Raw genomic sequence first — 144179 nt, 5'->3', positions numbered from 1 at the left:
AATAAATAAATTTGGACCGATTTCGTCCGCCTCAGAGGGACATTTTCAACTGAAAGTTTTTGAACTTTTTTAAAGTGGAATAAGTATTACAAAAAATGCGTTTTATTAAATCAAACAACAAAAGATATTTACATTTTATACCTATATCTGGTTTAATGGAAGGACATAGGTACCTACTGTTTTAAAATAAATAAAATCATTATGCACATACATACGTATATTTTTATTATATAATTAAGAAATCAATGTTGTTTGTACAAATAATATAAATTGTATAAGTACATAGTCTATGTGTAGGCACACTTATTTTCTAAATCTAATGGTTACATTTTATTCATCTTCATATTTTGTTTGCATTTCACTAGTTCCAGGAGTATTGATCAAATTCTCAATACTAAAATTGTAAGGCTTTCGTTTCTCACTTGTAGATCTATCACAAAATTGAGTAACGCCACGGATTTTGTATTCCATAGCTGTAAAATCTGGTGACAAACCAATCCCAAAAAACGACTGAGCTGGAAACGATCCTAATCCTGGGAGATTGTGATATTGAATTGGTTCGTGCAGCAAGGGGATGATTCTTTTGTCATCAGTAATATTAGGATTATTCTGTTTGTGTTTATTTTGATGATAGTTAGGTTCCAAGCATTGCCGACAGCGGGCTTCAATATCTTGAAGTGTTCTCTTCTCGTGTGGCTCGTGGCATAATCTGAATTTTGAGTCTTGCTGAAGAATAATATTGTCATGCTGTCCATTGACTATTATCATATTGGATGGTGCGAAGTCTTTGGTGGTTGTCACAATTTTCTAAAATAATATAAACAAATCTATAATTAGAACCTATTTTATGTTATGCTTATGAACATTTCGTTAGACATCAAAATTAATACAGACTCTCTGAAATTAAATTTAATTCAGGGCTGTGTAAACATTTGCATTTCATGGGCTGCTTTTAATTTTTCATGTGTGCTGCAGTACACCATATATTTAATACAGAATACCTACTAATGATACCTACATATGTTGTTAAAATAATGTATCTATTTCAAAACAAAATGATAAATCAATATCAAATAAAGAGTAATTTATTTTAAAATGGAATAAGGCCCGTTTCAGACGGGACACCGGTGTCGCGCTCGTATATAATAAGGAGGCCTTTGTATTATGTTTATGAACGCCCCAGAGATAATGAGTCAACGCGTGTCCGGTACACTTTTCCGTCGGCCACTACATTCACAAGCCGCCGATACGTTTGTTTTTATGACCGCAGCCAGTTTTATGTTCTACTTTATAACGCGAAACTATGTATTGACTCATTAGCTCTAGGGCGATCCTAAAAATAATACAAAGGCCTCCTATATTATATCGAGCGTGACACCGGTGTCCCGTCTGAAACGGGCCTAAGAGTTCGTAAGTAGTGGATAAAGACTCGCATTGTACATTAATTCTGTGTAAATGTATAAGATAAATAATAGCTGTATCCTATACATCATAAATAATTATATATATTATAAAATAGTAATTAGGCACTAACTGCTAACACATTTTTCTAAGTAGTACCTACACTGAAATAAACGAAGACAGTGTTGCCAACAAATAAAAACTTAACGATAACATTTTTCAAAATTATAGTACACTTAATATCATGGCTCCCACAAAGGGGGGGCTGACAGAGCTCTAGCCTGGGAGCCCGGACTCTGAAGGGGCCCGGCGTGGCGAATCGACCAGATAAGTGAGATAAACACACATCACAATTTGCTCTAACAGTAAAAAAGCGTCGCCTGCGGCGCTATTTTCCTTCAATAATATTATTATTTTAAATTATGTGCTTGTACGATACAATTTTTAATTGTGTATGCGATACTCGACAATATTCTATAATTCAAATGGATGTATTATACAAAAACACTAGATACACACATTACTTTTACCAGGTAAACCATTTGAAAAACGCAACTGTAGATCGTCACAGTGCCTTTATCCTTAGCGATAGGTAGGGGGGGGGCTACAAAGATCCTAGCCTTGGGCCTCGCTTGAGGATGTGGTGCACATGCTTAATATACTTAGTATTAAATAATATGTATTTATTGGTATATTATTGTAAAAAAATATATAGTATTTCCGTAATAAGTGTACCTAATAGGTACTCGGGGGATTTTTAAGTTTACTTTCCGAAAAGGCTAACGATATATCACTTTGTGGGTAAGTAAGTAGGTAATATTTTAAAGAGTTAACAAAACACGGTTTGCAATTTAAAGAAACCGCAAAAAGTGACCAAAGAGTACCTATTTCTGAATTATTGGTGATTGGAGAGAAACCAGATAAAAAGTGACGTCAGAGGGTAACTAAATGGCAAAAAAATCATACGAACATTGAGTGAGGTTGAGTTTGGTCTTCCTTTGTGGTGCGTTGTCTTCCTCCGTCTGTAGTTCCCCTCCTCAAACATGTCTCCAGTGTCAGGATCCAGCGCCCAGTAACTTCCTTTACCACCGCTCCCTGCAGCGTCATCCTTATCTCTGGCCACCTTCAGGAAGCACTTGTTCAAGCTCAAATTGTGTCGAATTGAATTTTGCCAACCCTGTAAATAAACAACATGTAAATAATATGCTATACCAGATTTCTAAATTAAGGACGGACGTGCTCAGCGTAGGTCAAAATGGAGCTTTTATTGTATTTTGAAAGCATGATCCCGGACATTCCTTAAACGTTGTAGATAATCTATTTATATAATTTTGAAGCCTTATTATCCTTTATATTTATTTTAAACATTTGATGACTGCATAAAGTATTTTTATTACATAAAATAGTATTCTTTTAAACCTCTCCCGTTTAAAAAAAAGATTTTTTTTCGGTTAGGTACATGTTCAAACACGCGCGTTAACATGATCTTACTCCCTACTTCAATTTTAGTTTGTCAATTTATGGCTACGGCCATATATGTTGTAGCTTAACCACTGGGGGATGACAAAAGATATGGCGTATTTAAAAAAAAAACACTACCTTATTATTAGGTCAATAATTATTATAAATCAATCATTATTCGTAGAATGTTTATCACACTTGAATAGTCAAAGACATAGCTTATAATTAGTATCTTTAGAATTATCTTCAAATGTGTTAATCTTGCCGATTTTTTGAATAATAAAATGCCTAATTCTTGTCAAATTTGGGATCACAGAGATTATAAAATATAATTTTTTATCGTAAATATTTTACAAAAATTATCTCGACTTAAATTATACTAATGGTTTTATAAATGCGTTCAAAAATTAATAAATGTAAAAAATCTTAACACCACTGCACAGTTATGTACCGAAATATGACTATATTCTAAAACATTAGAGCAAGAGGTTTAAAAGAATACTATTTTATGTAATAAAAATACTTTATGCAGTCATCAAATGTTTAAAATAAATATAAAGGATAATAAGGCTTCAAAATTATATAAATAGATTATCTACAACGTTTAAGGTATGTCCAGGATCATGCTTTGAAAATAGAACAAGAGGTCCATTTTGACCTACGCTGAGCATGTCCCCCCTTAATTAATTAATAATTAGTCAGCTACCTATATTGTTTTAAATTATGTATTCAGTTTCAATTGGGTACCTTTAGTACCTACCCAATTACAATTAGTATTGTAGGTATGCTAAAAAATAATTGAAGGCTTTTGAATTTTTGAGACTTGAAACGATAGTGTAGGAAGTATGTACACGAAAATCATGCTGCACGACCGGGAAGTGGCGATGGCTCCAAATCCTCATCCATTCACCCCACTCTAACTTTGGGGATGAACATCCACGACTTGCAGACCGCCCACCATGATTTTCGTATACTTACTGTCGTTCCAGGTAGACGAATCACAAAATAAGAAATGCACCTATATAATATTATGCTTACGAAAACCAGATGCGCGCACGGTGCCCATCAAGTGCCAAGTTATCAGTGGCGAAGGGTGGAGGTAGGCTGCTAAGATCCGCCATAAATAGTGGACACTAAACTTTGTCAGTCATACGTATTTGTTTTCATTAAACTAAGATGGTACTGGTTAGTTTTTAAAATTCAATTAAGCCCTGCGAAAACGTCATAATAGTAAAAAAAATACTCATCCATCTATAAAATATCTAAAATTATGCAATTAAATCATACATAACTTTGTTTTATCTATTATAGTTTGGTTTAGGCAGGGCCTAATGAATTAAAAAAAAATGAACCAACAATATGTATAATGTATTCTTAATCGAATGAAAACAAATACGTATGAATGAAAAAGTGTGCACAATTTTGTCGTATCGCCCAAAATATACCTACCAAAGCTATTATGGTTTGGTTAGGCAGGGTTTAATTGAATTTTAAAAACTAACCAATACCATCTGTTAATTCTAGTATTAGTTCAATAAAAACAAATATGTATGACTAACAAAGTTTAATGTGCACTTTTTATGGCGGCTCTTAACAGCCTGCCTCCACTCTTCGCCACTGCATGTTACGGAGGTGAGGAATGGGAACACGACGAATTCCTAGCATGTTACTGTGACTTTTATAGTATATTATGGTCTTAGTTATACGAATCACAAAATTAAGTGCGTCTGTCATAATATTATGTAGACGAATCCGAGGCACGCGCCCGGTGACCACCAAGTACCAAGTTACGGAGGTGAGGATTGGGAGACCAATGACTTTTCATGTATACTTAATGTGACCGTTTATTTTCTTCCTCAAAACGGGCCATCTACCAATTTTTCGGTAACAGTATGTGTATTCAAGAAAACGCATATTTATCAATGAAAAGATCATGAATGAACACGTGAAAATAAATAATTTATATTTTTCTGAAGAACAAATTTGCTCAAGTATATTTGATTTTGATGTCAAATAAGAATACAACTCTTGTCAGGACTTCTGAAAATTTACTTTGGTAGAACTGTGGCTTGCAACTGTGTTTTTTCGCTCATCCCACAACTTATTCATAAGAGAAAAGACCCATTCTACCGGTGCATTAGTGCCGGGCAGACAAAATATGATTCAAAATTATTTATGTGAAAGTTTTTGAACAATTCCACCCAACAACTTTCGGTTGAAACATTCCCAGTGTTCTATTCAGTCACTGTTTGCGGTGTAAAGTAGTTAGAAACAAGTAAATATTCATTAAATACGTCTGTATTTTGGTTAAAATATTGATAATTCCCTTTTCAATCAATGCATCCATTATATTTGAATTTCTTCCAACCTAGGTATTTTGGTTCAATTCGCCCATTCAAATATTTCCAATTGTTACCGTGGGTAGCTCTATTTATGAAAACGGGACATTTCTGCGTCCCGAAGCTGTGCTGGGGGACAACGGGATAGGCTACCTAAAAACGGGACGGTCCAGTTCAAAACGGGACGTATGGTCACGTTATGTATACTAGTATACTGTATAAATACTAGTGTATACTATTAATTGTCTATTCAATATTGTATACTATCGTATCAAAAAACAAATTGCGTCTCTATACGGATTCGGTCACAGCAGTCGATATAATATATACAGATGTTTCTGGACTAGACTTTGGAACTTTAAACATGAAACCCAACATGCATATTATTTTAATTTATTATCTTGGGAAAAATTTAAAACTCACTTTGAGAATTTTTTAGCGAGTGAACAATACAGCCATTTAAGTACAGGAGTACTACTAGGGTTGCCAACTATTTCTCAATTCAAAATCGCGATGTTTTTTAGGGTTTCTTGCCAAAAAAAAACCCAGAATTAAATTTGAGATTGGTTCCAGAAAGGTTTCAAAAAATTTCCCACTATAATGAGAATTTTTATCTACTCTGAAGTACCATTATTCATCCGATCTGTATATTTTTAGATTATTTTAGATTTATTAAAAACTTTAGATATATATATAATACGATATAAATAATTATATTACTACATATATTGGTTAGTAACATCTAAAATTACAGTATATTTTGCACCCTGATTGTGGTTTAGCCGGGATCCTGAATAGGGACTTTACCGAAAAAATCTAACGGTTGCCAACTTTCAGGGCTCGAAATAGGAATGTTTATGAAACGGAGCGCTCGACAATTTGCCGAACATATTAAAGTGTGCGAGTTTTTTTGTTACAGGTATACATTATATTAATTATCTACCTACCGTATACATACAAATGCAATAAGTCTTTAGGCATCTGACACGCACTACTACTAAAGATTTGGACAGATAATGTTTTCAGCTTCGCAGGCGAAAAAAACTATCTCTTTTAAATATGCTGTCAAATAGGGTGTTATTATATTTCCTTCCTTTATAACATGCCACATATCAGCAGTGCATGGTTTGTCTACCCCCGCAGGACGTCACTGCTATGTATTTATAAATCATATATTATTTATGAACATTTTATTAATTAAATGCGTATTATCCACAGAACAGATAATAAATAGAATACCGATAGGCTATATTCAATACGCCGCATCTTGATGCAGGGTTTTGAATATGTGAGTGACCTACGAAAATGAATCACGCATTATGGACGTGCAATAGTGTGTGTAATACATCAATATTAAGTGAGCGTAAATGCATAAACCGAGAGCAGTTTTCAGTATTCGATGTAAAACGTATTCTTGACACTTGTGTAAGTTTAACCCGGATTCTTCCTTACTCAAGTCAGTTACCTGCTATCGCCTTACCCGTTATGTATTTCAGTTCCCATTATTTCTGAGTTCCCTGGTATTATCATATAATATTCACATACATTGAAAATGGCGGAAGGCGAATCTTGCAATACTAAATTCAAATCCTATGGAATGGTACAAAGCTCCCATTAATCAAAATTTATGTCATTATTTAGTTAAGTATATAAACTGAATGTGCATTCATGTATATCGTCGCTGTTTAGGAAAATGTCACCAACTTTCAAAAAGTCAGTTTTAAGTTGAATATGTCACCCGAAACGTAAAATTAAGTTCTTTAAGATGCAAAAGTCACCATGGTACCTACATCCGTTAGTAAAATATTGCTTAAATTAGAATTATTATTTGTTTTTCACTGAATGACTGTCGATAAAATCAAGCATAAGTCATTATAAGCGAATAGACATTATTGACAATATAAAAAATAAATCTTTCATTGTAAATATAGAAGCATAAGTTACTAAACTATGTATGGTAACTTTTACTGATTTATCGTTTGAAATTGTCTAATGCTTGTCTGAAACAGGCAATAATAACTGGACAGGAATTGTTACTTTAGCTTGTCATAATAAGATCGATTTGATCCAGATTATTAACAAGCAATTGTCACCAAACCCCATTTTAGCCACATTGCTTCATTAAAAACCTTACAGTGGGTCTATTCTATACTTATCGATCGCTAAAGTGATAAAGTGATAAATATTGTCAATCATAGGGTAGGTTTGTATCAAAGTATTAGCACTTATTGTAACAATTACAATAAGTTGGTTGTATTATTGCAATAAGTGCTATATTTTAACATCACCTCTCTTGCTGCTGTTAAAATATAGCACTTATTGCAACAATTATAACCGACGTATTATAATTGTTACAATAAGTGCTAATACTTTGATACAAACCTACCCTAAGTTTGATAATATTTATCATCTTATCACTTTAGCGGTCGATGAGTATAGAATAGACCCACATATGTATTAATTAGCGTCAAAAAGTTAAAGTAACATAAAGAATTTATTAAGAAGACATAAGAAAATTATGTTATATAGATAAAACTTTAAAAACATTGAAACCTGATTTTTCCTTTATCTCCAAACTTTCAAATTGCGATATCGCGAAATGATGTATTTTGGGTTGGTGACTTTTGCCTGAACGGTGACGATATGTGTGTGAACCATTAAGTTTTGTTACTGTTACAGCACGCATTGATATACAATTCCGTTTTATAAGGAACACCTAATGGAAAAACAGAGTCTATTCTCTGTAGAATGAAATTTAATGGATGGATTGCCTAAAAATATTTGAAGAAAACAACACAAAATCTTATTATTGTTTGCATAAATATTTACGGCATGCTAAGTTTATTATTAAACTCTATTAAAAGTGTTTATTGATGTACTAAATGTTCTAATAGTTCCCGAATCGGAGCCCCATTTTCTTCCACAAGACAGAGCTGTAGCCACGAGGATTTCATGAACCGGATCTGCCCTCTAATGCGTTTTGTTCCATTTCGAGCGCTGCCAACCCTATATACGACGTCGGCTTGTCAGCCACGGTGACATTCCATTGGCCATTGGCAATGTGTATATTTATTATTTTATTAGCTTTACAATTGAATATATAATATTATATTATAATATTTTAATAGGTAATTCATTTATTAACAACTTAGGCTCGAATTCGACACTAGGGAATTTTGATAAGATGATAAAGGATAAGAATGATAAGATTGATATTAATGATAATTGATAAGTAAACAAAAGTCATCAAATCAAAGACATGACAAGTCAAGTAAATAATATGTAATGCATTTTAATACAATACGTTAGAAAAGAAGCCTTTTAACTTCAAGTAATCCATCCCAGTTGTACTCTTTCATAAAAAATACTTCTGATGTGTATGGTTAGTTTGGTCAATGCAATCATAGAATGACTATGAAATCATATGTCATAAAGATGATCGTCTGTAGCAGGCGCGCACATAGGGAGAGAAAGTTTCGGGTTCGGGTCCGGATCCCCCTCACCAGAAACGAAAGAAATAGAAATTATTTAGATAGATGAAATATTACAACTTCTTATTCTTCGACATAGGCTTATGACTGAGGATCGTGACCTGGATGATTTGACTGTCGAACAGTCTTCTGAACGACATGACTCAACTCGTTTTGGCATTGTACGATATGCAAGGCTTGGAACCTCATAAATTGGTGCAACTATCTGGGCTATACGTCAAGACAGCGCGATGGTACAAACGGACAATATTGATCCTAATAATTATGACCGTTAGGCCGTGTGCATTCGTTAAGGCTATACCTCAGTTGAGGCATGGTCTAAAAAGATCGTGGCTAGGCGATGCGCGGATTGCGCATGACGCATGTCAAACGAAATATAATTTGTCATATAAATCCAACATGTGTCCATTTAATGTTCTATCAGTAACAATAATAATATATTCATTGACATGTTTTCTTTTTAAAGTAAATTGGTAACGTTTTTAGTCATATTTACACGATTTAACAATTAATACGCCCGTCGCCATCACGAATCAAATTGACGTGTTTCCAGCTCGACGTTCTCTCTCCGAATGGAGTCCAAAATTTCGTCGCGCCTATAGTTGAAAATTATTTGCCGTTTCACTGACGCAGTGTTGCCAAGTCAAAATTTTTAATTTCAGTAGAATGTGTAAAAAAAAAATCAGTAGATTCTACAAAATGTCAGTAGATTTCTGTTTTAGACGACTCGTTTTTTCCCGGATGGTGGGAATTTTGTGGAATGAAGAAATATCAGTAGATTTCATAAAATATCAGTAGATTCAGTATATTGCCGAAAATATCAAAAAATATCAGTAGATCTACTGAAATTTCAGTAGACATGGCAACACTGCGACTGATGTATCACCTTAACCATTGGTGGGTGCGACAGGTCACAATGATTCAATACACAATATCACAATTAGGTGAGCTGCAGTACTGTTATTACTGCAGACCAGTTTTTATAGTATGGTATACATTATCCGGGAAAAGTGGTGGTTGAGGGTACGCGGGGTAAGGTCAGTGAAACATGCTCAATTTTGTTAACCGCCTTAATAAATCAATAATGAAGTAAGATTTTTTTTATAAAACACATTTTATCAAAATTAACCCCACCATAATGTTTTTCTGTATCTATATATCGTATCTGTTCTGGCAGAATACACTAACTGGAGAATACTAGTTTTGAGTAATTTGACTTTGAAGTTGTTAAAATGTTTGAAATGGTCTATCATGTGAGTTTATTAAGTAATCGTAAAAAGGATGACTTTAAAATAAAGACTGTTTATTTATTAAGAAGGTTTCCTGACGGTAAAGTTTGAAATAAGGAACATTTCGGTATAACTAACTCAATACCTATGTCATTTTTTCGAATTAGTGTCTTCTGCCAGAACAGTGACGATATTATAGTATCAAGGTTCCGAACAGGCAAAAGTAGAAAATGGATATTTCACATAATGTGTATGTTTAATAATTAATTATATTGTATACGTCAGTTCGTCAAGGCGCTTTTAGATTATTTTTTATCATTGAAACCAGAGACTTTAAAACACTTACATACCTACATGAGCGCGGACAACAACAAAACAAAGCAATAAATTTGTGTATCTCTACTTTAGTAAGCGATTTGCATTTCACGACAATTAATAATATCTGATAATATGGATTACACCCACGATAGCCGCCGGTCTATAATAGTATCGAGGGTCCCAGGTTCGAATCCTGGGTCTGGCAAGTACGCATATTGTTTTTCAATTTGTGTATGAGTCAGAGTATGGACCTAATAGGTTGAGCAAGTGGCTGACATCCATTTCTCGTACAAATAAAATTTGTTAATACAAACCTCCACCCTGTGGGGGCCCATATGATCCTATTAGAATCGGACATGGTCGAAAGAAAAAAGAAGAAGATAATACGGAATGGAGTGTCGCATATAGAATTAAATAATTTAATTTAATTTAACTATATAGGTATTTAAGTGGGCTACCTACGAAGTAGCTAACACAATTAAAATTTCTTTCCTATTCTACCAAGTGATCTAAGAAAAGATTTTTAACCTCGCAAATGATTTAAGTAAAATATAGTTAGGTAGGTATTTAAGTTTGTTTTTCGTGTGCGGTAAATTTTCCGGAAACTAGATTAATGACAGGTTTTTGGTTTATGGTCTAATTTAGTATAGTTCATAAAAAATATTTGCTTGATTGCTAATAACAATATTATACCTGTGATACTCAAATTACAAAGGAACATAAAATTGCTAAGAAACTAGTCAAATTCAGCATATATGCTTCTGCAGACCATGTTTTTAAAGAAATCAGTATTTTTTGTATAAATAATATACTACTTATACAATTACATAAGTACTTAGCTTCATTTGAGAATAAATTTTAAGGTCCTCAGACGAAAAATCATTAAAATGTCAATAAATGAATACTACACAAATTTTGATGTAGGTATATTGTATAATAGAAGTATCACCCGGCGCTGCCCGGGAGTGGAATGATATAATATTTGAAAATAAAAATTCTAAATTTAATACTTAGACTGCAAAGGATTGAATTTAAAAATGTAAAAAAATATAATATTACTAGCTGACCCGGCAAACGTTGTTCTGCCATATAAATTATTTCTAGTGAATATTTTGGTTGTTAAATAAAAAATAACGAATGTATCGTAAGTGTGTGGGGATGGGATATATGACAGAAAGAGGAATAGAGCGCTGTAGACGATGACCGCCGATAAAAACAAAAAAACATCAACCATTCATTTTCTCAATTCAAAATGAGTAATGATGTTCATAATGAATGAATTACCTATGACAGGATCTCGTTGTTTAATGTTTATGCAATATCCGTCTTGTCCCTTCCAGAAAATTAGCGGATATTGGAGAGCGTCGTATGAACGGTGTGTGTCAGCGATGAACTCCAGATTATTGTTTCTTCTTCGAATCACGATTTCTCGCGTCGATGTGCGGTCGCCAACCATGATTCCAGCAATGTCGTCAACAACAGGCGCATTGAATCGACGCACGTGCTCTCCAGCTGGTGTTTTATCAGGATTGATGACAATAGCGTGCAATTCGTGCATGTGTGCTTTGAAGAATTTCAATAATTCATTGTGCTCATTCAACAGGGCGTCCAGTTCGCCGACGATGCGCCTGGCATTAGGCGAATTGAGGCTATTGTAGCCACAACGTGCATCCACATGATTGATGTCCTCACCGCCCATGAAGTAGATTTGTAAAAATTTATGTGGTTCGTTTGACATTGGCAGCAATGAGCCTACTTTGTGGTAAACTTGGCCTTTGATTTTGAACGTAGAATGGAATTGTTGACCATTTGCCCCAGTATTGTGAACTATTTCTGTTGCTCCGAACGAAGTCATTTGGAAGCATGAATTGAATGTGCGAATGGACTTCAGGAACAGGTTTGAATCTGGAACCGTACCGATGAGCAAGACCATTCAGTGGTTCTGGTGGTATCTCAATTTCTGCTAGTTGCACTTTTCCTGATGCGCAACACATCCCGGCTGACTCATGTTTGAATTTGAGCGCATGACAATGGGGACATTCTTTGTCCATAACACCAATCAGCACTTTCGGATGAGCGGAATATTCAATATCTGGCTCGTACTCGAATGCGAGACGACGGAACGAAGCGGATGTAAATGTTCGATGTACTTGTTGGCGTTGTCGGCCATTTGCTCTGCATGTGTTTACTACGAACCGGCGCGCTTGGCTCCATTCCAATTGTCGTTGTTGATTTCGTTCAGCTCGTGCCTCTTGTGATTGGGATGCACGCAATTGCGACATGCTTACACGCACGTTTTTGTTATCTTGTTGGATTTGTTCGTCTGTTCTTTCTGCTCTACTATTTCGCATGTTTGTTGCTTTATTCGTTCGACGGCCCAAATGGCCTCCCTTGCGTCTTGCTGGCATTGTGCACTGTAATACACGCACATAAAAATAGATAAATATAAATAAATCGTACAAAATTTTGCACGCACTGCGTTGTGATATGCCGAATGAAATGTCAAAATGACGCGACGCTTTTCTTGAATTCTTCTCGGACGTAGCGCCATCTGTCATTCAACAACATAAATAATTTCGTTCTGTTTGAAATACGAACGACGGTTAAATTTGTTCATACAAAAATAATAAAATCGCGATTAAAAAATGGGAGGGTGGGGGTAGGAGGGTGAAAATTTGGGGTTATAGGTATTTTTTATGCCAAATAATAAAAAAAATACAAAAAAAAAATTGTCAAAAAAATAAAAGAAAATTTTTCTGGATAGAGATACCCTAATCATCTAGCGGTATGAAATATACTTGTTGACCTATTCTCATACCTAGCAAATATACATAAAAAAATTCATAAAAATCGGTCAAGCCATTTCGGAGGAGTTCGACCACAAACATCGTGACACGAGATTTTTATATATATAAAGATAAACTATAGGTGCGACGAAATTTTGGACTCGCTGGCAATCGGAGAGCCAAAGTCGTGCTGTGGACACATCGATTTATTTCGTGTTGGCGACGGGGGTATTAATTCTTAAATCGTGTAAAGACGACTAAAAAACGTTACCCATTTACTTGAAAAAGAAAACATGTCAATGAATTTATTATTATTGTCTACTAATAGAACAATAAACAGAACATTAAATGGACGCATGTTGGATTTTTATGACAAATTATATTTCGTTCGGCTCGCGTCATTTGCACAATCCGCGCATCGCCTAGTCACGATCTTTTTAGACCATGCCTCAACTGAGATTGTAACTTCCTTCGTTATGTACGCTTTTATGATAAAAATGCCAACTATTACAGAATAAGGAACTATCACGGTGAAAGCCCAGTTTGCCCTAGAAGTTGTCATCTGAGATTTATTTTCCAGGTTCGCAGTAAGATTTTAAAAATCCTTGCGTTAGTGTAATAAATCTTAAAGAAATGTTGTCTTATATAGTTGTTAACCAATCATATTTAGATGACGCAAAAATGTTGTTCGTAATAGCTAATGAAAACACACATCGTATTGCTTACCTGTTGATTGATCCTGTAATATGGAAATCGTGCAATTATGAACTTGTATATTCCGTTCAGAGTAAGCATTCCTTTGGGCGAAGACTTAATGGCCATGGCAATGAGGGCGATGTATGAGTAGGGCGGCTTCTCCGGAGCTGGAGGGAAGGCACTCCCGTCAATCGGGTACCACAGGGGCGCCAGATAAGGGTGGCACAGGCACATGGCACTAGCGGGGCGCACGCATCTTAAGGGTTGCTTCGGCATGACGTGCTGGATGCAGCAAAGCGATTCCGGTTTAGTTATGTCAACGAATTTTCCATAAAGAAAGTTGTCAGACATTTCGACCCTGAAAACGAATAAAACATAAACATATATGAAAATGTGTAGGTGTGTATATAACAGTGGCGAAAGTTGGGGGTAGGCTGCAGATGGTGCTGGTTAGTTTTTTAAATTCAATTAAATCCGGGAGATCCGACAAAAATAGTGCACACTTTTCCAGTCATACTTATTGGTTTTCGTTGATTTATGAATATATTATATTACAGTATAATTATTAAAATATATTATATTAAATACCAAACAGTAATCGATAAAAAATATCTTCTATCTATAAAATTTCTAAAATTATTATGGATGGTTTAATTGAATTTTAATAACTAAAAAACAATATCTACATATTGTAGCCTTAGTTCGTTGATATTGATAACTAGGCTAAGGATTTTAGGTGCTAAAAATGAATTATAGGTAGGTACCTAAAATATGTAGATATAATTGAAAAATATATGTTATTAAAATTTCATAAATATGCGCTAAAAAACAAAAATAGGTGCTAAAAATTTAAATAAGCATTACAATAAATCATATATATTTCAACAGTTTAATTTATTATTTATTCACAAACAGAAAACGCTTTATTACAATAAATAATAAAATAATGCTTCAAATTTTTGATAGTGAATTTTTGACGATTTGAGCTTAGCAAATTTTTATAAGTACACGGAAAAACTTCTTTCTACTTCTACAGATGTTATTATTGCCTATGTAAGATGAAACTATTTCTGAAGTAGAAAAAAAATAAATCTGATGGATTTTCCAAAACAGCTTTAATATTCTGCAGCATTTGAAGTCCAGTTTTTAAAAATTTAAAACACTATTTAATTGGTCCAGGAACATTGAACAATATGTACTTAAACCTAGAATATATAAAAATATGTAATTATCCAAAAATATTTAAAAATAAGTGCTAACAAATAGGGCTTAGGTACATGTTTCATAATTGTCTGAATCTGATAGATATTTTTGATATTTGGTTGTGGGGCTGCTCAAAAAAAAAAATTAAATACCTAAGAATCCTAAGCCTACTGATAACAAATACGTTTGAGTGACAAAGTTTATTCTGCACTATTTATGTAAAATTCAAATTTATTTATTTTACATATAATGAACATAACAAATTATAAATTTTAAGCGTTCACGACATGACATAAAATAAGTGTTAACAATTTTTAAAATAAAAATACAGAGAAATGTGAGTTAATAACACAATAAGTAATAAAATAAGAAAGAAATAAAATAAAAGTAGATGGAAGCACACATAGTGAACTTTGATAGTCAACAACGTCCACCTAAATTCACTCTCACGTAAGTGGAATATATCAATATCCGAAGCGATTTCATTAAACATGGTTATTGCCCTCTCAATTGGCATTACTAATGGCAGGTTAGTTCTGCACCTTGGGAGAACAAACAACGGATGCCCTCGATTCCTAAGGTAATTATCAGAGACACACAAGCCAACACCACCAAGAATGGCAGAGTTCACATTTGAGTCACACATGACAGTCTGAAAAAATATGTAACTAAATAAAGATCCCTTCTAAATTTTAAGCTACAGTGTGTAAGCATACCTAAGAGAAAGTCTAGTCGGATAGAGCCACGGATAACATCCATACAGCCGAAAGTAAATAGTCTCATAAATTTCTTTTGGCCTCTCCACCATAAGGCCGTACTTCAACTGATGCGGGGCCCAATCGATAGACCCACTCTCAAGTCTACTCTATGTCGGATCTTAACAGCCTACCTCCACTCTTTGTCACTGGTAAGTATATAATATAAATGATGAAATAATGAGACAAATGGCTTTCGACTAGATACGATTTACTATTAATCGAACTGGCGTTTAGGTACATAGTAGATAGAACTCCACTATAATGATTTCGAAATCAAGCTATTTTTCTGTTATTATTATTATTCTGTTAATGAAAATAACATTGTTTCAAGAGCAAAACATAAGATTTAATCGTCAGATTATTTAAAATATAAATTTACCTATCTAATTGGAATTTAAACACTTTCGAATAAATCTATTATGGATAGTCTAGCTAGACCATGACCGGTTCATGAACAAACTACATATTCAAATATGTTTAAACATTTTACACTTGTCTAAACACAAATAATATTCGTCCACAAAGTTTGTTTGAAACTATCGCACGCCCACACCTGCAAACATTGACATGAAATACATAAATGAAATTATGACAGTAGAAAGATACCTACGCGCTTTAATTAAAACAGTATTTCACAAGACCACGCCTTCGGCAATTCCGATAAAATACATTTTTTTTTGTTTTAAACATAGCAAACTTTTACATAAATTCAGTATTTTTGTGAACAGTTTTTATAAAGTGTTATTATTATGCATCTTGGTGTGGGCTAGGCTTTGCAGTAGCGGTGACTACCTAAATTGGAAGAAGGTCAACAGCGGTTAAAAATATTAGCCTTGCTTTTCCCTCCACCACCCGCCACGTCTCCACATCCATTATGCAGGCGTATACCGTGGCGTAACGAACGATAGGCGCTGTTCAAATTTGCGCCGAAAGTGTCCCAGAAGCAACTTTCCAAGACCTTGGTTGGCGTGCACTAGAGTATGCGTGATCCCTACTTCCATATAATGTATTACGGTCAATTCTCGATGAGAAAAGACCTTCTCGCTCGCCGTATAATGCCGCAAACTTTTTAAAAGCTGAGAAATTTATCCTCGTAGATACCAAGTCGCAATGGCCGACCGGTCCAATTGAGGGTTGGACCGACTTGAGAAGGTCTTCCCTTTCAACCGACATATGGGGGCACTCACAGAGGATGTGATCGGCATCCGGCAATTCGCCACATAAGCAAGTCGGAGATTCTATTAGGCCAAGCTGACAAGAGCGTAGAGAGAAAAATATTAACCATTGTGACGTTGCAGACGTCACCAACGGGCTAATTAACAATCATAATTAGTGGAGAGGTTTTTCTCTCGCGGGCAACACAAAAATCCTGCGGTTGGCACTTCAAGCTTCCGGGTTGGATAAGTGGTGGGGGGAATCGATGTCAGGCGATCGAATTTTGTTTGGATCTCCTTTTTTTCTGGTTGACCCTTGGGAACGAGAGGACGTGGTAGGAGCGATTCCCGCTTGGCGCCAAGCGGCTGTAAATACATATCAATTTCATTTTTTTAGTATTAATTAATTTTAAGTATTTGTTTTAATTATAACCTCACTCACATGTGGATATTTTGGTTTAAGTTAGGTTAAGTTGCTGAGGACTTATTGTGTTAATATTTTAGTTTGCAGACGCTAATATGTCTTTTGTATAACGTAAATATTTATTTATGTAAGTATTATAACATCGTCGTTTATGAACGGTGGTGATTTGACTATGGCGTCATGTCGCCATTTTTGTACCATTGACTTTTAATTACATTTTCGTTAAATACAGTGAGGTTAAATTATCACGGTGTTCCATTTAATTTAATTGTATCCCATAATATTATGTTCTTTTATGTTCTTTTCTTTCATAGAAAAGGCTTTGGCGTCCAATTCGAGTTAAGTTTTCAGTGCTCGCAATTAACCCCTGCAGCGGTATGGTAAACATTATCCATCGAATACCAATTGATTTCGATGGTCCTTTCCGTAACAGGATTGGAATTCATCAGAGAGATAGTGCGAAAACCCAGTACCCTGAGCTAGCGGTGCCTGTTATCCACATAGCTTGGATAACAGTGTTAAATGGTGGTCGGATGTTATTTGCCTTTAACACCATTTACATCATGGGTGGCCAACCCGCGGCCCGCGGGCCGCATGTGGCCCACTGGGTGTCAACTTGTGGCCCGTGGAGCAGTGAGAAAATAAAAATAATAATAAATCAAATGCTACCGCTAGATGTGCTAATTTCGCAAATTGGGATCAAATATTGGCTCAAGACTTTAAAAAGCACCGTGTGCTTTTTGCTGCATTTGCAACGCCATTCTCCGTAGACGTGAATTTATTACCGGGAAATTTACAAATGGAACATTGTGAAATATGTTGCGATGAACAGTTAAAGGAGAAATTCCATCAGGTTGGTTTGGAAGAGTTTTACAAGACATATTTGGACAAGGAGAAATATTCTGCATTTTACAAACATGCTCTAATAATGACTTCGCTATTTGGAAACACTTACACGTGTGAATAGCTTTTTAGTCGGATGAAGCATATCAAATCCCGAGTGAGAACACGAATCACTGATGTGCATTTGGAAAACTGTTTGCATATAGGAACAACCTCACTCGATATCGATATTGATGCACTTAGTTCTGCCACACAAAATCAAACTTCTCACTAAAATTTCTTATTTTTATATTATTTTGTTTATTTTTTATTATTTAAAAAAAGTCTAATCTAATAAATATGTTTGATTCTCATTTATGTTTTATTTTATTAATAATTATATATTTCTTTTTTGTTTTTTATAATAAAAAAATCGGTTGGTAGTATAACAATAATATGTACTTAGGTATTTGATATCGCTATTTAAAAAAATAACCATTCCCTACCCGCTGAGTACAATAATATGTACCTTTATAATATTGATTAAAACTCACAGTCTACATAAAATTATATATGTTTGACATATTATAATGTATGTAAGTACATAAGATTAAGATAATTTAATGACATACAACAGGTAAAATTTGTTATAGGTACATCATATTTGTTTGGATGCTATAAGATAAACAACAAGTCATAATGTGCAGTTCACTGTCCGCTTTGCAGTTTTCGATAGTTTAAAATTTTTCATTGCGCTAATAATTTTCATAGACGTTTTAGTTAACAATATTAGCGAATTATTTCATACGTACTATATATTTATAGATATTCATATTTTTTCGCAATATATATACGAGGGTTGTCCAATAATTAAAGACTTTTATTATTTAAAAAATCAGGAAAAATTATTTTTTATAAAAAAAGCCTACAAAATTTTAGGTACATATTCTCACTATTTTTCGACGTAGTCCCCGTTACGATCGAAGCACTTGGTGAGCCGTGGCACTAGGTCCTTGATTCCTATGTCGTAGAACTCCGCCGCCGCCGTCCTCAAAAATGTTTTCATCTCTTCCTCCACGTCCTCGTCGGTCTCGAAGCATTTTCCGGCCAAATGTGGCTTCAGGTGAAGAAAAAGATGGAAATAACTCGGCGCCAGGTCGGGGGGCTATGAGCACGCTGACGTAGGACATCCCATTTGAATGAGTCCAAAAGGTTCAAAAACACCTAAGCGCTTTTCACACGATTTTGTTTGTGAGCTTCCGTCAGCATTTTGAACACATCTTTGCATACCCCAATTATACCCTCAAAATCGTTTGTATGGTAGACTTACTGACGTCTGGGATCAAAATTTCGAGCTCACGGACTGTCAGACGGCGATCTTCACGAATTTTATCATTGATTTTCTTTAACAAACGTCACTAATTGAGGACCTCCTTTCTCTCCCCTCCTCATTATGAACACTCGTTCTGCCACTCAAAAACTCAGTACACCATTTTCTGACATTCCGCTGGTTCATCACATTACCATAATTGAATGTGAGACGACGATGGATTTCCACAGGGTGGACTCCTTCCTGGTTAAGAAACCGAATGATTGAACGCACCTCACAGGCGACGGGATTCGACAGCGGAGCGTCCATCTCAAACGAAGCAGCTACCGAGCCGGCTCACCACTCGTTCTGGAGAGGGAAATCTACGCTACACGCCAGTGCTACTATCTTTTAGAAATAACATCGCGTCGCTAAAAATGAATAAAAGTCTTTGATTTTGGGTAACCTTGGTATATATTATATAATTATAATAAGTAACAACTCACTAATTAAAAGTGTAGCAATTATGTTAGACAAATTATTCTCATAATTAACAATACACATTAGGCACACATTAAATAATCATACATTTACAGTTTTCACCAGTGCAATTATATATCTATATACCATTATCATCTATTATACCCAATTATTTTCTGAAAAATAATAATATATAAGTACCTACATACCTAGTGACACTTTTTAAAGCAGAATCGACCAAATTTTTACAGAACATCTCTATGATAAACGCCCTTTACGTACTATGATTTGGTTAGGGTTAGGTTAGGCGATTTGGCCAATTTGCTTACATCAAGTTAGTGTAATACCAGGTCTTGTGTAGGTGCAGTGCAGTAATGCAGTGATTGTCAACCGGTGGTAACCAGAATTTTTCTGGTGGTTCGCGAATATTTGGCGTCCAAATACGTATTCTAAAAATTCCAATAAAATCTTTAAAACCTGTGCATCTGGAAGTGTTTGTGCATTGTGTTTTTGTTCTTAAAAAAGATTAATGGTTTTACGTGACGAAATCAACCGCGATCAAACGTTATGTATGTTACTATACAAATAATATTTTTTATTTCTGCGCTAGTGGTCCGCTAAACGTTTCTCCTATTTTTAGTGGTCCGCAGGTTTAAAAAGGTTGAGAAATACTAAGACACCAAGACACACATTATACTCTAATGTATAAGGTACTTCTTTCAGTTTTAATGCCCAATTTGCTTTTCTCAATTAAATAGCGAATGCTGTTGGCGCGATCCGAAAAGATTGGCGTTTCGGTCAAACAAGAAACATTCAATTTAATTTATTGTATTAGGAAAAATATACAGTTACATACCTACATTGATAATAAAATAATACAAGGAAAAATATTGCAACCAGTAAAGTTTCCAAAGATAAAAGATAATATAATAAAGATTAGCGATTAGGTATATAAAATATAAAGAAATCACTACACCGATCTGTTCCCAAATGGCCAACATCCCTACCGGACTGTAGATTGTCACAATTATTGTTGAATATCAATAGACCAAAGAAATAATACGTAAAACCATACTAAACTTATACATTTTTGTCAGTGACGTCCCTAGACAAAATGCCGCCCATTTGTTTATACTTACAGTATTTTTTATCATCCTTTCAAGACTAAAATATCAAAGAAATGTGTTGTATGGATACATTACTAACAAAATATACACCACTAAATATAATTTAAATGCCATATTTGCTTCAATAGACAATACAGCGAGTCCACGGTTTCAAATACATTTACAATACATTTAAAATACAAATACATAACTTCCAAAACTCACGAGTGACTGGCAAAAATATTTGGATAAATTTTAAATTAGGTAAGTATGTACTACCTATAAATATTCTCAAATCTGCACGTGTAATTGCTGGTCATCGAGGACGTGACGTCCAAGTACAACGGAAGTAAGCTAGACATCGCGAACCCGACAAAAAATACAGTCCTGTTAAACCTTGTTTGTTAATTAATACGTTTTGTTTCGAACCAGTGAGCTGATTTTTTTAATGGAACGATATTTCCGTTATTACTAAGTATGGGTGGCTATTTCTAAATATACCTAATTATTCTCCTCGATTTGCCGCTCTTCGAGTAACTGCCGCCCCCAAGCGACGCTCAAACTGCCTACCCCTACGGGACGTCACTGATTTTTGTGGATATAAAGTGGTTGGACCATGTCACCGAAAATGCTAAGGCCGTCGGTATCAGCCAGTTGGAATAGAGTTGCGCGTCATAGGGGAAAATGTGGAAGATTCTTGGATGAGGCTACAAACGCATTGAATTTTCAAACTAATTATAATGATTATGAAAGGTTTATTTGGCAATTTAGATAGGTAACTACCAGCGACATAGCATTAAATAAAATAGTTCCGGATCGCTGAGTATTTAAAATCCTAGCCCTCTCATCAGAAAGTAGATTCTTCAATATTGCAATGTTTAAGTACCTACCTACCGAAATTTTAATTTTTCACAATTTTCGTATTGATGACCCAGTATTAAACGGTAACAAGTCAAAAATTCGACATTTTGCGATATTGGTATCAAAATATTCATAAAAATATGCTCTTGCCATTTTTGTACAGCACAAATTCGAAAAAAAAAATTAGATACCTTGAGAACCAAAAAACCGATATAAAATTTTACAAACTTTCAAACGAAACCAGTTTTGTACAGATCCATTTCGAATTGTTTTCATTTGAAACTGGCGATTGACCATACGTTTCAATTTCGAATAGATACATTCTGTGTTATAAAATATTCAAATATTAAAACATGATTATCTCAAAACTACGTTTTTTGAGTTGTTACTGTTTAATACTGGGCCATAGATATAATCACCTAGGAATTGAACTGACTAATCGCTTCTCACACTTTTTACGCTCAGTTCACTAGATATGGATATTTTCCCAAGTTAAATATGACCATGATATATTTTTTTATATTCACATGATCAAAATGTGTTATGTGAAATATAATATTGACGAAAACTGGTTAAAAAGTGCCGGAGCGCGCTCCAGTCTGGAAAAAAGTAACTGGTCGTCGACCGAGTGCACTTCAATCCCAGTACACCACCGACGGCCACAGATTATTTTCTTTAAATAAACATTACGGTGTTAATAACTTTGTATGTAATATTATGTAGATATGCATCGATCAGTGAAGATCGATCCACTGTTCAGTGAAAGCTTCCTAAAATGATTTCACTCGCGGGATTCGAATCCAAACCAACTCATCTGCATGTCCACAAAACATACATTGAATTGACGTTAACATTGACGTAATAACTTAAATAACTGATAACTAAGTTTTTAGCAATATTCAACGATTTGAGTTTATTAACTTTTGTTTATTATTTAATTTTGTAGATATTCACTTAACGCACGTCCATGCCATGATGCAGTTAAATAGTTTTACTAAATTATTATCAAAATGTTTGTATCATTGTCACCACACGTAAAAGAATATTTTACGAATCGTAATACGCTCAATCTCTTGAAAAGATTATGTAGTACATACGTATACTGAAATACTAAGTTAAGTCTTCACAATTATGAGAGAACTATCAAGGCTATCAAATAACGTACAGTGTTTAGGTAGGTAACAAATTTTACACAACACTACATAATATTACATTTTAAAAATCACATAACGTTATTTAATTATTTATATAAATAAGTAAAGTAACTATAAATAAATATGTAAAGGAACTTTGGCTGTACAATTTGATTATAATATTCACTTATTTACTTACGAGTGTATTTCTATAAAAGGAACATTGGTCACAAAACTACGTCAATTTCCGCCTTTCCACTGTACGATCTGAAACACGACTGACATAGACTAATATACTTTTACGACTGAACTGATAATAAATCCACGGATGTTATGTAGTTGATGTTTGGTGGTTATCCTTCTGAAATCACTCCCAGTAGGCGTTAAGTAAAACAAATAGGCTGAAAACACATTATCGAGTACGCCTCTAAGTCCAGAGTCAAATCTGATAGAGAAATCAGGAAAGTTATATTTCATAGGACATAAAATATTCATATATTATAATATAATATTTTAAGTCAATACGATGAGAATTTTTATCTATCGTTAACGTGACAATGCTAGGCGATACTTCAGTGAAACGGCAAATAATTATCAACTATAGGCGCGACGAAATTTTGGACTCGCTGCCAGTCTGACAGCGAACGCCGAGGTGTCAATACGTTATTTTGTTTCGTGATGGCGACGGGGGTATTAATTCTTGAATCGTGTAAAGATGAATAAAAACGTTACCCATTTACTTTACAAAGATAACATGTCAATGAATATATTATTATTGTTACTAATAGAACAATTAACAGAACATTAAATGGACGCATGTTGGATTTATATGACAAATTATATTTCGGTCGGCATGCGTCATTTGCACCCGCGACCCGCAATCCGGGCATCGCTTAGCCACGATCTTTTTAGACCGTGCCTCAGCTGATGTACAGCCTTAATTAAATTACTATACGTGTGTAAAGATTATACGGTATAGTCAGCGGCGATTTTCTTTGACGCAGATGACGCAATGGATTCGTAAGAAATTTTAAAGGGGACCAATCTGTCATATATATAAAATAATAAAACATCTTAAAAACATCTATTTTTCTCATAAATCGAGAATAAAATTAATATTACTCAAAGCATATCAAAATTCCTGCAACTAACATCAAAAGGTCGCGTAACATAACCACCGAGCTTACTTATAGGTAGACAAAGAATAAAGCTCTATTTTTATGACGTGTACTGTTATCCTAAGTTCTTAAACCTACCACTTAGTATAGTTGCTCGCGGATCGTCGTGTTTATATTAAGAGCATACTTCAGTGAAACGGCAAATAATTTTCAGCAATATGTGGGATGTAATTTCGGCCGTGTTGTCAGTCGGAGAGCGATAGTCGACCTGTTAGCACGTCAATTTGTTTTGTGATGGCGTCGGAGGAATTAATTCTTAAATCGTGTAAAGATGACTAAAAATTGTTACGTATTTACTCGAAAAACAAAACATGTCGATGAATATATTATTATTATTATTACTTAAATAACAATAAACATAACATTAAATAGACGCGTGTTAAACAAACTAGCTGAATTACCCGGCTTCGCACAGGGTCCCTTCGTGGTTATATTTATCTTAAATATTTAAAAAATAATAAGAGGTAATTATTTTTTTAATAATAAAATATCTGTGTAATACAATATGGCAATATGAAAATAATTCTAATATGAGTAAAAGTCAAACAAAAGAACACTAAATTAAAATCGAATCCAAAATATGAAAACGTTATTAATGTTATTAATATGTAGTAAAAAAAAAATCAAAATTGAATGGAACAAACAAACAACAAACTTTGTATTTTATATAATACTAATTTAGAAACCTTCGCAGGTGTGCTCACAACAACTGACAAAAGTTCATTGCAATCGAATTAATGGTATAGGAACGCATACGAATAAAATAAAATAGAATGAAGAAGAAGAAGATGATGATTTTTTTTGATTCAAAAACCTTCGCGGGTGTGCATACAACCACTTACCAAAATTTCATCGCAATCGGATGAATGGTATAGGAACGCATACGGGACAGACAGACAGACAGTCAGACAGACAGACAAACAGACAGTCAGACAATGACATTAATAGTCAGACATTCATTTTTACATATAAGCTATAGCCTATACTCTTCGCGCAAGTGCAAGCAATAAGTTCACAAAGATTTATCGCAATCGCATGAACGGTATGGCAGCGCATAAAATACGAACAAACAACCAAACAAACCAACAAACAAACAAACAAATATTGATTTTTATATATTAGATTATGTTTTGTTCGTCACGCGTCATTTGTCGCGTAGTCACGATTGTTTTAGACCGTGCTTCAGCTGATAGATAAAACATCTGAAAAATAGAAAACAGACCAGCTCAAATAAATTTCATTCTTTCGTAGACATAATACAATAATATAGAGTAGTTATTCCCGTCCAGGGATCCGTGGAATTCTCAAAATAGAGCTATAAAACTGCAACTTGAAACATTTTTTTTGTAAGTGTACACAATGTTTTGTAAGAGCACATTATTTAGTATTGAGCATATACACATACATATAATAATTATATGATGAATATAAGATCTAAAATAAATGAACAATTAACTGTGTCAATAATAGACGGATGCAGTAAGCATAATTAAATCGAACAGTAAATAGATTAAAACCAAACTCTCGGACAGTGGAGATATATATATAGGTATATTTATATATATATATAATCAACTATGCCCTTTTCGTACAAAGTGGTAAGGAGATAGCTATTAAAAATTATTACTTACAAGAAAAAAAAATAACAGATAGTACCTACCTACGCAATGACAGTAAAAAATCAAAGAATAGAAAAGAACATTAAAAACTTATAATATAAAGAGAGGACAGGCAGTATAAGAAAAAAATACAGTTAACAAAATAATATATAGTCAGTGATGTCCCGTGTAGGTAGGCAAGCCATGCGTTGCATAAGGGTGGCACATTATAAAGGGTGAAGAATGAAAGAACGAACACAAATATCACAACTTTATTCTATATGGTGGACAAGGTTTAATTTAAAATCTAACAAACACTATCTACATATTGTAGTCATAGTTCAATGAAAACAAATATTTTTTGCAATACATTTTGTAATTGTAATTTATCGCATAGGAAAAATTTTCACAAGCGTGCCTCCAAACCTGTAAATGTCACTGACCCACACGTACTTAAAACCACTACTAGTTGAGAGTAGGTTTCGTGCGAATACTCTAATTCTCAAGATTTGGTGTGTAAGTCAATTTAAAGATGTTTTATGTAGTTGTCCGTTTAAGATAAAGCAAATAATGTAATAGGTAAGTAGGTACCTAATAAATTGACAGACAAATTGGAAGAAAATGAAAGGGGATGGCATTCTAAGTTTGCTTAAGGGTGGCACTTTGCCTAGCGACGTCATTGTATATCGTTCAGTTAGGCCCGTTTCACACGGGACATCGGTGTCTAGACACCGAAGTATCCAGCCACTCAACACTGCAATGGCTATGAATTGCAGCGACCGAATAGCAAATTTGTCTCTGAAGCGAATGAGTCAACGCATATTTTCGCGTCAAAAATTAGAAATACAAACAATAAAGACATAAAAACTGGCTGCAGTAATAAAAATGTATCTCGGTGGCTCGAGGAGTAAGCCGCCGACGGGACAATGTCTCCGTGGCGCGACATACGAGAGTGTCTCCATCTGAACACGCCCATTCTCATTAATGTGACGCAACCTTTCGACACACAGGTATCAGGACACCAGTGTCTCGTGTGAAACGGTTCTTACAATGAATGGTAAGTTGTTCAGCAACTTAATTGGAAAGAGATAAGAGAACATAAAAGTATCAGGGCTCGATATGGGCCAGAACGCACCGGAGCGCAGTTCTGGTTCTTTAAATCCCTGAGATTATCGCTCCGTCTAGTGGACAAGTTAATTTGATCGCCTGAACTAGCTTGACCACACATACTTGTTTGTATAAAATATGCATAAAATTAGATAAATATGTTAATATTTTCGGAAACTATCAAGCGCTCCGGTTCATAAAATTTTCCATTTCGAGCACTGAGTTACACTCAGTTATACAATAAAATCGAGCCATATCACTATATTTAGCGTATATAACAAGTAGATTTGCTTTGCCCTGATTTTCTCGATGACAAAAATAATAAAAACCTTCATTAAAATTTGTTTTTTTTTTACTTACAATTTCAGTAGGTACACTATTTATTATATTAGGAATAGATTTCTGATATTGTGGCTTTTTTGATTCAATTAATGTGGATGCATCCAATTTTGGTTTAATTTTTTGTTGAATTGTTGAACAATACTTGTAAAGCATTATTAATTTTATGTTACTCTGACGCAGTTAAATACATAACTAATACAATTTGATTATTTTGGAATTTATTGTACTGTCGACTGATTCGCTTCTGCCCATTACGAACACGCCCTATTTGAAAACACCGCCTATTCATTTTCAACTCACCTTCCCGTTATACCGCGGTATTAAAATGTGCATAACTAGTTAGTAAAATATAATTAACATGCCAACATACGGAGACATTCATCCAGACATTATTTTTTCAACAACTTACTGTCCACGATATTACGTAACATAGTAAAATAGTTATTCATCATGATCCTTGTAATCTGGCGTGGACCTCGGGCTTGGCTACCCCGAAGAGGTCACTTAACAGATTTTAATGTTATTAACCATTCGTTTAATCTAACCAGTTCATGTCCTGGATGCAAACACACATTGAACAAACAAAAAAAATTTGACGTGGGGTTTGAACAACTGATCGACGTCTTCCGAAACATATCTACATTCTACTACTCGATTCTGTCTTCGATAGTTATTATTAGGCTTAGGATTTTTAGGAGCTAAAAAATTAATAATAGTTACCTAAAATATGTAGATATACCTAATTGGAAAATATGTTATTAAATTTTCATAATTATGTGCTAAAAAACAAAAATAGGTGTTAAAACTTCAAGTAAGTATTACAATAAATCATATATATTTCAACAGTTTAATTTATTATTTATTCACAAACAGAAAACGCTTTATTACAATAATTAATAAAACAATGCTTAAAAATTTTAAAAGTGAATCTTTGACGATTTGATCCCAGCAAATTTTTATAAATGGAAAAACTTCTTTCCACTTACAGAGTGTTATTATTGTGTATGTAAATGAAACTATTTCTGAAGTAGAAAAAATTTAAACATCTGACGGATTTTCCAAAACAGTTTTAATATTCTCCAGCGTTTTGAAGTCCAAGAGTATCTTTTTTATTCCAATTGGTCCAGGAACATTTTCATATTTTAGCAGCAGTATTAATTGCTTAAAATATTAATTTGCTCCACTAGTGACATTGTAGATGATTCTAACATTTCAATTGTGCTTACTAGTTAATTAATTTTGTGTTAATATGTGAAAATATGTGCTTAAACCTAAAATATGTAATTATCCAAAAATATTTAAAAATAGGTGCTTACAAATAGAGCTTAAATGTTTCAACACTGTCTAAAACATAGATATTTTTTATATTTATTTTTGTTGTGGGGCCACTCAAAAAAAATATTTAAATACCTAAGAATCCTAAACCTATTTGTTATATTAATTAAAATTTACACTTTGTATATCTACCTATATTATTACTATTATTATGGTACCTAGTTATGAATTTTGTCACATCACAATTAAAAAAATAGGTTTAGATAGGGTACCTATATCAAACCATTCATAATCATCATCATCATCATAATCATCAGCCTGAGTCTATCCACTGCTGGGTGAAGGCCTCTTCAAGCTGCTTCCACTTCTCTCGGTCATGTGCGTTGCGTTGCCACGTACTTCCGCAGAACTTTATCATTAAATTGATCCAGCGGCCGTTAGGTCTACCTTGCGGACGTTTTGTACCTCTTGGATACCACTGGATGACTAAATTTGTCCAACGATTGTCCCTTCTTCGAGCTATGTTTCCAGCTCATCTTCATTTGAGGCTTTTGATGAACTTTATCACATCTCAAACCCTTGTCTGCTTTCTTATCCACTCATTACTGTTTTTGTCCTTTCGCGTTATGACCAGCATGCACCTCTCCATACCACGTTGTGCTACTCTAAGTTTCTGGATCTCTCTTTTACTTACTAAACCATTCAAACCATTATAAAATGTAATTCTACCAAACCAAGGAGATGGAATCTCAATAATTATAAAAACAATGTGGTACCTACGAAGGTAACCTACATATTACATAAACCGTCTATATACCACTATTTGGCATGGATATGAGTTCTAGGATATTGAAAAATAATTTTTGGACATCTACTATGCTCGATTCACTTTATTATGATTATTTCTGACTAAATGCAATGTGATGATTTAAAAAGGGACATTTTACAACGTTTTTATTAGGTCGTATTCTTATTTGTCCGGTACAAATCTTGCAATCGATTTTAACTAACTTTCCGACTAGCTAGACATTTGAAACATTTAGAATATACCAGAACACGATGTCAATGCATTTTTTTAGCCATTTTTAAGTAGAATTAAATTAATTTTCAGCTAATCCTGTTTTGTATGAAAAGTTATTTCGGAAGAAATCCGTAATCCAATCCACTATTGTTGGTTGCTAGGGTCCTAACAACTGAATTATTAATATATACGTGCGTTACTATGGAAATCAATATGAGTGTCAAAATGACATTTCAGTATTATTTTAGCCAAGTCAAGTTTATATGATTCAACAGAAAATTTAAAAACGTTGTAATTATATAAAAAGTTCTTTTTATCTAGTTATTATTTTGTCAGAGTTCCCTTCCATCGCCTAGCGTCGGCACCCTTTTGAATGGTAATGCCTTGCGCATTTCTGTTGCTATCCAACTTGGCTAATTGCTGGATACCAGTTGACTATATATAGGGCTTTTTTGTAATGTAACGCGGTGGAACGGCGTTCCGGCATCTTTTTTCACGGTATTTTTAATGTTCAGAAGCAATTAGACGAAAGAATGCTCGCGCTTACATAGTACAAGTTAATTTTCCTGAATCATCTCATATGAAAAAACATATCCGGAAAACTGTCTCGTTTGATATAATATGCATTGAATTTCATTACCATTTCTTCAAGTGAATGTGAACGCGAATTTTCGCAAATGAGTCTAATTATTACCACAATAAGAGCTTCGTTGAAGACCAAAACAGTTTCGGTACTTTTGTTCATCAAACTCGTCGGACCACCTTTAACACTTTTCAATCCTATCAAAATACGTTGATCGGTGGTTACTCAGTGGAAAACATTCGGCCATAGACTCTAACACTAAAGGAATCGAGACAATTTGCCAGACGAGAATTGGACTGAACTTTGGAAATCACTTTATTTGGAATATCGTGGGTTCCAATTATAAAATATAACACTGAAAAATCGAGAAACTCGACGTGACGAAACCAGATAGACCCGTAAATATTTATAAGTCTCATATTCGACTGGAACTAATACTAATAACTCCATATTATTAGGTACTATAAAACGAACTTGTCACCATTTCTGTTCTTCACTATACCAACTTTACAACTGGGGAGAAATGGAGAGCAATGACGCCAATGACAGTTGAGTACCTATGTCACGGCTCGACATACGTGTATTATGCTATCTCGCTCGCGCGCATTTAAAGTCTACCAACAGTACTAACTAGCATGATGATCTCATCTCATCATTCGAACAAGATTCTTGGAACAAGTAGGTATATTGGGCCACACGTACTGAGTATGTGTAGTAGCATGCCGAGACTTGAGTACACAAACTGGTGACAATATTTCTAACTCACCTCTAGTCTGAACCTAATCGCTTAAAAACATGACAAACACCGTTGACGCTATAGTATTTTCAAAAATAAATATCTACTATATAGATAGGTAGATACGTTTGTATTCAAATCTATAAACAGCATTCTACATGAAACATAAAACCAGCTAAAACCCGCACCACCAACACCACCTCCGTACCTAAATTGAAAGATTTTGATAAATCTACTGTCGCAAAATATCACCATGATGTATGTCACTCGGAAATCACTCAATTATTATAAAAACATGTGACTATGACAAAAACACTATACCAGTGACGTCCCTAGAGAAAATGCCGCCCCTGCGCAGGGCCATAATGCCGCCCTATTTTTATACAATATTTTTTATCATCCGTGCTCGTGTTGTTTCTGGTCACCAAGGACATCGAAGGGCAACAGAAGTAAACTAGACAATCTGCCTACCCCCACGGGACGTCACTGCACTATACCTAAAACGAGTTAATATCATCAGTCGGTGTAACCGCGTTGAGCAAAATAGCTACTTAGGTGTTTTGAAAATACTTTTGTTATGAATCAATAGTATCCCTTACAAAAAAATCAAAATAATTTATTTTATTTGTACCCCCCATGCTACAAAGTGGGTAATTTATTTATTTAACACCATTAAATGAAGCGTATCCGTATTTTCTTTGAGTAAAAAACTTGCTGAAAGAAAACAGAATAAAGTTTTTCACAATGTCACAATCGCCGTGCAGTTAACGGCCTGGTTAAATTAAGTATCTTTAATGCGTCAGAGAATATCAATCTATTCGAATAACCTTGCTTTATGTAAAATTTATAATCAAATTATTTTTTATAAATGGATGCGCACAGAAGGGTGGTATTTTCGGGGCTCCCCTCACCCCTGAGAAACGGAAAAAATACAAATTATTTAGGTAAATGCCATAACAGTTGTTTTTCTTTTTATATTTCGTCAAGACCTCATGACTGAGGATGGTGACCTAGATGATTTGACCATGGGGCCTGAGCTCAGAAGGGGCCCGGCGAGGCTAGTCGACCAGATAATTGAGATAGAAACTCATCAGTCATCACAAATATGCTTTAGGTACTAGTAAAAAAAGCGCTATTTTCCTTCAATAATATTATTGTTTATGTGGTTGTACGATAAAATTTTAATTGTGTATCAATACTCGACTACCCCATAATTCAAATGGATGTATTAAAAAATACAAAAACACACTATATATACTGCTTTTATCCTTAGTGATAGGTAGGGGGGCCCGCTTCAGGATGTGGGGACCATGGATTTGACTGCCGAACAGTCTTTTGAACGGGATGGCTCCCACTCAATTCGACATTCTACGACGAACGAGACCTTTGACCACTTGAAGACCGTGGCACTCATCAATTAGTGAAACTATCTGGGGCATCCAATGTTTGTTTTAATATTCCGATATAAATGACAAGACAGAGAGGATTACACAAATGGACACTAACGATCCCAATACTAATAACTAAGTCATGTACATTCCTGCGCACCTGCAGGCCGGGTGTTTGTCACTAGACTCAAATTTTTGAGTGTCTGGATTTGAAGAAAGTACCTGGAGAAGTGCGTTATTTGGGGTAGTAGGCGTGGTAAAAGTGGCACCTGGTAAATTTTATTAACCCTAACCTCTCCCGCCGCCTTAAAATATTAAATAATATGATGGATATTTTTTCAGAATGGAATCCCCAGGAAAATCAGAAATAATGGGAACTGAAATACACAACGGGTAAGGCGATAGCAGGTAACCGACTCGAGTAAGGAAGAATCCGGGTTAAACTTACACTCGTGTCTAGAATACGTTTTACGTCGAATACTGAAAACTGCTCTCGGTTTATGCATTTACGCTCATTTAATGTTGGTGTATTACACACACTATTACACGTGCATAATGCGTGCTTCATTTTCGTAGGACACTCACACATTCAAAAGCCTGCTTCACCATGCGGCGTATTGAATATAGCCTATTGGTATTCTATTTATTATCTGTTCCGTAACAATCCCCCAAACCTACTAAAAGTGGGCAACAGAGTGTATGAAAATAGGGAGGAAAACTTCTGCAGACACATAAATTAATTTTGATAGACTTTTGATACCATTTCTTAGATGGTTTATCTCGCGATCCACAGTTTTAAAATTGTTGCTGTCCGTGTCAATGTGTGGTCCGCCGCTAACCGTTGCGGCCGCTGACAAGTTAACTGCGTCTTTTTGAACTCACTTGACACTCAATTACATCTGTAATTAATTATTATGTGCTCACATATGTTTTATTTCAATACCTTTAATCCTGGACAAATAGTGAAAATGTTAACACAATAATATTTTGGCACGCGCGGCAAATACAAGTTGACATGTGCATAAATCATTTTTTAAATAGATATGTACCTAAGTGAGCAAAGAAATTGAACTATTACAGAGAAAATGAGAATTTTCATCACCACATAATATTGTTTAAAAGCGATCAAAAATATTTTTAATAGGTACTTACCTATTGTTGAATTGATAACGAAAGAAAATTTTACATGCACAAAGATGGCACCATTGGATAATCGATTCATTGTTAATAAATAAAATAAAATTTGTAAATAAAATAAAACTGCTGTTAAGGGCGGACATGCTCACCGTTAAAAAAAAGATTTTTTTTTTCGGTTAGGTACATGTTCAAACACGCGCGTTAACATGTTCTTACTCCCTACTTCAGTTTAAGTTTGTCAATTTATGGCTACGGCCGTATGTTGTAGCTTAACCACTGGGGAATGCCAAAAGAAATGGCGTATTTCAAAACAACACTACCTTATTCTTAGGTCAATAATTATTATAAAGCAATCATTATTCGTAGGATGTTTATGGTAAAATGGATATGGTAAAAGACATAGCTTATAATTATTATCTTTAGAATTATCTTCAAATGAGTTAATCTTGCCCAGTTTTTGAATAATAAAATGCCTAATTCTTGTCAAATTTGGGATCACAGAGATATTCAATATAATTTTTTATCGTAAATATTTTACTAAAATTATCTCGTCATAAATTATACTAATGGTTTTATAAATGCGATTAAAAATTAATAAATGTAAAAAATCTTAACATCACTGCACATTCATGTACCGAAATATGACTATATTCTAAAACATTAGAGCGAGAGGTTTAAAAGAATACCATTTTATGTAATAAAAATACTTCAGTCATCAAATGTTTAAAATAAATATAAAGGATAATAAGGCTTCAAAATTATATAAATAGATTATCTACAACGTTTAAAGAATGTCCAGGGTTATGCTCGGAAAATTCCATAAAAGCTCCATTTTGACCTACGCTGAGCATGTGGGCCGTTAAGGGGGATGTCATCAAAAATTTTGATTTCATAGAGACATCTATTACACGATTTGCAAAGCATATAATATGAAAATATGAAAATGCAATAAAAGCTCCATTTTGACATACGCTGAGCATGTCCCCCCTTAACGCATTTACATTGCAATTCAACATAATTTACTACACCCACAATTGAGCGCTTTCATCATCAACTTCGCTTTCAACTTTTAAAGCCACTTCTCGACATCTAGTAATCTAGGACATGCCATAGATTGAATACGTTGGATGCATGGATTATATTGTTGCCAAGCATATTGGCTGGAATCCGATGGATGAGAGTTCGAGTACCGCCCGGTACCATACTTTTTACCAAGATTTTTTGTAATAGGTCGTATATTTCCAGGGATTTTTTTTTAAACAAAGGTGCCGGAACTCACTTCATGCAAAACTTCTTACCTACTAAAAGAAAATTATATTCAAATATCATTTAAATCAAGTTTGCCACGAAGCGCAAAAAAAATTAAACAAACAAAGAAATACAAATAAATAACTAAAGTTGTAAAAAATAAAACTGTAAAAACATCATATATTTGTACAAAAGTAGGTATATAGTGATTTCCATGGTTCCCACATCACGAAGCTGGCCCCCAGTCCAGGATCTTTGGCGGTCCCCCTACCTATCACTAAGGTTAAGGTCAGTGTGACATTCTATAGTAGCGTTTTTCAAATGGTGTTCGTAAAGTAAAAGTATTCAGTGTATCAACAAACATTAACCAAAAAATGCAATTACACACCCACATATTATTTAATGTTAATACGCTTGAAGAAAATTAGCGCCGCAGGCGATTTTTTTACGATTAGAGCAAATTTGTGATGTGTATTTATCTCACTTATCTGGTCGATCCTACAGGCTAGAGCCTTGTCAACCCACCCTTTGTAGGGGCCATGGCGATTTCCAAAGTTCAGTCCTATTTTCGTCTGGGAAATCGTCTCAATTCCTTTCTCTTGAGTCTATGGCCGAATGTCTTCCACTGAATCCAATCAACATATTTTGAAGGATCGAAAAGTTTCAAAGGTGGTCCAACGAGTTTGATGAAAAAACGTGCCGAAACTGTCTTGGTTTTTTAACGAAACTCTTATTGGGGTAATAATTAGATTCATTTTCGAAAATTCGCGTTCACATTCACTTGAAGAAATGGTAATAGAATTCAATGCATAAAACGCGATAGTTTTTCAGGATATGTCTTTTCATGTGAGATGATTCAGGAAAATTAACTTGGTACTATGTAAGAGCGAACATTGTTACGTCTAATTTCTTTTGAAACATTAAAAATAACGTGAAAAAAGGTGCCGGAACGCCGTTCCACCGCGATACATGACAAAAAGCCCTGTATATTTCTATGTGTAAATATAAGATAAACTATGCCCAAGGATATGAAAGAACTAAAATGGGGCCAGATTTACCATAAGGCTAAAGGGGCTATATCCCCCACAGAATCGGTAATGCCCGGAGCTCGAAAACTAAATATAGAATACTGAAATGTCATTTTGACATTTCATATTGATTTCCATAGTAACGCACGCATATATTAATAATTTAGTTGCTAGGACCCTCTTAGCAACCAATAATAGTGTTTTACTTTTTACGAATTTTTTCCGAAATAACTTTCCATACAAAACAGAATTAACTGAAAATGAATTCAATTCTGCTTAAAGTTGGCCAAAAGTATTAAAAGAATGCATTGTCATCGTGTTCTGATAATATATTCTAAAAGTTTCAATTGTCTAGCTAGTCGGGAAGTTAGTTAAAAATCTTCAATCGTCCAATACAAATCTTGGACAAACAAGAAAAAATTTGTACTGGACAAACAAGAATACGAGCTAATAAAAACGTGGTAATAATAGATTTTCATAAAATTACATATGAAAGATATCACGAAAAAATAGGAGCGTAATATGGAAAAATAATATTTAACGATTTAACAAAATAAAAAGTGTAGATCCGACTCTGGTTATTAAGCCAAATTGTTAAATTTTGGGTATCAGAAGTATTTCTGCATACAAATCTAATTTAAGATAATAATAATTAAGCTGTATTTCTACCATTCCATACTAATTTATCGCGCTGGCAAAGTTTTTGTAAGGAGCCCTCCGAACCTGCACGAAAAAAAGCGCACCAGGCTACCACATACCTAATACCGCTATCGTGGAGCGATTCTTGCTTTTGCTCAACAGTTGGTGTTTATTAGATATGAATAAGGTTATATTCTTTAATCTAAGGATAAGGTAGTATCCATTCTGTAAATTATGTTTCCAAGTATAATAATAATCTTTTTAGCCGCGACAAACTCATCCCTATGGCCTATTATATCAGTGATGGCGAATCTACGAGATGATTTTGCATGGCACGCGAATGTTTCATTTTAAAGAGGAAAAATACGTACTTATAATAATTAAAAAAATAGGTAGATATAAATATACAAAAGTTTTACAAATTAATATATAAATACCTTACATAAGTATAATATGTATTAAAAAATAATGACGACATAGCGATGGCCCATGCGTATTTCTTCGGTTTTTAATATTATTTTCCAATCGATGCGCAAACGGAATTGACAAAATTCATGCATAAATAATAACGTATCGCATTGTATAAACAATAGCAGGCAAATCCTCTTCACGAATTATCATTACATTTAATGTATAATTGTATAGGTCGGTACTTGGGATCGGGCAAATAAAAGTAAAAATATTCAAAGTATAAAAGATATGCCTTCGGCTAGAAATACGGTGAAAGAGAAGAACTCAATTAATTGTAATTTTTAAACATTTTTAATACGAGTAGAATTCGTAAAAACTTCTTTTTCATTTTTTCGCCATGAAAAACTGCTTGGCACGTCGGACAGTCGAAAAATATTATTTAGGAAATTTTGTCGCGCGTACGTAAAAAGGTTCTCTATCCCTGGCCTATATCGATGACCAACCATGAATAACTTTACCTATTTTCCAATTGCAGCTAATTAAATCATTAACCTTAGTAGTTTTTTTAGCCAGCATTACTTAAACTGTAAAGCTAACTGCAATGCTAATTATCGTGCTGCTGGAGATATCTCATAATGGCAGTGGCGAAGTGTGGAGGCAGGCTGTAAAGATTCGACATAAATAGGGCACACTATAAATTTTTTCAAACATTTTTATTTGTCTATCTGAACTAAGAATACAAAGTGCAGATGGAATTAGTTAGTTTTTTTTAAATTTAATAAAACCCTGCCCAAAGCAGGGCTCGAAATGGACCGGAACGCACCGGAGTGCCGTTCCTGTTCGTGAAATCGGTAAAATTATCGCTCTGTCTCGTGGAATAAATAATTTGACAGTCTGAGCTGGATATTTCATATAATCATTGATATACTACTGGATGAATCATATGCTTCTTAAAATGACGCCCGATTTTCAGCGAGTCGGCCTTTGTTAAAACTTACTGTGTAAGCCCGGTCTAGCTTGCATCTTACTCTAACTAATAGTCAGCGCATGACGACTTGCTCTGTCTGTTTTGCGTTGCAGCTATCCTTAGGTTCACTATTCCAAGAACGAAAATTTAGTTTTACAGCCAGGGCAATACGGGTGAAATTCGGGAATCCATGTTAACGGTCTTAACGCATTATACCTACAAGGAAATATTATAAGACGATATTCGTTATATCTTTTTGTGGTACATTTTTAAAATGACAGTTGTATGGGAACTGCTCATCTAGTAGTATATCAATGCATATAATAGAAAATTTAACACATTTATTTTTATGAAAAAAAACACATACACTTTTATAACTTAACTATGTCAAAATCTTTAGAAAACTGTTGAGCGCTCCGGTTCGTAATTTTTTCCATTTCGAGCGCTGGCCCAAAGCAAACCATGTGTGTTTGGACCCAAGTGACTTACAACCATGGCCCTCACATCCTGACGCGGGCCCCCAACCTAACGCTAAGGTGAAGGGCAGTTTAATGGTCTACAATAGTATTTCCCAAATGATATTTCGCGAAACGTTCCGTGTAAAATTCGTATTGCGCTATCGTGGTATTCGGTATATTTTTAGCGATTTTTGGTATTTTTTAAATAAATCCGCTTGAATTGTCGGCACTCATATTATGCAACACTGATCGCGACCCCCTTTCGTGATAGCCAAGTAACATCTGACCCTTCGCCATGTTGGATAAATAGTCATTTTTATTTTACAGGAAACACACTAAAAGTAATAATTATAAAATAAAATTCTACTGGCGTAAAAGTCCCCCCCCCCCTGCAGGCGACTTTCTTACTATTACAGCAAATTTGTGGTGTGTATTTATCTAACTTAACTGGTTGACCTGCCATGTCGGGCTCCTCCTAAGCCCCCAGGATAGAGCCCCTATCAAGCCCCCCATGATTACATCCATTTCACGTGAAAACAAATATCTGTTAATACAACCCCCACTAGTCTGTGGAGGCATATAATATGATCTTATTATGATAGAACTTGGTAAGAAAATAATAATTTTAATTCGTTAAAAATTTTAACACATAATGTAACAACTATTTACTGCAGGTAAAAATCTAACATACAAGCAAAAGAATTTAACATTTAAAAACACAAAAAATGCGATTCGTCTCTCTTTGTATTTCTTACTAATCGTAAAAAATCTGTGGGGTGCTTTCATAAGAAAAAAAATCGGTGTGTGTACTTATGTACGCACATTAGAAGTTATACTTCTTTGGCGTAACAAAACATAAACAAAACTTGTGATAACCTAGATTCTTCGACTAGCTCTTAATAATCATCTTGTTAAATTACACACCCAAGAAAAAGGACCACTTACTGGAATGCCGTTGGTTTATTTCTATACACATTAACTTATCTAAATTATATAATTATTTATCGTTGTTTTTATTTTTAAAGTAACAACAGCCACTATGACGTTTAATAGTTTGTTTACGTAAGGAATTTCAAATGGCAGATAATAATAAATTCGCTGCCTAGGCAACGGAACAATTCTAAACTATAATATTATAATGTACAATAGTCACTGTTGTAGTATCATGCTGTGGCGTAATGGTAGTGCGCTCGGCTGATAACCGAACGATCGTGGCTCGAATCTAATCGAGTGCGTTTATTTGTGTGTGATAAAATAAATTATGTGTTCATGTCACACGCCAAAAATACACTTTGTTCTGATTTTCCAAACGCGCCTAAAGAAGTATAACTTCAAAAATCTAATAGAAAAACGCCCAAAAATAAAGAACGTATGGTCACTTGAAACATTTTAGAAATATTTTCGGTAAAAATTTTCAATTTCGAGCACTTGCTGTAAGTATTTCATGATAACAAATTCAAAATAATTACATGACCACTGAAAATCGAATGTCACACAGCGCGATCTGTTGGTAAATCGTAATGTATATTTAGTAACCAACAAAACCATGTCGACTGGCAACCTGTTGATATCATTTCAAAGCTCTTCTTAGCTTTCTAGTATGTAGGTAGATGTCGAATAATAATACATTCCTGCAGTACGTCATTTATAACAATAATGTTATTTGTTTAAATTATTTTAATACTTAAAATAATTGTGTCTGTGCTATTTTATCTAAATTTTAGAATATACTTACGGAAATGAATATAATATTAATGTTAGCTAAAATAGCTAAGAAGTAAGCAACCCCTTCCAATCGCGCCAAAGTAAATGCTGCCATGCAGCTAAAATCTTCCCCTCATAAAGAATTGTAGAATATATAGAAAAATAATAAATAAAAGTAAACAAATTATCTTTCTTTGATTAAATGTATATTAATCTAAATTGTAATTGTTGGTATTTTGTAGTTTAATGTTATTTGTTATTATATTAAATTACTCCGAATTATATTACTTCGAATCCTGGGTCTAGCAAATAGACATATTGTTTTTCAATTATTAGTGTATGAGTCAGAGTCATAGACTATAGATACATATAGACGCCACCCGTTGCATTTCTAAATAAAGCTACGTGCTGTGCGTTTGGTTTGTGGGCGAGCGAACGCATTCGCCTATAAATGTTCGAGACCATAGACCATTTCGCTAGTGCTCGCCCAAAGTACTCGCACTAGACGCTCAGAATTAAAATATAATTTTCTGTTTTTTTACGTTATATAGTATTTTTAAGCGGCATTTCTCGTAAAAAACAACTTTTTTAATACAAACCTCTACTTTGTGGAGGCCCATAATAATCCTATTAGGATAAGACATGGTCAAAAACAGTAAAAAAACAGCAGTAAAATTAATATACTTGGTGTATAATCGTTTTACTTAACCGTGAGAGAAAATCGCCCAGAATTCTATCATTAGTACCTACCTACTTACTGTAAATGGTACCTATGTAATAAATATGTATTATAATCTACCTGAATGGTAATAATTTTATTGAATATATACTGTAATGCGTAAATGTCATTTAATTATAGAAAATAACCATACTTTGAGCCTACATAGTTTCGTCAATAACTAACTACAAGGAATCATAAGAGCTTTTCATATTATAAGAATATAAGACAATGATTTATTTTATTTCGCGCATTGAATAATGGTTGATTGTCTGTTTATCTAAATATTTTCAGTACCTAATTATAAGTAAATATAATAATGAAAAATATATAATATGAATTATATATTTTCTCAGTTAAGCCCTGGCAAACAAATCTACCGCTAATGCTTTGATGTTTCGGATTGATCTTAGCAATACTGACTAATTGAGTAAATCTAAAATTGTGTTGAGAATCTTATATTTTTTAATATTATGCGAATGGTGAATTATTTATCTCATATAATATGTGTTAATACCTATATAATATGTATATACATATATATCTGCCTTTAAATAAATTATACAAGGGTTTTTGTCCTAACACAACTGCCATTAAATTGATAAAATATGTCTAATACCTAGTATTTTTTCGTCATTGTCTACAATTATTCTTATGATAACTTGATTGTTTTTTTAGAACATATGTATCATTTTCCATGAAATGCAAAAAATTCGGATATTTCTATATAAATACGTCCATTTTTTTTTTGCACAGTTGAGGAACGAGTAGATAAGAAAGCGGACAATGAACTTTCTTAAGAGTGAAGAATCCACTTTGTTATGAATGTCCCAAGATCCTTTTAAATAATAAACTTCGCTTTCCTACTCGTTCTTCAAGCCAACTGCTAAATGCCACTCACATGTTGTATACAGGACGGAGCTACGGATTCGGGATTTCTGGTCTGATTTGAGGTCTGTTGATCGACAGAGATTCTCGGTAACATGGCGTGGTGTCCATAATGCTCCAATAATTAAGAAACTGGTCTGGTCAATAAAGAAAGAAGTACGTATACTACGCTTTAGTCCCATTTTCAAGTTTCACTTTTTTATATTATTTATGTTCCTTTAATATAGATGGAACGGATGGGTTAGGAAGCAGACAAGAGTACGCGATGTAATAGACGTTGCCAAACAGCTGAAATGGAGATGGGCGGGGCACATTGCTCGCCGAAAGGACGGCCGCTGGACAAATGCCGTCATCCAGTGATACCCAAGGGGGTTCGAAACGGCCACAGGGTCGCCCTAAAAGCCGCTCGATTGACGAACTGGTAAAGTTCGGCGGAAATACGTGGCAGCGAACGACACAGGACCGAGAGAGTTGGAGGGAGCTTGGGGAGGCCTTCATCCAGCAGTGGATTGACCCCGGCTGATGATGATGATGAATATAGATGAGAGTTTATTATAGGAAGGTACTTATTTTCTTAATTTTAATATGCTTTTACAAGATCTATGACGTATGTAATGGTAATGTTTAAAATATTATTGCGTTTCATATTTTGTCAGACAATCTTTAGGGAAAACTTTAATATTGTACGTAGCAATACTGCCAGAGAGTATCGTCACTCGTCACGTCAGTTTGTTCGGAACAGTTCGGAATTCGAATCGGTTCGAAAGTTTGAGACGGTGCCTCTCTTTTACGACAAACCGCTCAGTGTTTTTTTTATATCACACAAATTAGAAACATCTCGAAAGTTTTCTGTGAAGTATCCCTTCGCACAACTCTTTTCTTCTTATTCTGATGTACTAAGTGTCAAAGGAGAATACTTTTGTCTCAATTATCAAGTGAAACTTCTAACTCTGTTTGATATCAACATGATTCTGAAATCAAAACTACTGTTATGCCGTGACAGCGCGAGCGCGTGAACATTTCCAATAAAAAAAAAAACACTGAAATGATAATATGATTTCGCAAACTAAATTCAAACTAATGATTACTCATTGGCTGTGCTCATTCGTGAATTTAAAACATTAAATTATTACACCTACACTTACAATGTGTATTAATCGCACATTCTCAGTATCTTATTACCTATATTCGTGAATTGCATTAAAACCAAATTGTGTTTAATAACTCAACAAAAAATAATTATTTTCTGAAGTGATAACATATTAATATAATACAAGTGTGTTCAGGAGAATCAACTAATAATCTCTTACAAGTTTTTTATTCGGATTACTTGCCAAACCAGGTTTGTCTTCTTTTTAGTTTTGTTTGCCAATGTACCTAGGTACTTACTTTTTTCACTTTGTTGACATGTTAGTAAAGTTTGTCACAATGTATATATTGCTATTTGTTTTTTTTTAAAGCGCTTGCGAATATATTTGTTTTGATTATTTTATAGTTTCCAACCAACCTCGAGTTTGTCTCTTCTGCTTACTTATCTTTTACATAGGTACTTACCCGCATTATTTATTCCTGTCAACTGAATCAACCTGTACCTATGTGTAATGCCAAGAGTATGCTTATAAAACATCGTAAATTAAGCATTAAATAATAATATTTTGGAAATATGCTTAGTTTCATGGTCACATGAATAATTGACCGTGAAAAATATGTAAGTAGCTAATCGTAGTTTTAATTATTAATGACTTTACGTACGAATTCTCTTTCTTATTTCACCTATATGACAAACTCGAGATCGCATTGGGTCCTACTGTTTTTGCCATGCCTTCCCTTCAGCGCGTAGACCGTTCTTGTATCATCGATGCATGGTGACGTCGGGTTGACACACGAACTGCATTGTTGCTTTCTATGGACTGCAACTCCATAAATAATTAAGTAGACTAGAGAGTCTACCTGTTAGGGCACTTCGTAAAGGCAATTGAACTAAAATTCTAATTTATACGAATCTTCTATTGTTGTATAGTAATCGGTTTAAGCGACCTAGGCATGGCCCCCACAAGGGGGGGCTGACAGGGCTCTAGCCTGGGGGCCCGGCGTCACGAGTCGACCAGATAAGTGAGATAAACACATCACAAATTTGCTCTAATAGTAAAAAAAGTCGCCTGCGGCGCTATTTTACGTCGATGTTATTGATAATTTTAAATATTTGGTTGTACGATGCAATTTTTAACTGTGGGCCGATACTAGACAACTCCATGATTCAAATGGATTCACATATTAAAAATACAAAAAATCTCTAAAAATACATCTTAATATTACTGCGTACACCATTTGGAAAACTCTACTACAGTGCGTCACACTGCCTTTACTCTTAGTGATAGGTAGGGGGGGGGGGGCGCCAAACATCCTAGCCTGGGGGCCCGCCTCGGGATGTGGGGGCCATGGACCCAGGATTTGCCTTTCGGCATCTTCTGGCTCTATTTATATTCAGAAGAATGTAAGTAAATACCCATTGAAGTTGACGAAAGGGGAAACCCTGTTCACCACATAATATCATCTAGCAGCCGGTCATCGCATTCATCCATTCTTCAGCTCAAACATGAATTGCGATAACATCCACTAGTTTATTTTTTTGGTCGCTAATCATGAACCAAAATGTATACTTATATATTTTCTATTCTCAATATTTACATCTATATTATGTACGTACACATCGCCCCCACAAAGGGGGGCTGACAGGACTCTAGCCTGGGGGCCCGGCGTGGTGGGTTGACCTGATAATTGAGACAAACACACATCGCAAATTTTCCTTAACGCGGAAAAAAGTCGCCTGCGGCGCTATTTTATTTGTAGAGTTTTAACATTTTAAAATGTCTAGTGTGATGCAATTTTTGAGTATTGTGTGTCGATATTCGACAACTCCGTGATTCAAATGAATTTATTCAACCATACAAAAAAATCGCTGAAAATACACGGAATATGTACCTTTAATTTTACCTGAAATAACATTTGGAAAACGATTCTGTAAAAAGTCCCCCTGCCTTTAACCCTAGCGATAGGTAGGGGGGCCCGCCAAAGATCCCGGTCTGGGGGCCCGCTTCAAGATGTGTGGATCATGTACCTACCCCTCTCTCTGCAAAAAAAACTGTGGGCCCTCTTCTATACTTTTATATTATTATTTTGGCCATCTATTGTACCTTTTTCTTATTACGAAAGTTAATACCTACCACCTGACTGATGCATAGCTGATGTCAACCTCATGGTAAAGGTATGACACTCCTACCTATACATCGACCCATTCGAAGGTATTCAAGAGACAATGACCTGCATAACAATCATTCGTCTCGCGTCGGTTTGAACATCAATGTGAAGAAAACCAACATTGTGCAATAGCACCACAGAACAGATAATAAATTATTTCTGAGTTCCCTGAATAGTACATTTGTCGATGCAGATTGCCTCCTGATTAGTGATATATCGACAGCATTAAATTTAATACATTCGGCACTCTGAAAAGAGACCTCACTATCCAAATGGGAATAGCTGGAGCCATGGCCCCCACATCCTGAACCGGGCCCCCAGGCTTAGGATGTTTGGCGGCCCCCCCTACCTATCGCCAAAGGAAAAGGCAGTGTGACGCACTACAGTAGCGTTTTCCATGATGTACGCGATAAAATTAAGGTGTATTTTTTTATTTTTAATATGTACATCCATTAGTAGCATACAGTTAAAAATTGCATCGTGCAATCAAATATTTTAATTAATAATAATTATTTAACTAAAATAGTAGGCGACTTTTTTATTATTTGAGCAAATTTGTGGTCTGTGTTTATCTCACTTATCGGTCAACTCATCACGCCGGGTCTCTAGGCTAGAGCCCTGTCAGCCCCCCCCCCCACTTGTGGGGGCCATGGCTGGAGCAACACTCAAGTCGATGAAGAATGTTTCGGACTCACAACAACACCAAAAAATGCTGCCTGTTCGATTCTTGCACTCTGACGGTGTTGCTTTACGGTAGCCAGTCATGGCACCTTATGAATGCTCACAGTAACTAGATCTGTGCTGTGGAGTGGAGTGGTATGAGTTTGCAAGTAACAAGGAGATAATGATTCCGAAACTGCATCCTATCATTTTGAATGTGAAAAAGCTACGTTGAAACTAGCTTGGCCTTATGCTTCAAGAGAATTTTAACCTGGCTTGCCTGTTCTTCAACCCAACTGGATTCCGGCGTGTATACGGTGGAGTTAGGGGATGATGGCATGACTTAGGAAATGCAAGAAACCTGGGAAGTGACAGGGATTCTTAGAGGAGCCGCGTGGTATACATTATAATACATACATAAATGCTCCAACTAAGAGACATGGATTATGAAGAATTATTATTAAACTGGCGCTAGGGGCCGTTCAGGTCCATGGCCGACTGCACAACGTTTCTCCAGGCATCTCTGTCCAGCGCTCTCTCTTCCCAGTTGACTATCCCCAGCCTTTCCGCATCTATTTGAATGTTGTCCGCCCATCTCCGTCGAGGGCGGCCAAGAGGTCGAGTGCCAGCTGGTGTGCCTTTGTAAATCCTATAGAGAGTTCTAGATCTTTCAGATCGTACAACGTGGCCCGCCCATCTGAGCCTTCTTGACCTCAGAATATTAGTGATTCTAGGTTGGTATCGGTCGAAGAGCTCAGCGTTTGTGCGGATGCGCCACCGGTGGTTCTCATTGACGGGTCCAAGTATTCTCCGGAGGATTCTGTTTTCAAACACTTGGAGCGCCTTTTCTTGTTTTTCGAAAACAAAAACAAAACTTGTGATAACCTAGATTCTTCGACTAGCTCTTAATTATCATGTTAAATTACACACTCAAGAAAAAGGACCGCTTATTGGAATGCCGTTGGTTTATTTCTATACAATTTAACTTATATTAACAAATTATATAATTATTTATTATTTATCGTTGTTTTTATTTTTAAAGTAACAACTGCCACTATGACGTTGATAGTTTGTTTACGTAAGGAATTGCAAATGGCCGACAATAATAAATTCGATGCCTAGGCAACGGAATAATTCTAAACTATAATATTATACTGTATAATAGTCACGATTGGGGTATCATATTGTGGCGTAATGGTAGTGCGTTCGGCTGATAACCGAACAATCGGTGGTTCGAATCCAATCGAGTGCGATTTTTTTCGTGTGAAAAAAAAATAGTTTATGTATAGGTACATACCTCAATTAAGTATTGGAATAATCACCCTAGTCTAATCACAAAATCATGACACTAATAATAAGTGTCTACATACTCCACCTTCAAACTGTTGAAAACAATTATGTAAATACTTCTTAAAGACTATGCTGGTTCACTTGAACTAGATTTCTTTCAGTGGTAATTTTCACCCCTTTTCGTTTTATTTCGATATGCGTTCAGAACTTCTTTTATCTCCGAACGTCCTTTCTTTGAAGCGAATTTTGTACGTCGTCGCTTCGGATATTGATATATTCCACTTGCGCGAGGATGAGTTTAGGTGGACATTGTTTTATATATATTTTTTAATTAAGGTCTACTTATATCATTCGGTTTACTTCCATGTACTTACTTAGATACTTTTTTACTCTTATAATCGTGCTTTTTGTTTAACTATTATCAACACTTTGTTTTTTTATATTAGGTGAACGTTTTCAATTTGTAATTAATTTGTCACATTCACCATTTGTCAAACGACAGAATAGCTCATTTAAGTCATCATCAATGCCTGTTCACGTCCCTTGATAAAATGCCGCCCCTAGGCACCGCCAAAATACCGCCTCATTTTTTTATACACTATTTTTATCATCCTTTTATGAGTCCACTAATTGTGTTCTATGAATACTTTACTAACAAAATATCAGACTAATTATTCACAAATCTGCACGTGTCGTTTCTGGTCACCAAGGTCGTCGAAGGGCAACGGAAGTAAACTAGATATGGCGAACCCGACAAAACCAGTGAGCTGATTTTTTTAATGATACTTATAAGATATTTTCGTTATTACTAAGTTTAGGTTGCTATTTCTATAGGTATATTTCAAATGATTTTCGTCGATTTGCCGCCCCTCGAGTAACTGCCGCTCCCAAGCGACGCTCAATCTGCCTACCCCCACGTGACGTCACTGTCGCCAAGCTAAATAATACACTAAGATTTACGTATCTTTTAGAATAAAAACCTTCTCCCTTTGCCTTATGGCCTTTACAAGATCTTACATAAGTAGTGTAGTTCCACCACTGCTACTTGTCATTTCAAATCGTTATGTTATGAGTGTTATGAATATGATACATAACAACAACACCATACTTAATTAGCGCAAAAAAACTATAATAAAAAATGATCACTGTGTTATGTTTCCTCAAATTTGAAGGTAATAAACAAACGGATGTCATTATATCAGATTCCCTACCATATTTATATATATATGACAAAATATATTATAATTATCTTATGGCGGCACAACGTGTAAATATATAATTTTTAGTACATTTCTACTGATATTGCCCGCGCAACTCTACCCTATTATAAGTAAACCACGTGCCTGGCTCTATGTGGGTTTAGTTTCGCATTTAATTTTAAAGTGACATATTTTAGCACTTGTGCGCGCACTATTACATTATGGACGCAGTGTGATAGATAAAATGACTATGCCTATAAAAATCTGGGTCCGCCAGTATTGCCATGATCGCAAAAAGATAATAATACTGATGAATGTGGTTGAAAAAGGTCTCTATCTATATTTTATACATTTCCGCTCATACTGTAGTAGCATTATTTTCATACTCTGTGAACGTGTTAACAGCTGTCTCGCCAAATATATAGGACCTATTGTAAAAACACAAATAGTTCCCATATTTACAGTTAGGTAAAAATTAATTCTACTTGTTTATTTATTCATAAAAATAGTGTTATGGCATTACAGCGATTGGCCAATGAGCCATAATACTTAATAATGACTTAATTATAATATTAATACTATCGATCGAAGCTACTTGATGGAATTTGAATTTAAATTCTAATGGATTTAAGTTTTGTACTATTCCATTTGAGTTGTTTTTTTACGACCCGGGTTTCACCTTTCGGCATCTTCAAGCACTATGTGTACTCACCAAAAAGTGTGTATTTACCTTTTAGTGAGTACACATAGTGCTTGAAGATGTCGAAAACCGAAACAAGGATCGCAAAAACGACTCAAATGGAATCTTACTACAAACTTAAATGCATTAGGACTTAATTATAGATAACAAGAAAGTAGGAGGGAGAGTAAGTATGTGCTTATGTAAAGGGTGTTTTTTTAGAAGTGTACAACTTTAAAATGAAATAAAACACATAAAAATTGTGGTAATGGACATGTCATTGGCTTAATTTGAAAGATAATTTTATGCCATTGGTGTTCAAATATGATTTCGGGCATATGGGCGCCGCCTGGCTCGAAGAAAGCGCAATCTGGAAGTCCAATTTTCGACCACTTTTTCGAAAAGCTGGGGCCGTATATTGGCAATAACGCGGCGAATGTTGGCTTCCAAGTCATGTATCGTTTCTGGTTTATCGGCGTAGACTAACGATTTCATATTATATCCCCACAGAAAATAATCTAAAGGTGTTAAATCACACGATCTTGGAGGCCAATTTACAGGTCCTTAACGCGAAATTATGCGTTCGTCGAATGTTTTCTTCAATAAATTGATTGTAGCGCGCGCTGTGTGGCATGTTGCGCCGTGTTGTTGATACCACAGCTCTTCCACATTAATGTCATTCAAATGGGGAACGAAAAAGTTAGTAATCATGAATCTATAGCGCTCTCCATTGACTGTAACGTTCTGGCCGGCATCATTTTTGTAGAAATATGAACCAATGATTCCACCAGCCCATAAAGCACACCAAACTTGTTTTGTTTATTGACCTACCCATTCAACCAAAAATGAGCCTCATGATGGACGATTATGTCGACCGTACAACGGATATAGTTAGTGCATTGTATGCTTCGCAAACTGAACCACGATTTTCGAAATAGATTTGCACAATTTGCAACCGTTGTTCTGGCATAAGTCTATTCATGGTAAAATGGCAAACCAAATTGACCACAAACCAGCTTTCAGCTATCAAAAAATGTTGTCAATTTGAAAAACAAACCTCTAAAAAAACACCTTTAGATATTAAAGTAAAATGATAAATACAATTATTATGTATTTCATTGCAAGAATAGTGATTATTACAATTTTTCAAAATATTATCATTTTTCAATAACGAATATAGGTACTTACATAAGGTTTAAGAATATTAGATTCTTTATTATAGAAAAACACAATTTTGATGATATGAATCAAAAACGGATCGATAGCTTAGAGACAAACGCATTCACCTGGAAAATGAAAGAGTTCGGTCCACATTTTTTTTCTAATATGTGTTTCATAATTGTGTTTTTCGTCAGAATTGTTTTTGATCTATTTTCTAGAAAACGTGTCGAGTTAAAATTTTAATTATGTATATGATTAGATATTCTTATAGGGTACCACTGGCGAAGAGTGCCTTTTTCTATTGGATAGAGGTAGGCTCTAGGAAACCGAAAAAAGTGACTTAAAATGACTCAGACTTAGAGACTTAAAGGACTTAAAATTGAATTTTATTTCATTAGTAGTTTACTTATACCTACTTAATAGTAGGTATTATATTTTACTATCTTTTTTTAATGGGTAAGTAGGTATTTATTATGAGTTTTTAAGAGCAAATGTTCAATCGATATTTGAAAACTCGCCGCTGGTACAGAGTAAAAGAAACCTGTCAATCAATCAGTGAATTTGTACCGTTGCGACTGAATTAGCTTCCATTCGATAGACCGTTGTACTGTAACAACGGAAAATGATTTAACGCTATTGCGATTTTAGCCAATCAGAAACTTGCTGGAAGGCTATATTTTAAAAGTCTTTTTCAAGTAGGGGAGACCGAGGTGGGTTGACACAAAGGTGAGTTGACACAACGACTATATCTCAAAAATTAGCAACTGTTAAGAATATAGTAATATTGCAGTTTGAACTTCACAAGTACACCGACCTGTTGGTACATACCAAGGCTACTTTTTTGATGAACTTTATGTATTTTTCTGTAAAGTATTGAGTAATATAAGTTTAATATTTTTATAGCATACCTAATTATTTCAGTGTTATAACTTATAATTAAACTTTATTTTGTCACAAATTACAATATTTTTAGGATATAATTGGATTTGAAATTCAAAATCGTTATGAATAATACATAAGTACAATTTCAGATGGTCATTAAAAATGTAGGTATTCTGGTATCTAATTCTTGTGGCAGTGCAGGTGACTCATTTAGGTGTTGGTATACTATGACTAGACCGGATTTTAATTTGCATTAAAAAAATTTTTTTAGTAAATTATTAATTTTTTTAGAATTTATTGATCGCATAGAATAGTTTTGACTGTTATGTGCTGCGTTAATGGATGTCAAAGAACTCCAGAAAATTAAATAAAACCATTTTCCGGCTAAAAAGCCTTGTATTATAATATAAATATATATTATAACATTTAATATGTCAACCCACCTAACTTGCTGTTTCAACTAGGTGGGTCGAAGTTGAAACGGAACGCTTCCCTTAAAATGGGTTTTTCACTAATAAGTAATTAATTGCTACTGTACTGATTTTAAATGCAAGTAAAGGATGAAATATGCTATGCAAAAAGTACAATTTCATAGTCTTAGTAGTGAAACTGAGAAATGACCAAAAATGTAAAAATTGTGTCAACCCACCTAGGTCTCCCCTAGGTACCTACCAATTTAAAAGAATATTCTTCTACCGTTTATGAAGATTATAACAATCTAATGAACACCCGGCGGAACTACCTTTAAAAGTGTTATCTCATACTAATCGCATATTATACCTACATAATATCATTTTTATCACAACTTTGCATACTTTCGGAGTTAGGTGGTATGTTGAAATATGCCTACATGAGTGGATAAGAATAAAAATCCTATGTTATAATGAGTTAGTGAGTATAAGTAATTCAGTTAAGAGCATACTTCAGTGAAACGGCAAATATTTTTCAACTATAGGTGCGACGAAATTTCGGACTGGCTGGCAATCGGAGAGATCTTAAATCGTGTAAAGATGACTAAAAAACGTTACCCATTTACTTGACAGAGAAAATATGTCAATGAATATATTATTATTATTACAAATAGAACAATAAACATAACACTCAATGGACGCATGTTGAATTTTTATGACACATTATTTTTTGTTCTGCACGCGTCGTTTGCACATTCTTCGCGTCGCGCAGTCACGATCTTTTTAGACTATGCCCCAGCTGAAGTATAAGCCGTAAACTCGAATCGTTCTAAATTCTAAAGACACTTGTATGCCTTCAATCAGTAAATATTATAGGTAAGGTTAAAGTTAGACCGATAAAGGATTACAGACTGTAAGACCGAACTATCAATGTTATTTTAATCAAATTAGTACGTATATAAGAAATCAATTATTCTATGTTTTTTTAATTTACTTTGTCATTATTTATGTAAGTATCGTGCCATAAATTATTTGAACACATTTTTTTCTTTTACTGTTGTTTTTGTCACCTCGCGAAGTGATATTTGAACGCTTGGTCTTGTGCGAAACCCGTTTTCTCTGTCCAGTACATACTCGCCCACTCCTAATCAATTCGAAATTGAAATTATTCGCCGGACAGTATTGGACACCACCCTCCTGCCCAGTGTTGCCAACCGTACTATAATTATAGTATTCGTACTATAATTTTGGCCCTCGTACTATGTACGATATAAAACAGCTGATATAGTACGCCCAAAATACTATAATTTTGAATATCGGAAAAAATATGTAAAGAGTACTAAAATTTCGAGATTTTCGTTCGATAAATTGGTGCAAAATACTACAATTTCGTAATATAAGAAGAAAAAATTGCTCGAAAAATGTAAAAAAATCCTTTCACTTTGGATTAAAATGAAACTTCTTGAATTCTTCCGTAAGCACTTTTGGTCGGAAGACGTACCTACCTAAATAAAAAGGGGTCTTTGAGTTTCTCAAATTCTTCGTTATTTTTTTTCTGAAAAACAAAAAACCTATACATTTTCAACAATTGACAACGCGTACTATATTTTTTCCCCAAATACTTTAATTTTGGAGGCTCTGTACTATAATTCCACTTTGAAAAGATGGCAACACTGCTCCTGCCACCGCAAGAGAAAAACGACAACAAGCTAAATGGTAGCACAATACGTAAGATGGTAACAACTGACACCAAGGGCCATGATGCCATGGCCAGGCTAAGAGTCATAAAATAAATAATATGCAATGCTAATAATACATAGGAGAATAATTGAGAATTAATTGCACGGGTAAACAAATTGAATAAAATGAAAAAAAACTAAGTATTATTTCTATTAAAGAATAATCCACAAGATTTAAGAATGTAACATTCTTTGTAGAACATACATAATTCGGAAATGCAGTCGAACTCGGTTATTACGATCACGGATATAGCGAAATCTCGGATGTAACGAAGAAACATTCGTTGACATTTTAGTTTATGATTTTTTCCATACATTTACCTTTACTTTACCAATTTAGCCACCTTCACCCTTAAGACGATACATCAGTGAAACGACAAATAATTTTCAACTATAGGCGCGACGAAATTTTGGACTCGCTGGCATTTGGAGAGAGAACGTCGAGCTGGGAACACGCCAATTTGTTTCGTGATGGCGACGGGGGTATTAATTCATAAATCGTGTAAAGATGACTAAAAACGTTACCCATTTACTTGAAAAAGAAAACGTGTCAATGAATATATTATTATTGTTACTAATAGAACAATAAACAGAACATTAAATGGACGCATGTTGGATTTCTATGACAATTTATATTTTGTTCGGCGTGCGTCATTTGCACCCGCGACCCGCAATCCGCGCATCGCCTAGCCACGATCTTTTTAGACCATGCCTCAACTGAGGTATATAGCCTTAACCAATTACGACTAAAGTAGGTAGGGTTTGTAAAACTTTGTTAATATTTACAATTGACTTTTGCAGCTTGAACTAAGGGTAAGTAGGTACTCGGTACTTGCAATTGCTATTGTTGCTAATAATTTAATAAACACTTTTTTTTAATTCATCGAATATTTCACAAGATTTGAGAATGTAACATTTTTTATTGAATATACCTACCTGATTCGGAAACATCTCAAAAACATAGGTACCTAGGTAGTAAAAAAAATAAGTACAGGGCGCATCTTGAACTCTCATCCATCGGGTTTCGGCTAATGTGAATATTTTGTTCAAAAAGAATTTTTGTGATGCGTTTCCGATGTATCTAAGACACAGGTTCTCAAACTTATGTCGACCACCGCCCACTTTGAGATTTAAAAAAAATCTAGTGCCCCCCATATTTTTTAACTTACCTTTTTACATTACCATCTGTTGCGTATCTTAAAAACAGTTATTGCAAATATAATTTTTAAACATACATTATTATATGGATAGGATAGATAGGGTGTGACCCATATTCTATTTCTGATATCAAAGATTGTTTCAATGAGAGGAAAGAAAACTCATACTTAATCGTATTTAGAAGTATTTTGATTAATATTAAAAGAAGGCTTTGAATTTAAAACTTATCTTATGTGAAGGATGAATCTTCGGGTAGGGATGTGATCGCCGCGATCGACCGAAATTTTTTGTATGAAAAACCATGGACTACGTAGGTACATGTAATATAAAGCTGTATCCACATTATAACATGCGTAAGCGAGTATAATTTAACCGTCTATAAGTACGGGACTCAAAGCATTCGATTAGTAAATCGCATCTCAAGTGGTGTCGTGTCTAGATTACGTCGGATTTTTATAGATAGAATTGGTCTGCCGTCGCCCCTCTAGATTTCCTTAACGCCCCTTAATTTTCATTTATACTTCTACTGCTCCCCCGAAAGCCTCCAGCGCCCATTAGTGGGCGTTATCACCCACTTTGAGAAAGACTGATCTAAGAATTATGTTTAAATGCATATAAATATGCGATAATGAATTTTACTTTATATAGGTACGAGTATCTTCTGTTTTCAACTAACTTGTAAATAAGGTGCGATTATATTATTTTGATACATTATTCTTTTAGTGCCTATACACGTGCATGGATTTACTTGCACCAATGTATTTTTAACTATCGCGATAATAACTGTAAACGTAAAAGTGCTGACTGTCTCTCCAATCTCCTTCTTCAAGAGTAACCAAGACGCGATGTTGTCATTTTACGGTAGATACTACAGGTTGTTTTTTTTAGAGGTATAGAACTTTGAAATGGAATAAAACAAAGATGACTTTTTATATTGACATGAAATTTACTTTATTCGAAAGATGCTCTTCTGGCATTATAATTTAAATATGACTTCTGGCATATGACCGCCACGGCTGGCTCGGACGTAGTCTAATCTGGAGGTCCAATTTTCGATGATTTTTTCCAACATATGTGGCCGTATATCGGCAATAACGCGGCGAATGTTGTCCTCCAAGTGGTCAATCGTTTCGGGCTTATCGGCGTAGACTAGCGACTTCACATATCCCCACAGAAAATAGTCAAGCGGCGTTAAATCGCACGATCTTGGAGACCAATTCACGGGTCCGAAACGTGAAACTATGCGGTTACCAAAAGTTTCCTTCAATAAATCAATTGTGGCACGAGCTGTGTGACATGTTGCGCCGTCTTGAAACCACAGCTCCTGCACATCATGGTTGTTCAATTGATGAACGAAAAAGTTAGTAATCATGGCTCTATAGCGGTCACCATTGACTGTAACGTTCTGGCCAGCATCGTTTTTAAAGAAGTATGGACCAATTATTCCACCAGCCCATAAAACACACCAAACAGTCAATTTTTCTGGATGTAACGGTGTGTCAACATACACTTGAGGATTATCATCACTCCGAATACGGCAGTTTTGTTTATTGACGTATCCATTCAACCAAAAGTGAGCTTCATCGCTAAACAAAATTCGCTTATGAAAATTGGGATCAACGGCAATCTTGTTTTAAAATAAATTTTCACAATTTGGAAGCGTTGTTCAGGCGTCAGTCTATTCATGTTGAAATGCCAAACCAAACTAAACATAAATCACTTAACAGCTGACAAAATGGCCGCCAATTAAAAAAGTACTGCCAGCTTAAAGTTCTATACCTCTAAAAAAAACACACACTATTTGACAGGTCGTGAAATCGGTTAACCTATAAATGATTCTCTGCGCGCTGCAGTTCGTGTTTTTACCCACAGTTTTGCTACTATTGTTCTACTGCGCAGGCGCAGATATTGTATGGTCAAATTGTCGCGTGAAAATTCAGAAGATTCTGAACTTTTTTGTTTTATGCCAGCAATTTTGCTATTTGCACGATAATACGTGTTTACACGTGCATTTTTTGTTATGGCCGCGATAATACGTACCTACTGTCAGCAATAAATTCATGTACGTGTAGACGGGGTATTATGCTCAGAAAAAGTATTGATACCTCATTACCTACTGTTTTTAGCATTTAAAGTTTTAAAGATTAAAGCCATTCAAATTAGAGACGTTGCTATAAAATAATATTATATTATACAGAAAGAAGCCTTTCCGAATAAAATGTTTATAACCTTTTGACTTTTAATGTAAATCAATAACACGATTAAATCCCTTTATATATTATATTATACTTATATGAAAACTGTGTTTTTTACTTATCTACTTATATATATGTTATCCCCATTATTATTAGCATGCCATAATTAAATTGCGCATATTTAAATATAATTTTAAAACTTGTGATTATTGAAATAAACATTAATTATACTAGTTTTTTTTTGTTTATCATCGTCAGCCTGGATCAATCCGTTGCTGGATGAAAGCTTTTCCAATCTGTATCCATGCCGTATCATGTATAGGTCCACTTTTGGACGTTTTGTACCTACACCTTAGACACCACTGAATGACTAGGTGCGTCCAGCGATTGTCTCCTCTACGAGCTATTTTTTTCCATTAGGCTAAGACCACATGCTAGGTGACATATCCTAGCGAACGAACGCACACTATTCTATCGCAATGGCCACACTGCACACTTCGCGCCTCGCTACGTGATTATGAGTCACCTCATGAGTCTCCCGGCGAACAAACGTGTTGGTTATTTATATTGTGTCGCCTAGTGGTTTTGCCATTGTCTATGGATTTTGCAAGATGACGGATGTTTCTTCAGTATGACAAACGTCAAACACCGTTTATTTTGAGGTTATGAATAACGACACATGGTATGAATTATTGACATTATGCACCCAACAAATCCGAATTTGCGACTTTCGAAATTTTAAACTTAAATTCTCTGTGAGAAGTAGCTTTCTGGTTAGATTTGAGAGTGACATATCGTTGTTGGCTTGAGCGCTCCCAAATGTCAAATGAATTTGTACCTAAGCACGTAGCGTGCAATGTGGCAGTAGTGTTTTTAGTAGACAAGCATAACACATAGCTCAGCACTAGCGAAGCACCTGCCTATGTGGCCGAAGCCTTAGTGAACTTTTTTAGGTACTTTGTACGACGCATACCTACGTTTGTCCAAGTAATTCAGTATAATTCTTGCGCGTGTAAAGTATACGTTTTATAATTTTAACACTTTTTTGTACTTTTTACTACACTGATACGCTTCTTTGCCTGATTACCTCGCTTAGAATGAGATCAGATGATACTCACTTTTATTAATATAAATGTAGTAACTTAATACGAAAATAAATAGATAATGTATAAAAAAAATATATTTTTAGAATATCATTACATCATTTTCATCCTAGAGCGTAAACTTATGAAGTAGCAACTCTACCCAACATCTGTACATATTTTGAGTTCCTAGTTCTTTTTTTCATGAGGAGAAATATTTCGCACATAGGTATGTGCAATGACTGAAACTGGTTAAACAAATTGCGTTTTAGGCACAATAGGTCACTTTTGAACAACTTATTCAGGCGGCCAAAACCAATCCAATCGAGTTGAATCCATTCTGCGAACAATTCCAACAAATATCCATCTATAACTGATGACGGTTTCGTTGACATTTCAAAATAAGAATAAACACCCCTCAATGGCCTCTATCTCCTAACTAACCTAATGATTATAGAGCGAAACAGCACTCCACTGAAGGAGTTTTATAACACTGCTATGGATATCTACATCTTACTAGGTACTTTACCGCACTGTATTAAGTACGTAATGACTTTGCGAATTTGGTTTGCATTATTTTATTGAATAACTCTTTATAATAATATTGTATTACTCGTAGCGCGTTTTGAGTTGACTTTGTTCAATACCTTTTCTTTTACTGTAATGATTTTTTTTAGAAACTTTAAACATAATGCACCCCTGAAAAAAGACTGTCACAACTCAAATTCAATCAGTTTTGAGTTAAGTAAAACACGTTGACGTTCTTGTCCTCATTAAAAAGCTTAAAAGGTCAAAAACTAATAAAATTATATATATAATATGGAAGAAATATCGATTTAGATATTTTATTGTACCTACTATTTTTTTAATGTTTCGCCATTCTTGGTACTTTGAGGATTGTGATTATGTTAATAGTGTCACATTTCGAAATGTAGCAGTCTATTATGTACCTGGCATTGTATTATGAGCAACATATTTCAGATTCACTGTAAACGTAAAACAATTCAATTTTTCTATTTGGTGGAATTTAAGTTGCGGCAGTCTTCTTTCAGAGGTTCAGCGTTAATTTTAAAGCTCGTTACTATAATATTACGAAAATAATTTAATACATGGAAAAAAGACCGATGCGAACAATTAAACGCGGATGAAGAAACCTATAAGTTATAATATATTGTATTCAGATTTTTTTGTGAATGTTGCTTTATTTAGGGATGGATAAACACAATGCACTTGTGTATGATAAATTATCAATACACGATGCTATTATTTCGTTGTAATGTCACTGATTATTAATTATATTGCAGTGAGTGGGTAATAATTTTTTTGAATAAGCTGGCGAATCTTTCCTGAAATTGCTGCTGCGCTTGCGAAGATCTTTCACGATCGATGATAAAAAAAAACAACATGACAAAATAGTTGCAATATATTTCCTATTTTTGTTTGAACAGAACCTTGCATGATAAGCAAAGTCTACCTCATCAGCCGAACACGTCCAGCATGACACTGCACGACGCGCACTTTGTTGTCGGGCAAACGAGTCTGGTCATTGGTCATCACAAAAATTGTTACACTAAATAAGTAAGTTATGAAAACATTATCAGTACTATCGCAATAAACGTTAAAAGTTCCTAAAGGGCCGCTCAAAAAAAATATTTAAATACCTAAGAATCCTAAGCCTAGTAATTATGTTTCAATATTGATTAGCAAAGTAGGAAGTAGGTAGGTATTTGGAGATAACTGTATTATTGAGAAAAATTTGCATTACGAACTGCTTATATGGGATCCGAACCATAGATAATCTCCGAACTCAAGGCCGATGAGGTTTATGTTTATACGACTGGGCCATTGAAACAATGGCGGACACGCTATACGTATAATTATTTTTTCAAGCGCAGTTCGGAATTCCTCATCGGGCCGGCAGTGTGCTAACAAGAATGAGTAGCGGCTGAGAAGTAGTTAGTAGTAGAAGTAGACGATGGCTCACGAAAGAAAGTGGGTTATGACAGTCAGATCGCCAGTTTCGTTTCGACGTCAGCGTGTTTTCTAATTCCACTCAGCCGGCCAACTTATCTCACTTCGCCCCACCTCACCTCACCTCACCTTATCATACATCGCTCTGCCTACGATGTCAGTATTACACTGACAGAACCAACCTCTTTAACGCCGAATCACCGATAACCGTGTTCATTAGGCCAACATCGAAGATCTTAGACAAATATCTTTTATGAAGAACATTTTATAAAAAGTTTTCCATTAAAATCATCCATAAAAGATCTTTTATAAAATGTAATACTACCATACTACCTTCTATCAAAGATCAGTCTAGTATTTAGCGGTGTCGTCAAATAAAATTTTCAAAATTCAGTAGATTAAAAAACGATCAGAACGATATTAGATAATGAAAAATAGATTAGTGGCTTCTAAGTGTTAAATTGTTATAATATCACAAGTATCTTCTAAACAGTCACGCGAATGTGATTCATAACCCAACATATATTCATATATGTTATTATAAGTAGATCTACTAAAAATTCGGTAAGCATGGCAAAACTAAGGCCCTCCTCCCACGGAGCAACTAAAATCCGACCGAACTGAAACTAAAATTCTAACCAGTATCTAGCTAATGTATTTCAATGGCGGCTCACTGACGGCGAGACTGGAATCTCTCAGTTTCAAAACGGTGGTAAAACATGCTAGTCGCGCGGTTTCTCAAGTTTCTAGTCACCGTAAAACAGTGGCACCAATATCATATTTTTTTACCAAAAAAAATCTTACCAAAATTGGTAGCACTGCGTAACAAGCGCCATGCTATAAAAACCATAACAACCCAAGACGTCAAAAGTACAAGATAAGCTAAATTCTAATGGATTCAAGCTCTGTACTATTCCATTTAAATTGTTTTTTGCTACCCGGGTTTCGCCTTTCGGCATCTTCAGGCGTCGTGTACACTCATCAAAGGTAAACACACACTGACAACGAACACTCTCATTAACTCATTAACTCTACCTTATATAGTAAAGCAATATAATAAAGTAGGTAAAAACTCTATTACCTATCTATCTAGTCAGAGGTCACAAAAAATACAATAAAAAAAATATGAATAGTTGAAGTGTCAGTAAAAAACCTAATTACTTAGTAAAAACTTAATAACAATACACTCGATAGCATATTAATATAATAAATCGTCAAAACCTAATAATAGATCATTATTTTTTATAAACAATAAAAATACTACACTCAAGAGGCGTAAATCGTCAATTCTAAGAAAAAGAATTTAAATTCAAACTCCAAGTACCTTCGGTCGATAGTATTAATATTGAAATAAGCTAATTGTATCCGAGTAAACGCATCAGCGTGCGTGTTGTCAGTTTTTATACAAAACAGCTGATAGTCCAGTTTGACAGTTTGAGGTTATGTGATTATTATTTCAAGTGGGTTTTAGTAGCGCCATGTGCGAAGCATAACATTGGTCAGTTTATGAGTTCCATCACCAACCAGTTCCGTCGGATTTCATTTGCGCCGTGGAAGGAGGGTCTAAGTCAGTGTCGTTTTGATTGCTCATTAAAATATGGAAAACAGCAAAGAATTAAGCAACAAAATTGTTGATTGTTGAAAACGAAAAATAAAAAAAATGGAACCAAAAACGTACAAGCCGCGACATACATTCGTTGTCTACTTTTAAAACCTAACTTTTATAAAATATTTTACACAGTGTAATATACCGCCATTTAGGTATTTTATACTGGCAAATATTAATTTTCATGTTCCCACCAATATCACTCGTAACTCTACGGTCTTCAAGATACCTCGTCGCAGGACAGATGTTATGTTTCATGATGCTGTGTATCGTGCGATTAACTTATTTGATGGCACCATAAAGGTTGATTATTAACAATATAATGTTTGTGGACGTGATAAATAGGTTAAATTTATAATTGTATATATTATCATGTTTCTTTAATATTTACATAAACACATGCTTTTCTACTTTCTTGTTATATTAGTTGATATTTGTAATTAAGATATTTTTATAATTTTGTATTTATTATGTATTATGGCGCATTGGCCAATCGCTGTAATGCCGTAATACTCTTTTTCTAAATAAATAAATAAACATCCCTGGGTACTAGCTACCGGTGACAGTGGCGAAGGGTGGAGGTAGGCTGTTAATATCCGATATAAATAGTGTACACTTAACTTTATCAGTCATACGTATTGGTTTTCATTAAACAAAGACAACGATTTGCAGATAGTGTTGGTTAGTTTTTAAAAAGCAATTAAACCCTGCCTTACCAAACCATAATAGTTTAGGTATGCTATGGGCAATCCGATACAAATAGTGCACAATTTTTGAATCATACGTATTTGCTTTCGTTGAATTAAGAATACATATTATTACAGATGGTATTGGTTAGTTTTTTTTAAATTCATTAAGACCTGCCTAAAACAAAGCATAAGAGATAAAAAATATTCTTCTATCTATAAAATAATGGCATAATTTTAGATATTTTGTAGATAGATAAGAATTTTTTGACTATTATCTAATTATGGCTCGGTTTGTGCAGGGTTTAATTTATTTTAAAAACTAACCAATACTATCAGCATATTTTAGTCTAGAAAACAATTATTATGTATGATTGACAAAGTTTAATAGCGTTCATTATTTATGTCAGATCTTAACCACTACCGGATGATGTAATTTTTCCTGTGAAGGTTTGTTCTTCAAATAATATAGTTAACCCATCTCCTTTACGACGTCTTGATGAGTTTTATTCTGTCAGCTAAAATCTTAACATATTAGTGTTCCAGGAGCAACGTTCCAATGTCTTGTGATGTTGTGTACTGAAGAGTGCGTAGTTCCTATTCTGACTTAATCTATTATACCCAGTTGTCAAGCTTTAATAAGGCCTCGCTCGCCGTAAAATGATGTTTTCCTTCGTAGAAACCAAGTTGCAATGGCAGACCAGTTCAACTGAGGGTCGAAGCGACGTGACAACATCTTTCCTTTCAAAACACTTCCAAAAATATGTGATCGGCATCCTGCAAATTGCCAAATTTCGACACCTTTTCAGATATCATGGTGTAATTATTAACAAGAAGCGACCTCCTCTATATTTCGTCGGTGTTTTGTAAAAAGGGCGAATTAACCAAAATTCTATTTTACAGGAGGATTTTCAACTTTTGACATTTATTTCTTACCTACCTGTGGATGAAAATAAATGTCTAAGAAGTTTATAATAAAGCTTAGAAAGAATACTGTCTTTATAATAGGCTTTATAATATAATATTTTAAAAGGCCTAATATGTCACATTCTTGCTTTTTATTCATAATACTAAGTGGATATTCGCCCTTAAGATTATCGTTTTAAGCGCTTTCCTGTGGAGATACAAATTTGCCGTTTTTTACACAACAAAGCTAGTGAGGTACATATTGTTTATTCATTAAAATCTCAATTTCGCCAAAATGGTTGATTCGCCCTTTTTACAAAACACCGACGATTGTTTTTGCTTGGATCTAATCAGTTTAATTGAGTCTTCGCGTCGGGTTTAGGCGATATTGTCGTGTAATACTCTTTATTCCTTCCGATTGTCTTTCACCGGAGGCCTGAGTTATTATGCCTCCACTTATTAGCACTGCCGATTAATTCGTTCACATTAATATCCGAACATATCCCACGATAGATATTTTTTTATAGAATTCGAATAATTCACTTCGACCACAGCATGTCATATTTCATGAAGAAAAAAAACACTTCACGTACTTCGATCGGTGTATGTTTCAAATTATTTAGGTCATATCATGATATCGGGATGTAACTCTTAATTATTGTGTTACTCTTGATAGTTAAGTTAAGAAAACGCAACTCCTCTGGGGAAATTTAACGGTTCGAGGGGGTCGTGAAAAATATTTCTTCTTCTTTCACCCTGTCACGTCCCAGCATTGGGTCACAGAGCAAACACAAATTCACGCCACTTCCCTCGGTCCATCGTCAACTGTCGCTCCACCCGCCATGCCAGACCTACTTAAGAATGCTTACCCTGCAACCACATAATTATTGATTGTAGACCACGAAACATATGAAATGTACTGTAAATTGTAATAATCACCATCCAGGTTACAGAAATAGAAATAAAGACTGAGAACAAACAAGTACAAGCCGATGTTTGTTGTCGACTTTTACAACGTTTTTCTTAGCTCGTATTCTTATTTGTCCGGTGGTTCTTTGTCCGGTACAAATCTTGCAATCGATTTTTAACTAACTTCCCGACTAGCTAGACATTTGAAACTTTTAGAATATATCAGAACACGATGCCAATGCATTTATTTAATACTTTTAGCTATCTTCAAGTAGAATTGAATTAATTTTCAGTTAATTCTGTTTTGTATGAAAAGTTATTTCGACACCATTATTGGTTGCTAGGGGTCTGGGGTCCTAGCAATTAAATTATTAATATTAATATAAACGTGCGTTACTATGGAAATCAATATGAGTGTCACAGGGCTCGAAATGGACCGGAGCGCACCGGAGCGCCGTTCCGGTTCGTTAAATTGGTAAAATCATCGCTCCGTCTCGTTAAAAAAATATTTTGGCCAGGGAACTAAGAAATAATGGGAACTAAAATACCTAACGGGTAGGGAGAAGCAGGCAACTGATCTCGAGTAAGGAAGAATACGGGATAAATTTAAAAATGTGTCAAGAATACGTCATACGTCGAATACTGACAACTGCTCTCGGTTTATGCATTGACACTCATTTAATATTAGTAGTGTATTACACACACTATTGCACGTATATAATAATGTGTTGGTCATTTTCGTAGGACACTCACACATTCAAATCCCTGAGTCAAAATTTATTATCTGTTCTGTGATTTTGACCGTCTGAGCTAGATAGGCCGTATAATAGAAAATCAACACACTTATTTTTATAAAATACACATAAAAAAGTATGTAAACAGTTTCAGAAAATTGTCGAGCGCTCCGGTTCGTAAACTTTTCCAATTCGAGCGCTGGAGTGTCAAAATGACATTTCAGTATTATTTCTATCAAGTATATTTTTTTTGATTGTTTAAGCTAGTCAAGTCAAGTTTATTGATTCGACAGAAAATTTAAAAACTTTGTATATAAAAAGTTCGTTTTATCTTGTAATTATTAATCTTAACTTTATAAAATATTTTACGCAGTGTAATCTACCATCTCGTGTTTTATAACAGAATTCTCTAAAAACACTGTAAAACATTTTAGTAAAATATTGCTCACTACTGTGTTCCGTAGTAATTACACCGTAATCATTATTGATTCATCCGAAGCGATGATTTATCCATTATCTTGTTTCCGTTGATTAAAAAAAAGTCCGACGATTTGTCGTAGAACAATAAAAAGGTTCACAGTACGTCCAAAAATCACTGTAAGCACACTACTGGTATTAAAATATTGTAGTAGTCATGCATATAAGTTTCGTTACATTTCAAAATCAGCCAAGTCCACTTTTAGGTATTTTTTACTTTTTTGTGAATTGATGAAGAACTACTGCTTTCTAACATTTCTGCATTATCAAAATGTGGAATTTATTAATTTTAAATATTCTTTACTCGAAATAATATAAACTTTCACCCTTGTGACTGTGTATTTGAGAAAACAAAAAACTGTTTTTCTCCTATTTATCTATTTTGGACTTGGCTGATTTTGAAATCTAACGACACAATTGTATATACAAAAATAATACATAGAGTGTGTTTGGGGACAAATGTTACCCTGCTTTATGATATTTATAATATGAAGACGTACATAATACACAAGTAGACATATTTGCCAGTCTTACAAATTAAAAAGTATACATAACTACTCAAGTTAAATTTGGGACCGGAAACGCAATAAGTATCTATATTCTATACCAGTGGTTCTCATGTGCGGCCACCAGAGGATTTTGCTGCGGCCACCGACATCATTTTCAGTATTTAATTTAATTAACTGGGGTAACGTTAGATATGCGGTATTGGAAATGAGTCATGACCAAGTACTTTAAATCCATTTTAATAATACCACGGTTGAAAAAAGGTTTGGTCGAAGTTATACGTTGACCAAGAATCAAGTCAATCCAAAGAATTGGCAACAATTGCTTTATTAATATTGTCGATTTTCCCTACTACTGTAAAGGTACTGTGAAAGATCATTCAGTGTAATGCACTTCATAAAAAAACAAATATCGAAGCCAGTTGACAGAATTGGAAAAAAGAAGTACCTATTGAGGAATTTCCATTTGCATTATTTTTAAATAAATAGATAATATGTACTAAAATGTTCAAATGTTTTTTTATTAAATGGACTTGTCTATAAATAAATTAATCCATTTTTTTAGTAAATAAAATGTAGCTTTAATTTTTTCAATCAATAACAAACGTGAAATTTGGTGCGGCCACCAGATATTTCCATAGAACTGTAAATGTTAATTGTGCGGCCACAGTTAAATTTCACGTGAGAACCACTGTTTTATACTATAATTTGAAGAATATAATATTTGGATGTATGTTTGTACCGTCGTTTGGTTTTTCTATATACAAATCCACACGCGCAGTCGCATTTCGACAGTAGATTCGAGGAGACCGACGAGCCGGAGTGCGTGGTCGGGGTCTTGAATTTCAGATTTAACCCGTTGCACCCCGGGGACAGTTTTACGGTTTTTGCGGAAAAGGGGCGCCGCGTACAGGGCCTTGAAACGCGGAAGTTAATGCTGCAACCCCCATTTTTTATTGGCTTTTGTTTCAGCTTGATCGGAGGTCAAATGGCAAAGTTATATGCAAATAATAGTGTTATTAGAATTGCTAATCGGCAGGTTGGCGCGGGCGACGTAGTGCTGCCAAATGAGGTCGGAATGCTTCACTCATTTTTTATTTTAGAAGATTTAACCCGTTGCACCCCAATATATAGGCATGTACTACTTTTTAAGATATGTAAATGCAATAAATGTACAAAAATATACTAGACTTATTATGTTAAAAATAAAAATCTCTAATATTATGTTTTTTTACTTTTTTAAATGCAATCCTTTGCACTCTAGGTACGTATTAAATTTTGAATTTTTATTTTCAAATATTAAAACATTCCACTCCCGGGCAGTGCCGGGTGATACTGCTAGTAGTACTATATTATTATCTAAGTATGTTCATGAATTTAATTCTTTTCTATAAAATAAGTATGTATACTTCAGGCGCGCACACAGAAAAATGGTGTGGTGGTCCACAAAAATATCCATGATAATTTGTTATCGAGGGATGGATTAACAAAATCTAGCAGGAGCCACTGACTTCCGCATTTACTTTCGCCTGTCGTCGCTTCAACCGTGGATCCCCGCACTTTTCCGGGTACGTTATCCATACCCAGACACTCCGCACTTTGTGTCGTTAATCGTCAAATTATTAGGATCGTTAACGTATGGTACGTTGTTGTGTTCTCTCAATTCTTTTCTATGGTATGGAAGTATGGACGCTAAACCAAGAGATATCACGGAGACTTAAAGCTTTTGAGATGTGGCTGTATAGACGCATCCTCAAAATTCCTTGATCAATGGAAATGGAATCCTTGGAAAAATTTCCCTTGCACGCCTGGTATAAAGTTACTGAGGTAAGGCTATACCTCAGTTGAGGCATGGTCTAAAAAGATCGTGGCTAGGTGATGCGCGAATTGACACAAATGACGCATGCCGAACGAAATATAATTTGTCATATAAATCCAGCATGCGTCCATTTAATGTTCTGTTTATTGTTCTATTGGTAACAATAATAATATATTCATTGGCATGTTTTCTTTTTAAAGTAAATGGGTAACGTTTTTAGTCATCTTTACACGATTTAAGAATTAATACCCCTGTCGCCATCACGAAAAAATTGACGTACTCACACCTCGACGTTCGGTCTCCGAGGGCCAGCGAGTCCAAAATTTCGTGGCACCTATAGTTGAAAATTATTTGCCGTTTCACTGAAGTATCGCCTTAATACATATTTATAGATACCATTGACGTAATCGTAGCTTTTAAATTTCATTATGTAAGGTTGATAGCTAAAACATAAATACATATATTATTTCACAATTAACATAAAATACTTATTATTTAGAATTAAATATTCTAAATTTCAAGAATTGTAAGCGGAAATTCGTTTTCTATGACTACCTTATCCTACACATGCGTATGGCTGCACACTCATTAATATGTTTCCATAAAATTAATTAGTAATCTTTGAAAAGACGTGAGAAGTGTGGCTTTTTTATTTATTTTTTTAATCACTCGCTTTATGTGTTTCAAAATATTTCTAGGTGAAATTGGACCAAACGCTTCCAAAAAAACACAGTACTTTTTTAAAAAGTTGTTTGTTATGCACCCACGTTGGCCTATCTAATAGTCCAAACCAACCTACCGTACCACACTCGGTCTTAATCAAGCGCATTACGACGTCCTACGTTTGACTGTAAAGCATCAGTAGCTGTTTACGCCCGGGAATTTCTCAGGAGCAGATGCCCAATTATGCACGCATTCAAGTGTGCTTTGACTGAGACATCATTTAATAAAAGTGTCCATGGGAGAGGATCACGGAGAATTGAATACAATAAACGATTCTTATTAATTTACAAGTAATATGATAAAACAAAGCTAAAACAATACGGATATACAAAACTATGTAAAGATATCTTCACGTCCGCAATTTTTTTTAAAGCATTATAATTGACCTTGGCCCGATGGACCCAACAGCTGGTTGGACCAACATGATTATCTCTTCTCTTTCGGAGCACATTCTCGGATATTCTCAAAGGATGTGGTTTGCATCCTGTAGTTTTCCGCTACCTGGACACGTTGGTCGAGTGAGAAGACAAGACCATTGTCAAAGAAATTGGTAGTGAATCCACCGTGTGATGGTCAGGAGTTAAACTTGTTATCTCCAACCGCCATTGGATATTAGGAAAGAACGAATATGTGTGTCTGCCCTTGGTGGAGTTATCGCACTTTCGCTGCCAGGACTTGGACACCACGTTGGCCTGGCATGCAGCGCGGCCGTCTTTGTATACTTAGTGCAGGATCCCATAGACTTTTCGTATACATAGTATGCGGAACGCATTCTGATTGGAATAGGTTCTAGGGGTCACCGAGATATATAATGTCGATGTTGCCAGGCGATATTAGTGGTCATTTTTTTTTTATTGAGGTTTTAATTTTTTCCTTATAACCCACCAAAAATTGTTCTGAGTTCTTCAATAAAACCAAGACCAAATCAGGGATTGATTGAAAATGCAATAATTGTACCATGCCATCGGCATGGTCGTAGAACGGTTCGTCCCATTTAAAAAATAAAAATAGCGGGCAGTGCAATGTGTTAAAAATTATCGATTCTTAGGATCCTCCTTGGCTTAAATTATTTTATTTAGTAGCGTTTGTGTATAGAATCACCCAGATTGCTTTCTTTACCCTATTATATGCATATGACATTAGTTTTAGTATTATGGTTAATACAGAAACAGTGTAGGTTGCACATATAGGTAGGTGAATAAATGAAATAACGATAACCACTAAGTACACATTCTTGGTGGGTTATAAGAAAAAAAATTAAAACCTCGGCGACGGATAATGGGTGTGCGGAGGAGCAACGAGGAGATAAGAGAACGCACCAAGCAGCCTCTCATTACGCTGAGAGTGAAGAGGCGACATTGGACCTGGCTCTGCCACGTGCTGCAGATGCCAGAAGAGAACCTCAACCTGGCTTGCCTGTTCTTCAAGCCGACCGGATTCCGGCTACGGGATGCTGGTTTGACCTGGAACGAAGCAAGAAGACATGGATTCTTGGAGGCACCGCGTGGTGTCCATATGCTCCAATTAAGGGGCGGATATGGCCGAAGAAGAAGACGAATTACTTTTTTTCTTTTAGTCACTTTATTATTCGATATTTCACTGTTTCAACCCTACAAAGATGGTGTACATTTTAAAATGTTGTTTATGTTAAACAATGTATTAAGTTGTGTGAATTGAATAGGTAAATGTATACTGAACTACGGAATATAGAAACCGCAAATTATATATTATGTAATATTTATTCACGAAAATATCTGTTCAGCTCTACTAATAGTTTCAATACGGCTTACTCTTGAAGAATTAGTAATTTTTTGACATTTTCGCCCTAAACAAAAGATCACAGACTGCGGTACGTATAACGTTATTGCAGTGCTTATTCATTTTACTGACTTGTACTTAGGGTCATTTTTTAGTGAACATATATAACCATATCATGTAGGTAAGTATTATAATGTAATTTGTCGAATAAGTGTTTGGATCCGGTCGAAAGCGACTGTTAAAAAAACAGAAAATATTTATATTGTTTTAAAAAAAAGTTTGATTTTTAGTGTTTTTCACACCTACGTCATATTATGCATACAATAAAGAAATGCCAATCTATTTGTTACATAGCTAGACAGTCTTTTGTACAAAAAAGAATTTGAATATATAATTGTACTTTTAAATTAAACATTGTATAATACACTAATTAATTAATTTTATAATTTATTATCAGTCATTATTTTATTTATATAATAGGTACTGTTGTATAATAAATACGCAATTATTATGTTTTATTTTTACAATACAAATTATACTTAGGTAATAATTAAAAACAAACGTATTAGGTATATGTATTTAAAAATATTGTCGTAATAATAGTATTATTTGTCAAGAATATCTATCTACACACCAGTGCTACAGACATAAGCACATAATAACGTAATTACGCATTCTGTAAAAATACCTACATATTTTGTGACACATTAATATTTCGTAGATAAATAATATTTAAAAATTAAACCCGAATAGGTTAACCGAGTGGCTAACATACATTTTCTCGCAAAAATAAAGATCTGTTAATACAACCTCCATTCTGTCGAGGCCAATATTATGATCCTCTTATGATAGAACATAGTGATGTAATAATGTATGCATTACAACTTACAGTTGTGTCGCTAGATTTCAAAATCGGCCAAGTCCATAATGGATGAATAGGAGAAAAACAAGCTTTTTTGTTTTCTCATTACAAATTCACAAGGGTGAAAGTTTATATTATTTCGAGTATAGAATATTTAAAATTAATAAGTTCCACATTTCAATAATGCAGAAATTTTAGAAAGCAGTAGTTCTTCAGCAATTCACAAAAAAAGCCAAAAATACCTAAAGGTGGACTTGGCTGAGTTTTTAAATATAGCGACACCTATGTGCAAAATATATTTTGCATTTATAAATTAGTTTAGTAAAAGTAGTTGGATTTTTTTAAAATTTTATTGAAGTCGATATGTTATTAATCGCTTACACACTTAGCCCGCAGTTCTCAAGTACAGGTTCTCAATCTATGTCACGCGCAGAACTAGAATATGTCAGTCTGTGAACTCATTTTCGCGAGTAGATACCATCTACAGCTACCTCCACGCGAATAGTTACGCTATAAAGATCACCCGTAGAGGCGCACAAATGTCGCGACTCCATGTAATTGTAGCCTCATCCGTCAGCTATAGTCAAACTTAGACTTACTGTAATTATTTTTTGTCCAGACGGGGACAAAATAAAATATAAATATTTATAATTTGAAGATTATAATATCTGGATGTTTGTACCGTCTTTCGGTTTTTCTTTATACAAATCCACACGCGCAGTCGGATTTCGACAAACGGAGGCCGACGTGCCGGAGTGTGTGGTCGGGGTATCGAATTTCAGATTTAACTCGTTGCACCCGAGGGAAAGTTTTACGGTTTTTGCGGGAAAAGGCCGTCGCTTACAAGGCCTTGAAACGCGGAACTTAATGCTGTAACCACAATTTTATTAAAAATATCGCTAGAATGTGCACATTTAAAAATATTGACGTTTATTTCAGCTCGATCGGAGGTCAAATGGTAAAGTTAGATGCAAATAATTGTGTTATTAGAATCGCTAATCGGCGGATTGGCGCGGGCATTAGATCGGATTAGTTCACTCACGGACAATTGTATGTAGCGACATCAAGAGTGGGGAGTAGTAAAAATCTATATATTTTTGCACCAAAATAAAAAGCCACAAATTTAATATTGTATATCGAACAGCCCTGGTATGATGGATTGGATATTTATATTATATAGAAAAGCCTTAAAACAATAAATTGAAAATGTACTACTTTTTTAGATACTAAGTACGGTGGCCGCGCGGCATAAGCGTTGGACTATAAAGCCGTGGGTCCCAGGTTCGAATCCTGGGTCTGGCAAGTACACATATTGTTTTACAATTTGTGTGTGTCAGGATATGGACCTAATAGGTTGAGCAAGTGGTTCATTTCTCGTAAAAAACAAAAATCTGTCATTACAAACCTCCACTTTGTGGAGGCCCATATGATCCTATCAGGATCGGACATGGTCGAAAAAAAATATACATATTTTTTTAATTGAATCCTTTGCACTCTACGTATTAAATTTAGAATTTTTATTTTCAAATATTAAACCATTCCACTCCCGGGCAGCGCCGGGTGGATACTGCTAGTATAAATATCTATTGAATATACTTACATAATTTTGAAAAACACTTCTGAGAAAATATATTATAACCAATAGAAAAAATCTTTTTGAAAAAAAGTAAGACACCCGGCAGGAATCGAACCTGCATCTCCTGGGTTTACACCCAATTCTGCGCATTATCCACTATGCTACGAGGTCTTCCACTGAGTCACCACCGATCAATGTATTTTGAATGATCAAAAAGTGTCAAATGTGGTCCGACGAGTTTGATGACCAAAAGTGCCTGTTTTGGTCGGTTTTGGTCTTCAACAAAGCTCTTAGTGGGGTGATAATTAGATTCATTTGCGAAAATTCGCGTTCACATTCACTTGAATAAAAGGTAATAGAATCCAATGCACATATCAAACGGGATAGTTTTTCAGGATATGTCTTTTCGTATGAGATGATTCAGGAAAATTAACTTGTACTATGTAATCGCGAATAATGATTCATCTAATTGCTTTTGAAACATTAAAAATACCGTGAAAAAGGGTGCCGGAACGCCGTTCCACCGCGTTACATTACAAAAAAGCCCTGTACATACTAATTACAGTAATTACTAAGTACTAACAGACGGACAAATAATTATTATTATATTGCAGTAACTACCTTAATGTCCTAAATACTTATTGATTCAACTGGAGTTTGTCTATTAGGACTACATTATAATGATTTCGTAACAAAGATATTTTATTTATTTCACAGTTATTGTGATATAAATATTGATACGTCTATTATTGACAGCAGCTGTTTTGGGATATAGGTAGGCACACCCAAAATTAGGACGATCTATTAATCCAAACATCAACACAAAAATGTAGAATTAATACAAAAGCACATTTTTTTCCAAAACCATCGACATTACTTAAGTATCTGGATATTAAAAAAAGATATTTACAGGTTTGCGACGCAATTTAACGCCCCGATGATTGGTTAACGGAAACTGCTGTTCGCATCCGCAAGTCGAAGATGATTTTTGTTTATAAATAATTTGGAAACGCAAAAAAACATTTCACAGTTTTTTTATTGTCCGTAAGCTGTGGTATGTCCATGGCACAAGACCTCCCACATTTTACCACGTTTTTATTAGCTCGTATTCTTGTTTGTCCGGTACAAATTTTTTCTTGTTTGTCCAAGATTTGTATTGGACGATTGAAGATTTTTAACTAATTTCCCGACTAGCTAGACATTTTAAACTTTTAGAATATATCAGAACACGACGACAATGCATTCTTTTAATACTTTTGGTCATCTTTAAGCAGAATTGAATTCATTTTCAGTTAATTCTGTTTTGTATGTTTAGGAAAAAATTCGTTAAAAGTAAAACATTATTATTTGTTGCTAAGGGGTCCTTCAACACCCACGATGGCCGAGTGGCTTAAGCGCCGGCCTATAGTGTCGAGGGTCCCAGGTTCGAATCCTGGATCTGGCAAATACACATATTGTTTTTCAATTTGTGTATGAGTCAGAGTATGGACCTAATAGGTTGAGCAAGTGGCTGACATGCATTTCTCGTAAAAATAATCTGTTAATACAAACCTCCACTCTGTGGATCATATGATCCTATTAGGATCGGACATGGTCGAAAAAAAGGGGGGGTCCTAGCAACAAAATTATTAATATATACGTGCGTTACTATGGAAATCGATATGAAATGTCAAAATGACATTTCATTATTCTATATTTTATTCAGTATTTATTAATACATAGAACTGTCAAGTTTATACAGGAGGACCTCGACTTTCGCACATAATTGGTTCCTGAAAAGGTGTGCGAATGTTGAATGTTCGAAAGTAGAGGAAATTATCAAGTAAATATAAGATGTTTAAGAGACATGTTTAAGTGGGGTTTGCGGGTGTTTCCCTTAAAAAGTTATCAAGAGTTAGCTCTTTGCCATGCTTCTTTTTCTTATTTTAAATAAAATATTTTAAATGGTAAATCATTAACTTTTTAATATTGCTTAACTGCTGGCACGAAATGTAAAGTGAACCAATCTTTTAATATTAACGCAGTAAACCCAGTTTTTTTTTTTATTTGATTACTGTAAGCAATTCTTTATCCTTCCCTTTCAATGCTCTGGGATTTTCTGGTTGATAAATTAACATTGGCATCAATTTTAAATAACCAGCCAAGTTTCCACCAAGAAGCAATGTCAATCGGTTTTTAGAAGGTTTCTGCCCTGGGGCAACTGATTCTTCCTTAGATAAGAATGTACGACTAGGCATTTTTTTCCAAAATAAACCTGTGTCATCTACATTAAATATTTGGCTAGAGGAATATTCTCCATTTTCAATAATTTTGGATAATGAGGAAATAAATTCTTTTGCAGCATCTTTATCCGCATCAGCCGATTTTCCAGTGAATTTAATATAAACCAACTGTTACTTTCTTGAAAAATCGTGTTAAAATCTTCTTTTTCTAGCCTTCCAATCTTTGTACAAACTAAGAGCCTTCGCTTGAATAATTGAAATATTCAGAGGGACATCTTTTTGATGTTGGTCGTCGATCCATGATGACAAATATTTTTCCATTTCATCCATTACTATGCCGTGTCCTTTAGAAACAACATTTAAAGATAATATATTTCCACAATTTTGAACGTATTCCTTAATTTTATTTTTATTTTTCAAAATCGAACATATCGTAGTAGACCTGTTTGTATCATACGAACGTCCGATTGAAGCAAAAGATTCACCGCAATCAGAACGTCATGTGAAGTTTATAAGTCCTTGATTTCTTTTTGTTCGTATCAACACTGCAGTTTTTCCGTTTCTCACTCATGTTTATAAATTTTTAGGGTGAAGTATTTCAAATGAAGAAAATTAGCAAAACGCACAACATGACACGCCCGCACGCGCTCCTGCGCAAGACACCTATCCTAGCTAGCTCACAAGCAAAGTGACGGGTGCGAGCAGGATGCAAGTGACGCAAGAAATGCACTTGCTTGTGAGCGACCGAGAAGGGGATATCTTAACCCCACGGCCAGCGCGACGTTTTAAAAAAACGATTTTTTTTGAAATGTGCGAAATAGCGAATTGTGCGAAAGTCGAACGTTCGTAAGTCGAGGTCCGCCTGTATTATGATTCAACAGAAAATTTAAAAACGTGGTAGGTATATAAAAAAAAATGTATGTCGTAATTATTTAAATATAATGTGTTGTCACCGCTTGTGTACCGAATTTAAAGTCTCTGGGAGTAAGGAAGATAAGCGAAAAAGTTGTTGACAGTTTAAATTTAAAGGAAACATTGCTCGAAATGGAAAGTTTTTTTTAAACTGGAGTGCTCAAGAATCTATTGAAAATATTTTAGATTTATTTGTTATGCATAATAATTAATAATATATTGAGCGAAAGATTCAATAACTTTATGGGTAGGTACTTCGAATATGCATATCTACTGAAGGCTGTGGAGGCAATATTGGTCAGGGTTGTCAGCAAAAAATTTCATTTCTATGAAAAATATACTTCTCTCAGTGTGTAGTTTACCCAGCTTCATGGGACGTCACTTCTGTATACTATCAAATCATTTAATATTTACGATCGTTTAGTTAGTTTTTTTTAATAACACACTATATATCCACATACTCGTACCATGAAGATCTCGTCAAGCTCAAATTAATAGCAAAATACATAGCCGATCGCCCCCGATCGTGAAATGTCACTTTGGATCGTTTACTATCCAGTCGTGGTCGAAAAAAAAATATTCTGGTTCACGACTCAATCGACGATCAATCACAGTTTGGTCCACGATTATCGTACATACGTTCTCGGTTATCGTCCTCCCAACTGTCACCGAGTTGAGTGAATCGTGCGCGAAAAATAGGAATTGTGCTGTTTTGACCACGACATGACACTCGGGAACGATCCAATGTGAAAATCTGCCGATGTAATTTTGCCTTATTTAAATGTAAAGGAAATTAATTAAATTATTTCTTAACTAATTCACGTACTGGAACGCTTTTTTATTTTTTACTAAATGTAGCGCTATTCTCAAATCGAATCCATTTCGAGCCCTAAAGATAGATTATTTATAGAGGTCAAGTTAACAATATAAAGCAGGCATGGCGAACCTTTTTACGTACACGTGCCAAAATTTTTCAAATATTCTTTTTTGACTGTCTGATGTGCCGACCAGTTTTTCGAGTAGTTCGAGCAGGAAAAAAATGAAAAAATAGTTATAAGAGTTCTATTAAAAAAGATCAAAAATTAGAAACAATTGAATTCTTGAGTATTATTACTATAATACCTACCTACTTAGTTTGGTTCTTTGCTCACAAATTAACGCCAAAGTATCTCAGATCAGATGAGGCATCCTCTCGCTACAATGGTCTCAAGCATTTAAAATGATTGTAAATCGATCAAAATCAGAGGTTCGCAACACGGCTTATCCCGCCACCTGATGAGGTCAGTGCTATAATATTATTATGTGTGACGCATGACCCATCTATGCAGCTTAAATTAATTATAATGCTTATTCTTCAAGAGTATCATCTAGCTGCCTGTTATTTTTTATACAATGCGATCTGTCATTTATGCATGAATTTCGTCGTTTCCGTTTGCCCATCAATTGATAAATATTATAATATATAAAAACCGAAGAAAATACGCATTTTTAATATTATATTGTATATATTTAGGTAGGTATTCGTAAAACTTTTTGTAAAAAAATAGATATCTTTTAAATTATATACCTATCCATTTTTTTCTCTTCAACACAAAACATTTGCGTGCCATGCAAAAGCATCTCGCGTTCCATAGGTTCGCCATCCCTGATAGGTATATTAAAATAAATGTGAAAATTATTGAACGCTAAAAAGTCACAAATTTTACGATACTGTCGTTATTTTAATGCCCATATTTTATTTTACAATAACAGAATGAATAATTATAGTTGCGACCTGTCATAAAATTCTTACTACTTATTTTAAGCTACTGACCCATCGCCAGAAGCATGTAAATTGTTTCTCCGAATATACCCGAATAAACTTGGTCGTAATATATTCAATGACTAATTAGAATTGTAAAAATATTTCAACACAATATAAGTCCGCGGATCAATAAACGATCGAGGTTCAGAACACAAGATAGTAAGAACCTAGTTCTATTATAAAACGATACTCACGGCTCACATAAAAAAACGTGTATATGCCATGCACTGGTAAAAGTAAAGTAAGTTAGTTGCTGGGTAATTAAAAAAATCGGTGTGTATACGCGCGTTAGAAGTTATACTTCTTTGGCGTAACAAAACAAACACAAAACTTGTCATAAACTAGATTCTTTGACTAGCTCTTAATTGTCTCGTTAAATTACACACTCAAGAAAAAGGACCGCTTATTGGAACGCCGTTGGTTTATTTATATACACTTTAACTTATATTACTAAATTATATAATTATTTAACGTTGTTTTAATTTTTAAAGTAAAAACTGCCACTATGACGTTTAATAGTTCGTTTACGTAAGGAATTGCAAATGACCGACAATAATAAATTCGCTGCCTAGGCAACGGAACAATTCTAAAATATAATATTATACTGTATAATCGTCACGATTGCACTATTATACTGTGGCGTGAAGGTAGTGCGTTCGGCTGATAACCGAACAATCGGTGGTTCGAATCCAATCGAGTGCGTTTTTTTGTGTGAAAAAATAAATTATATGTTAGATGTCACACGCCAAAAATACACTCTGATCTGATTTCCTGAATGCGCCAAAAGAAGTATAACTTCAAAAACTCTAAAACTATGCTATTTTGCTCTTATTTTTAGCTTTTAAAATTTTCAAATTACGTAACTTTTTAAAATACACGATACGACAACAGTCGTATCTGTTTTCAATTTTACCCTAAACAGCTTTTGCGCCACCTTCACTGTAAGCCCAGTCGCTCATTGAAAATCGTCTCGACTGCGATATAGATAGTCATAGAATGTCATAGATCAAAATTGGGCGCAACATGCATTTTTCTTCCGTGCCAAACGGGGACAGTGACGTCACACGTCACACGCCAAACTAAAATGATTGACGAAGACGAAGTGCAACATTTCGGGATTATACCGGATGAAATTTGTTGCGTATGACACCGGCTGTTTTTCTCACACTAAATGGTTGCAATAGTACAGTGTGCGGAGGTAGGTACGTGTAGTTAAATGTGTTTTGTCAATGCCACCAAAATCACATGTATTCGACGTGTTGCAGTCGGACGAGTTTATATGTGCGAGCCGGTCAAACCATGTCGGATATCTAAACTCGACACGTCTGTGGCACAGCCAAAAATCAAACCGTCTAGGAACGACGCACCGATGTTTCATATTGAACCGCGCACATAGCCGTCTAGCGACAGTCGCGCGTAACCTCTCAAAACTTCAAAATATACTCTGACTAGTGACCGGCGAGCTTGACGTCCGCATAGATTCGGAGGACTCATAACCTGTACGCATTCGTGACCGCAACACTGGCGGCTTCGACCCACAGCGTGAATCGCATGCAACGTGTTGCTTGCAACACTCGATATTTATTTTTCAACCTAGAATGTCGCATTCCACCAATGTACGGAGCTCCATTTGGCAACGTGTGTTTTGTGAATAATGATGACGTATTCGATGTGTTGTAGACGAGACGAGCTTAGTAATGTGAGCCGGAAGATTTTAATCATTTTAGAGATATAGATTGTAGGGAAGAAATATGGGCAATAATGTGACCTTTCTATTTATCCACGACGTTGTAGTTAAGTGATTCGTAACAATACAAGTATGTATGGTACATGTACAATATTATCATAATTTCCAATAGTGAACACTTTCGCAGTTTGACCGAGCAGAGGACATTTTCCTCTTTAGCTCGCCTTATATCTGATAATACTGCAATTTCTAATTGTGCTTTCCGTCAATCATTTTCTGTTAGGTACACATAAAGAGACGTATATAATTATAGAAGGTTCATGTTAACGTATGTGCCGTACAAATATTTGTGTCAAGTAACTACTGATAAGACGGCCGTGCTGGAGGGCGATTTTTGAACAAAGCACTACGGACTAGCGATTGCAATACCGGTATTCCAGAATTTATCAATACCGAAATACCGGTTTTAAACATCCCAAATACCAAAATTTTCGGTATTAAGAAACCATACTCGTTTACGTTTTTGACGATGAATTTAATGCTATTTATTCATTAGTTTATACTGTATTTCCTATTCTATTGAGTCTATTAGTTATGTGCTGATAAAATGCAAAATATTGACTGAATCCAACATAGGTGAAATTACAATACAACACAATTCATTAAATATACCCATTTATAAAATTGTCTCGATAAATTAACCTACCTACTGACATTATTTCGAAATAAAAAAACATCCGTGACAAATGTTCAATTATTCTATAATAGCATTCATTATTGATGATTGTACAAGTTTTGAATTGAAGAAGCTTTTCATGCAGCCGCGCTTATTAACACTTAGTGAACTAGCCTTTTTGATGGCTTTATTTCAAATTATCAATATATTCAAATTATTTGTAAAAATCACTAATTATAAAATATTGTGATGAATACATATTTTTAAATGTCACCATAATATATGTATATAGGTAGGTTTTTTCTATAATGTTTAAAAGAGATTGTAATACCTATATTTACCGATAACTAGGTACTTATGTTTTAACAAATACCTGTATTAATACCGGTATTCATTAAGAAATACCGAAAAACCGGTAGTGGTATTTTTATTCGGTATTGCAATCCCTTCTACGGACCCGTTGAGTAAAACGACTTCAGTTAAGTACCTACGGGAAATTTTATATTTTCTCAACCGGCACAGATGGAATTTAAGTACATATACAGAGGCGCTCGTGATTGTCTGTTTGACATATGGTAAAATCAGATTTTTAATGTCGTACGTAATATTGTAGAAAGCTGTTCATCTATTGTTTTTTGTCTTTTACACAACTATTGCCGTTGAAAATGTTATTTTGTATTTAAATTCTCATTTAAGTATTTATTGTGATTTTTTAATACAGAATCATACATGTTTGATTGTAAAATACATCGGAAATTCCGTTCAGATTCTTGTATTGAATATTGTAATATTGGAGACGTAAGTAGCTTCTAAGGATTAATTAGCTACGTACTTTAACAATCAATCATTTAATAATGCAACGTTAACGGGTAAGTAGGTACTGATTAAATACGAAGTCATTACCAAAATTGATAAAAATGTTTTTTAAGTTCCGTGTTGACATGTTTTTTTAATTCTTCCGTAAAAAAATCTATCTTACTCTAACGCATAGAGCGGAGGTACAAGTATTCAAGGTACTCACTCGCACTTATGGTTCATTTTTATTCATGCCTCGATACCATTCGAAGCTGTATACGCACAATATTTCCTATAAAACTAAAAATTTCACCTACTCTTAGACTATAGATATAGACGCCACCCATTGTATTGACAAATGAAGCTGCGTGCCGTGCGTTTGGTTTGTGGGTGATCTAACGTATTCATATACAAATGTTTGGGACCAAAGACCATTTCGCTAGTGCTCGCCCAAAGTGCTCGCAATAGACGCTCAGAATTAAAATGTAATTTTCTATTTTTTTACGTTATATAGTATTTTTAAGCGGTCAAAATGCAACCATTAGGTAAAGATATCCACAATTTAATTTGTTAAATTATCACGAACATGTATCAACTTACCTATGAAACGAAATACCACCTTCTTGCTTGTCAGTACGGCTACCACATTTTAATACAGCACACACAACCATCTTTTCTACCTAATTAACTAAAAATATTTACCACTAACTTTATATTTAACATGAAAAACAGCAATTTTAGCAACACGCGCTCGCATGTTATCGACGCTTAGCTATGAGAAAAACTAAGAGTTTGCGGCGACACCATAGCAAGATATCTTACACATTTGTAAACCTTTTGTCTTACTCTAGCGCATGTCGCAGAGATTATAAGGGTTCCGAATACTTTCTCACTCGCACTTATGCATCGTTTTTGTTCAGGCCTTGCACCTACTTTAATCGAAGTAGACGCGCAGCGGGTTTCGTAGTGCTTCGTTAAAAAATCGTGCTCCTGGAAGATGCGTTGTGGTGCTCGGGAGTCCTTCAGCATTATATTTTCGATAGTTAATTAAGGCATATATATATATGAGATATACATCGGGTAGGGTAGGTTTGATGTTACTGCCAACTTTATATTAATATTTTGTAATTTATTCCTAGCGAATCAAATGATATGTCAGTCAGGTAGGGGTTCTTCTAAATTTAAAAAAAAATGAGTAGAATTACTTCAGACGAAAAATGTTGAGAACGTATGGTCCTAAACCAAAATAATAAATGGTGACATGTAAAGATGATTCATGCCTTTCAGATCCAGTGACTGCAATCATATAAGATAGGATAAGTATATACTTAGAACATTAGTCCAATGCGACATTTCTTTTACCACGGGAAAAAACTCGACTACAAATCGCAGTCCTCAGTTCCCAATGAATACGACAAAATATTCATCAGAATCACCTCCGCCTTGCGCTACTAAGAATTTTCCAGGGTTTTTGCAAGGCGGTATCATAGGCCCTGGCCGAATTCAAATTAGCAATACCCGATGCGGGTAGAAGAACAGTTTTCAATAAGGCATATTCTCTCAGCCGGCACAATTTTCATTTGACTAGCATCAAGTAGAGTAGTTTGCGTGCCAAAGTCCTTAAGAAACCTTGATAGTAAATGCGAGGTATCCATAAAGGCATCTAGAAAAAAAAAAAAAAAAAAAAAAAAAACCAAAAGAGGTAGACGCGTACTTCTTCTTTCATTAAGTAATTTTGCTGAAATGATAATAATTAGCCTTTCGAAGCGCGTCGAATTTAGATTGACCAGTGACTTGAACCAAGATGCCGTAAAACTTATTACATCTAATTTCGTTTGCAAATTTTTAGCATGAGATTAAAAATGTATCTTATCCACCTTGCCTCGAATAAACAGTTGTTTTTAACAACCAAAATAAATTGTCTACAGCTTATCGACTTATATCCGTATATAATTTTATTAACTGTACCTACTGGAGAAAGTGCTTGATGATTATTTATAAAAAAAATAAAGTACAATGTTATTAGTGTGATTAGACCGATTCGTGTGATTACTCACTAATTCTCCTAATCATGTTATTATTATAACATTATAATTATTAAACTATCTGACGCCTGTTAAAAACATTCTTTATTCATCATAATTCTAGTCATACCTACGTGACAAATTGCAAGAGAGCTATTTGATATAGGTAATCATTTTATTGGTTGCGTCAAATGTTTTTCACTAACATACGAAAAGGTAGTTACTACTTCGTCATGAAAAAAATAACTAGCCAGCTCTCACATTTAAACTCGTCTCGCCCGCAACGTGTCAAATACGTCGATATGACGTCATCGTTATTCAAAAAAACACACGATATCGGACCTTCGCACACTGCTGTAAGAAAACATTTTATTTTAAAAAAAACATCTGGAGGCACATGCAACTATTTTCACCCGACACGCAGCGCAGGTATAATCCCGAAGTATCGGACTTCGTCATTTATTTTGGCTTGCCGAGTGACGTCATTGTCCTCGCAAGGCCTTGCTATACGCAAATAAGAAAGTTTCATGTTGCGCTCTGTTTTGTCGAGAAGATTTTCAATGTGCGACTGGGCTTAGAGCCGTTTCATACGAGACACTGGTGTTTGGACACTGGTGTCTCTGGATATTGCAAATACATAAAAATGAACGCGAGACACTCCCGTGTGTCTCGTGTGAAACGGCTCTTACTGATGCAGTTTTGAGAGTCCGAAGTTGATATTCTAAAATCTAAACAATCTAACGTCACGCCCTTTTTCCTTAGGCCGGTATTATACTACTGAATATTGTATAAAATCGTTTACAGTATAATATTCTATAATGGTGGTCGAGCGGTTACCAATTCGGCGTGTAGTGTAGTGCGTCCCGGGCTAGAATCCCGAGTCTGGCAAATTCACGAATTTGATGTGTGTTTTAACCAAAGTATGGATCTAATAGGTTGAGCAGCTTCCATTTCTCCCCATAATACATGTATTAATTAAGGCTCTAAGTACCAAAAAGTTGTATTGCCTGTGGTTACAAAATACTGCGTCATTGCAGTGAAATTGCATGAAACAGACCTTTTGAAAAATATGTTTTCACAGTGTGAAGCAATCTCGACATCTTCCATAATTTTAGGAATTAAGAACTCGCAAGTGTCAACACACCGTCGTCAGCCATTTTATATTTAATGCCGTTGACTACTGCAATGGTACTTACACCATTATAAATAAAACACACCAACGGACTACAACTTTACCAGATTTAAATATTTTGCTGTATTTTTTTGACTTGCTTGAGGCACTTAGACCATAGTTAATGTTATTGGCGTTGGTATGTAGAACATTTTTCTATGAAAATGTAGGTTTTTATTTTTTTGGTACTTAGCGCCTTAATTAATACACGTATTCATATGATCTTCTCAGGATCTGACATGCCATACAATGATATGCTTTATAAAAGATTAGTCTATGTTAAAGGGTTTTGCTAGATATTTTTTTAATTAGGTCAACGACCAACGATATATTTGTATGTACTAAGTTTGCTACCAGCGAACACAAAATTAATGAGAACTGACTTACCTTATCGGGTATTCGAGAGATTACTTTATTTTTTATAGTTACGTTTGTGTCAAACGATGCATTAAAGTTTGTCACGTAAGCACGTAACGCGCATTTAATATTTTATAACAGTGGGTGTGCTTTGTGTCCTTTGGTTTTATGACCTAAAGCAGCGATTTCCAAACTGGGAGGCATGCAGTGTTGCAAAGGGAGGCGCGAAAAGTTTAACACAAATGTAGCCGAAGGTTTGCAGTTTGCAAATGCATAGTTTATAAAAATCTTGGGGGCCCGGGCATAACACACATCAGAAATTTACTCTAATAGTAAAAAAAAAGGTCGCCTGCGGCACTACTTTGTTTCAGGATGATTGAATATTTCAAATATATGGTTGTGCGTTGCAATTATTTGATGTGACACCTATATGATGATTGCTATACTTAAATGATAACTCTCGTATATAATTTAGGAAACACTACTTCAGAGGACCACACTGCCCTTAACCTCAGCGATAGGTAGGTGGGCTCGTCAAAGATCCTGACTTTGGGGCCCGCTTCAAGATGTGGGGCCCATGATAGAATCCATTTGTCAATGAACGATGATGAATTTGGATTGACTACTATTGAAAAGGAAAAATTGATAGAATTATCATGCCATATTTCATTGAAACAAAAACCCTAGTTCAATTCTGGTTGAATCGAAGTGAAGAATAATAATTATAGTACTTTGTCAAGAAAACCAATGCAAGTTGTAAGTAAAGTACTGCTACCATTGATTCGTGACGTCATATTTATGCGAAACGGGATTTTCTGTATTAGCTGCAATAAAATCCAAATATCGATCCCGTTTAGTAGAAAAAGAGCACTTTGTGCTAATAAACAAGCACATCCATCGCATGAAAAATTGAGTAATTTAAAAATAAATATAATATAAGTAGTAAAACCATGTTTATTTATATAATTAAGTTTTTTTTTCTTTTTTTAGTACATTTTTGGCTATTTAAAAAGGTGTCTGTATTTAATGAAATAAGGGGGCGAGGCGCCAAGATTAGATTTTTTTTAAAGGGAGACGTAGTAACATAACGTTTGGAAACCACTGATCTAAAGTAATAAAGCCAACCCTACTTAAATTTGATTTGATTTGAAAGGTAATGATAAACTGCTTTGCAGAAACAAAAGCGATCCTCATCAATGGCACTCAAATCGAACGGGTCAGCAACTACATTTATCTTGGACAAGAAATGTCAATTTACGGTGCTATGTACAAGGAAATTGCTCGCAGAACCAAACTGGCGTGGAATGCATTTGGGCGCCTGAATAGTATCTTCAAAAGTGACCTCCCAGTGTGTCTAATGTGTAAAGTGTTCAATCAATGTGTGCTACCAACGCTCACGTATGCGCACGAAAGTGAAATGTATGAGAAATCCAAAAAATGACATGGAAAGGTGCATGTTGGGCATAACGCGTAAAAGGCACAAAAACACCAATCGATAAGGAAGCATACAAATTGTACACGATGTGATAGAGGTCGATAAGCAGATGCAATTGCAATGGGCTGGACAATGTTACTCGGCGAGTGATAGGTACTCTTCATATACCCATAGTACATATCTGTTTTTCATTATTTTTATATCGACGTACTTTAGTATATGCATATTTCCCGTTTCTTATTTTCTTCTCAAACATTTTCGGTTAATGCCGAAGATTGTCGAAGATTGCCGAAAGCCCGATGTCTTCAGACTATTCATTCGGCCTCGACGTATAATACTAATATATTTCAAGAGTTATATAAGTTCAAGTAATAGAAATACGGTGTACTGAGATAAATGGCGGAATACATTCCGACAAGTTCAAGGAAGTGGTAGATCACAACCCCTCCGCAGCGACAAAATGTTTAGTATAGAGCAGTGGTTTCCAAACTTTATGTTACTACGCCTTCCTTTTAAAAAAATCTAATCTTGGCGCCTCCCCCCCTTTATTTCATTAAATAAGACACATTTTTAAATATTCATCAATATACAAAATATACAAAAATGAAAAAAATTAACAAGGTTTTACTACTTTTAAATTAATTTGTTTTTCGTGTGATGATATGTGTTTGTTTATTAGCACAATCAATTTTAATAATAGTCATTCCTTTCCAATATACACGGGATATATCATTTAAGTATTATCAATCATCATATAATATGTATCACATCAAATTGCAACCCACAACCACATATTTAAAATATTCAATTGGCCTGAAATAAAGCAGCGCCGCAGGCGACTTTTTTACTATTAATAAAAGAATGTGAAACGTGTATTAGCAAACTAACCAAGAACTCAGTAAGTAAATAGATTTTTGTTTGATTCAATATATCAATGATACAAACCTCCATTTTTTATGAATGCCTTCACTGTGTCTTTTTTAATCAGTGAATGCATTGATTTATTCACTCTTTTTTTAAATTTCAACCAAATAGACAAGTTAAACAACAAAATTATCGTTCCTGAACAAATTTGCCTCAAATTTCAACATTATGATTTAACCCTTGTATTTCATTTTTTCACGTGATAGCCAGCGCGCTTCACAATAGTATTGAAATGAGGTATTATAAAATTAGTCTCCATATTTTCAGACAGGTTTGCAAACAACCTTTTATAGGACTGTTATTTTTATGTAGTTTATAACTAACGGCCGTTTTATATACTATGCATATTGCATTTGCAAACTGAAAACCTGTGGCTACATTAATTGTGTTAAACTTTTCGCGCCTCCCTTTGCAACCCTCCGCGTCTCCCAGTTTGGAAATCGCTGGTATAGAGTAGTGATAGTAGGATTCTAATATTTTTTTTTTTTTTTTTTTTCGACCATGTCCGATCCTAATAGGATCATATGGGCCTCCACAGGGCAGAGGTTTGTATTAACAGATTTTGTTTTTTACGAGAAATGGATGTCAGCCACTTGCTCAACCTATTAGGTCCATACCCTGACTCACACACAAATTGAAAAACAATATGTGTACTTGCCAGACCCAGGATTCGAACCCGAGACCCACGGCGTGTTTTAATAATATTTGTGCACGCCCACATTTCAAAAACGTCATTCTGTTAGTCATTGCTTGGGTAGGTAATGGTACATAACTCCGAAGGAAATAATACATATATAAATATATACGTATGGAATATGGTCTCATTAGCCACGCTGCATATCCTGCGCCCACCTTATTGAATTTGCATGTTGTAGGTGGAAGTACAGTCATACCTCAGTGTCAAGTGTTATTTTATTGCCTTCAGAAGAGATATAATATGTCTGACAATGTATTCGATTTCTCGGCGATTACTCTGTACCTTTCGGTACAATGGTGACCATTACATAATTAAAAATAAACTATATTGAAACGTAGCATTTCGAGATTTTTTTGTTGTGTATATGAATATGATTAATTTAAAATATTGATATGTAAATATTTTTTTAGAATAGTCGTTCTCAAAATGGTCAAGGCCATGTCAAACAAGATATCAAAAATCCATTCTCTTCTTCTTGGTTGTTCCCTCATTCTTGAAGATCGTGACCACCCTGGAAATACAGATATACTTTCTAGCGACCGAAACTCTATACTTCTCTTAGGGCAGTAGTCGGCAAACTCATTAGTCAATAGAGCCAAATATCAACAGTACAACGATTGAGATTTCTATTGAGAGCCAAATTTCTTAAACTCAAATTATAATTATTTAGGTACTTACATTGTTTATTTACTTAATAAACTTTAGATAAAGTTTTAATTCTTAATTAAACTATAGGTACACTGAATAAAACTCGATATCATACGTAATAATGATCTTATTTATTGATAAAAATTAAATTGTAAGTACGGTATCCATAAAATTAAATCATAACAATGACTGACAAACAGTCAACGTGAATAATGACATTGCATTCATTCTCCTTGGAAAGTTTGGATAAGTCAGGTTCGCATATTGTTGTATTTAATTTTAAGCACGATCCCAGGTTCTCATCAATAAGACGACTTCTCAATTTACTGTTGAACGATTGTATTCAGTAATTAAATACAGAACCTGATTTTTCTTGACTCTTCTAAAGTTCCTAAACTGATTTCTTCTTGCATCACCGACAGGATATTTAATACTAAATGACGTGACTGGGTGTATTTACCTAGTTTTAAAGTGTCTTTCCAAAGTTGACTTCTTGTTATGCGCCAATTTTTCCCGACAAATAATACAGGTCGGTAGGCCATTTAAGTTTTGATTAAACGCGAAAGTCTCGGTCCATTCAACTCAATTCACGGGTTTCGTCTTCCATTTTTATTTGCTTCTTCTTTATAGCCATGTCAAATAGAGCAGAGGGAATTCGTGGCAGAGCCGCACTCAAGGTGCCAAAGAGCCGCATGTGCTCGCGAGCCGCGGTTTGCCGACCACTGTCTTAGGGCATGGTGAAGCTACTCACTTGGTCACTCCTACGCGCCGACGCTCATCCTCCCTGGAGGCTACCCAAAACCACCAGTCTCTCCAGGTTATCCGGTTCGCGTCGAATAATATGTGTAAAAAAGTGCAAAATGCGTCTCAGGCATATTATTAACCGCTGTTTTTTTTATCAGGAGTCTCTGGATGATTAACATGTTTGCTCTGTCCAAGAAATATTACGTAGGTATTAAGTCCATTAATAAACATTGATGTCCACGAAAAATCTTAAATTTCAATTTTTACTTAATATAAATTGGCCCCCACATACTAAAGGGGGGTACGGTGTTTGGCGGCCCCTCAATATATCGCTATCGTTAAGGCTAGTGTAATGTTCTACAGTAGTGTTCCCAGAATGGTATTCCACCGAACTCCAGGATTATATGTAAAATAAATGTTATTCTGTCTATGTTTAGCGATTTTTAGTAATTTTAAATAAATCCACATAAATAATAATTGTCGTCACTCGGCATCATATTATGAAGCAATGATCGTACGCAAGCTTTACTAATATCTACGCAAGCGACTTTTTTTATTATTACAGTTAATTTATACTTAACTGGCCGACCTGCCACGTCGGGCATTCCCTAAGCACGGCCCCCAGGCTAGAGCCATGTCAGCCCCCCTTGCGAGGGCCATGATATTTATATCTATCAATACTATCCGAAAATAGAGAAGCCGCAATATACTGAAAACCATTCTAGGACGCAGTCGGGACAATATAATGAAATGGGGGCTCTTTGACGATCGAGCCTGCAAGTGCGTGGAAATGCAAATCATTGAAAACTTATTTTCATGCAACTCATGTCCTCCACTACAATGCAATTTCAACGAGATTCTGCAAACTGACGAGAATTCCGTTGGCTTTTGTAACTTATGAGGCGACAATACGTACTTATATAGCCACTTAAGACCCGAAACAACAAAGAATACTATCAGGTTGAGATACAGTACACTGTACAGAAAGTCCCAAGTATACACCACGTCAAGCATCGTGGCTAGACCAAGTCTTAAGGGGGGACATGCTCGTCGAAGGTCAAAATTGAGTTTTTATTGTATTTTCAAACCATGATCCTGAACACTCCTTAAACGTTGTAGATAATCTATTTATATAATATTGAAGCCTTATTATCTTTTATAGTTATTTTAAACATTTGATGACTGCATAAAGTATTTTTGTTACATAAAATAGTATTCTTTTAAACCTCTCGCTCTAATGTTTTAGAATATAGTCGTATTTCGGTACATAACTGTGCAGTGGTGTTAAGATTTTTTACATTTAATAATTTTTAAACGCATTTATAAAACCATTAGTATAATTTATTACGAGATAATTTTTGTAAAATATTCACGATAAAAAATTATATTGATAATCTCTGTGATCCCAAATTTGACAAGAATTAGGCATTTTATTATTCAAAAAATCGGCAAGATTAACACATTTGAAGATGATTCTAAAGATATTTATTATAAGTTATGTCTTTGACCATTCAAGTGTGATAAACATCTTATGAATAATGATTGCTTTATAATAATTATTGAACTAAGAATAAGGTAGTGTTTTTTTGAAATACGCCATTTCTTTTGTCATTCCCTAGTGGTTAAGCTACAACATAAGGCCGTAGCCATAAATTGACAAACTATAATTAAAGTAGGGAGTAAAATTATGTTAACGCGCGTGTTTGAACATGTACCTAACCGAATTTTTTTTTATTTTTTTTTTAAACGGTACATGTTCAAACACGCGCGTCAATATCATTTTACTCCCTACTTCAATTATAGTTTGTCAATTTATGGCTACTGCCGTATGTTGTAGCTTAACCACTGGGGAATGACAAAAGAAATGGCGTATTTCAAAAAAACACTACCTTATTCTTAGGTCAATAATTATTATAAAGCAATCATTATTCATAAGATGTTTATCACACTTGAATGATCAAAGACATAGCTTATAATAAATATCTTTAGAATCATCTTCAAATATGTTAATCTTGCCGATTTTTTGAATAATAAAATGCCTAATTCTTGTCAAATTTGGGATCACAGAGATTATCAATATAATTTTTTATCGTGAAAATTTTACAAAAATTATCTCGTAATAAATTATACTAATGGTTTTATAAATGCGTTTAAAAATTAATAAATGTAAAAAATCTTAACGCCACTGCACAGTTATGTACCCAAATATGACTATATTCTGAAACATTAGAGCGAGAGGTTTAAAAGAATACTATTTTATGTAATAAAAATACTTTATGCAGTCATCAAATGTTTAAAATAACTATAAAGGATAATAAGGTTTCAAAATTATATGAATAGATTATCTACAACGTTTAAGGAGTGTCCAGGATCATGGTTTGAAAATACAATAAAAACTCGATTTCGACCTACGACGAGCACGTGGGCCGTTAATTAAAATATAAAATTCACTACTTACTGGCCACCGATGTTTTTTTTTTAGAATTTATTATTAATAACCATGGTACTTGCTTTTTCGTACAAGATGGTTGTTAGTAATTTTGAACAATCACAGACAACAAGGCTTTGATAACAACACATAAATATTGTGTCCTCACCGGGAAACGAACCCAGAACTCTCGGGTGGAAGGCCAGCGCCTTACGCACTGCACACGAAAGCCGCCGTCCACCGATGTATTACATATTATAGCATTGCCTGAAAATTGATTTTGCAAGAACATTGTTCCTAATACAGTGGGTAGTTTCTGATTTGATAGCGGCTACCAAATTAGTCACCCAATAAACTCAAGATACCTATTGAGTCGAAGAAAACTAATACATATATCCCGTTTTCAAAGCAAATTGACAGGCTGGGGAATGGGACGATTTGGTGCCGCGAACTGGCCACCGGTACAATTGGACGCCGGAACGATTGACCGCCGGAACAATTGGACGCCGCACGGTTGAATTAAATGCGCAAAGGAATAGACGTACGTAACGATTTGGTAGAGTAAGAAGGCAAGTCAGTTTAATATGCTTCTACCTACTCAGTAGTTGTACCTTGTACATTTCGCGCTTGACACATTTTTCATACGGATTGAGAATTATTATGCCTTATGATGTTTATAAAAAGAAAATAATTCTTCCCAAGTTTGAACATAAAGATACGAGACTGTCACACCAGACTTGACTAGTGATAGTTTATGTGACAGTGTTTTGGATGTGTTTTTTCACAAATTATATCAGACTATAATTAATATAAAGCTTCTTTATTGTATTCCAGGTTTCTGTCATGCGCCATGACTGACTACGAGCGCATATTGCGCTCATGCCAAAGTCGAGGCGAGCCATGGGAGGACCCAGACTTCCCTGCCACCCAGTCGTCCGTCTTCTACCACCAGACTCCTCCCTTCCAGTTCGTCTGGAAGAGGCCACAGGTATGTGCAATTTAATGTACAATTTAATCAATCATCAATAATAATTCACCATTGGCCGTCGAGACCGACGGTAGTATGTCACCAAACAACTATCAAATTGGTCATCCAGTGAACTCAAAATAAATTCTCCTAAAAATGGGATCGAATAGTACTAAAATCTTCCAGTTTCGTCAGTGGAAACAGCGCCACGGAGTGTTGTTAAGGCTATACCTCAGCTGAGGCATGGTCTAAAAAGTTCGTGACTAGGCGATGCGCGGAATGCGGGTGCAAATGACGGAAGCCGAACGAAATATAATTTGTCATAAAAGTTCAACATGCGTCCTTTTCATGTTATGTTTATTATTATATTCGCAATAATAATAGTATATTCATTGACATGTTTTCTTTTTTAAGTACATACGTAAAGTTTTTTAGTCATCTTTACACGATTTAAGAATATTTTCATCCAACGCCATGACAAAACAAATCGACGTGCAGACGCCTCGACTATCGCTCTCGGAATGGCAACGCGGCCGTAATTTCGTTCTACATACAGTTGAAAATTATTTGCCGTTTTTATGCCTTTTAAATCCTCTGATGAGTGGTTAAATGCATTACTCCTAACAGTTTATACATACCAATCATATTTCCAAAACTAGGTAAAATTTTAAACTAGACCCGAAAACAACCGACTATTGTAAGCTGGCAAGTACACATATTGTTTTTAAATTTGTGTATGAGTCAGAGTATGGACCTAATAGTTTGAGCAAATGGCTGACAACCAGTTCACGTAAAAACAAAATCTGTTACCTAATACAAACCTTCACTCTGTGGAAGCCCATATGATCTTATTAGGATCGGATATGGTCTTATTTTTTTTGTAGGTACGTGAATTTGGAAAATAAACATTTCTAATCAAATTAAAATGGAAAAAATGAGCGCGGATGATTCCCACTTATAGGTACTTTAAAAATGTATGTGCTAATACGTATCAGTTAGTTTCAATGATTTCCTTTATTGTGTTAACTGTCAATTCATGGTGTAGGTCAGGGGTTCTCAACCACGCGCCCGCGGAGCCATTTTCGTGCGCCCCCGGCAAAGTATTAAATAACGAAAAAAAATATTTTTTAATAAAATTATTTATTGAAATCGCAACAAAATAACCATTTTTTTGAGATTTGAGATTAAAAAATTTTTCATTTCAAAAGGTCAAACACTCGAACAATTAGATAACCATCATTGGCTGGTGGACTTTTTTGACTGATATTTGTGAAAAATTTAACAATTTTAATCTTGAACTTCAGGGAAAAAATAAACATGTGGCAGAAATTATTAGTTGTTATAGAAATTATTAGTATTAACCTTCAAAGCTAAAATACAGTTTTGGATAAATATTTTTTCGAAAAATTCTCTTGTACATTTTCCAAGGATGACTGATTGGTAAAAATATTTTTGACGTAAAATTATTTATTACTAAACATATTCTAGCAATTTTCTATTATCGAACCGATGGCTTCATTTTTTAAAATCCTTTAAGAAACACAAAATATTGAAAAAAAATTAGATATTCAAAATGGCATTACCTTAAAATCGAACGATTGTAAGATAATGTTTTGACGATTTTTTAGAGATCCGATGTGCGCCCGCCACTATTACACCAAATCTCAAATGCGCCCGCTACCGCATACAGGTTAAGAACCCCTGGTGTAGGTAAATGCATTGTATTACTAATTTAATTCAATGAAACGCGAAATTTTTATAGTACTTTTTCCACTTTTAATAAATAAATCTGGACTAAAACCGGTCCAGATTTATTTATTAAAAGTGGAAAAAGTACTATAAAAATTTTGCGTTTTATTGAATTAAATTAATAATACGTTTTAATGATGTTTGTGAAAATAGATACGTTTCTTCAAGACAGTGAAAAAAGAGCGAATCGCCTTAATTATATTGTAATTTGATTAAATTGTTTTTTTATTAATTGCTTTCGATCAATTTATCGACTACAGTGATTTACGATGATAACTGGAAACTGAGCTAGTTACAGCCATTGGTGCGATGGCCTCTTTTTGATTCTATTGTAAATGATTAGGCGCTCCGAGCCTCTTGATGCAAGCGAAGATGACAAACCGCAACAAGTATTCGTCGCTTAGCGGTAAAGATGTTTTACCAGTCGGGTGTCGTGCGAAGGGTTCCGGGTGACAGATCCCAGATTCCACCATTTCAAGCCAAATTAACTTCATTCCACTCTTCTTTATGTAGGTGCGTCTTGTCATCTCGACATATACGTGGCCCACGCTCTTTAGAAGCCGTAGGTGGAGTGCTGTTTGCTGAAATTGTAATTATTCGCCTATTTTATATACACACACGTAGGAAACAATCACAAAAAATGAATGCTCTCGTCTTGCATCATCTTCTTTGCGTGAACTTTGAGAATGGAACCTGAATAGGATATCGACCGTGTTTAGGAAAAAGGGCGTAACCCACACAGAACAAATATTACAGGAGAGGCAAAAAACTTTTTTTTTAATGATTTTGGTTTAATATTAATAAAAAAAATAGGCATAGACATTGGGTGCATGATGATTGATGATTTGGTGTAATATCTTTTCGATCTACTAATAATATATAAATAAGTTATTACAGAAAATCATTAAAATTGAAGGTAAATGCTTTTTTCCTTAAATTAAAACTTAATCAAAGCTTAATTAAAACCAGAATTTAGATAATAAATCGGCATTTGCGGCTTACTTCCTTTTTACAGAACGTGTATTTAGCTGTATACATTGTTAATATCTAATAAAGTACTTTTCGAAAAATCGAGAGTTACGCCCTTTTTCCTAAACACAGTCGATATGATTATGTATGGTCGTACTAAATAAAGGCTTTCCACAAAACCTTTTCTATATATGCAGTACACAGAGAACAGATTAATAACATGAAAATTCGAAACCCAGTCGCCATAGTCAATATCCTTTTATGAAACATATATGGTTTATGACTCGGCCATACTATGAAACGTAAGAAATACAAAGCTCTACCAATGTCCTAAAATATCACCAATATTAAATCGCGCTATGTTTACATGACAAACTTCAGTGCATATTATGATACAAAAGTATATAATATTGAAAATAACATATTCTTTAACACGTGCTTAAGTTTATCCCATATTTTTCCACACTCGAGAATTGTACATATTATAGCTATGCCTAAAAGAAACTTAAACCACTTTAATTTTGTATTCCCTGGCGGAGCCAAAATATAGTATTACATTACTTCGTTTGTATTAAAACTATGCGTCGGGAGCCAGTGACGACCCTAGACAAAATGCCGCCCCTAGGCAGTGCCAAAATGCCGTCACACTTTTTATACAGTAGGTATTTTTTTTCATGATTTCATGACTCAAATATCTAAGAAATGTGTTGTATGGATACTACTAACAAGATATAGGTATACCACTAAATCTAATTTGAATGCCATCTCAGCTTTAATAGACAATATTACGAGTCTACTGTTTCAGATAGGTACATTTAAAAATACATCTGACGACTTCCAAAACTCGCGTGTGACTGGCAAACATGTTTGGATAAATTTTAAATTATGTATGCATGTGTCATTGCTTTTCCGATTTGCCGCCCTTTGGGTAACTGCCGCTCCCAAGCGACGCTCAATCTGCCTACCCCCACGGGACGGGCGCGAGCAAACCTACGGACCGCGAATATTTAAGCGCTAAGAAAGATCGCGACTTTCATTCTGAAGTATATTTTTTTGAAAATGAAAGCTTTAAAAAACTTTCAACTTTTCGTTTAGTTTGATAAGTATTTCTTTTTCAGCGTGGTCCCTTTTTGGAACCACACACTTAATCCAATAATTTCTACGACATTAATTTTAATAGGGGAAAAAAACAAATTAAATATAACCAAATGTACAACTAAAAAATGTAGAACGAAGAATTTGCGTAAACAGATCGATGAATGTATTTATTTATTTGTACCATGTTTATTTGAACATACATAATTTTGAAAAACACTTCTGAGAAAATATATTATAACCAATGGAAAAAATATTTTTTGAAAAAAGTAAGCCAGCCCGGCAGGGAATCGAACTCTGCATCTCTTGGGATTACGCCCCGTCCGCGCATTTATCCTTTTTGTTACAAGGCGACGTACTAATTGCGACAAATTTTAACTATTGGCCTTTTTAATACCTGCTCATCAGCGCTCTTCGAAATCAAGCTACTTTGGCAATCGGTTTTTGTTTATTAAATCAAAGTAGGTACCTGCTACTTTAATTACTAACCGACGTCGCGGCTTTCACCAATATTTTTATGATGTAACTTACTTGAACTTGCTAATAATTTTTAATTAACTATTTCTTTTATTCAACGAATAATTCACAAGATTTAAGAATGTACCATTCTAATTATTGAACATACATAATTTTGAATTTCATGATTATTTGCTTGTATTTAATGATATTATGCCAATAGATCTCTTAGCGTATTTTTTATAAGTCACTGCGTAAAAAAATGCAATAAAGTATTTAGGTATAAACCTCAGATTATTAAAATAGGTACGTATCTGGTTTTGGAACTTTCCGACAAAGCGAATGCCACTTGTGGTTTAAATACAACCGCCCCGGTTATGTTACCCGACAAATCATAGTTGTTATTGCAAATTGACCGATTGATATAGATTCGTGTGATTGAACCTCGATTGTCTGCACTTGGTTCGAGACATGAAAAATTGTCCTACATAACAAACACCAACGCCACTCTAGAATTACGTAATAATTATAAAAACACAAACTATTATTTTAAACTCATCTGTGATTATGCGTGGTTTACAGAATGTCAGCTCAACTTTGAGTGAATTAACTTAGACCAGTGGTCGGTAAACTCATTAGTCAACAGAGCCAAATATCAATAGTACAACGATTGAGATTTCTTTTGAGAGCCAAATTTAAGTCTTAATAATTAAGCTATAAGTACACTGAATTAACTTAGACCAGTGATCGGCAAACTCATTAGTCAACAGAGCCAAATATCAATAGTACAACGATTGAGATTTCTTCGGGAGAGCCAGATTTAAGTCTTAATTAAGCTATAAGTACACTGAATTAACTTAGACCAGTGGTCGGCAAACTCATTAGTCAACAGAGCTAAATATCAACAGTACAACGATTGAGATTTCTTTTGAGAGCCAAATTTTTTAAACTTAAATTATATATGTAGGTACCTACACTGTTTATTAACTTTAGTCAAATTTTGAAGTCTTAATTAAGCTATAAGTACACTAAATTAACTTAGACCAGTGGTCGGCAAACTCGTTAGTCAACAGCCAAATATCAACAGTACAACGATTGAGATTTCTTTTGAGAGCCAAATTTTTTAAACTTAAATTATATGTGTAGGTACACTGTCTAATAACGTTTTAAGTCTTAATTAAGCTATAAGTACACTGAATAAAACTTGATAGCATATGTAATAAAGATCTTAAGTATTGATAAAAATTAAATTGTAAGTAAGGTATCCATAAAATTAAATCATGATAATAACTGACAAACAATCGATGTGAATAATGGTCTTGCATCTCCTTGGAAAGTTTGGGTGAGTCTGGTTTGTATGTTGTTGTTTTTAATTTTAAGCACACTTCCAGATTCTCATTAATAAGACGACTTCTCAATTTAATATGTATTCCTCTCTAGAAATCTCTTTACTAACCACAAAACTTGCTATATTAACATTATTGGAAGATTGTATTCAGTAATTAAATACAGAACTTGATTTTTCTTGGCTCTTCTAAAGTTCCTCAACTGTTTTTTTTCTTGAATCACCGACATGATATTTAGTGCGAAATGACACGTGTTTGTTGTAGTGTCTCTCTAAATTTGTATGCGCCAAGTTTTCCCGACAAATAATACAGTTCGGTAGGCCATTTAAGTTTTGAATAAAGTCCCGGTCCATTCAACTTTAAATTTACGGTTTTCGTCTTCCGTTTTTCTTTGCTTCTTCTTTGTAGCCATAGGGCATAGGGCATTTGTGGTGGAGCCGCATATGGCTCGCGAGCCGCGGTTTTCCGATAACTGACTTAGACCATAATCTATTTCGTTCATCCATAATATCGAGACATTAATCTCCCACTTGAAAATGTCGAGCTCAGTGTATTTGGACGATAACATATTGCATGGCCTTGGTACAGAGAATTATTTACCCACTCGTGAAATGGAGGTATTCATTGCGCGTTATAGAGTGGTCATTTACCTGCATATTAGGGCAGTGGTTTTTAGATTTAGACTATTCAAATATTGTCGACTCCGTAGAAACTAATACGTTGTATTAGTTCGCATTCCTTTCACAAGCAATACATGACCTCCTAACCACACGGGATGTTAATGAAAATATTCTCATTTCTCTTAGGTACCTCTCTGCCTGAAAGTATTTTTTAAATCAGTTGATAAGGTGAAACAGGTGCTTTTAAAAAAACAGTTTTATATCGTAAGATGAAGTAGGTACTGACAGTGAAAACTAGGGACTGTTCTGTGGTGAAAACTAATGTAACAATACATGGTCAATGGATGTAACATTGGGATCTCTCGTTGTAATTGTGAATTGTAATGTACGCCAGATGTCTTGTAAAATTGTTTGGAATTATTAAAAAAATCAAACATCCTGCGGCGCCCATTGGGTATTGGTCGCGGCAGGTACGTCTCGTGGGGGCAGGCAGGTCATGCGTTGCATAGGGCGACACATTATAAAGGACGTTGAGTTAAGTAACGACTACAAATATTACAACTTTTGAAAGCATTGGCTATTTTCCACGAAGCAGACGATGCAGTAGTTTCATTAGATAGAATCTACATCTTAGTTTGAAAAATAAACGATGCATAAAAATCCCGACAGCATAACTTGTATTGTAACACCCATTCCCATTACAGGTTGCCTCCAGACCTGTCAGTGCCACAGACTTCCACGTACCTAAACTCACCACTGTTTCAGAGAAAGTTTCGTGAAAATGCTCTAATTGACAATAGATGTGTATGTCAATTTAAAGATTTGTCATCTGGTTAAGAGTTGAAAATTATTGTCCATTTCATTTACTAACTTGTGAAAATCAAAAATCTCGTCAGTGCTAATTTCTGACACTTTGTAAGGCTTATTTTTATTAGCCATTTGAATCACTGGAATCCACTGTATTGGTGTATAAATTGGACCTGACTTCAAAGACTCTTTTTTTTTTGTTTCTCAATGCAAGAGTGCATAGAGTCACCCTCGTTCTGGGTGTGTCCTACGACCAAAAAGTTGTGTGTGATTTTTGGGATATTCAAATTCTGGACGGCGTATAAATACATTGGTGTAATACATTTATTTTTATTCTGTCCGGCACAATTATCCGAATAAAAAATTACTTCCTTCCCAATTGATTGGTCTTCCAAAAATTTTAAAACACAAGAACCAATTTCATTGGCCCCTTTGTTTACAGTCTCTTCATGCAGTAACCATTTTTATTATTAATGTCGAAGATGGTAAAATTATAGGTTGAAAGCTTTCTTTTATAATATGGCACTGATATCTGGGCATTTGGTATTGATAATACGGCCTGCAGATCATAGCAACATACTATTTTATTGTTGGTTACTGCCACTTCAAAGTCTTTTGCCTTCTGTGTTCTCGATAATTGTTTATTTTTTTGATGAATGTCATATTATTTAACTTAATTTATATTTTTCTCTTCGCTGCTGCAATTTTTATATTTTTCACAAAAGTCACATAGATCCTTGTTTGGTTGAAAAAAGCCTATATTATAATGGGTATTGTTCCTCTTGCTAATTAGCAGCATTCTTATATATATCCAACATGGGTTCTTCAGCATCAGGAAATGTACTTGTCACATTTTTGAAAATCTGTAACATCGCAAAAACAAAAATATCAGAGATCTGATTGATATACTGCTGTGTTAATTGATAGAGTTTGTTATTGTAGGTGCATAAAATAAATACATACATAAGATAAGTCGATAATAATAAGTTTTATACCAATAATAATATTAAGGTTAGTTTTGTATATCATTTTAGTATATGTATCACAATATCTCACCTTTTTAGAAGTTTTTCAGCTTTTAAAGCTAACTCCACCATCATTCTACTCCTTAAACTCATATTTGATAAAAACAAAATACACTGCACTATATTATTTGAATCAAAGGAAACAGTAATGTGTTGTAGAATACGTCTGGATGCGTTATCGACATCGTTATCAAAGTCTTAACACTGAATCATTTCAATAATTGCCTGCTATCACAATAATAAAAACAATGGTGCGTCTGATGCTCAGGTTTCACAATTAGTCATAGATAATGTAAAACCGAATCATGTGCAGATACTATGGTTTTACATTAACAATGGAAGTAAATCTTTGTATTGTAAAACCCAAATATCTGTCTTTTTTAATGAAAATTATTAAGTTTGCAGTGACTTCACTTTTACATTATCAAGTTCATGACTTTTGCAGTTGTTTTGCATTTAAATCTCGAAATTGAAAAATTTGCACTTGCTATGGTTTTACACTCACGGTGCGATATGTATCTATGTGTGTATTTTACCACGTCTTTTTAGCTCGTATTGTTGTTTTCCAGTACGAATTTTTTCTTGTTTGTCCAAGATTTGTATTGGACGATTGAAGATTTTTAACTAACTTCCCGACCAGCCAGACATTTGAAATTTTTAGAATATATCAGAACACGACGACAATGCATTATTTTAATACTTTTGGCCATCTTTAAGTAGAATTGAATTCATTTTCAGTTAATTCTGTTTTTATGTTTCGGAAAATATTCGTTAAAAGTAAAACACTATTATTGGTTGCTAAGGGTTGCTAGCAACTAAATTATTAATATATACGTGCGTTACTATGGAAATCAATATGAAATGTCAAAATGATATTTAAGTATTCTATATATTTATTCAGCATTTCTATTAAGTACAAAAAAAACTTTTTTATTAATACATAGAATTGTCAAGTTTATATGATTCAACAGAAAATTTAAAAACGTGGCATATAAAATTTCTTTTTATCTTGTAATTATTTATGATTCGGTACTTACGTATTTTTTACCAATCCCGGATTGGTAATACTCAAGCCAAAATCCCGGGATTACAATCCGTTGTTTACACGTACGGCATATCGACGACATATCGTTGGTCAATGTACTTTGGAAAGTTTGTGAGTTGTTAGTGAGAGGAATTTTAATGTTAGTTGTCGTGTGTAGGCATCGGAAACGCCTTCCTACTGAGTTTCCCAAACGTTACAATCAATACTCCTTGCAATTTTGGATGTTACACCAACCGCAAAACGATGCCGACAACGACCAGAAAAATACAACCGTAAGTTCCCACATAAAATTCCATAGCAATGATAACAGTATTGTTTTTCTAGTCGGTATTAACATCGTTTTTCGAAATATTTTTAAGACATTTTTTTTAAATTATTATGTTATATGGACTTTCTTTACGGAAAATATGAATCTGTACCTCTGAGCCAGACAACCTTTAATCCAAGTTGGCCGAAAATGAGTTATTTTACAGATCAATCGGTCAAGCCCCAAGTCATACGTTGAATAGGTAGGTACGAGTATATTAATAACATAACAGAAATCTGAAATTCTAATAAAGCCATAATTAACATAGGGCATGGTAGATTATAAATTGCGTTTTCCCAAAGGTGTTCTTTTTGGAGATACGATAGTCTGGCTGTCAGGTCCAGTATTTATTTTTTAATATGGAACTATCTTACTTATAGTATGTATGGTTCATGGAAAATGTAAGCCGCAGACATTTTATTTAACATTTCAATATTCTTTTTAACACTACAACAGGCCTAGAGGCCCAATATATATTTAGTAATATGTAGTAGTGGAACAATCACAAACACCTAGGCTTTGAGGAAATCACATAAATATATTGTGTCCTCACCGGGATCGAACCTGGAACTCCCGGATGAAAGGTCGAAAAAGAAAATGATTTCATCATCAGCAATTTACTGTTTAATGAGCAAGTACCCAACTACTATATACTCGTACGCGTTCTTTTCACTAAATGATGTAGTGTTTTTATATTGGTAGGTACTGATAATATAAATGATTAGTATAAAAACGATTCTGCTCTGGCCACTGGTTAATTCGGGCAGCCGCTTATTTGGGCCAAATCTCAAGGAACGGAAACCCAATTAAGTAATTATTACCGCTTAAGTCTATTACTTCAGCTGAGGCATGGTCTAACTAAAAAGATCGTGACTAGGCGATGCGCGGATTGTGCAAATGATGCGAGCCGAACGAATTATAATTTGTCATAAAAATTCAACATGCCTCCTTTTAATGTTATGTTTATTGTTATATTCGTCATAATAATAGTATTTTCATTGACATGTTTTCTTTTTCAAGTACATGCAGAACGTTTTCAGGCATGATTTAAGAATATATTCGTCGCCATCACAAAACAATTTGACGTGCGAACAGGTCGACTATCACTCTCCGACTGGCAACGCGGCCGAAATTAGGTTCCACAACTGTTGAAAATTATTTTCCGTTTCACTTATGTACGCTCTTAATTGGGACAGTAAATTTAAGATCAGAATACATATTGTTATATTAGACAAACCTTTAGAGATTCCCGAACTTTTGAGCAACAGTTGTGTTACAAGATCTTACATATTGTTAACTGTCAAGAATTTTCGATAATAGATAACAATGAAGACTATGAAGATGTAACTGTTGAAGTTATTGAATTGAAAGAGCGAAAATTAAATGATGAAGACGATGATGATGATAATCCACGGCACCATGGCCCCACATGGGGGGAGGCTGACAGGGCTCTAGCCTGGATAAAATTTGCTCTAATAGTAAAAAAAATAGCTATTTCCCTTGAAGAATATTAATATTTCAAAAAAGTGGCTATGCAATGCAATTTGAAGATAATTAGAAGAATTTTATTTTATAATTATTTTTAGTTTGTTTCCCGACTAATAAAAATGACTGTTTATCAAATACGGCGAAGGGTCACAATGTTGGGTACTTGGTTACTACAAAAGGGGGTTGCGATCAGTGCTTCATAATAAGATGCCAAGTGCCTACAACTTAATAATACAAGGTGATTTACTTTAAAAAATCGCTAAAATACACAAAGTACCCTTAATTTTACATCGTCCACGCGGATTGCCATTTGGGGAACACTACTGTAGAATATTATACTGCCCTTAACCTTAGCGATAAATTAGAGAGCCCGCCAGACATCGTAGCCTTGGTGACTGCTTTGACATGTGGGGGCCATGCACGGCACTGCAGTTGCAGCACATCGATGCAGATCTTACTTGATTCTAAATGTATCCTATTTGAATCTCAAAATGGATTTATTTATCCAACTACATATTCTAATCGGATGCATTTGGAATCATGTATGACTTGCGTCGTTGCGCTGCATCTGAAGTACAGTATATCTGAACCCTAACCAAGATGCAAAACAATTATAGCCGTGCTGCATCGTTATGTTATGCAGGAAGGTAAAGAAGGGATCCCTACGTCTGCCGTCGAGTAAACTTGAATAATCAAGAGGTTTCATTGAATTCGGATAGATGCCATTGCCTAATTTAAATAAACACACATAAGTATATATTATTTATAGCAATTTTAATAATTTAGGTACTTCTTCTTGGTTGTACACTCATGGCTGAGGATCGTCACACATTTGAATTTCGCCATCCTTTGACCGACCAAAACTTTCCATCCGTCTCGATCTTCCGCTCTTCTCATGGCAGAATGGATGGTGCCCCCAGTCAGTTCTTTCACTTGGTCGCTCCAGCGCGCAGACGCTCTTCCTCTGCTTCGCCTTCCCTGGAGGCCACCCAAAACTACCAGTCTCTCCAGGTTGTCCGGTCCGCGTCTGACAATATGTCCAAAAAAACTGCAGAATTCTTCTCAGACATATTGTCGAGAGCCGTTCCTTTATCTTCAGTTTCTAGATGATTGACTGGTTCGTCCTGTGCTCCGTCCAAGAAATACGAAGCATTCGTCGCCAACACGACATCTCAAAGGCATCAATTGCCTTCAGGGCCCACGACTCGACTCCGTATAGAAATATCGAGAACACTAATGTTTACACAAGCATCATTTTTGTGACAATCGAAATTCCCCGATCCTTCCATATAGTGGCAAGGCGTGTCATCGCATTTTTTGCAATCTGTGTGCGTCTTCTTATTTCCGCTTCGCATCCGCCTTTTCCACTGATGGTCGATCCCAGATATACAAACTCGTCGACTGTTTGGAGGTTTTGGAGTGTACTTGCTGTTGGTAGAAGGTTAGCCCGATCAACAACCATTAACTTAGTCTTATTCCTAATTAAATGATGTATTTACAAGTAAACGGCTAAACAATTGCTTGTTATTGAGTATTTACCACTTGTATTTTTAAGGTAAGCGCCAAATGGTCTTCGTCACTGACTAGCAATATTCTATTTGTTATTCCCTGTTTTTGATTAAGTAGTTACCTCTTATAAAATGGGAAATACTATCAGACGATGACGTAGGTAGGGATTGCAATACCGGTATTTCAAAACCGGTATTCCAGTATTTATCAATACCGAAATATTGGTTTTAAAAATCCAAAATACCGGAATTTTCGGTATTAGGAAAGCACACTCGTTTACGTTTTTGAAAATGAATTATAAGTTATGTGCTGCTAAAATGCATATATGTTGAGTGAATCCAACAGAGGTGAAAAAATAATAAAACAAATTTTATCAAATATATTTATATAAGTAATTATCGCGATGAATTATCATAATATTATTTCGAAATAGAAAACATCCGTGACAAAAATGTTAATTAAATTATTCTATAATTATTGATGACTGTACAAGCGTTTAATTTAAGAAGCTTTTCCTGCAGCCGGCCTTATTTTCACTTGATGAACTTTTGAGAGTTTTAGTTAAAATTATCAATATATTTAAATTATTTGTAAAAAATCACTAGTTTTACAATATTATGATCAATACATATTTTTAAATGTCAATATAATAAATGTAGGTTTTTGATATACAATAATATTTTTAAAAGATTTGAATAGCTATATTTATTGATAAGCACCTAATTCTGTTTTTTTAGTGTTTAAGAAATACCGGAAAACCGGTATTGACATTTTCATTCGGTATTGATATCCCTAGACGCAGGCTTCCACGAAACGCACTTGAGCGTCTCGTGGTTGTAGAGCCACTGGTATATGTATTCTGCCAACCACGTAAACTGTAAAGAGAGGATAGTGAATACAATGTGATCAAAATTTACATATTTATTATACGAAATATCAACATATTATGGTATACCTACCTGTGCCTTCCAGCATTGGTATGTGCAGCAAAGTTGTCTCTCTATTTACGGGGGAAAAATATTCCTATGATAATCGATTTTATCATTAATTCCAAAGAACAATAAAAATATTCAATTATTCTAATATTATATTCTAGCCAAACTGCGCTTCATGTGCAGAACGTTAACTTTACAAAACTAACGAATAATTCATATGATTTGAGAATGAAATATTCTTTATTGAATATACATCATTTTAAAACACTGGATTCCGGCCAATGTGCGTTACGAATCAGCGGCGACGGGTGACTTTTGGAAAGAGGTAGGCTGTGGAGATCTGATAAAAAGAGCAATCATGATGTCAGGTACAGGTACTTACGAGAAATAAGAAGATAATATGATATTAGGTAGGTCCCTACACACTAATGACAACGACACTAATTCAATGAAATATTTACTAATACTCGATTAAAAGCCATAGATTTTTTTTTAAATTATTAATTTTAATCTAATTATTAATTATTTTGGACAAAGTGCAGTCATGATAACAATATTATGCGCGAATGTTTTAGGCTCTGCGATATGAGCTTGCCTTATTTCATACAAATCGACAGACTGGTGAAAGTTGGGTGGCGTGAAGTCCATATGAAAAAAATTAAGGATTATTTGACACATAATCCGACCTTTGTTTACGTCAAGACAGATGGCACGCTGTGGTATACTTTTTAAAACCTTTGAAGATTATTTTGTAATCTGTGTAATACATTCTACATATTATACGACATCTCTCGTTGGTAAAATAAACTATTTTTATTATAATTAATAATATAAAATAATGAAGTGATAAGGTAGGTATATAAATACAATGTCAATATGCAATAAAAAAATATTTTTCTTAAGAAGGTAGGCTTTAAATAATCGCCTAGTATGGAATCTTCGCCACTGTTACGAATTGAGCCACCTACGTCCTACCTAATTACAACGAATTTAACTAGTAGGCATATAACTGAAGCTCATTTCAATCTGCGTTAATCCATCACCGTTAATTCATCGATCGGCTAACCGTTAATGCAACCCCGGTAAATTGAGAGTTAGCTGTACAGGAAAGTTCGGCGAATCAGAAAATTACCTACCTACTTACAATGCGTGCTTTGACTTATAAAATAAAATAAACAATTTTTCCACCCTAAAAATAAATACAAAGGAAAGATCTTATCATTTTCAAACATAAATTAAATAAATTTATTTACCTTGCCACAGACAGTTGCAGGTTTGGGGACTTGGAGGCCCGAGACATTTACTAAATTTGAGAAATCACACGATCAAACAATTAATTCATTTAATTAAACCTATGATCCATGGACTTAAATGCGGACATTCGTTCCACTACACTGTGGGTGCATACAAATATAGAATTTACCTATGCGGATGCCATCGTCCCTGTGAGCTATATGGCTAAAACTGGAAAGCACGGAACAGCAAACCAAGAAGAGCTGTCTCGAATTCGTATACGGGCACGACCATCAAGACGCTGAACGCGTCCTCTGGGACTGTCCGCTGATGGGATCCGACCGAGCGAAGATGTTTGCCAGGGTCCGTCCACACACGGGACCAATTGGCCACGCCGACTTAATTTCAACCATGGTCAACTTTCAGGCATTTGAAAAGTTTGCTACCCATCCTTCATTCATCACTTTCCACTCCTATCCCTTTTGTTTCGGCAGAGTTTCAGCCATGGCCCCCACATCATGAAGCGGGTCCCCAGGCTTGGATTTTTGGCGGGTCCCCCTTCCTACCACTAAGGATAAAGGCAGTGTGACACTCTACAGTAGCGTTTTCGACATGGTGTGTGTACACACTGTACACGGTAAAATTAATGTGTTTATAATATTTAGTGTTTTATAGTATATTTTAATACGTCCATTTGAATTATGGAGATGTCGAGTCTCGATACACAATTAAAAATTGTGTCGCACAAGCACATAATTTTAAATAATAATATTATAGAAGGAAAATAGCTCCGCAGGCAACTTTTTTTTACTATTGGAGCAAAATTGTGATGTGTGTTTATCTCACTTATCTGGTTGAGACTCGCCACGCCGGACCCCTCCTGAGCCCGGCACCCAGGCTAGAGCCCTGTCAGCCCCCCCCTTGTGGGGCTATGGTTTCAGTACATGGGTACAGAGGACACTTCATGTCAATAAGGATAAATGACGGGAAGTGAATATTTTTGCTATGGTTACATCAGTCATGCAGCTTCGTTTCAGGACAAGGAAGTGTGGCACTAAAATCTTTTCATTCCGACACATGTATAGCGCCATAAAAGGCGGCCGTGCTCAAATCGCGGCTGCATAATATACATGGCTGGTAGAGATGTGATAACTAATATATAGTCAGCAGTGAGCAGTGAAAAATATCCATTTTATAAGTGTCTACCTACATAGGTACCCTAACATAAATATTTTTTAATATTTTAAATTAGGTACGCTTTTCTTTCCGATATATTATATACCCATGAATTTACTGATGTAGTAAACATCTTGGTGGCTTTGTAAACAACTTGGATATATTCAGACACGGCTATAATACATTTGGTAACGCTATGCAGAAGACAACTATCCCACAAAAATTTTGCCATAAAATATTTGCATATTTTTTCGATTTTGTAATAAGTATGTTAATTTTTTCATAGTAAGTATTCGGCTTAGAACACAGAGAGTAGGTACTAATATTTGAAATTTATAATAATAATTACAAGATAAAAGGAACTATTTATATACAACGTTTTTTGAATTATTATGCTTAATATGCTCAAACTTGTACTTCATTTGAAGTAAATAAAAAACAAACAAATATAGAATACTGAAATATCATTTTGATTTCCATAGTAACGCACGTATATATTAATAGGACCCCAGACCCCTAGCAATAAATAATAGTATTTTACTTTTTACGGATTTCTCCCGAAATAACTTTTCATACAAAACAGAATTAACTGAAAATGAATTCAATTCTACTTAAAGATGGCTAAAAGTATTAAAAGAATGCATTGGCATCGTGTTCTGATATATTCTAAAAGTTTCAAATGTCGGAAAGTTAGTTAAAATCGATTGCAAGATTTGTACCGGACACACAACCACCGGACAAATAAGAATACGAGTAGTACAGTAATACAGTAGGTAGATACCTACCTAACTTTCCGATATCCAATATTTCCTACACAGAAAAATGGGTACCTACTTCGTTATAGACGTAAAAATTGTCGTATCCGGAAATTTGTGCGTAAACAGTTCACCGCAGGACACTTATTCGTGCGCCGCAGTACGTGAAACATGAGTTTGTGTAACATTTAATCAAATGACGACAACATGTGGAGATGTCTTTACTAGGTTAGGTTAGGGTTAATCTAATTGGAACAGTACTATTTGCAAACTATCGCCGCATTTTGTAAGATACGTACAAACGTATTTCACAGTGAAATGTTCAACAAAGAACTCGTCATTTGATAAAATGTTACACGAACTCATGTTTCACGTACTCCGGCGCACGAATAAGTGTCCCACGATGAACTGCATACGTACAACTTACATGTAACCAAAAATTGTATATATCACCATTATTTCAACGTATGTAGAGTTCAGTTTTAAGTAAATAAGTACAATTTATGTATTTTTAAGATGAAAATCTGGCGTACAGATACAAAACCATTGGCAAGAAAAAAAATCCATAATGACGTATACAAATAAAGCACTATAATCTTTATTTATATTTATTACGAAAGAATACAAAAAAATATGGAATGATTCTTGCAGACTGAACTTTAAGGCGGCCAACTGTCATTTTATTTTTCACAGATTTCTTCCAATACTGTATCATCATCATCATCATCAGCCTGGGCCTCTTCAAGCTGCTTACACTTCTCTCGGTCCTGTGCATTGCGTTGTCACATACTTCCGCAGAACTTTATCATTTCATCGATCCAGCGACCTCTAGGTCTACCTTGCGGACGTTTTGTATTTCTAGGATACCACTGGATGACTAGATTTGTCCAACGATTGTCTCTTCTTCGAGCTATGTGTCCAGCCCATCTCCATTTAAGGCTTTTAATAAACTCTATTACATCGCAAACCCTTGTCTGCTTCTTTATCCACTCATTCTTTTTTTTGTCCTTTCGCGTTATGCCCAGCACCTCTCCATATCACGTTGCGCTACTCTAAGTTTCTAGGTCTTCCCTTTATCTAGTATTCTCCCAATACTATATACCTTTTATAAATATACTGCAATAAGGGGGTATATTTCAAATTTTCGTTCATGTCTTTGACCCATTCTGCTAACGTGTCCTTTTTAATACTGATATTTTTATATATATATTTACATAATAAATCATTATATTGTTTATAATAATGCCTACTGTGTTTAACCAGTGATAAATTGATAATATACAGAGTGGGTCCATCCCGCACTTTGTCTCAAAATACAAAGTGTGGGTTGGCTCGTTTCTTCGTTGCGCCGGAAAATTTTGATATCGATTGAATAACAACCGGTTAATTTTTTGTCGACGTCGTTTTGTGAAATGATATTACAATCGTTAAGGCATAATATTTACTATTTTACGATGTCACGCAATGTCATATTGTCAGAACTTCAAACAAAATCATTAATCTATCCAATTTATAATTCCTGCCCAAACATTTTCCCGTTGCCTAGCAACCAGACAATTTAATTATATTGCCGCTTTCCATTTATGACATCACCACAGCGAGACAAATTTAATATGTTTACGTCAGGTTAATAAGATATTTTTTTTCTGATCATGACCGATCCTAATAGGATCATAATATGGGCCTCCACAGAGTAGAAGTTCGTATTAACAGATTTTGCTTTTTACGAGAAATGGATGTCAGCAACTTGCTCAACCTATTAGGTCCATACCCTGACTCACACACAAATTGAAAAATAATATGTGTACTTGCCAGACCCAGGATTCGAACCTGGGACCCACGGCGTTATAGTCCAACGCTTAAGCCGCGCGGCCACCGTGGGCATATTTACGCCAGTCGTCATGGACCGAGACATTGAAGCCAGATTTGGCTTAAGACTTAATAATGGCCAGGCCACAAAAAGCAAAAAAAATACAAAAGTGTTTTCAAATGTTACTAATATTGAATACGCGTTTCCATTACACGACAAACTTAAATGCATATTATTAACATACTTGCGTAAATATTCAAAATAACGTATTGTTTAGCACGTGTTTAAGTTTATACCGTATTTCTCAAATTACAATGGCAGATTATCAAACCGATCGTCTGCGCCGATCTCCCCCGATTGTGAAATGTCATTTTGAATCAGTGTTGGCAACTTTTCAAAGTGGTATTATAGTACAGAGCCTCCAAAATTTTAGTATTTGGGTAAAAAATATAAGTAGTACGTGTTGTCATCTGTTGAAAGTGAATAGGTTTTTTGTTTCTCAGAAAAAAAAATAACGGAGAATTTGAGAAACTCCGAGACCCCGCTTTATTTAGGTACTGTTACACCCCCGTATGGTCCCCATTTGGGGATGTCTTTGTGTATCTGGAGAGGCCCGAGTCGGTATCAAATCCAAAAAATAGTAAAGCGCTGATTACGAAAATAAATAATAATAGAGCCGAGCCGGCAATGCCGTAGATTATGACCGTTGAAAAATATTGCAACGTCGCCATTTTTCGACAACGGCTCTCGTTGAAAGCGAAACACAAGATGGCGGGCAGAACGCTGCAACAGCCAAATCGCAAACACGTACATTTCGTCCTCCGTAAAATAAATTATTAAAAATGTAACTATTATATAATATTAACTTAAATATACCTTGCCGTTTCCAAAACAATTCCGGTGTGTTATTTGTTCACCTCCGAATCCTAAAATCCAGACGAAAAACCAGACAACAAAATAAAAGTGACAGCTTGTTTTTTCACTTTCGAAAATGGAGGGAAATGATAGTACCTAAGGCCTCTTTCGGCCAAAAATGTTTACCGAAGAATTCAAGAAATTTCATTTTAAACCAGTCAATGGATTTTTTTTACGTTTTTCGAGCAATTTATTTTCCAAGTTCTCCAAATCTTCTTATATTGCAAAATTATAGTACTTTGCACCAATTTATCGAACGGAAATATCTAAATTTTAGTACTTTTTACATATTTTTTCCGATATTCAAAATTATAGTATTTTGGGCGCACTATACCTGTTTTATATCGTACATAGTACGCGGACCAAAATTATAGTACAAATACTATAATAATTATTATAATACGGTTGGCAACACTGTTTTGAATCGTATCCTGGAGTAATTATATAATTCCTATTTTTCGCGCGTGACACAATCAACGATCTGTGATAGTTTTGTCGATGATTATAATACTCGTACGTTAAATTGCATTTGTTCGTTACATTTTCGTGTTACAAATAATGTTTTATAGACATGGGACATTTACGTGAGATGGGTACAACTTTATTTTCTTGTCATTAAATTTCACTATTGGGTTAATAAATGAGCAATCACAAGTTTACTTACATCTTCCTGCCTCATTTTAAAATATTAAGAAAGTTTGTCTTTTCAATAGATTTTAAAATTTAATTAATTTAAAATGTAAGTATCCAAATATGTTTGCCAGTCACTCGCGAGTTTTGGAAGTTGTCAGATGTATTTTTAAATGTACCCGAAACAGTAGACTCGTAATATTGTCTATTGGAGCAGATATTGGATTTAATTTAGATTTCGTGGTATATATCTTATTAGTAATGTATCCATACAACACATTTCTTAGATATTGGATTCATGAAAGGATGATAAAAAGTACTGTATAAAAAAAATGTGGCGGTATTTTGGCACTGCCTAGGAACGGCATTTTGTCTTTTGACGTCACTGGATTAGGATTATGCATTATGTTGTTTTCTCTTTGAAGGATGAACTTGAAATGGCACGCCTTTATTTCTGATTTACAGGGAAGAAGACAACAAGTTATTTTGTCTAGTAATTCTAGTGGGTTTCTATACTTAAGTATATTTTTTGTGAAATTTTATTATATTGTCGATTTCGCGAATTTTTAACATAACATGTATTACTATGTAGGTTTTAGTGATTACATTGTCCAAACTGTGAAATTTAATTTGATAACTAATTAAGTAGAACTAGGGAAACCAATCCCGAGCCAAAATTCTGATCCCGAGATTTCGGGATTACAAATTGTCAATCCCGGGATTGGCATTTTTTTCCATTGTTAATATAAAATTTTTATATTTACAAATAACATTGATAAAATCCGTCAAAAATAAATCTAGTATAATTTCTTACTATTTAAGACATTTATTGTTAATATTGTATACGTTCAATCTTGGAAATACACAAGTTTAATGGAGTAAATAATATTGTAATATAAATAATAATGTGAATTTAATATGAGATTGCTGTTTCTGATAGTAAAGACTTAATGAACGAGTTAGCGAGAATTAAAATAGTAAAGCAAATCATGGTGTACTTATGGCCTTTCCGATTCATAAATCTAATTAGTCAGCCAAATATGAAAAATCTGCCGTAAAACGTATGAGATCATGATGGAATTACTTTGTTGAAAGTGCGAAGCATTGTTTTTTCCAATCTTTCTCATTTTTATTAATTTATGTGAAAAAATAAAATGAATCAGCAACTTACACATGGGTATAAATCAAACTACATTCAAACTCAGTTTATTTCTAATGTAGTTATTTGTTATTAAAAGTATTTTTCTGTTATATTTTCGTTTTTATTTTATTTTCCATAAAAATTGATAAAAAAATCAATTACGAAAGTTTCGGGATTATGTTTGTCAATGCCGGCATTCATAGGTATCGAAAATAGCTCGGGATCCCGGGATTGGAATCCCTAAGTAGAACAAAACTAGATACGTACAGTATCTTTAGTTAACAGAGAAGCAATCAAGTTCATCGTTACTCGATACTCTCTTGCCTAGACCGGTAATGGGTAGCAATGTTGTAGTTCTAGCTACATATACCGACTGCTTTTCTGCAAACATTTCAACTTTTTACTGTTTACTGTTACCTACGCATGTACACCAGCGGCTGCCGACCTTTGATTCTATTTATGATCTTCCGTAACACATCATAAAAACTCACTTCTGGATGAATACATTCCCATCGTGTCGAACCGATTAGGTGATTATTAAGATTTTTATTGTTTTTTGTTTCAGGAACTATGTAACCGACCAGTCTTCGTCCACGACTGTCCACCGCATTTCGATGTCGCCACAGGGAAAATGGGTGAGCAGTTTAATTCATTCAAATTCATTCATTTACGGAGAATTACAAATTACAAATTAAAGACATTCACAAGATATGAAACAAAAAGAAAAATTAGTACTTAACCCAATAAAAACGGTGAAACAATTTTCTTCTTCTTCACCGTCCTCTCATGACTGACGATCGTGATCACTCTGCAATTAATAAATAATTTTTAAAAAAATCGGTGTGTGTACGTACGCGCGTTATACTTCTTTGGCGTAACTAAACTAGATTCTTCGACTGTCTCTTAATTATCGTGTTAAATTACACACTCAAGAAAAAGGGCCGCTTATTGGAACGCCGTTAGTTTATTTCTATACACTTTAACTTATATTATTAAATTATATAATTATTTATCGTTGTTTTTATTTTTAAGTACGTTTTACGCAAGGAATTGCAAATGGCCGACAATAATAAATTCGCTGTCTAGCAACGGAACAATTCTAAACTATAATATTATACTGTATAATCGTCACTATTGCAGTATCATTCTGTGGCGTAATGGTTGTGCGTTCGGCTGATAATTGAACAATCGTTGGTTCGAATCCAATCGAGTGTTTTTTTGTGTGAAAAAATTAATTATGTGTTACATGTCACACGCCAAAAATACACCCTGATCTGATTTTCCAAACGCGCCTAAAGAAGTATAACTTCAAAAACTGCACTATAAATAGACAGCATCATGAAACATCGCATACGTCCTGCGATGAGTTGCAGAGTTATGAGTGACATTTGTGGGAACATGAAAATAAATTTACTATGAAATGTACCTTTTTCCAGGGGACCGGTGGTTCGTCTCTTGCTTGGGAGTACTTTATCTGACGAAGGGACTCTTTTACCGGGTAGTGCCAGCAGACCAGCGATTTGATGAGCAACTGCACAGCGGAGTATTCCGGTTCAGGCTGTGGTGGTGCGGGGAGTGGGTGGAGGTCTTGGTTGACGACCGGCTGCCAACCGTCGCTGGGAAACTTGCCTTCCTGCACACCTCTCGTTCCGACCAGTTCTGGCCTGGATTGCTTGAGAAAGCCTATGCTAAGTATGTTGACAGGTTTAATTAGTAATGAATTCAAAATTACTCTCTGAATAGGTGTTGAACAAATCGTAACCTAAACGTAACGTAAAGTTGTAACAATCCGACCTCGTTACTACAAAATCGTTAAAATAATTCATTATCAATAAGTACTCGTAAGCGTCGGCTTGTAATGTCGTGGGTCCCAGGTTCAAATCCTGAGTCTGGCCAATACACATATTGTTTTTCAATTTGTGTTTGGAGTCAGAGTATGGACCTAATAGGCTGAGCAAGTGGCTAACATCCATTTTTCGTACAAACAAAATCTGTTAATACAACCTGTCCTCTGTGGAGGTCTATATGATCATCTAACGATCGAACATGGTGAAGTAATATGTACTATTGTTTGGTGCTTGGGTTATTATCATGTGGGTTACTTTCGTAGAGCATGGACTTGACTACAACGCCATGATGGATGTGTCATGTCATGACACATCATGGCGATTCTACAACGTTTAGTGTAGTTGATTTGACAGCTATAGAAAAACTAAAATAAACTGGATTACTAGTTCCAAGAACCATAAAGAAAGTAACTTCAGATATGGCCAATGCGTGGCATATGCATTGCCTTGCCAGTAATATTTGCTTGTATTCCAGTGATTTTCACGTACTTCCACCAAATCTGACAAGTTCCTCAATCCAGCGGGTTTTGGGGCGCCCCTGTGGCCGCTTAGTGCCCCTCGGGTACCACCGAATGACTGTATTTGTCCAGCGGTTGTCCGTTCGCCGTGCGATATGTCCGGCCCACCGCCATTTCATCAATTTGGTGACCTCTATCACATCTCTCACTCTTGTTTGCTTCCTTATCCATTGGTTTCTTCTGTGGTCCTTACGCGTTATGCCCAACATGCATTTTTCCATGCCACGTTGCGCGACTCTCAATTTTTGGATCTCTCGTGTGTTGAGAGTCCATGTTTCGCAAGCATACGTTAGCACTGGTAGCACACATTAGTTGAATACTTTACACTTCAGGCATATTGGAAGGTCGCTCTTGAAGATATTACTTAAGCGCCCGAATGCACTCCATGCTAGCTTGGCTCTTCGAGCAATCTCGTCATCTATGCCTCCATCTACAGACATTTGCTGTCCGAGGTAGACATAGCTGTTGATCCTCTTGATTTAATTGGCGTTGATGAAGATCGCTTTTGAATCAGCGAAGTGGTTTATCATTACATTTGTCTTTGAGACGTTAATCTTTAAACCTACTTTCAAGCTTTCATTTGCGAGCTCTTGCATTATGCCCTGGAGTTCTTCTTGAATTTCCACGAAGACAACAATGTCGTCTGCAAAGCACGTGTGACTGAGGTATTCTCCGTTGACGAGGATTCCTATTCTCGCCCAGTCGATGCGTCTAAATATATCTTCTAGAGTGGATGTAAATAGTTTGGGTGAGATTGTGTCACCTTGGCGGGCACCCTTGCTAATTGGAAATCTACAGGATGGTTTATGAAGCTTTACACATGCTGTTGCATTACTTACTGTAATATTATCAATCTCGTACAGTAATCCAAGGTGACATTACCGGAACAAACGGAATTTTATTAGCATCATGAAGGGAATGTTAAAAGCTTACATACCTTTGAAATGGAACAGATCAATTGTTCAAAACTTTCATAAACAAAGCTGACTCAATACATGATAATATTAATTTTTTTCTATACGTAAGGAAGGGTCAATTCTCTAGATTTAACTGTTCTCAAAGTATTAATTATAGACATTTTTAAAGGCAACAACAATTATACAATTTGAGCAGTGACGTCCCTAGATAAAATACCGTCCCTAGGCAGCGCCGGAATACCGCCCCATTTTTTATACATTGTTTTTTATCATCCTTTCATGACTCCGATATCTAAGAAATGTGTTGTATGGATACATTACTAACAACATAATATATACCACTTAAATGCGTTGTCGTCAAATGCGGGCCGTGTCGCTGTTCTTCTTCACAAAACTTGGCAACATATTATCTTGTAATGATATTTTTAGCCTAAGATCGCAAAGATAATCGATATAATGACGATGCGACCCTTCTATACAGTCTAACATCGTGGACCAGGAGCGGTAGGTGGGACGCTATGTAACATGGGCTTACATCTTTAGTTTCGACGGCCAACGAAATTTCCATGCACACTGGTTAATAAGCCAGACTGTAATTATTCACAAATCTGCACGTGCCGTTTCTGGTCACCGATGACGTTAAAGGGCAACGGAAGTAAACTAGACGTCGCGAACCCGACAAAAAAAAATACAGTCCTCTCAAACCTTTTATGTTAATAAACACATTTTGTTTCCAACCAGTAAGCTGATTTTTTTAATGGAAAGATATTTTCGTTATTACTAAGTTTGGGTAGCTATTTCTATATATTATACGAAATGTTTCTCCTCGATTTGCCGCCCTTCGAGTAAATGCCGCCGCCAAGCGACGCTCAACTCCTTACCCCCACGGGACGTTACTGATTTTGAGCTATGTTAAGGAATCATATTCTCATAATATATAATATAAGCTTCATTCATTCATATTTCTGATCTCATCCACAGATTGCACGGTTCATATGAAGCCTTAAAATATGGTACTCTCCTGGACGGATTAGCAGACTTAACTGGAGGAATAACAGAGAGTATAGCGCTGCGTCAGGATCCAACTACAGGGGGAAAACTACTCAACAAACTGTTGGGGATGACTAGTATTATCACATGCACCGTACAAAATCCAGTTCACACGGTATTATTACTAAACCTAATAATCTAAATTTTATTGTTATTGTTAAATATATATATTTTGTACCTAGTTAAAATTTAACACTCACGGTCGCCTAGCAGTAACGTGTCGCCTTATATTGTCATGGGTCCCGGGTTTGAATCCCGGGTCTGGCAAATACACATATTGTTTTTTAATGTGTGTTTAGTTAGACACTAAGAGTTTAAGAGACTACTTAGAGTTTGGACCTAACAGGTTGAGCAATTAGTGGCTAACTTTCATTTCCTGTAAAAACAAAATTTGTTAATACGACCTCCACGGAGGACGATGATCCTTTTAGGATAGAACATGGTGAAGTAGTAGTAAAATTTAACTTTTTTAAATATTACAGTAAGGATATTGCACATGTTCGTTCATGTCTTTGACTTATTCTGTTAACGTGTCCTTTAATATTGGCATTATTATCATAATAGATTTTTGAGTTATCACCGCATGTTATTTCTTCTTTATTTATCATGTTATTTCGACGTTTCGGGCTCATTGTAGATGCCATTCTCAAGAGATAAATTGATACCGCCTAAAGCATGGCATCCTCAGAGGATCCAATGCTATGCAGACATGAACAGGTCGATTACGAGACGTCCCAATTTCTAGCACATAAGCAATTTATAATCACCCTTTTGAAATTTCGCCAACAAAGTCTAAACTTTATATTATTTCATAAATACGCATTAAGAATACTTAATAACTTTCTCAGCCTTAAGGGCGGACGTGCTCAGCGTGGGTCAAAATGGAGTTTTTTTTCTATTATCATAAATATGTATATTTCAGACATATCTTAAACGTTGTAGATAATCTATTTATATAATTTTGATGCCTTATTATCCTTTATATTTATATTAAACATTTGATGACTGCATAAAGTATTTTTATTACATAAAATAGTATTCTTTTAAACCTCTCGCTCTAATGTTTTAGAATATAGTCATATTTCAGTACATAACTGTGCAGTGGTGTTAAGATTTTTTACATTTATTAATTTTAAACGCATTTATAAAACCATCAGTATAATTTATATCGACATTATTATAGTTAAATATTTACGATAAAAAATTATATTGATAATCTCTGTGATCCCGAATTTGACAAGAATTAGGCATTTTATTATTCAAAAAATGGGGAAGATTAACACATTTGAAGATAATTCTAAAGATACTAATTATAAGCTATGTCTTTGACCATTCAAGTGTGATAAACATCCTACGAATAATGATTGCTTTATACCTAATAATTATTGACCTAAGAATAAGGTAGTGTTTTTTTGAAATTGCAATTGAAATTGAAATTTGCAAAAAACTTTGCATTTCTATGGAAGCTAAGTACGAATGTTTGCTTTTTTACACTGAAGTGAGGTGGTTACAGTGGCGCACCCAGGGGGGGGAACAAGGGGCCCTGACACCCCCCAAACATGAAAATTATCAGAATGATTTTAACCATTGAAATTAAAAGCCAATAAACCTTTGGACAAATAAAAAAACTGGCAAAAAAATTATTTGTAATTCTCCAGCACCCTTTTCAGTACAATTTCTTAGATTTTAATTTCTAACACAAAAATTTCGAAACACTAATGTCAGGTTTTTTTAGAAACCCAATCCCTAATGGAACTGTCAAAAAATTCTCGGTGTCCACCCGAATTCCGGAGTGGTGTAGGTCATGGCTGGGGAGGGCTGACAGGGCTCTAGCCTGGGGGCCCGGGCTGTGGGGGGCCCGGCGTGTTGGGTTGACCAGATAAGTGAGCAACACACATCATAAATTAGCTTTAATAGTAAAAAAAGTCGCCTGCAGCTTATATAATTGTGCAATATATTTTTTGATTATTATGTGTCGATACTCGACAGCTCCATTATTAAAGTGGATGTATTGAAAATCGCCAATAATTCTTATGTATAAGTACCCTTAATTTGAACTAAAACACAATTTGAAAAACTTTAATGTAGTGTTTCACACTGCCTTTAATCTTAGCGGTAGGTAGGGGGGCCGCTAAATATCCTAGCCTGAGGGCCCGTTTCAGGATGTGGGGACCATGGTGTAGGTACACCGAGTGCAATAGACAACGAGAAATTAGGCTGTGAAGAAGAAAAAGAGCCTATGGGACTAATTTACATTCTCCTCCTTGGGCCCCCCCCAATATTAAATCCTGGGTGCGCCACTGCAATATAATGTAGATATAAACCAAATATTTTGGTTTTTTTTGAAACTCTATTTCTCCTAACAAAAGGAAGACTTCAAACCCTAATATATCCAAATTAAGTCTTTTGCAGATACCTTGGTTTTATACTCACGGTGCGATTTGGTGACAACTTAAACAACCGTGAAAGTCTCAAAAATTTTATATCAACATTGTTAAGATTATATTTTATTATGGTTTTAAAACATTGTGGTGTTCATAAGCTCCACCTGGAGCGGACACGATGATTTACCCTTTGAGAAAGATTGTCATAATGTTTATTAAATAATCAACAGTGAATTAATAAAAATATTTTTTTACTTGTAGGTTCGGAATCAACCCGAAAAATTAGCAAACGGAATCCAAATGGGTTGCAACTACAGACTATATGCCATCGAAAGGGTAATTAATTTTAATAAGCATTATCAAATTTTTATCAGTCACTTATTAACATTACTTTGGTATACTCTTTGTACCATACCATGCAAGGTTGACACTGTGCTCAATGACACCTGCCAAGTTGCAGGGTACCAATCATAGAGGTATTAAATAATAAGAGGGGCAAGAAATCGGTTTTCTCATACAACTGAATGAAGCAGGCCAACAATAGCCGACAACTTACGAGAAATAGCGACGCCATAAAAAAAATGCAGGGCATTATGGAGGATTTACTTTGGTCATTATAACGTACCCATATAATATAATGTTAAATCAAATTGATTACCAGCCTTCCTCACGATACTTGCCTGCTTCACCTTACTTTCATATAACCTGCCATCCCTAGGTACCAATCAATAAAGTTTGAGTTAACTCTGAAATCACCCCTCCTTGTATCTAACACCAAACTGCATCCCGCGTTCAGAAGACAGCCCAAGAAAGTGACTAATGACACGTCATGTGGGTACATAGTACAAAAAACAAGGCTTTAATTCATTAAAACTTTTATGTCAACTCTGACCATCAAATCCGAAGAGGACGAACTGCCCGCATGGGTTACTGTATTAGCCTCTGAGGGCCTAGGGAAGGATGGACAAAGCCAGCTGAACATTATTATCCCTCAAAGCCAAGCTTGTTCACGTTCTGGCCATATGGATGACTTCATTGAAATAATTCTAGGCATTTTTTTCTGGTTATTCTACATGACATGACGTCGCTGTAGGACTGGTTTGTCGAATAGACCAAATGTTCAGGAGACGAAAAATAAATTTCATAATCCTATATTTTAAATTGTTATTTTTACATTATACAAATGATGTACTCATTACCATTACAAAGTAATTTAAAGAAAAGGATGGTTCTGGTCCATTTAGATACAAAAAAACATTCTGCATTAAAAGGTTGATTTCGACTTTAACGGATATTCGACAAACCGATCCTATAGCGACGATGAGGCATGTTCCTAAATTATAAATACCAACATAAACTTCCTCATAATTAACCGCTTTCCATCTAGTAATCAATAATTTAATAATGCATTTTTTTTAAAGGTGGAGACATTCAATGGAGAGTCAATTCAATTAGTTAAGCTGAAAAATCCACTATGCTCTGGTGTAGAGTACATCGGCTCGTGGGCCCAGAATAGCAGTGATTGGGATAATGTATCCCCTGAAGAAAAATCCAGATTATCCGTCGATCATACGGCAAATGGAGAATTTTGGGTTTCTTATTCCGATTTCATTAAAACGTTCACGCACCTAGAGGTAGTGCATTTGGACAAAGACACAAGCCGAGACGAGCCTTCCTTCCAAAACAAAAGCACCTGGCAGTTGAAGTTGTACCAGGGCGCCTGGAGGAAAGGAGTATCAGCCGGAGGATGTCGGAACAATCCAGGTGACTATAACACATATCTTTCACAGATATTATTTTATATAAACACTGGTTTTCTCTATTTAGACATTTCCATTAAATTTTTAAATTAGTTGAAATTAATGTCTTAAGGCTATACCTCACTTGAGGCATGGTCTAAAAAGATCGTGGCTAGGCGATGCGCGGATTGCGGGTCGCGGGTACAAATGAAGCATGCCGAACGAAATATAATTTGTCATATAAATCCAACATGCGTCCATTTAATGTTCTGTTTATTAGTAATAATAATAATATATCATTGACATGTTTTCTTTTTAAAGTAAGTGGGTAACGTTTTTAGTCATCTTTGACACAATTTAAGAATTAATACCCCCGTCACCATCACGAAACAAATTGATGTATTCACACCTCGACGTTTCGGTCTCCGAGTGCCAGCGAGTCCAAAATTTCGTCATGCCTATAGTTGAAAATTATTTGCCATTTCACTGAAGTATCGCATTTACAGATGAAACCATGGTAGATGTTATGAGATGAAATAATATGTAGAAGTAGTACATAAATAATTGTGCTATTCATATGTTTACACTTAATGCGCTTGGATCCAGATCATGAACCTGAAAATGTGAATTTATGCCCATTCAAATCTGTGATGCCATATTGTTTACTTTTATAATTTTATTATCTATATATATAAAACAAAGTCGGGTTAGTTACACCATTTATAACTCAAGAACGGCTGGACCGATTTTTATGATCTTTGATTTGTTGGATTTGTCTCCGCCCCGAATAGCAGAATAACTATTAAAACATCAGATAAATCACGCAAAAAATTAATTATGAAGAAAATTAATTTTCTCATACATTTTGAACAATGAACCTCGCGCATTCGAAAATAAAAGAAAATCACAAAAAATTTAAATCCGTATACAACGCCTTCTCTGATACATGACAGAAACAATAAACAAACAAACAAAAGAAAGAATGATAGACGAAATGTCTAACTGTCAATGGTGTAGTGTGCCCAACATTTCGTGCTTCATGTCAACAGCTCAATTTGCTTGAAAACAATACGAGTTACACCATTTATAACTCAAGAACGGCTGGACCGATTTTTATGATCATCGATTTGTTGGATTTGTCTCCGCCCCGAATAGCAGAATAACTATTAAAACATCGAAAAAAAATTGTGAAGAAAATTCATTTTCTCCTACATTTCGTATGGAGCGGCTTTTTTGATGATATCTCGAGAACTGATTGACTGATTTTGATGATTTTTTTTGTGTGCCCAATATTTCATGCTGCATGTCAACGGCTCAATTTACTTGAAAACGATACTCATTGGGACATGACAATCGCTGAAGTAATTATTGTTTCTGCATCTCCAAGTCAGACACGTACATTATTTGCTATCATTATTTCGACATGCTTCCCATCGAATCCACCTGAACTGTGAAACAAGTACAAGGATGACATGTCAGAAGACATTTTACATTGAATTCGTGTCAGTTCAGGGAATCCCGATCTCGGGGTGAATGAGTAGATACATAACCAAGCTTTGCTTTTGATCGAAGACATGTGTTTCCTCATGTGCGGCAGTTTGTTAGTCAAGTTAGGAATGCCAACGCCACATCGTGGAATGAACAACGCTTTCAATCAAGAATTGGAACGTGAACATGAATATGATTGAGATGCATTGAACCAATCAGTTCGAACGAATGTACCACTATTGAACCCCCAACAGAAGGAAGTGTACGATACGTTAATGAAGGCAATTGATGATGAAAATGGTGGCTTATTTTTCCTCGATGCGCCCGGTAGAACTGGGAAGACATTCCTCATGCAGTGGCGCACCCAGGGGGGGAGCCAAGGGGCCCTGGCACCCCCCAAAAATGAAAATGATCAGAATGATTTTAAACATTGAAAGGCAATAAACTATACCTTGGGCTTAGACAAATAAAAACACGGCAAAAAAAATGATTTGTAATTATTCTCCAGCAACCTTGTTAGAAAATTTTCTTAGATTTTAATTTCTAACACAAAAATTTCGAAACACTAATGTCGGGTTTTTTTAGAAACCCAATTCCTAATGGAACTGTCAAAAAATTCTCGGTGTCCACCCGAATTCCGGAGTGGTTTAGGTCATGGCTGGGGAGGGCTGATAGGGCTCTAGCCTGGGGGCCCGGGCTGTGGGGGCCCCGGCGTGTCGGGTTGACCAGATAAGTGAGATAAACACACATCATCGACAGCTCCATTATTAAAGTAGATGTATTAAAAATCGCCAATAATTCACTGTATGAGTACCTTTCATTTGAACTAAAACACAATTTGAAAAACGTTAATGTAGTCCTTCACACTGCCTTTAATCTTAGCGGTAGGTAGGGGGGCCGCCAAATATCCTAGCCTGAGGGTCCGTTTCAGGATGTGGGGACCATGGTGTAGGTACACCGAGTGCAATAGACAAAAGGCCGATAAACGAGAAATTAGGCTGTGAAGAAGAAAAAGAGCCTATGGGACCAATTTACATTTTCCTCCTTGGGCCCCCCCCAATATTAAATCCTGGGTGCGCCACTGTCCTCATGTTCATGATTTCGCCACTGTTCGTGCGAGATCCGAAATAGATGTAGGAGTTGCTTCTTCCGGGATTTCGGCCACGTTGCTAGGAGGATGCTGAACGGCTCATTCAGCGTTGAAATTGCCGATAAACCTTCAAACGACTCAAAAACCGACATGCAACATTGCGAAACACTCAGCAATGGCCAAAGGTTTGGAAGCAAGTAAAATCATCACCTGGTATGAGTGCACAATGGCGCACAAACGCGCATTGGAAGCACTCAATCGAACTATGAAAGATCTGCGATCAAGATGTTTTGGAGGCGCAATGATTCTACTATCTGGCGATTTTCCGCCAAACACTACCAGTCATTCCAAGATCGACCGCTGCCGATGAAATAAACCCTTGCCTCAAATCATCGACTCTGTGGCGCTATGTGAAGAAACTTCAGCTGACGACAAACATGCGTTGTATTGCTAAACGATCCATCTGCCGAAGATTTCTCCAAGCAATTGCTAACTATCGGTAACGGCCGTGTTCCTGTCGACGAATCGAATGGATAGATTTCGTTTCCGCTGAATTTTTGCGATTTCGTCTCAACGAAGGACGACCTCATCAACAAAGTGTTCCCGAACATCATTGCTAACCACGATCAACAAATCACAAGGCCAATCCTTGAGTGTTTGTGGCCTGAATCTAGAAAATGAATGTTTCGCTCACGGTCAATTGTACGTAGCATGATCACCATCCACTTTCTTCGTTCTCGCACTTGACAACAAAACGAAAAATGTCGTATAGCTACTTCAATGAAGGGAATCGACCCGAGTGCAACCCATCCACCAAATAGTTTAACAGAAAGTAGTGCAACAATCATATCTATTCGCTTCAATAAAGCAAATACCTTGCTGCCACATGAATTACATTCATTTCAATGTAATTAAAATACTTTTCATTTTGATTTAATTTTTGCACATTTATTGAACTTAATTAATTTTGAGTAGGTATTCATAAAAACTTAATTAAATTCAGCTAATAAGTTAACACAAGATTTCTTGATTCAGAGGCGGTACGAAGTTCGCCGGGTCAGCTAGTGTATATATAAGACTTTCTTCAGTTAGTATAATATATTAAAACTAAAACTTGTGAGATTTGATATTATAGCTATTCTAATTATTTTATCCATAGTAAAAGTAACACAATTTTATTAAATACTAGCTGACCCGGCAAACTTCGTACCGCCTCAGAATCAATAATCTTGTGTTAACTTATTAGCTGAATTAAATTCAGTTTTTTATTAAGTTAAATGAATACTTAAAATGAATAAGTTCAATAAATGTGCAAAAATCAAATCAAAATGAAAAGTATTTTAATTATATTGAACTGTACACACACGATGACCGCGTGGATTAAGCGCCGGTCTATAGTGTCGAGGGTCCCAGGTTCGAATCCTGGGTCTGGTAAGTTCACATATTGTAATTCAATTTCAATTCAATGGTGACTACCGAGCCAACCTTCAGTCGTAAATTGTGCGGTGGCAAGCCAGGCAGATCCAATGAGTTTAAAAATTCAGTTGGATAGTTGGTTGCTTCGTCTTCGTTTGTTACACAGTCGATAGATTTGAAGGAATGCAGTGGACCAACGATTTGATTTTGAATTGTGAAGTTTAAGTGATCCACATCTTTGTTCTTTACCGCAAGAATGGTCGTTCACTCAACCAATTGTCATGTTTGTGATTAGCAATGATGTTTGGTAACACTTTGTTGATGAGTTCGTTCTTAGTTAAATTTAGAAAAATTCAGCGGAAACGAAATCAATCCGCTCGATTCATCGACAGGAACACGGCCGTTACCGATAGTCAGCAATTGCTTGGAGAAATCTTCGGCAGATGGATCGTTTAGCAATGCAACTCGCATGTTTGTCGTCAGCTGAAGTGTCTTCACATAGTACCACAGAGTCGATGATTTGAGGCAAGCATTTATTTCATCAGCAGCGGTCGATCTTTGAATGACTGGTAGTGTTTGGCGAAAATCGCCAGATAGTAGAATCATTGCGCCTCCAAAACTTCTTGAGTCATTGCGCAGATCTTTCATAGTTCGATTGAGTGCTTTCAATGCGCGTTTATGCCCCATTGAGAATTCATCCCAGGTGATGATTTTACTTGCTAACAAAACTTTGGCCATTGCTGAGTATTTCGCAATGTTGCATGTCGGTTTTTCAGTCGGCAATTTCAACGTTGAATGAGGCGTTCAGCATCCTTCTAACAACGTGGTCGCTATCCCAGAAGAAGCAACTGCTACAGCATTTTCGGATCTCGCACGAACAGTAGCCAAAATCAATGACATGAGGAATGTCTTCCCAGTTCCATCGGGCGCGTCGAGGAAAAATAAGCCACCATTTCCATTATCAATTGCCTTCATTAACGTATTAACGTATCGTACACTTCCTTCTGTTGAGGGTTCAACAGTGTTACATTCGTTCGAACTGATTGGTTCAATGCATCTCGATCATATTCACGATCACGTTCCAATTCTCGATTGAAAGCGTCGTTCATTCCACGATGTGGCGTTGGCATTCCTAACTTGACTAAAAAACTACCACACATGAGGTAACACATGTATTCGATCAAAAGCAAAGCCTGGTTATGTATCTCCTCATTCATCTCGAGATCGGGAATCCCTGAACTGACACGAATTCGATGTAAAATGTCTTCTGACATGTCATCCTTGTATTTGTTTTACAGTTCAGGTGGATTCGATGGGAAGCATGTCGAAATAATGATAGTAAATAAAGTGCGTATCTGACTTAGAGATGCAGAAACAATTGCTTCAGCGATTGTCATATCGCAATGAGTATCGTTTTCATGCAAATTCAGCTGTTGACATGAACCACAAAATGATGGGCACACCACACCATTGTCAGTTAGACATTTCTACTATCATTCTTTCTTTTGTTTGTTTGTTTCTTGTTTATTGTTTCTGTCATGTATCAGAGATGGCGTTGTATACGGATTTAAATTTTTTGTGATTTTCTTTTATTTTCGAATGCGCGAATGGTTCATTGTTCAAAATGTCAAAATGTATGAGAAAATTAATTTTATTCATAATTTTCTTTTCCGTGAATTTTTCCGATGTTTTAATAGTTATTCTGCTATTCGGGGTGGAGACAAATCCAACAAATCAAAGATCGTAAAAATCGGTCCAGCCGTTCTCGAGTTATAAATGGTGTAACTAACCCGACTTTCTTTTATATATATAGATTGTGTTTTCTTAATATTTGTGTTTATTGTAGCTTGCACATTTATCTTCTTATATATAATATATAAAAATTAATATTTGTGTGTTTGTTTGTTCGTATTTAATGCGCAGCCATACCGTTCATCCGATTGCGATAAAACTTTGTAAACTTATTGCTTGCATTAATTGAGTTAGCATTTACTTGGTAGAATTCCATTTTACAAGAAATGAAAATATAATTAATATTAAATTCTACAGGTTTTTTTTTAAAAAGGTTTGTCGATAGCTATTTCGGTTGTAACACCATTATCAAGACTAACACACACAATAATATTAATTATATTTTCATTTCTTGTTATTGCTTGCACTTGCGGGAAGAGTATAGGCTATACTAATATATAAAAATGAATGTCTGTCTGTCTGTATGTCTGTCTGTCTGTGTGTCTGTCCCGTGTGCGTTCCTATACCATTCATCCGATTGCAATGAAATTTTGGTAAGTGGTTGTATGCACACCCATGAAGGTTTCTGAATTAGAAAAATCATCATCTTCTTCTTCTTCTTCATTCTATCTTCTTTTATTCGTATGGTTCCTATACCATTCATCCGATTGCAATGAAACTTTGGTGACTTGTCGTGCGCACGCCTGCGAAGGTTTCTGAATTTGTAAAACCATCATCTTCTTCTTCTATTCGAATGCGTACCTACACCATTCATCCGATTGCAATGAAACTTTGGTGAGTTGTCGTGCGCATGCCCGCGAAGATTTCTGAATTAGAAAGTCATCTTCTACTTCTATTCGTATGCGTTCCTATACCATTCATCCGATTGCAATGACATTTTGATCAAGTGTTGTGCCCTTGCCCGCAAAGGTTTCTGAATTAGTACAATCATCTTTCTCTTCTTCTATTTGTATGCGTTCTTATGCCATTCATCCGATTGTGATGAAATTTTGACCAGTTGTTGTACGCACGCCCACAAAGGTTTCTGAATTAGTACAACCATCTTTTTCTTCTTCTATTTGTATGCGTTCTTATGCCATTCATCCGATTGTGATGAAATTTTGACCAGTTGTTGTGCGCACGCCCGCAAAGGTTTTTGAATTAGTACAACCATCTTCTTCTTCTTCTTCTATTCGTATGCGTTCCTATACCATTAATCCGATTGCAATGAAACTTTGGTGAGTTGTCATGCGCATGCCCACGAAGATTTCTGAATTAGAAAATCATCTTCTTCTACTATTCGTATGCGTTCCTATACCATTCATCTGATTGCGATGAAACTTTTGCCAGTTGTTGTGCGCACACCTGCGAAGGTTTCTAAATTATTATTATATAAAATACAAAGTTTGTTGTTTGTTTTTTACATCCAATTTTGATTTTTTTTTACTACATATTAATAACATTAATAACGTTTTCATATTTTGGATTCGATTTTAATTTAGTGTTCTTATGTTTGACCTTTACTCCTATTAGAATTATTTTCATATTGCCATATTGTATTACACAGATATTTTAATATTAAAAAAATAATTACCTTTTATTATTTTTCGAATATCTAAGATAAATATAACCACGAAGCGACCCTGTGCGAAGCCGGGTACTTCAGCTAGTAATATATAAAAAACCAGCTTTGTCTTAATAATTCAGCTTCATGATTCAATTCTTAAAACAGCAGTGATAATTTTTTAATACAATAAGATTATACCCACATGACCCACAAAACACTGTGGTTGTTGTTAAGGCGATACTTCAGTGAGACGGCAAATAATTTTCAACTATAGGCGCGACGAAATTTTGGACTCGCCGGCAGTCTGAGAGCGAATGTCGAGGTGTCAATACGTCATTTTGTTTCGTGATGGCGACGGGTGTATTAATGCTTAAATCGTGTAAAGATGACTAAAAACGTTACCCATTTACTTTAAAAAGAAAACATGTCAATGAATATATTATTATTGTTACTAATAGAACAATAAACAGAACATAAAATGGACGTATGTTGGATTTATATGACAAATTATATTTCGTTTGGCATGCGTCATTTGCACCCGCGACCCGCAATCCGCGCATCGCTTAGCCACGATCTTTTTAGACCGTGCCTCAACTGATATACAGCCTTATTGTACACAACTGATGTTGCAATATTGTAGTTACACACTGATAGGTTTACCATGGTTACGCAAATGGATAAAACTCCATATTTGCAAAAGAATAATTTTGCAGTTGCAATTGAATTCTAAGTCCGTAATAATTATTATACTGTTTATCTATCTTTCAGATACATTTCATATAAACCCTCAAATCCAACTGGAGGTTGGCAAAATGGAGGAGATAGTCGTTTCCTTGAATCAACACAGCATCATGGAGCCAAAAGTAATTGGTTTTAGCGCATACTCACTGCCAGAAAACTGCAATGAAACTATACAGAAGTCATTCTTCAAGAAAAATAAATCACTTGTTAATTCACAGTACACAAACAGTCGGCAAGTGAGCCACAGATGTCATTTGGATAAAGGAGACTATGTGATATTGCCGACGACTTTTGAGCCGGGTGATGAGTCCGGCTTTACGCTGAGAGTCTACTCTATAGAGCCCTTAAAACTTAAGCTCCTTGATATTGATCCGGCCATTTTGAAATCAGCTGTTATAAAAGCACCCTCGCAGATTGATATAAAGAGCTTTATTCAGTATGAAGCGGTGTTTCTTCAGTTGGCTGATGAGCATAGAACTGTTAATGCCTTCGAGCTACAGGAACTTCTAGATGCATGTTTGCCAAATGACTACATTAAGAGTTGTGCTTCAATGGATGTGTGTCGACAAGTGGTTCTCGCATTAGATGTATCCTTTTTAATATTACTACTAGCGTTTGTACCCAGCTTCATTTGGGGGTTCCCTTATGTGTTATTATTGCTCCCATATCATTCTCATCTGCCAGTAGGTTTTTTGGATTATTCACACATTACATTGCGGCGTAAAATTAACTATGGGAGATGCGTTCATTACGTAAGTTATTTCTTGTCACATTGAACAATTGACTGTACGTATTACTTAGTACATATTTGCAAATTGCTTAAAATCAATGAGATTATAGGAAGAAATAATGCTCGATAGATCGGGTAAGTTTGCATTAATCAGCATGTTTTAAATCCATGCTGTTCAATCGTTATAAATAACTCAACTTTTGGAGGAATCAGGTTATGCATGATAATGTCAAGAACTCTTGCTGGTGCAGAGATAACAGTTATGCTGATTTTGTAGATAACACTCTTGTGAATTGGAGTAATCTTTGACATCTTTCACGTTTCTGCGGGTCTATTCTATACACAAGGTGACTATCGACCGCTAAAGTGATAAAGTGATAGTATTTATTACATATTTGTATTAGGTATTGTAATTGTTACAATAGCCGTCAAAACTAACGCTCTAAATTTTATCACAGCCAAGAGAGATACTGTTAAAATATAGCACTTATTGCAACAATTAACACCAATTTATTGTAATATAATAACAATAAGTGCTAATACTTTGATACAAACCTACCATAGTTAGCCATCGTATTTATCACTTTTATCAGTTTAGCGGTCGATAAGTATAGAATAGACCCACTGGAAAGATACCCGTCTCCACTGTGAGATTAAATAATAATGAAAGTGAGAATTTTTAAATACACCCCTTTAAAATTGTATGAACTTTTCTTAGTCCAGTTACTTTGTTGTTAAATTTAACTTCTATTTTTATGAAAGTGAAATAAGTAAGTAATGTAATTCGCTTCACATTGCAGATTCGTTGTAGCAAACATCTTTTCTTCTTCTTCGGCCATGTCTGCTCCTTAGTTGGAGCATATGGACACCACACGGTGCCTCCAAGAACTCGTCAGTCTTCTTGCATCGTTCCAGGTCGTGTCAGCATCCCATAGCTCTGCCGTATACAGTCTGTGGACAATATTTTGATGTCTTTCGAGACGCCAGCATCTGGCTGGCTTGAAAAACACGCAAACCAGGTTGAAATTCTCTTGAGGTATTTGTAGCACATGGTATTCACTTTCAGCATGATGAGACTGCCTGGACCGCTCTTCTATCTCCTCGTTACTTCTAAGTTATACTACTGAAGACGACCTGGAAGACGCCGATGACACTGTCCTATTTGTCAACTCAATCAATGGCATTCAAGAGACAATCGAGTGGTTGCATGACAATTATTCATCTCACATTGGTTTGAAAATCAACACAAAAAAAACCAATGTTTTGTGCAATAGCACCAGTCCTGATCCGGATTTCATTAGTGATGGGTAAAACATCAAGATTGTCGACAGCTTCAAATACCTGGGGGTACACATCACAGGAGATGGCATTTTGCAAAGAGAGCTCGTTATCCGAATGGGAATGGCTGAAGCAACATTCAACTAGATGCTGAGTGTCTGGGACTCACAACTGTACTTGGTCAAAACTAAATATGGACGCTTGCATTCTGATGGTGGTGCTTTACAGTAGTAAATCATGGCACCTTACGAAGGCTCACTGAGCTTCGAGAACAGATGTTTAGGATGTCTTCGGTGGAATGACTTTAGGAGTAACGAGGAGATAAGAGAACGAATCAAGCAGTGTCTCATCACGCTAAAGGTGGAGAGGCGACATTGGACCTGGCTCTGCCAAGTGCTGCAGATGTCAGAAAAGAACCTCAACCTGGCTTGCCTGTTCTTCAAGCCAACCGGATTCCGGCGTCCTGGTAGGTTGCTAAATACTATATAAAGGGTTAAGAAACGACACTTCGTAAGTGACGAAATAACAACTTTAAAGCAGAGAGAAAAAACTACCATGCACACCATGTGTTTGATATTTATGTTACAAATCAATGTTTTTGTCATCAATAGTAAATGTATCGACACCTCCTACATATATGGTCAGAACTGCAAAATGGTAACTTTTCAGTACTAAGTATGATTTTTATAAATTGTAATGACATCACAATCATAATTTAAATGCTGGAATCGTATTTTTAGCTTGTTAAAATTTTGATTGAACTTTTTTTTTTCGATATCGTTTTATTATCTTTATAATTATTTGATAAAAGGCAATCAAGTCAAAATAGCCAAAAACGCAATTCCGACCTTTTACGTAGGAGGTGTCGGTATGTATGTAGTAAGATTACTTACATGCATCTGACAGGTGGCTGGCGGCAAACAAAATGATGTATTGGTTAAATAGTTCACATAGTAAATGCGAGATATCGTTTCAATTGTTTTTAGGAGCTAAATTTTTTTTTAAGAATCTTCATCTTTCATCAGTAGATGTCAATATATACAATAATGTAAAAAACCTATTTTTAACAAAATGTCACTTACGAGGTGTCGTTTCTTAACACTCGATATATAGAGTGTATACGGTTGATCTACAAAATGCTGGTATAACCTGGAACAACGTAAGAAGACTGGCTAGCGACAGATTATTGGAGGCTCCGTGTGGTGTCCATATATGCTCCAGCTAAAGGGCAGACACCGATGAAGCAGTCTTTGATATCAAATGTTATAGTACAAAAAGTATGAACTTGAATGGAGCCCTCTCTCTATAGTCCGAATGTTGCTACAGTTGCTATTCTCGACTGTATTTATATCAAGCTAATTGACTATGTCTTGTTTCGTTGCAAAATTATTGGACCTCACGCTAATGTGGTATGTTTTTAGTGAGTACATGCAATGTAAATTTTTAATTCCCGTGAATGTTACATAACGTTCTTCGACCCATCTAAACCTATATTTCAATTATTTTCCTTAACTCTCGCCATTATACAGAGTTCAGGAAGTGGGAGATTAAAATTTGTGGACTTCAAGGATCTGATGTGCAGCCTAAAACACTGGCAAACCGCATTCAAGAACCACACAAAAGAAAAGACAGGAGTGTTGAAAGCGGAAAGATTGCGAGATGCCATTCTGGAGCTAGGCTACCAAGTTAGCATTGATGTCCTATCCACGTTAATATTAAGATACATGAGGAAAGATGGAACATTACGCTTTGGTGATTTCGTATCAGCCATTCTTCATCTCCATGTTGCTTTTGGTGAGTAAATTTAAATTGTACCTAATATATTGTGAATACGAATTGAAAAAAAAAATATGTGTAGTGAGTACACATGACAGAAGTAAAACTTTTTCTTTTGCTTTTCATTGTTGGACATGCCGTTGTCCACTTTTTGGAGATTAAATTTTCAATGTGATAATGATACCTAAAATATGCACAAAATGGCAAAAAGAAAATATTTACCAAGAAAAAATGTGAAATGTCAAAAATGAAATCATTTTGATATAAATTATTTCTGCAAGACTATTCCAACATATCACTAAACATCCAAAAAGTGATAAATATATTATCAGTTATGTATTCAGGCAGTTAATTAACACAAGAAGTTAACTGTCCAAAGTGCTATCTTTTAAAACCCTTTCTCTTGGCGGTGTTAACTTTTAGGACGAGATATAGTATGTCAATTGCATATTGAAAATAGAGATACAAGATGCGACAATTTTGAAAAATAATCTATGTTAGGGTCACGGCCGCCGCCTCCATTTATAGTTCTCTCGCGAGCTGTCAAATATCGAGTGGCTAGTAGTAACAAATTTAATTAATACATACTGCAATGACATGACTAATAAATTTGTAGGAGAGTAGGTTATGTTGACGTGTTCAATTCTTGGTTGATGTTTCAATACAAAATTTCGGGGTTAGGGTGGAAAAAACATAGATACGCCTGCATGAGCATACCCAAATTTATATAATCTATTATCTATGAATTTGACCGGGCTTCAGAAATAAGAGACATATTTCACATGGCAGACGTACCAACTGAAATTTTGGCCATGTTACGAATTTTCAATTATGGTAAATAACCGCCTTGTGTATGGAATTGCTTCCGTGTTAATTTGGATCAATAAAAATAACGGAAGTGTTACCAGTTAAGCGTCGATGACATTGAGCTACTTTACAAGCTGCTAGTCGGCGAGTGTGATGATGACACACAAAACTTTTCACTCGCTCAAGGGCCAACAAGCTAGCGAGTTGAAACCGTCATTTTTAGTACTATTTGATAGGACGTATTGAGTAGTTCGTTTGTTTACCGGCAGGTTCGCCACTATCGCTATACTGCGCAGACACAGATTGGCCCACATGGCAGCGAGTAGCGAGTAAAATAGCCCAGCTTTGAACTTTTCTCGGTAGATTGTTTACAATCTGCTTGTTAGCTAGTTTGATGATGACACTGGCCGAGTTTACAAACAGATTGTAAATTCGCCGGCTTGTAGCTTGTAAAGTAGCTCAATGTCATCGACGCTTTAAGAATAATTCTGCAAATGTAGGTATATGCAAATTCCTATAAAAAAGGCTCGATTTTTGCTATTGCTTCATGCATTTTTAAGCAGGAATATGCTATGAAGAGCAATCTAAAGTTTATGTCACATTATCATTTACTTTTTCATTTTATTAACGTTTTTATTTCAGCTCTTTTTGAATCAAGAGATCCACAGCAAAACGGAACCATTAGGCTGAGTCTATCAGATGTAAGTATTTTTTTATATTATGGAAATGTTAGTTAACCTCAAAATTATAGTACGCAATATAAGAGAATAAATACTTGTCTTCTAAAAGTGCAGAATCCTTGCAGACAGTCAGATGAATCACGTAATCTGCAGAGAAGACGACTGTTGAAAAGAACTCTCGGTATCTAATAGGCCTAGAGGAAAAATCAAGGAAAATGCGAAAAAGCCTTTGTCAGATTAACAAAACAAATTAAGACTACTTTTCTCTTACATGTCATGCGTGTTGCTGATTACCAAGTGTGGTACTTCGTTGTATAGAAGGCTAGCCGTAACCCTAATCATAGGACTTGAGTTCCTCAGTATGAAGAAGTATAAAATATAAACTCAAATTATTTTAAAACAAACCTGTTCAAGAAAAATCTTCTATGCAGATAAGACTATTTATGTATAATATATACTAGCAGAGCTAGCTGCCTCGCTAGACCTTGTAGGTCCCTCGGTCCAAAATTAAAATACCATGCATTAAAGTAGTACAAGCCATTTTTTGTTGCAATTTTTTTATTATTTACTAACAATGTATACAGATAAGAGGTGGGAAAACTGGTCGATTTTGAAGACGGAGTATACTTACTACCAGTATAAAAAAATACTTAGTATCGAAACTTGTTCCAAAATACTTACTAGTATTTGGAATACTGTATAGAGCGTTTGGCGTGTGTATACGACATAAGTAGCATACTCAACTGGAACTAAAACCAACTCCATATTAGTATTTGAAATATCTGCTTCAATAGAATCGCTAAAAATATACTAAGCTGGGCTTTTTGAAATGTCCCATTTATTATAAAATTTGAAAAACATTTAAATTTATGAGTTGTTTTTATGTTAGGTTATAATATAAATATAATACTCTCGAAGGAATAGACAATGATTTTTTATTTCAAACATGTTTTGAGCTGTCATCAATCATCATAATAAGCCTGTTCCGTCACCATATTCCCGAGGGAATGTGGTCCAATAATTACACAAAATGTATCACGCGGCGATGATGTCATACGTAGCAATAGTACCAACTAGCTAGCGGACGGCGAGATCTCATCACATGCGTCGAACTATTTTGTAATAAGTTTATTGGGCCACACGTACTGAGTATCGGTAGTATATGCCGAAACTTGAGTACGCGAATTGGTGACAGTATTTCTAACTCACCTCTAATACAGAGCTATCGATGCAAGGAATTTTATTTTTTCTGCAGTTACCAATTTAACCCATGTTCTGGAATCGCTATAAAATGTTGTGATACATAGATTTCATATTATTCCTTATTAATCACATTTTTGAAAAATCATTTTTCATTTTCATTTATCATTTTTATGTTTTTTTTTTGTAGTGGTTGAAGTCTGCTCTGATGTGCTGATGTCATGCGAAAAATGAAGACAAATCTTTACGCTAGAAAAAGTATTACATTCAAATCATTATATTCAAGTCAAAAGATATACATTATGTCCACTATACATGAATAATGTACTATTGACTTGCCAAAACTACTTTTTTACAGTTACTATATACTATGCAGAATGCATTAAAAAACAATGCTTGAAATACCTATATTGCACAAGAAAGTATTGTATATCATTAGCTATAGCTAGGGATTGCAATACCGGTATTTCAAAACCGGTATTCCAGTATTTATCAATACCGAAATACCGCTTTTAAAAATCCAAAATACTGGAATTTTCGGTATTAAGAAAGCACACTCGTTTACGTTTTTGAAAATGAATTATAAGTTATTGTGCTGCTAAAATGCAAATATATTGAGTGAATCCAACAGGGGTGAAAAAATAATAAAACAAATTTCATCAAATATATTTATATAAGTAATTGTCGCGATGAATTATCATAATATTATTTCGAAATAGAAAACATCCGTGACAAAACTGTTCAATTATTCTATTATTATTATTGATGACTGTACAAGCGTTGAATTTAAGAAGCTTTTCCTGCAGCCGGGCTTATTAATTGCACTTGATAAACTTTTGAGGGCTTTTGTTAAAATTATCAATATATTCAAATTATTTGTGAAAAATCACTAGTTCTACAATTTTATGACCAATGCATATTTTTAAATGTCAACATAATAAATGTAGGATAATATTTTTAAAAGATTTTAATAGCTATATTTTTATTGATAAGCACCTACTTCTGTTTTTTTTTTAATGTTTAAGAAATACCGGTATTGTATAAGAAATACCGAAAAACCGGTATTGACATTTTCATTCGGTATTGCAATCCCTAGGTATAGCTTCTGTTTCATTTTGGATATTAAATTCATACTATTTTAGCAGCATTGAAATACTGTCATTTATAATAAATATTGTTAGCTGTAGATAGATATCAGCCAAATTTTATGAAAATCCAGTGTCAAAAAATTACAATTGAAGCTGCCAGATAGTTCTATGATCATATTGAGATTGCTAAGCCTAAACAGTATACGTGACAATTATTTGCACCTTTATAGGAGTGCAATTTGAAATCAGAATTTTATTGTATTTTTCATATATTGCCAAAAAATAGTTTTAACTTCGTCACGGCATAATTCTTTGACACACTTTTGGGACACCGAAGATGAAATTCTAAATAATTTTCTTCCTAGTTCGCATCCGGTCTTTGATTAGAGCATATTATGCCGAAAATGTGGCGCCTCCAAGAATCCCAGTCGTTTTCATCTTGCTGGGTAATGCTAGCATTCTGTAGCTCCACTGTATTTGTGGTGTAGATGGTATTTGGCCACTTACTTACTGCCAGGACACCGGAATCTGATTGGCTTGAATAAAAGGCAAATAGCAAATCACTTCTTCACGTACAATGTGATGAGAAGCTGTATGGTCCACCCTCTTGAAGTACTATTGCTGTGAACCATAACTTGCAACCGTAAAGCACTACTGTCAAATGCAAGCATAAAACTGACGGCATTTCCAAGTACAGCCATGTCTAACTCCATAAATAACTTATTTTTTTTCCACCGGGTCCTTGCCACTTGGGTTAGCAACGGCAAGTATATTTCGATTGAAAGTACATTTATTGGAAACACTTGAGACCCTCAATCATAAACCAGCTTATGTCAGTAAATCTATTATAGCAGGCATGCAAACATCAAGTAGGCTGTGACTCACTAACCTATATTAAAACAGGCAGTAATTATTTACTACACTCCTATTGTCATCACCAAGACTTTCATAAAGTTGAATTTCCCGTTCATTGAGAAATTGACAAGTAATGGTGTTCTTTTGGGCACTCGTTGCTCTCATCATCAAACTATTCTCCTACCCTGTGAAAGGCCTGCTGCGCAACGGTAAGAAGAACTACGCCTCAGTTTAAATGGTGGAGATTCACATCTCTTTCTCCCACTCCTGTGGCAGAATCGAGTGATACGAGGCAGCTACCTTGTGATTAATTTTAAAACAACTGGTGGTCACAGGTCTCAGCCAGAGTTGAGGCAAGCCATAGAGAAAACATATACGAAAGATTGAGTGTATTGGTGCATTTCTGAAGAAACGGGCATTGCACAACTTCTATGAGAAATAGCCGTTTGTCTTGCTTACACCTACTTATTGCGCTTATAGCGAAGAGAGGACAACATGCCTATATGTTGATGTTCTGTTTGTAAACAGTGCATCTGTGTGAGTATTGCTTCGCCTCAACTTTAGTTAACACGTTTATAACGGCCAACGTGCGCTACATATGTCAAAATGGAGATTTTATGGTATGTTCAGAGTATAATCCTGGACATTTCTTAAACATTGTAGATAATCTATTTATATAATTTTGAAGCCTTATCCTTTATATTTATTGCAGTCATTTATTTTATGCAATCATCAAATGTTTCAAATAAATATAAAGGATAAGGCTTCAAAATTATGTAAATTGATTATCTACAACGTTTAAGGAATGTCCAGGATTATGCTCTGAACATACCATAAAATCTCCATCTTCAGGAAGTAAAAATAGGAATGATTAATGCTTCCCCTTCAAAAACCCTATAAAATCATATTATATTACCACTAAATGTATACGCTTTTTAAATTTTTGTGATTCAATTAATTTCTATAGAGCTAGAGTGGGATCAACCAAAATTCATTCAATAATTGACCGGTCAGTCGTGGTCAACGCATTGGACATGTCTGATTTATAGTGACATTGGCTCTATGGAGAAGATATGTATAATCTCCTAACACAATAACATAATATATTCCACTTGACAGAATGGTCTTTGATCACGTGAATTTAAAGGGCCAACCACATTTAGATGATTTGATATCACGTGATATGATGTTCCAGCTGATCGCAACTTGTAAGGAGGATGCTCCAATATCTGAATTTGATGTCACGATAGCCATTACTTTGAAGTCAATAAATAAACAAATACTAATTGTATGTAAAGTTTTCGGTTTATTGAGTTATTCCTTTCGCAACGGTGATATCACAGCGTTGGAACTTATAGAAGTTATCTCAATGTGATATCTGACTGTCCATTGTTTGTCACGGGAGCGATATGTAATTTTAGTGTAAATATAAATTGTGTTTCTAATTTTTGTATTTGAGAAAATAAGTAATCTTTATTTTGTTAATAAAATTTAGACATCTAAGATTATTGGATAATATATCATTGTGCTCTCTAGTTTTGCTCAAAATGTACAAAAGAATATTTTAATTAAATTGATGTTAAAACTACAGGTCTTTTATTCTTTCTTGAAAATACCGAAGTTACTTGATGGAATTTGAATTAAAATTTTAATGGATTTAAATTTTGTATTATTCCATTTGAGTGGAATGGAATAGTACAAAACTTAAATCCATTACGGGGTGTTTTACGTGGGCGAAGTCGCGCAAAGCGTTGAGCAGCACGCGAGTTTGAGTTGCGAGCGCCGCTCATCGCTTCGCCGACGTCGCTCACGTTAGACGAGCCGTTAGAATATATTTTTAAAATAAAAAAATATAAGTAAAACAGAATTTCGTGGTTTTATAAGGCGGTGGGTGGTAAAAGAAAATCTTTTGTGAAAAATAAGAGATTTTTATTCTTACATGGCAACAATACCTCCTACATATTATTATTGTGTTGATTGATCAATTAAAAATCTTATTTTAACAAATTTAATCACTTTTAGGATTTTAAATAAATACATTTTTAAATATGATACACATAAGTTTAATCTTTTAGTTGTCCATTGAAATACAACAACTAATAACTTATTTAATACACAGTATTTATGTTTTAATGCCATTTAGAAGATAGAAACAAATAAATGTAATTTCTACAATTTCATGTTTGAAACATTACCAAAACCAAATTCATATGCTATATTATATTAAGTGGTTGGCAACACAGTATTTAATAATTTGGGATGTATGACTCTTTTAAAATTTGCAATTGTAAAACAGCAATTCAACCCAACTCGCCATGCCGTTGACAAAAATGATAATTCTGATTTCAAACAAAATCTATATGGGTTGAGTCTTTAATATATTCTAGACTATTTCAAAAGTGTATGACAAGTGTATGCAAAAACAAAGTGGATGACAAAAATTTACAGATGTCAGTAGAAAATAATGAAGCAAGTTGGTAAAACAATTTTTGTATTTGTTGCTTACAAATAACGAAAATACGTAAGTAGAAACTTACTATCATCTCTAGATGACGCTCGCGTAGAAGAGGTTTTAACAAATAAAATTATATGTGCACAATATTAATGTGTAAGTCCCTATCTAAAATTACATACTGCTACTGTGATATTTGTCGGCAAGTAATAATACTACGGATTCAGCCTAGTATGTATGATGTAAATTTAAAATTACATTTCTTGGTGAGTTCCTGAACTGAACATTTGAGATATCCAACATGAAATTGTGAAAATATCATTAATTTGTTTCTTACCATTATATATTGTCACTGTTCTGGCAGAAGATACTAATTCGAAAAATGGCATATTGAGTTAGTACCAAAATGTTCCTTATATCAAACTTTACCGTCTGGAAACCTTCTTAATAAATAAACAGTCTTTATTTTAAAGTCATCCTTTTTACGATTACTTAATAAACTCACATGATAGACCATTATTTCAAACTTTTTAACAACTTCAAAGTCAAATTACTCAAAACTAGTATTCTCCAGTTAGTGTGTTCTGCCAGAACAGAGACGATTATATATGCACAAATTTATTACCTTGTTTGGAATCAAACTACGTTTTAATGTACACTCAGTAAATAAGCAATGCGATAACTTCATGGTCTTACATTCATTATTTATGCATATGTCTAAGGCCTAAGCAAACACTTTTAAATAAATACATCAATTAGGATTTAATTCAGCATGGTGTGTCGGTCATAGATGTTACGCCTCTGTTCCCGGACTTGTCGTTTCCACTTATCCTGTTGGTGGCCAACTCTGTTGAGGACATTTCCTCTCACTCCCATTGGATGCGCAGAGCCTCCTGGACTGATGGAGCCGTCATCCTGAATGTGACAATTCACATAGATTGATACAGGTTTGTAATTGATTAGTAATGCATAGCCCATAATATTATTATCATCATTTCAATCGCAAAATTAAAAAATCTGATAAAATCACCCTATCTCGGATCTTTCCTTTATAATATCGATCAAAATGAAACTGTTAGCTCTATAAATCATAAGTAAAAATAATTACAAGATTAACAGAACTTTTTATACACAACGTTTTTAAATTCTGTTGAATCATATAAACTTGACAATTCTATGTACCTATTAATAAATACGTTTTTAAAATTTTTTTGATGAATCCCATCAACTTGAAAGAAAATGACCAAATGCGCAATAAAAAGAGAAATTATAAGAAATTTTCAAATATTTATTAATTGAATAACATGAGATTTTTTTGTACTTGATATGAAGTAAAAAACAAACAAGAAGCGAGTTAATTCTTTTTTCAAAATCGTCGAACACCGTTACGCAAAAGTGCAAGCGTTGAATTCAATCGAAGCACCACCTTGCGGATTTTTTCCGAACTAACTTTCCATACAAAACAATTAACAGAAAATGAATTCAATTCTACTTAAAGATGGCTAAAAGTATTAAAAGAATGCATTGTCACCGTGTTCTGATATATTCTAAAAGTTTCAAATGTCTAGCTAGTAGGGAAGTTAGTTAAAAATCGATTGCAAGATTTGTACTGTACAAACAAGAAAATGAGCTAATAAAACGTGGTAATAAAATGGTGTTTTGTTAAAATTCAATCAAAAGGTGTCTAATCATAAAGACTTGTACATCGGATAAGAATGTCACCATGATTACAAGAGTTGGCAGTATATTATTAATTGAGTTAGCATTTACTTGGTAGAATTCCATTTTACAAGAAATGAAAATATAAATAATATTAAATTCTACAGGTTTTTTTAAAAAAAGTTTTGTCGATAATGGTGTTACAACCGAAATTGCTATCGAATTTAATATTATTTATATTTTCATTTCTTGGCAGTATATTGTGTACAATATATTAACACTTTACGGTCCGGTCACGCCACATTGGCGTCCTTTGCAAGCCGAACGTTACGATCCGGTGACGCCTACGTGGCGTCCTCACATAGGCATATCTTACTGTGAAAAATAAATATGAAATTTAATATTTGGTTGCAAGATCTATCGACAGATGGTTGAATGACATGTGCAAGAAGTAAAAGCATGATGGAAAAAAAATATTTCGGGGTTTTTACAGAGATGGCGGACGTAATACCATTCAGTATTTTTTTGTACCTATACCATTTTTTTTATTAGTTACAAGCCCATTTCTAGACGGGTGAATCACGAGACGTAAACAAAAAAGGTAATAAACACTCAATGTTATATTCCAGTGTCGTCACTTCAACTTCGAAATTTAATTGTCGACCCTTTTCAGTGGTAGTCACCCATTTATGAACCTGCATTCTTTTTTTTTTTTAAATGAACGCGATTTTTAGCTATGAAATTGCATCCTATTTGATAATTTGTCATTAATGGTTTACTACCCATGAAACATCCACCATGCTTCATCATCCATGATAGAAATCTTAACTTGAAAATGAGAACAGTTATAAATGTGAACTTGTATCGCGTTGTCATTTTCGTTCGCTTTTTTCGGGAGATTATTGCTTGTGTAACTGCATAAATAATAGCTATTATTATTTATATTGCACTAATTTAATTGAAAAAATAATTAATCTAAGTATATTTTAGCTAGGATATATATTTTTTATTAGTTTTATCTCCAAAAAAACTTTTTAAAATGGAGGACCATTCGTTTTTAAACAGAGGAAAACTATGCGGATTGTATGTCAGATATTCCCAGTGACTGAAGATATCGGAGATTTTAGTGTAATTTTCAATCACAATCAAATATTTCCGCAACTAATAAACGTTTAAGAAGAAAGTGTAAAGTGTGTTCCTCACATAAACTTCGAAAAGAAACTATTTACATGTCCAAAGAGTGTAAAGTACCTCTGCATCTACATATTGGTAATTGGTTTTCTTCGTATAATTTAAAAAAAAGTGTATTAGTTGTTAGTTCATTTTACATTCATAGTTTTATAAACTATTTCAAATAATTTCAGCTTTAGTGTGATAATAATTATTTCGTGCCTAGCCAGTTATCTAAAGGTATTATCCATAAGATTGAGTGTTGATTCGAATATTTTTGTGGAATGTAGATGTTTGTTTTACAATCCTATTGCTCATAGATTTTGTTATATGAATTTTTTACGCACGCCTCTGCACTGTTATTGGATTGTCTCGATTCCTACAATAATACCAAATTGTAATAAGCGGTGGGAATGTATATGCGTGCATTTAATTTATTTGAATTTACTCGAAAATATGCACGCCACTGCACTGCCTTTATCGGCTAGGCCATAAAACCAATAAATCACTAGTAAGTGTTAGTTCGGGAATGAATGTGCATTTATTTTTAAACACTTCACAGTTTGTGTGAAGTCTTTGTTATTTTATTATATTTGATAATCAGAGATATGAGTAGCTAGCGCTAAAAATGAATTGATACGTATTCTATAGCGGTGTAAAACATTTTGTATTTGAATATTTTATTATATTTTTTAATTAAAAAATAATATATTGTGATGCTTTATATCAATAGGCTGTTTCCTTTACATTATATTTAACAAATTGAACTAATCTAATAACATATAATAAATAATATACGAAAATTTACAAATTATATACTTTACCTTTATGGAACGCGGGCCAGAGGCTGACAAGTGTTGAATAAATGACACAATTTGATGCATTGATATATTTTAAGTATTTTCTGAAAATTTTATTGAAATATATCAATAGGTTCAAAAGTTATATCATTTTTAACTTCGTGATCGAAATTTGTTGATTTTCATTAAAAAATACCGGATATTGGCGTAGGTTCTTCGCGAAAATTCGCGGACCGTATAGTGTTAATATATTTAAAACAACCGACAGGGGCTAGTGTAGTGAGTGTAAAGCACAGCGTGTATTTCAGCTAATTTTCTATGGCCAGCTTTGCATGCACGGATTTGTAGAGCTTGTGGCATACATACGATTAATGAGCAGTGGCCATTTTTACAACTTTATTAGGTTGTATTCTTATTTGTCCGGTGGTTGTTTATCCAGTACAAATCTTGCAATCGATTTTTAACTAACTTCCTGACTAGCTAGATATTTGAGGTACTGACACTAGGTAGGTAGGTACTTACCTATTACAGATAAATTGATTGATGTTATTAGAAATTAATTTAAAACCTTACCTTTATTCATCGTATATTTTTTCAATGTACCTACTTATTTTACAACGTTTTTATTAGCTCATATTCTTGTTTGTCCAGTACAAATCTTGCAATCAATGTTTAACTAAGTTCCCTACTAGCTAGACATTTGAAACTTTAAGAATATATCAGACCACGATGCCAATGCATTCTTTTAATACTTTTAGCCATCTTTAAGCAGAATTGAATTCATTTTCAGTTAATTCTGTTTTGTATGAAAAGTTATTTCGGAAGAAATCCGTAATCCAATCCACTATTATTGGTTGCTAGGGGTCTGGGGTCCTAGCAACTACATTATTAATATATACGTGCGTTACTATGGAAATCAAAATGACATTTCAGTATTATTTCTACGAAGTACAAATTTTTTTGATCGTTTAAGCTAGTCAAGTCAAGTTTATATGATTCAACAGAAAATTTAAAAACGTTGTATATAAAAAGTTTTTTTTACCTTGTAATT

The 144179-nt window shown here is 34.9% G+C and overlaps 3 protein-coding genes across 4 annotated transcripts in view; 1 reads left to right on the top strand and 2 right to left on the bottom strand.

Moving 5' to 3' along the window:
• Window positions 1-203: 203 nt before the first annotated feature.
• On the bottom strand, window positions 204-23278 carry LOC147079606 (uncharacterized). The gene is made up of 4 exons (XM_085942379.1): window positions 23171-23278; window positions 13752-14079; window positions 2372-2578; window positions 204-807 (listed from the first exon to the last, which is right to left on the bottom strand). The coding sequence occupies exons 2-4, from the start codon at window positions 14070-14072 to the stop codon at window positions 331-333; spliced, it is 1005 nt and encodes a 334-aa protein (XP_085798505.1). The 5' UTR covers window positions 14073-14079; window positions 23171-23278; the 3' UTR covers window positions 204-330.
• Window positions 23279-42111: 18833 nt separating this feature from the next.
• On the top strand, window positions 42112-136469 carry CalpC (calpain C). Of its 2 annotated transcripts, none has more exons than XM_085942407.1 (11): window positions 42112-42739; window positions 91002-91155; window positions 112711-112780; window positions 113582-113837; window positions 116409-116592; window positions 119123-119197; window positions 120283-120625; window positions 128661-129220; window positions 132171-132435; window positions 133867-133925; window positions 135295-136469. In XM_085942407.1, exons 2-11 carry the CDS (start codon window positions 91018-91020, stop codon window positions 135319-135321), a joined length of 1977 nt encoding a protein of 658 aa, XP_085798533.1. In that variant the 5' UTR covers window positions 42112-42739; window positions 91002-91017; the 3' UTR covers window positions 135322-136469. The 2 variants fall into 2 exon arrangements, with proteins under 2 accessions (XP_085798533.1, XP_085798540.1); XM_085942414.1 differs by lacking the exon at window positions 42112-42739 and adding an exon at window positions 58556-58688.
• Window positions 136470-138958: 2489 nt separating this feature from the next.
• LOC147079604 (uncharacterized protein CG1161-like) overlaps window positions 138959-144179 on the bottom strand; it is a 16136-nt gene continuing 10915 nt past the window's right edge. Inside the window, exon 5 of the mRNA XM_085942422.1 lies at window positions 138959-140414. Within this exon, the coding sequence (XP_085798548.1) occupies window positions 140262-140414 (153 nt within the window). The 3' untranslated portion in view covers window positions 138959-140261. The remainder of the gene's footprint in view (window positions 140415-144179) is intronic.

This window comes from Rhyacophila brunnea, unplaced genomic scaffold, assembly GCF_057557595.1.
Source record: "Rhyacophila brunnea isolate RB1 unplaced genomic scaffold, BYU_Rbru_1.0 scaffold_1, whole genome shotgun sequence".
NCBI classification, from domain to species: Eukaryota; Metazoa; Arthropoda; class Insecta; order Trichoptera; family Rhyacophilidae; genus Rhyacophila; species Rhyacophila brunnea.
This window is presented reverse-complemented; position numbering and strand designations above follow the sequence as displayed.

Coding starts and splice junctions, on each gene's coding strand:
- LOC147079606 (XM_085942379.1), bottom strand. CDS start 14,072: ATGTCTGACAACTTTCTTTATGGAAAATTCGTTGACATAACTAAACCG. Junction 2,579..13,751: donor ATTACAGGATCAATCAACAG/GTAAGCAATACG, acceptor GTTTATTTACAG/GGTTGGCAAAATTCAATTCG. Junction 808..2,371: donor CAAACTCAACCTCACTCAAT/GTTCGTATGATT, acceptor ATATTATTTTAG/AAAATTGTGACAACCACCAA.
- CalpC (XM_085942407.1), top strand. CDS start 91,018: ATGACTGACTACGAGCGCATATTGCGCTCATGCCAAAGTCGAGGCGAG. Junction 91,156..112,710: donor TCGTCTGGAAGAGGCCACAG/GTATGTGCAATT, acceptor TTTTTGTTTCAG/GAACTATGTAACCGACCAGT. Junction 120,626..128,660: donor AGGATGTCGGAACAATCCAG/GTGACTATAACA, acceptor TCTATCTTTCAG/ATACATTTCATATAAACCCT.